This window comes from Peromyscus californicus, unplaced genomic scaffold, assembly GCF_007827085.1.
Source record: "Peromyscus californicus insignis strain IS unplaced genomic scaffold, ASM782708v3 Scaffold_9__1_contigs__length_137607984, whole genome shotgun sequence".
NCBI classification, from domain to species: domain Eukaryota; kingdom Metazoa; phylum Chordata; class Mammalia; order Rodentia; family Cricetidae; genus Peromyscus; species Peromyscus californicus.
Window position 1 is genome coordinate 77,077,275 of NW_026294617.1, and position 144,179 is coordinate 77,221,453.

At 42.1% G+C, this 144,179-nt stretch overlaps 1 protein-coding gene, 2 long non-coding RNA genes and 1 pseudogene across 4 annotated transcripts; 1 reads left to right on the forward strand and 3 right to left on the reverse strand.

The window, feature by feature from the left end:
- Window positions 1-2,759: 2,759 nt before the first annotated feature.
- On the reverse strand, window positions 2,760-9,555 carry LOC128105582 (uncharacterized). Its single transcript, XR_008216373.1, has 3 exons — window positions 3,923-9,555; window positions 3,304-3,429; window positions 2,760-3,181 (listed from the first exon to the last, which is right to left on the reverse strand). It is a non-coding gene; the product is annotated as an uncharacterized LOC128105582 (long non-coding RNA).
- Window positions 9,556-10,957: 1,402 nt separating this feature from the next.
- LOC128105581 (uncharacterized) lies at window positions 10,958-32,799 on the reverse strand. Its single transcript, XR_008216372.1, has 2 exons — window positions 32,494-32,799; window positions 10,958-12,552 (listed from the first exon to the last, which is right to left on the reverse strand). It is a non-coding gene; the product is annotated as an uncharacterized LOC128105581 (long non-coding RNA).
- Wars2 (tryptophanyl tRNA synthetase 2, mitochondrial) lies at window positions 32,497-120,386 on the forward strand. Of its 2 annotated transcripts, XM_052730825.1 has the most exons (6): window positions 32,497-32,637; window positions 85,142-85,399; window positions 100,091-100,171; window positions 102,731-102,816; window positions 112,065-112,183; window positions 113,732-120,386. In XM_052730825.1, exons 1-6 carry the CDS (start codon window positions 32,548-32,550, stop codon window positions 114,178-114,180), a joined length of 1,083 nt encoding a protein of 360 aa, XP_052586785.1. In that variant the 5' UTR covers window positions 32,497-32,547; the 3' UTR covers window positions 114,181-120,386. The 2 variants fall into 2 exon arrangements, with proteins under 2 accessions (XP_052586785.1, XP_052586786.1); XM_052730826.1 differs by lacking the exon at window positions 102,731-102,816 and having other exon boundaries at window positions 113,732-113,872.
- On the reverse strand, window positions 74,449-75,003 carry LOC128105843 (S-adenosylmethionine decarboxylase proenzyme-like; annotated as a pseudogene).
- Window positions 120,387-144,179: the final 23,793 nt, after the last annotated feature.

A 144,179-nucleotide genomic window follows, 5' to 3' on the forward strand; every position in this document is an offset into this window, starting at 1 on the left:
CACACATATATTCATACATACATTCCATAAGTAAAAATATGTGTGTACATAAATACATATGTATGTATGTTTTATATGGAATATTTATTCCATCCTAAAACAGGATGGAATCCTGTCATTTTGGTAACAGATGGAACTGGAAGACATTAAGTAAAATAAGGCAAACATAGAATTTAAGATTTTACGTATTCTCTCACATATGAAAACTAAAATGTGAATCAGAAAACAGAGTGATGATTACTATAGGGTAGGAAGCAGGGAAGGCAGGAATGTGGTGGTTGGGGGTCGGGGTCAGGTAACAGGAACCATAATACAGCAGCATACAATTGATCTTTATTTGATAAAAACTATAAATGAAGAATTTGAATGTCCTCAACGAAAAGAAACCATAAGTGTTTAAGGAAATGGAAGTGTTGGTTGACTTGACTTGATCATTATGCATGTGTATGCATTGAATTATCACACAAGAAGTACATAAATAAAGCATTTAAATATGTACAGTTATTAACATGTGCCAGTTAAAGAATACAATCAACAAAACACATAGTGCTGTGACTGGCAATGCCAGAGCATAGGCTTGTTTCAGGCTGGCTTCAGGCTTTGTTTGTCATAATGAAGGTAACACTGTAACAGACAGTATTTTTGCTGCATTATGCTGAGACAAGGGAATACTCCCCTTATACCATACATTTCGTTAGGCATTGTAGTTATAAACTTACAACTTGATACTTAAACTTCTCTATTGCTGAAATTTTGGAAAGAAAACTCCTAGAATATGGTGATATTTTATTTGTGCTGAAATGTGATTTTATTTGTATGTTAATAAATAAAAGTGCCTGAGGGTCAGAGCTAATAGCAAGCCATTTAGCAGAAGTCTGGCAGTGGTAGCACACACCTTTAATCCCAATCACATGACAGGCAGATCTCTGTGTGTTCAAGGATACCGCCAGCATGGAGACACATGCCTTTAATCTCAATACCAACCATAGAGACCTGGAGGTCTGTATAGACAGGTAGTGATGAGGAGGTCATGTGGTTGGGTTTACAACCAATGAGAAGGCAGAACAGAAAGACAATAAAAAGACAGACACACAGGAAGTAGGTCTCTTTCTCAGGGGAAGGACGGCAGCGGCATCGGGTGGTAAGAAGGCGGTCTTGGTCTCAGCTCTTAGCTACTGCTCTCTGACCTCTGGGGCTTTTAACTCTGCATTTGGCTCTGTGTTTCTTATTTAATAAAACCGTTCAGAATTACATCTACACTAGAATCTTATTCTCTTGTGGAAAAATGAGATTTGGGGGTTAGCAGACAAGGCCTTAAGAAGATAATTGCTAAAGCTGCTGAAAGAGGGAATCAATTTTCTTCAGGGACAAGCACCCTGGTAGGTTATTCAATCCTAAATGGTCATCTCTAAACACATACATAGGAACAACACTAAATGGACTCATCAGGGTGTGTGTGTGTGTGTGTGTGTGTGTGTGTGTGTGTGTGTGTGTAAACCAACAGTAATTAAAGAAGAGTTCAAGAATTTTGAGGAACAGGAGAGAGGAAGATACAGGAGGAGTTGCAGGGATAAATAAAATTTTAAAACGAATGAGCACACATTGGGTAGTACGGAATAAAGCGGGTGGATCTGGAGGAAAGGGATGAATATGATCAAAATACAATGTATGAAATTCTCAAGAATTAATAAATATGTTTTTAAATGAAAAAAAGGAGATAATTCCTGCTAGGCATTTGCTCTATTGGAAGCCTTGGCTTTGATCAGCAGTGAAGGTGACCAGCAACAGAAGTGATTCCTCTCCAGGAAGTGGCAGGATGTGGTTGTATATGTGGCCCCTTCATAGAAAAGGAAATTTCCAAAATGAAAAGCTGTGGGTGACCTTCCAAGGTCATAGTTCACTACATTCAGAAGGACAGGAGCACTTAGAGACCGTGGAAATTCTGATAGAGGCAGCCTGTTTTAAACACCCTGAGAAAGCACATACATTCCAAAGCCATCAGCTCACTCCAGCCAAGAACCTTCCTGCCAAGAGCTTCTTCGTAGGTTGAACATGATCCCTCAAGGTATAATTCTTGCTTTTATTTTTTTTTTATTTTCTTCTCCTGAGAGACAAACAAGTTGGTCATGAAGACTAATGAGCGAGCCCAAGGAATGCGGCTTGCCCCGAGTTGGTGAATTCACTAGAAAACTTACTGTGCTATCCATTTTCCCCCAGGTCTGAAGAACAGCAATTAAATGCCTTTCCTGGCAGGCAGAGGGCACTGAAAGGAGGCAGCTGGTTTACCTGAGTGCGAATAACTAAAATTCTTTTAATCTCAAGGTGCAGTTTGTCAGGGCATACTTGCTAGTGCCAACAGAAACACACACCCTCAAAGTAGCAATAGAAAGAGGGAGAGCAGGAATTTCAGTCTATAAAAATGCCAAGCTGCATGGAGCTGAGCTGGCCCTCGAGAAGGGCAAGGAGGAGGTCTCTCTCACCCAGGTAATGACTGTATGGGTCCCATAAGGAGATAGTTAAGTCAAACTGAGATGACTGCGCTTAGGAGGGAAAAATATGTCAATCACACTTTGCCTTTGACACAAGGAAATTCCTTGAAACTGAGAATGGAGAGTGGAAGGGAGGGAGAATGTCTCCTCATGTGGGTGGCCAGGAAACCAGGGGCCAGAAAAGCATGAGAGGAGAGAAGGAGAAAGAGTCGGGGGGGGGGGGGGGGGACAGAAGATTGAATTCTAATCAAAATGCTATGAGGCGTTCACACCAGGCCTTGAGAGAATATTAACAAGGTTACGGGTGTGTGGTGGGGGGGGGGACTTTAGCCCCAGGAATTATTAGTGAATATGGAATTATATTTGCACAAACACTACCAGATGCAAGGAGCTAAATGTCCTGCAGATGTGGAAGGGGCCAGCGTGTGCTCCAAATAGGCAGCAGCTTTATTTGTTTTACTGGTCTTCCAGAGCCAGGGCAGCACATTTCTGTGGGGTTACATTTCTGGAATGACCAGCGCACCATGAACCCCATTTTCCCAAATTCTGCCTTCATCAGCCTCCATGGTGCCTCAGCCCAGAAGCATGTGGAGTAGCCCTGAGGCAGGTTTGACTTGCTCACCAACTTAGTCTTCTGTCTCCTTTGTAGAGGAGGAGGGGAAGGACAGTCTGACATTCCCAGAAGGGATTTCCTGAAAGATGAAAGAGATCAGAGCTAGGTCTATCTCAACCACTTCAGAGAGGAGCTGGGAATACAGATATAACCCGTGAACAAAGGAGGCAAGGCATTTCCTTGTCCTATGAAGCATCCTACCTTCTCGTCAGTTTAATTTAGATCCATCACTGCTGGAGAGGATGTACTTCATCTCTGACTTCGGACAAATCACTGGTTTCAGAGAGTCTTCTGAACACAAGCCCCCAAATGCCTCCAATAGTCAGTCTGAGCAACAGTTGGGAGGATATTAGATTACTGTGAGGTGAGATGGCTCAGGGGATAGAATGCTTCCCCGTCAGTTGGAGATCCCATGGCCACAACCAGCCATAGCCCTTGGAAACGTACTGATGATTACCCTTTCTAACTAAATATTTATTCAACTCCCTCATACTAATGTCAGAATTGTTCCTTGTTTTTCTAAAGACTCCCAGAGTTGAATGAGCCTCAGACCCATATCCTCTGGATTTGGCCCTGGTGCCATGTGTCCTGTGTCCCCTTCCCAGACTCACTTATTTCCATCATTAGTATCTGAAGCAGGCTCTGTTCATGCCATCTGACCTGAGACTTTCAGCCACAAAGTTCTACATGGGTTTTAACAGAGGTCTGCCTTATGCCGCAGGAAGACAGTTATCCTAACCCTCATTCATTCCCTGTGCTTTCTCTAAGATTCAAATGACTTCCATTGACACCACCCCCACTGCATCCATGTGCCCCTTACCTGCTTCACAGTTGATAGATGTTTCTTTGTTTGTTGGTTGGTTGGTTGATTGGTTGGTTTGAGACAGTGTGTCTCTTTGTAACAACCCTGGCTGTTCTGGAACTCCCTTTGTAGATCAGGCAGGCCTCAAACTCACAGAGATCCTCCTGCCTCTGCCTGCTGAGTGCTGGGGTTAAAAGCACGTGCTACCAAACCCAGCCAGTTGATAGATCTTAAAGTTCTCACTGTCGGAGTTCTCTTCTTTCCTCTGATACATGTGCTTGCAAGTTTCTCTGGACATTCCCCCATCTTGTAATACTTTCAGGTGTTTATAGCCCGTAGACAGAAATAGGAAAGCTACTTCACAGGATCTGGCTTGAAGGATTTTTAAGCTACAGCGATTTAGGCATCTTTTAACTGAACTTCAAAACACACTTTCTCCAGGAAGCCACCAGATTAGTGGTGGGCCTCACAACTTCCCTGCAATTCTCTCATAGTCCTTTGTTTACTGTAGGCTCCCAACCCCCACACAGAATGTTTGCTCATGTTCTCATTCTTCTGAGAAGATGGGATCAGCAAGCAATGCCTTATAATCTTTGCTCCATAAATGCACATTTCGATTTCAAAACATTGTGAGGACCCAGCAGCAGAATTCCCAACCAGAAAATGTCTGAAATGAAGAAAGGTTTTTGTTTCTTTTTTACTTCGATACAACTCAGCATCTATCATGTTGCCTTAAAAAATGAAAAAGAAATCAGCTAATTTTGTATCAAAACAGTACACCTCACTTCAGTGTGGAACAGAAGTCCGCGGACCTCCTGGGCTGGCTCCCCAGATTCTTGGGTATGGATGGCTTCGGCTCCTTAGATCTAACAGCAGCGGATGGTGCTGCTTCCAAGTCTGTAGCTGTAAACTAGATGGTGTTATTTCTTTCCCATTGCAAAAGTCCCATGAGCCCCAAGAGTTAGATGATTAATGACCGAAAGCTCCTACACAAACATGAAAACTTAATAAAAATAATCCTTCTTTGCCCCAGTGATAGGCACCAATGACCTGATGCTAAGCCTTGGTCCAATCTTAAGGCAGCTGAGATGAACCCTTCCCCTGCTGGGGACAATCTGGGCAGTTTTTTGACTTCTTCCACTGACAAGTCCCCTGCTCCTGCCTGTAGGCTCAGACTTTACGCCCAGTAACGTGAAATTGGCTCTCTGTTTATGGAGGTCTCACACAAGGGATATCTCCAGTGTGGACCATTGTGGGCTCAGTATAACTTTATCATCTCTTTTTCAAGGAATGTGCCTGCTTGACCTATACCACAAAATTATTAGGAAGATTGTTTGAGATCAAAACTTTTCATCAAATTTTCATTCAGTTTAGACCTTCTCTAGGAGAAGCCATGCACAGCTGTGGAGAGCCTCCAAGGGAAGCATGTTTCCCTCCTGACTGCTGGAACTGGAGTGTGCTTTGGACAGAAAGTCATAAGGAAATAGGTTCAGGCAAATTTTGAGTTTACTGTAGTTTACTGACTAAAACCCATTCTTCTCTTCAGGCGGAATACAGCCATGTGGAATGTCTGAGCTCAAATCTGATCCCTGAGCAAATTAAAAACACCCCAGGTGGGTTATCAACCAACTCTGACATACATTCAACAGTCTTGTCCTAAACGACTTTTGTTTTCTTCTCGTTGAGCAGATGAACAGCTAAGGGAGTCCCTGCAGGAGAAAAGCATCACAAAGCTTCCTGTGTCCCATACAATAATTGTGTGACTAGCTGGCCAGGTTTCACAACCCAGAGGAAAGCTAGATGAGGCACATGAGACTCTTCCCCAAGCAGATCTGGATCTGAAATCCCGACTGAACCAGACAGCAGCTCTGGCATCTTAAGCATCTTGTTTAGTTTCCCTCCATTTCTTCCCTTATATGCAAAGAGGGACAAAGTCTCACAGAAAAACAGTGCAGAAGTAATGCTGTTAGCAGCCACTGCACATTTAGAGGGCTGAATTCAGACTTTAGGATCTAGGTGGGCAGGACCAAGAGTTTGATGAGTTTTGTTCCATTCCAGAAGCAAAAATGAAGAATTACTGACATAGAACAAAAGCTTTCCTCAAAGGATCCAATGTCAGTAAATATCTGTCCTTATACATTCTCTGATTTTCTCCAAGTGTATTATCAATAATATATAGAAATTGTACATGTTCTTAAATCTGGGAGTACAGCTCAGCAGTATGGCATAAACTTGGCATGAGTTAGGTTCTGTTTTCAAGCTCTCAAACTATAATTTATAAAATAAAAATCGTTGGTCAAGTTCTTCAATTATACAAGCTGACTGTATCACAATTATGGAATATACTACTAAAAAACATTATGTATTATAAAATCACAAGTTAGAACAAAAAATGGAGGTGAGGCATATTCAGTTTTGTAACTAGAGCAGTGAACATCACCATTAATTATTATCTGGGAAGTAATTTGAACAGCCTAGCAAAGAGCATCTCCTGGGCCTTGCCTTGGACACTATATTCAAATGGTTAAAAACCATCTGATGAGACTTCTACTCCTTGTGCTCATGGAATAAGGGGACTAGGTTTATCTTCCTATGTAAAACTCTGGATAAATACATGTAATACTAGCTTTTGTGACAGTGGCAATAATTGGCAGAGGACAGTGTTCTCTATAGGATCAGCTAGGTGACCCCCACGGTTGCCCCCAGCTGCACACTGAGGAAGGCAGGGTAGGGTACTGGTGGCTTTTCCAGGAGGAGGCACGGGAGTCCAGGGAAGCCAATGTAATCAAAGTTTTCAGAATAGAGAGCCAAAGGAGAAAGAGAGATGGCCAGTGAGAGCGTCTGGGATTTGTAGTCTTCAGCAAGGTTTCAGCTAAGAAGTGCCCAAACATATAGTTAACTACCTTAACTGTCCCAGTATGCACAGAGAGCCAGGACAGTGACTGTTCCCATCATCCTGAATGGAAAACCTCATAACTCTTGGGGGTGAGGCTAGTAATGAAAACATTCTAGTCTCAGTTGTGGGGAGAAATGAAAATTGAGCTAAACACTGTCCTGATCCTGCTGAACAAAGACTAAATCAGGATCTGAAGCATCAGTTTGCTTCTTAATACTTGGTCCTACTCCAGAACAATGTCTATGTACCACCTTTTAAGATAAAACAACTGCCAGGCAGTGGTGGTGCACACCTTTAAACCCAGCACTTGGGAGGCAAAGGCAGGCGGATCTCTGAGTTTGAGGCCAGCCTGATCTACAGAGTGAGTTTCAGGACAGGCTCCAAAGCTACATTGAGAAACCCTGTCTCAAAGAGAGAAAAGAGAGAGAGAGAGAGAGAGAGAGAGAGAGAGAGAGAGAGAGAATGACTGGTGTGCATCTAGTAGAAAATGACCAGGAACATGAAGAATCAATTTTTTTAAAAAAGTGAGCAGGGAAATAAATTCTGTTCAAAATTACTTAAAAATGATCTAAATTATAACTTTAATAAGGAAGGTTAATAGAATAGGTGTGGTGACTGTGTTCCAAATATTCAGAATGTGAGAAAGGGGCTGAGAATACAGCTCAGCAGTAGAGCATCTGCCAGCATACACTACACTCTGTACTTCAGAAAGAAGGGTGAAGGTCCCACAAGCTTTCTCCTTCCGTGACAGCATGTCCATTGGTGTCTCTGTAGTGAAGGGCTTGTTTTGGCAATCATGTTGATGAGATTTCACGGGAGTAGCTTCTGACATTTCTAGGAGACACAGTCTCACAGCAAACTTCCTATTCCTCTGGCTCTCTAAATCTTTCACCCCTATCATTAATTTTACGAAATTAATACTATTAATATTACAAATAATAGTTTACAAAATTAACGTTTAAATGATTATTTAGACAAAGGAAACATACACTAGAGATACATTCAATATATTAGGCAAAGATAATGAAGATGCTTCTACAAAATGCATTTCTAGCTAGACACCTTTGGGCCACACCTACAATTCCAATACTCAGGAAGCTGAAAGAAGGAGCCTGAGATAAGGTAAAACCCTATTTCAAGTCCACACCTGAAATATCTTCTAAATATGGAAGAAGTAAAAAGCATCAAAGATGTAAAATGCACTGGACAAGATTCACACTAGCTTAGACATTAAAGGCCAATTGGTATTTGAAGATGCAGAAATAGAAGCCATTCACCATGAAGCACAGAAGAACTAAAGGCTTCAAGAGAAAAGGGAGTGCATCACTGGTCCACAGGACAACCTCAGACAGACCAGTAAGTGTGTGAATAAAGGAGGTAGGTCAAGGGAAGACACAAAATATTGATGAAAGTATAACTAAAATATTTCTAAATTTAAGAAGTATCCAATATGCTTCAACTACAAGAAACATGAGAAAATATGACAGCGTCAAGACAGATCATGATCAAATTGCATGAATAAGTATATGCATGTACAGAAATTCTGTGAGATTTTATGATTAATATTGCTATTCGTATGTTGATAAATTTAAAGTTAAATTTAAAGTTTCAACTATAACCTTGGAAGTCAAGTACACAAAAGAAATCTCTATTGTCATCTATGAACCAAAGGAAATAAAGTAAGCTAAACAAACAAACAAAAATTAATTAAAATAAAAATCTACCCAAATCTCCCATTAACCATATTTGGATATTGGGAAAATATAATGAGATACGAACTCTCACTAATTAAAAGGGTTATTATAAAAAAGATGAAAGAAAAGTGTTGACCCGGAAAACATAAATGTGGGGAAGAGAACGCTTGTATACTGTTGGTAGGAAAGTAAGTTAGTTCAACTATTATGGAAAACTATAGGTATTCATCAAAAAACAAAGAACAAAATTATCATATAATCCAGCAATCCTATTTCTGTACATTTACCAAAAAGGGTTCAGACCATACATGTATGCATGTTGGTTGCAGTTATATTTATTTGCGAGAACCAAGTTCTAGAATCAATTTAAGTGTCTATCAGTAGATGAATGGATAAAGAAAGTGTGGTGTGTCTGTGTACAATGCAGCTTTAAAAAAAAAGATCTGTCATTTGTGATATGAGCAAGCCTGGAAGATGGCACAGTAAATAAAACAAGCCACGCTAGACAAATACTCATGGTCTCATCCATATGAGGGACATTCAAACTCACTGAAGAAGAGGGTAACAGTGGTTACAACAGGCTTGGGTGGAGGGAAACTGTGGTGACATTGGTCAAGGACACAACAATTTAGCGAGGTATGAGGAACAAGTTCAAGATATGAGCGAACATCACAGAGACTACAGTTATGAACAGTGTATTACAAATGACGTCCCTAAGAGAAGGCTCAGTGATTACTCTGCATATATGAAAACAAGAGTGCGTGAGGCAGGCACATAATGGCTTGAGATAGCCATTCCACAGTGTTCACATAACAAGACATCATGCATACCATAAACATATGCAATTTTTACTTGCCAATTAAAATATTAAAGGGTAAAACTGTCACACTAGAATTTCAAGTATCTTTTAAAATGAAAGCAAAACTCTTTTTCACACACATACAAAAAGACAGAAGCTGATGATAAAAACTATAGATTGAGAAAAATGTAACAAAATTCAATAACCATCCTCGGTTCTTCTTTTCTCTTTCTTCCTTCCTTTCTTCTTTCCTTCCTTCCTTCCTTCCTTCCTTTTTCTTTTCTTTTCGTTTTTTTTTTTTTTTTTTTTTTTACAAAATCAATTGAGAACACAGCTCATGCTTGACTAGCATGTGCAAGGCTCTGGGGCTTGAGCCCTAGCATAACACTACAAAACAGAATCAAAGCCACAAATCTCACCAAACTATGACTAGAACAAATGCCCTTGAGTAGATAAATAACACATACAGAAACCCTACATCCAATATCACACTTAATGGTAAAAGACTATGCTTTTCCTCTGAAATCAGCATGAAGTAGCTGATCACCAGCATCATGATGCCTGCTCCATACATATATTCCAAATTATACTGGTGGTAACAGCATAATAAGGGAAGGAAAAGAAACCAACGGTATCCGTATTGAGAAGAAAGAAGTAAAATGTCTTCATTCACAAATGACAAGATTGTATACACGGGAAATCCCAAGGAAGTTACAGAGAAACCGTTAGAACTAATTGATGGGTTTAGTATTGCTACAGAATACAAAATCAATACACAAAAATTAATTGCGTTTTTTGTACACTAGCAACAATTAGAAACTGAAATGTAAAGTGCCATTTACAGTAGCATCACAGAAAACATGGGTTAACCTGCCAATGAAGGGTTGATATTTGCATACTACAAACTACAAAATATTAAGAATTGAATTTGGTTCAAGGGTTGAAAGATTAAATAATTCATATGTCAGTCCTTCCAAAGCTAAACTGTGATTCAATGGCATCTCCAGCCCAAATCCTATGGGCTTTTTTGGGGAAATCAATGAACTAGTCATAAACTGTATAGGAAAAGGAAAAAGCCTTAGAATACTCCCCAGCACTTTGGAAAAACAAAATAAAATTGAAGCACTCACACCGCTTGACTTCAAGACAAAAAGCAAAGAGGCTGTGGTACTGATGTTGGGAAAGACAGAGATTCACAGGACAGAAGACAGCCCTGAAAGAAACCTGCACATGTGGTGAACTGATTTGGACAAGGAGGCAAAGACAATTAAGGAGAGAAAGAACAGTCTCTCCATCAATGATATGTTAACAATTCCCATTCATTTAAAAGATGTACCTCAATCCATAATGCAGCATGTGCTAAAAATTACCTCAAAATGGAGTATACATCTAAACGTAAAACCTAAAATTATAAACCTTGAAGATGTTGTTTGCTGGATCACTGGACCTGAGCTACAGGCATCATGACATTGCAACCCTAAGTACTTCTGAAAGTGCCTGAAAAATGAAATGCTCACTGTTCGTTACTGATCTCACACCTATATTGTGGAGACCTGATAGGACAACATCACATAACACATAATCTCAACTCAGTTTTTTAAACTGACCCACTAATATCATCTTCTTCCTATTTATTTCAATACAGAAGCGAGTCCAGGGATGTGCACTGTATTCCATATCTTTATTTCCTGTCATCTAGAACAGTGCCCCCCTCCCCACCCAAAATTTTCACTTTGTGGCCTTAATATTTTTCAAAAGCCCAAGCTAGTTGTATTGAAGGACAACTAACAATATGTATCTAATTGATTTCTCATCTTCGGAGGCAGGTTAAATATTTTGTGTACGCTGCTTAAGTGATAGCGTCCATCCGCCACTGTGTCACAGCAGGTATTCCCGGCGTCAGCCCCACTGGCAATGCTGCTGAGACATTTAGTGGTGGGGCATCGTCTGTCTCCGTTGGGAAGGAGCCTCTTTCCCTCTTTGATAGCCCGTCTCAGTCTGCGAGTTCTGTCATTCCCAGGCAGTTTACCAGGGATGTGCTTTATTGGAACCGGTGACTTCACTGGTGTTGAAAAATGGTAAATTTGTGATTTTAATATTCACTTTACATATAACAGTTGGCATTCTCCTGTAAAGGAGAGCTTGCCTTTCTCCTGTTTTCTTTTCTGGTATCAGTATGAGTGCACAGATCTTAAAAACAAGTGTTTGATCTTAATGAATTACTACCCGTAGCATAGTTACATGTCATTTGTGTGTTCCATGCTAGTCTTTGGGATTCTCAGCCTGCCCCAAATGTGACCCTGGAAGGCCTGCCTGCACACACAGTCCAGACACAGCAGGGCTGATGCACATATGAGCTCACAGAGCCGATGACAGCATGCGCAAGAGCTGCACAAAGTCAAGCCAGAAAATCCCAGCACAGAGAAGAGGAAGTGGGCACGAAGTCCCACCCCTAACCAAGAAGCTATTTGCAATTGATACCTACTGGGCAGGGGAGAATTAGTTTTCTCCAGTGGAGTGACACTGGGTATATCAACCACACTCCAGGGCAGGCCTCAGGCTCAGGAATAGTTGGTCAACATGAAAGGGACTCCGTGTTTCTTTATGTGCTTTTTTTTATTTGTTTGTTTGGGTTTGGAATGTTTTTGTCTTTTGAGGTTTTGCTGTTTTTTTGAGAGGGGGCAGGAAGAAAGAACATGAAGTTGGGTGAGTAGGGAGGTGGGAGGATCTAGGAAAACCTGGGGAAGGGAAAAGAATACGATCAAAATACACCGTGTGAAATTTTACAAATAATTAAAAAACGTGACAACAGTATTTTTAAAGGCGCTTGCGGGCCTGCGTCTAGCCCACTGCCAACCTGTCTTAACAGGCTGGGAGCACCTTCGTGATGTCTGCAGGAGCCTTGTTCCTCTGCTACTTCAAAGTTACAACTAGATGTTTGCACCTGAAGCTTTCTTGTCTGAGTGAGGGACAACATTAAACCAATGACCAGTCTAGCCTAAAACCCATGCTAGGAGAGCAAGCCCACCCCTGACCCTGCCTGGAGCACCAGGATTCACAGGCTGGATGACTGAGAGACCAAGGATAGAACCAAACATGACTGGAGGAGGAAAATGTCAATGTCATGATGCCTAACGATATTCTGCTATACACATAGATTGGTGCCTAGTCCAGTAGTCATCAGAGAGGCTTCATCCAGCAACTGATGAAAGCAGATGCAGAGACCCACAAGTCAATATTAGGCAGAGCTCAGGGAATCCTGCAAAAGAGGAGGAGAAAGGGTTGTAGGAGACAGAGGGGTCAAGGACACCACAAGAAAACTCACATAATCAACTAACCGGGGCTCATATGGACTCACAGAGACTGAACAGCCAACCAGGAAGCCAGCATGGGACTGACCTAGGCCCTCCGCACATGTTACACTTGTGTATCTTGGTCCTCTTGTGGGACTCCTACCAGAGGGAGCAGGTGCTGTCTACAACTCTTTTACTGGCTTTTGGGACCCTACTCTTCATACTGGGTAGCCTTGCCCAACCTTAATAAATGGGGAGGTGCTTAGTCTTACTAAAACTTGATATGCCCTGTTTTGTTGATACTCATGGGAGACCTGCCCTTTCCTAAAAAGAAATGGAGGACTGTATTGGGGAATGGGAACAGAAGGGGGTGGGGGAAGGGACTGGGAGGAGAGGAGGGAGTGGGAACTGCGGCTGGGATGCAAAATAAACAAATAAATAAATTTATTTTAAAAAAGGAAAAAGAAAGCCAGCTTCCAGGCGCCCCTAGGTCTCGTTGGAGGGCATGCACTCTCCTCTCACCATTTCAGGGCTTTCTCACCATTTCCCACTCCACAGTTATGTTTCTCTTTTTAAGTAGGAGTGTCCAACTACAAAACGCATTTTTAAATTGTACTTTATCTTGAAGACAAATAGAACTCCAGGACTCTGGTGCCTGTTCTAGCAGCACTCCTACTAAGTCCTAGATTGGATGACAGACCATTTAGTTCTTAGACTCAACATCACTTGGATTCTGCTTGAGTTGATTTGATCCTTCTCATCTACATGGTTATGTTATCAATGTGTTATGTGTGAGTTTTCTCATTTGTGGTTACCGTCAATGTTTGCTTCCTTTGCATCTTGAGTTTAGTTCATTTTTTTAATTTATTTACATTTATTTATTTATTCTGTGTGTACCATGGTGCACTCAACCGTGTGGATGCCAGGGATTGAACTCAGATCACCAGATTTGGCAACAAGTGCTTTAAAGAAGTGAACCATCTGACTGGCCCTTTGTCCAGTTTTGAATCTTAAAGTGCTTAGGATTCAAAAGCTCAACCAGTATCAGAAGATACGTGGAAATATATGTACATGGTTTTACTCCTCTCTTCCACCACAAGGGAAACGTTATCTATGCTCTGTGTCATCTTGATTTTTGTTTTTAATCACAAGCATCTTTTGGAAGTCATTTTCTGACAGGTCATGATAGCCTTTATACTGGTTTCCTGGCTGTGGGACACTCTGCTGTTGGGGCAATGCACCCTAATTTTCCAGGCTCCTGAGAAGACATCAAGTTGTTTCCACTTCTTTTCCTTTTTTTAAAATTAAGGATTGTCCTATCACAGTGAATGGATTTCATTGTAAAGTGTTTCCTTTTTTGGGGAAGTGTACCTTATTGTTTTGTATCCCTGACTGTATTCATTTGCTTTGGCTGCATAACAAAAATACCCCAGACTACATGTCTTCAGTAACAGAAATATATTTTCCCAGAGTTTTGGAGAAGAGCCAAGGGCCAAGAGCGAGTTGCCATCAAGGCTAATCTGTCTTCTTGGCTTTCAGATGGCGATCTCTCCCTGTGTCTTCACCTGGCCTTTGTAAAGTATTTGTTTCTTAACCTCCTCTTAAAAGGGAATCAGTCATTGGATGAGAGCCAACACAGATAACATTTTTTTACCTTAAGTAACTCTCTAAAAGTTCTGTGTCCAAACAATTGTTTCATTTTGCTGAGAATAGGGCTTTGACGTAAGAAATTGGCAATTCCGTCTACAACAATGTATAAGATCTTGGTATTATCCAATTCCACTTCATTAAGTTTTTGTGTGATTTTGCACTGGCACCAGTAATCACACACTTATTTTTCATCTTCTTAAAATAAAGTTCTTTCAGAAGTATTGCTTATCATCAGCCTCACTGAGTTTTTCCTCTCACGCTGAAGGGTATGGTTCTATTTTTATTCCAGGACTCCTTGATGAGAAACTCATGCTCCATTTCCACAGATCCCATTTACACTGGCATGTTTTTCCTTTCCACCAACTGCTTATACAAAACCTAACAGAAACAGTTCTGAAGCCAGCCAGAACACACACCATTGAGACTCAAATGTTTTCCCCTCCATCTAGATGTTGATGTACAGATTCCTTGCCCTGTGCATCTCCTCTGTTAAAGATTTGATTGTGGAGGGTGGTGTGGGTGAGTTTTCCGAACTAAGGAAAATGTGTAAATGTGATGGGTCCCAAGAGAGCCAGGTCTCCAAGGCTATGATGAGATGAGAGAAGGATTGAACACGCTTCTTTCTAGACCTTGAAATGAGAGGCATGGGTGTTTAGGGCACAGGAAATAAGAACTAAGTATGTTTCTTCCTGACCGATGTCCATTACAGTACACTCTCATTCTAGGGATTGCATGACTAGGGAGGCAGCAACACTAGCTGTTGCTACAGGTACTTCTGGCCCACTGGATTTGGATAACACACAGTGTGATCTGTAGTTCTCATGGGCGAGCACCCTCCCAGCCCCATCAGCTTTGTGTATTGCCAGCATTAGCTCTAGTGACTCCCTCCCATGGTCTCTTTGTGATAAATGGTCTGATATTCTGGGTTTTTATTTTGCAAGTGAAAATGTATTCTAGGGGGCTGGAGAGATGGCTCAGCAGTTAAGAGCACTGACTGTTCTTCCAGAGGTCCTGAGTTCAATTCCCAGCAACCACATGGTGGCTCACAACCACCTGTAATGAGATCTGGTGTCCTCTTCTGGCCTGCAGGCAGAACACTGTATACGTAATAAATACTTTTTAAAAATGTATTCTAAAAACTATAAATGTTCTGAATCTCCTATTTTTAATTACAAAAAACCCACTTCTTCCTGTATTCTTTCTGTATCAAGTTTACATGGCATAACTGCTGATATAATTTGAATCTTAACTGTTCACCCTGGACTCATATGTTGAAAGCCAGGTCCCCAACATGTAAGCTTACACTATTGACAGCTGTGGAACCTTCAGGAGCTGTTATCTAGCAGAAGGAAGTTAGGACATCAGAGGCATGGCCTTACAAAGAATACTGGGATCCTAGACTCATCTCTAGTTCTTTCTACATTCCAGCTGCCAACTTTTCCTCCCTTTGCTGGGGATGTCTTTCTATATGCTGTGAATGTATTGTTCTGATTGATTGATAAATAAAATGCTGATTGGCCAGTAGCCAGGCAGGAAGTATAGTATAGGTGGGATGAGCAGAGAAGAGAATTCTGGGAGTGGAAGGTTGAGTCAGGGGATGCTGCCAGCCACCACCACCATGAGAAGTAAGATGTAAAGTACTGGTAAGCCACAAGCCATGTGGCAACTTATAGATTAATAGAAATGGGTTAATTTAAGGTATAAGAACTAGATAGCAAAAAGCCTGCCACGGCCATACAGTTTATAAGTAATATAAGTCTCTGTGTGTTTACTTAGGTTTGAGCAGCTGTGGGCCCAAGCAGGACTGGAGAAAACTCCAGCTACACCCCTTCCCCATCCTTTCACATTTTTTTTTATAAAATAGAGTCTTTTAACATAGATTCAAGATTCCACTGCCTGCATTTCCATCCTGAGTGAATGAGATTTCAGGTGTGTGCCACCATACCCAGATTTTCTCCCTTTTAAATGGATTCTCTTAGGTAAATTGTCACAGAAACAGAGAGCTGACTAACACAGAAGTCCATGAAAATAAAACACAAAGGTTCTTTCCTGAATGGAGAGGCATGATGCTGTATACATGTTCTTATTAAAAATCAATCCAACAAATTCTCAACCATGGGAGAAATTGAAAATGTGTCCTCATGCATTATTAACATTTTTGGAGATAAATTAAGGAGTCTTTATTAAGATATGAAGGCATATAATCTCACAGCCATTTCATTTTTAGACATTTACTCTGAAATGCAGACAAATTTTATTACATTTACAGTATTTACAAACCTTCATTGAAGCATATAGCCATCTAAAGATAATCAGAATGGGGCATGTGTCTCAGTGGTTCTAGCTCCTGCATGGCACACACAAAGCCAGGATTTGGTCCCAAGAAGAGAGAAAACAAATAAGAACAACAACAGATCCAAATGCTACTGGAAGATGACAGTGTGAACAGTGATGTCAGCACTCAGCAGAATACCTCTGCCACTTATCCCTTTAAAGCCTGAGTCGTACGCAGATGAAGATCCACCAGACTAGAGGGTGCTCAAGCTGTAAAACGCTAGAGGGAAGAAAACACTAGCACAGTGAGTCTCCATCTTCCCAATGCTGTGACCCTTTAATACAGTTCCTCATGTTGTGGTGACCTCCCCTACCATAAAATTATTTTTGCTGCTACTTCATAACTGTAATTTTGCTACTGTTAAAATCATACTGTAGATTTCTGTGCTTTCCAGTGGTCTTAGGCAACCCCTGTGAAAAGATCTTTGGACCACAAAGGGGTCACAACCCATCGGCTGAGAACCACTGCACTAGAGTATGCCATTCTCTCTAGAATCTACATAGGATACTTCTGTAAAATGCACCACCAGAGACTAGCAGTGTGTCTCATGGCAATGGGATTCAGGTTAAGGGAAAGATATTGGAGAAGAGAATCCTGAGGTCTTGTTTTGTCCTTTCTTTTGCAAGTTGATTTTATTTATTTATCTTGTGTGGGTATGAAGAGGTGTGGTGTGTGTGCTGGGGTGTGCACATGCCATGGTGCACATGTGGCCATCAGAGGACAACTTACAGGAGTTATTTGTTTCCACAATGTAGGTACTGAGGATTGAACTCAGGTTGTCAGGCTTGGAGGAAAGTGCCTTCACCTACTGAACAGTCACGCTAGCCCTACTATTTAAATTTTCCTGTAAATGTAGTCCTCTTAATATTAAGAACATTTTCAATAAGCAATTTTCTGTTTATCCTTCTTCCCTTCTTTTCTATGCCCCTCCATTCCTTCCTCCCGTTCTTCTCTTCCTACATTTCTTCCTTCTCTCCTTTTCTCTCTCACTTCCTGTTGCTGGATATTTGACCATACTGTGTGAAGATGTCTCTGTTTTACTTCACCTGCCTAAGGCACCTTCTGATTGGCTTAATAAAGAGCTGAATGGCCTACAGCCAGGCAGGAGAGGCTAGGCAGGACTTCTGGTTAGAGAGAGGAACTCAGGGAAGAATCTAAGAGGCAGGAAATTTGCCAATGAGAAGCAGAGGAAGTCAGACTTAGAGTACTGAGGAGAGGAAATGAGCCATGTGGCGGAATGTAGATTAATATAAACAAGTTAATTAAGTTATAAGAGCTAGTTGGGAACAACCCTAAGTGAAGGCCAAGCTTTCATAATTAATAAGAAGTCTCCTTGTCACTATTTGGGAGTTGACAATCCAAAGAAAGACCTGCTATACCTTTCTTCCTTCTTCTTTTCCCTTCTTCCTTCCTTTCTTCTTCCCCCACATCCCTCCTTCCTTGTTTCCCTCATTCCTTCTTTCTTTTCTCTCTCCCTCCATTAGTTTCTCTCTCTTCTGTCATTTCCTCCTTCCCTTCCTTTTCTCCTGTGCCTCTCTTCATGCCTTCCTTCCTTCTTTCCTTCCTCCTGATCTTCCCTTCCCTCCTGAGATGCTTGGTGTGCAGAACTATTCTCAGAAAACAATTACTTCCCATATCATTACTTTTCAATAGCTGTCCTCAAAACAGAGAAAAATCAGCATGCCTTGCTTAGGATATAGCAGTTCTGAAGTAGGTTTTTGTTTCCTACAATTCTCTTCTGCTCAACTTGAAGGACCCACATAAGCTCCCAGGCAACCTACTAAGAAATCTGAAAGTTACAGAAAGCTTAGAACAGAGGTGCACAGAACATCTGACTGCCTCCATACACATTTAACATTATCAATGATTTACTTTCTAGATATTGGGGATTGTAAAATAGTTTTCCATCAAAATCATATTGGTGTTGAAAAACATGGCCACATAATTGCTTCATTATCAGGGAAGATTTGCTCAATTTATTTGAGGACCAGGAATTTTTAGAACTTAGCAGACTGTCTTGAACCCCCAAATTATACAGCCACACAGTGATAGGCCAGACTAACCTGCACAGGCAGGCCAGGGTGAAACTACACAAAGCCATCAGCATTCTGAGAAGCTGCAGCACTGGCATCTTCTTAAACTATCAGGTGGCCCATGTAATTTTTAAAAACTCAATGTACAATTTGGAATATTGCTGTGGGATGATGTCTTTTCTGTAAGCTGTGAATATGTGTTGCTCCTATTAGTTAATAATTAAAGCTGCTTTGACCTATGGCAAGGCAGGATAGAGGCAGGTGGGAAATCCAAGCAGAAATACAGGAGAAGAAGGGTGGAGTCTGGTGGCTGCCAGTCAGCCACCAGAGGAGCAAGATGTATTAGAACAAAGGCAAAGCCACAAGACACATGGCAATACACAGATTAATAGAAATGGGTTAATTTAAGATGTAAGAGCTACCTAGTAATAAGTGTGTGCCATTGGCCAAACATTTATAAGTAATATTAAGCCTCTGAGTCAATTATTTGGGAATCGGCTGCCAGGTATTTGGGAGTTGCTGGAGGGACATAAACTTCCCCTACAGAATATTTATTAGTATGTCACTGTCCCCAGAGGATAGGAGGCTCCTTGTTTGTTATAAAATAAAGATCAGTTGTTGCTTCCAGAGAAGTCAGCCCTCACCTGCTGGGTGTGGTACAAAATACCAACCCACTGCACGGTGACTGACTTGAGTTTTTTAAAAGGAGCTGTCTCTCAAAGTGTGCTGCTGTTGCAGAGTTCTTAGCATCCTCTGACCCTGATCAAGTGAAAATAAAGCTCAAGAACTTCTGACACCACCCTGGCTACTCCCACTGTGGGAACATCTCCCCACCCTGCCTGAGAACACCTGTCATTCCATGCAGCAGCTGACAGCCCGCCTAGGCCTCCTCTGTCCCACCTGAACATGGATGTCTGCCTTAGTCTCCAGCTGACCAAAAGCATGACCAGTGTCTGTGTCGGGTATGTGAAAACAAACTGGCTTCTGTCTCCCACCTTAGACCCTGCAAAACGTGTTTTTCTCTTACATGTTCTGTGTCCCTTCTTCATACACAAACATGAGCTAATGGGTGATTGACACAGTGTTTTTATGGTACACTTTGCCTGCATGCCTCTTCAGCAAACCAGACTGAAAGTGTCATTGACGAATACTTATTTGAGAATGGTGTGAATATTGTTATGTTTTCTAGATATACTCAGTTTAATGGAGAATGATTTTCTAGTTTTTCCAAATGACAGTTGGGAAGAAAAAGTTTGTCCGAACCACCACCAATATATTTTTATCTCATTCAACTCACTTTAACAGTTATTTACTGTATGTCTGCTGTGCACAGTGTTGTTTAAGTGTTTTTTATGCTTTATGACAATGAGCAAAGCTGGGCACTTCTCCAGAAGATATTAAGGCTCCATGGAGAATACAGACATGGTATGAGAGGGTATGAGAAAGCCTGTAAAATGTGGAGAACACGGCACTAAGGGGACATCAGGAGGGGTACTATCTACATCTTGGGAGAAGAATGTATGGCTTGTGTGGCTTTACATCTTCAGTCTGTTGAAGAAGAACATGCTGTTTGGATCCTGTTTAAGAGAGCAAATGAAAACACCCAGATTTCCCCCTTGGCTTTGTCCAGGGAGCTCAATGTTTTCTTCCAAATTCCTCCAAATCTCATCATGGTTTTGTGAGTCCTCATGAGCTGCACAGGATACTGGCTCTAAATAGATTCCTGGGAAGAACACTGCAATGGCCTGTGACATACTAGGGCGTGGGAGGCAAGGGGTAATGGAGCCAAGCAGGGACACCAGGTCCCAGGAAAAGGAACCCACAGCTGGCATTGGTTAACAAAAAGTTGAGAACATGGGTAGGCAAGGCAGATGAGGTGTCCCCATTCTACAACAACCAGACTACTCTATGGAATCTGGATAGTACGTCTACGAGAGTGTACTGCAAGGCCTCTGTCTTATGTGCAAGTCAACCACAAAGCTTGCTGCAAAGTAACTCAAAAATGTTTCTCCAGTTTAAAGACTTTAAAAAGTGTGTGTGTGTGTGTGTGTGTGTGTGTGTGTGTGTGTGTGTATTCATATATCACCTCTGTGTAGATGCCCAAGGAAGCCAGGAGAGGGCATCAGATCCTCTGGAACTGGAGTTGTCAGTGATTGTGAGCTGCCCAATGTGGGTACTGGGAACTAAACTCAGATCCTCTGGAAGAGCAGCAAGTGCTCTTAACCACTAAATCATCTCTCCAGTTCCATTTCTCTGTTTAAAAACAATATTAACACACACACACACACACACACATACACACACACACACACACACACACACACACTTGAAATCACTAAATTGAAAAACAATATACACATTTAAATCTCAGTGTTTGGGGGGAAGAAACATTACATACAGTAAAACAAAATTGTTCTTCATGTTCTCTCTGATGTTTTTTGTTGTTGTTGTTTTTGTTTGTTTGTTTGTTTCCCACTACAACAGGTGTCCATGAACTCTGTGAGAGCTGGTTGAGTTGATCAATATGTGTGAACAAATGAGTCTAATAGAGTTGTTAAAAGCCTAGGAAAAGATTATCCAGAGTCAGGCCAGCCATCATGTGTGTACCATGCCCTAATTCCAGCCACAGGAAGGCTGAGGTAGGAGGAGGGCCACAAATGTGAGACAAGCCTGGATTACAGAGCAAGACCCTATCTCAAGAAAATGAATAAATAAGAAAACAAACCAACAATTACAAAAAGGAAGTCAAGTCAACCTCCAGGAGGCACCTAAAGGATCCGGGAGGAATGGCTAACACTGGAGGGTTAGCACAAGCCACAGCCTCAGCTGAGCTGACTTTTAAAATCCCTTACGTGGTTGAGAAGCATTCTCAGTGAGCCTTGCTTGGAAGCTTTCCTCCTCCCACCCCCGCCTCAGTATGTGGCTGCTTGGGTGGCAGATGCAGGGACAGGAAACACCCCCAAGGAGGATGCTCCACAGCTCTGCCCAGGAACATAAGCATCAGGTTCGAGTCAGGCAGAAATCCCACCCCCTTGAATTCAGGATTTGGCATTCACCAGGGTTACCTCTGCTAGTTTGCAAGCTCTTTGAGGGCAAAAACTGGGTTCTTTATCTCATCTGAGCAAATACAGTATCTGGATCAGGGAGAAAGGGTACTCAGTTGTTTGTTATGGGATAATGAATTAGCAAACTGGCCCTGCCTTGCTCCCTAGCTATTCTGTTAAGGTGCAACAAATACAGTATATAGGAGCTTAAAACAACACAGTCCAGGGGTTAGAAAGAGATGGCTCAGTAGTTAAGATCACTGGTTGCCTGGGTGTGATGGCCCATGCCTTTAATCACAGCACTCAGGAGGCAGAGGCAGGCAGATCTCTTGAGTTCAAGGCCAGCCTGGTCTTCAGAGCAAGTTCCAGGAAAAACAAACTAACGAAAAACCAAAACCAAGACAACCAAAGCCAAACAAAAAAACACTGTTGGCTCTTCCAGGTTTATGGTTTGATTCCTAGCATCCACATGATGTCTCACAACCATCTGCACTTCTAGTTCCAAGGTATCTAACACCCTCTTCTGGCCCCTGTGGTCACCAAACAGGCACATGGTACACAGACATACATGCAGGCAAAACACCCATACACAAAACATAAAAATAATTTTTGAGGTACAGTGTATTAACTTATAGTTTTTGCAGTAAGCAATCTTGAAGTCAAGGTGTTAGCAGGATTGTGTTCTTTCTGAGAATTCAAGAGGCAACCCTGTCTTTTCCTTTCTACCTGCATTCCTTGCCTCAAGATGCTTTCTTATCTTCCAATCTGAGTGTCATTACTACAATAATATGCCACAGGTAGATATATATAAAAAGATAATGTGGTGATATTTTGTTTGTGCTCTCACAAATAAAGCTTGCCTGGAGATCAGAGTGCGGAGCTAGCCATAGAGGCCAGGCAGTGATGCCACACACCTTTAATCCTAGCACTTGGGAGAAGGAAACAGGAAGTGATATGGCTGGGTGGAGAGAGGAAATGATAAAGCCGGGTGGAGACAGGAGCTCGGCCTTTTCAGTCTAAGGATTCCTAGAGGTAAGCAGTCTTTCTAGTGGCTGGCTGCTCTGCTTCTCTGATCTTTCAGCTTTCACACTGATGTCTGACTCCAGGTTTTTATTATTAAGACCAATTAGAATTCATGCTACAAGAATCCTCTATATTTAGAAAGAAAACCTCTTTATAAAGAAAAGAGGTTATTAACGTACAGTTCTGAAAATTCATGGGTAGGAATCTGGCATAGGCTCAGCTCTGGTGAGCATCTTCTGCCTGGTGGCAGGGGCACCTATAGGAGACAGAGATCACACGGCTAAACAGGAAGCTAGAGAGGCAGAAGTGGTTACCATAATTCCTTTTGGGTCTAATGGCCCCAGTGTCCTACCTGAAGAACTCCCCCACTAGGCTTTACCTCTTAATGATTCTGTCACCTTTCAACAAATGGACCTTGGGGGACAAACCATACCCAAACCACAGCAGACAGCTAGGGGTGCATCTTTATCACACCAGGAAACCTTTAGGCTCATAGAGTTTCTGCCTTGAAGTTATTTTTGATAACTGAGTGGGAGACTTGGATTACCATGTCTGAGCTCTAGAACGCCTTTGTCTTGTTATATTTTCGTAAGTTTACAAGAACTCTCCCTTGTTGTTTTTTGTTTTTGTTTTTCAAGACAGGGTTTCTCTGTGTATCTCCAACTGCCTTGGAACTCAGTCTGTAGACCAGGTTTGTAGCTGGAGAACTTTTCTCCAGCTCCCACCGCCAAGTCCCGCCAGTTCCGGAGCCCACTTATAAAATAAACAAACAGACTCTTACATTATTTAAACTGCTTGGCCATTAGCTCAGGCCTATCATTGTCTAGCTCTTACTCTTATATTCAGCCCATTTCTATTAATCTTTACCTAGCCACATGGCTCGTGGCTTACCGGTACTTTACATCTTCCTTGTCCTGGCGGCGGCTCCAGCCGGTCTCCCTTTCCTTCCTCCTTCCTCAATTCTCCTCTCTCCTTGTCCCGCCTATACTTCCTGCCTGGTCACTGGCCAATCAGTGCTTTATTTTTATAGAGCCGATATCCACAGCACAGGTTAGCTTCCAACTCACAGAGATCCGCCTGCCTCTGCCTCCTAAGTGCTGGGATTAAAGGTGTGCGCCGCCACTACTGACTAGCAAACCTTGTGATACTTGATGTGGGGGTATTGTTTATTGGTGTTCCATGGAACATCAATGCCTTAGACAGAAGAATGCTAATAACACGTGGCTGATAACTTTGGGAAGAATTGGCTGTGAGGGAGGAAGAACGGAGGAAAAGCGCAAAATAGGCAATGAGGGCCAAGGCAAGATGGTGACGCATGCGATAGCGTGTTAAAGACCTTGTGGCTATGACAGGACACCTGCCCTGTTGTCTGGAAAAATACTGTTTCCACAGAGTCATCCACCACCTCTAGATCTTGCAATTGTCCCGCTCTTTCTTCCACATAGATCCCAAAGCCTTGTGTGAGGGGAAATAGATTCCTGCTAACTCTAATAATTATAATTCAATAGTAAAAGAATTACTCATGTTGCAGTGGAAATAACTATCAAAATTGGAGGCAGGTTTTGACTAGACATCCCTGGGTGTTACTTCCAAAGCACAGGGATCACTGGGTTACAGATGCAATGCCTACATGAACGTAAGCTGACACAGCTACAGTCTGAAAGGAAGTGTAATAGCCATTTGGTTCATTCACTTCAGTTATCCAATTAGCAATCAGGCTTAGAAGAAAAGGCCTTTTCTGGTGATGGCACAGCCCTGTGGAAATTAAGTCCACTACTTATTTATTTATTTATTTATTTATTTATTTATTTATTTATTTATTTATTTAAGTGCATTCACTCTCTCCAGGAACATTATTTCTGGATTCCCATTGCCTTAGCTCTCCCAAGGGACATTTACCCGCTGTGTATGTACAACTGCTGTGTGTTTAAAATGAAATGCTGGCCAACAGGACTTCTCAGTAAGCAGGGAGATGATGCAAGCTGAAGGACCGGGTCCAGAAATACATCACATCTTCATGGAGTATTTACTTAAACTGGATTTTGAATAATTTCCACAGAAATTATTTTACCCACAGGAATGCTATTTCTTCCCGCAGGGATTTGACCAAACAAAAAAGAGGAACAAAATGGAGGAAGAACCGTGATTTAGATTTATATAGAAAACATTAGCTGGAACCTAAGTGATATCCCTCAAGTAATCAGAATATTTCATATACACTGATTTAGCCAAAAGAGCAAACCACAAGAAAGTAAGCATATATCATAGAATTTTAAAGTGCTTCCAGGGTTTAGCTTACACACACACACACACTTACAATCCTTTCTGCTTTAACTCCCTAAACTGTTTATCTTTAAAATATCCCAGCACAGAGCTGCCTCCCACCCCCTCACATGTGCACATTTGTGCGTTTAATCAACCTGACCGTATTTACTGATCCTCTCTTGGATGTACCAAACACTGCCAAATAAGTCTGATACAGTAAAAGTCTTATTTCCAGAAGTTTTGATGTCACAATAAAAGTTAACCTAAGATTTAGGGTTCCCCCCAGTTTTGTAATTCTGTCAATGGACAGAAGGTCTGTACTGAGGCTTTCCATTAGCCCCTCCGGATCCACCATCCACCACCGCCATCCTGGTCTCTATCTCTGGGCTTGGCAGGGGGACTTTTGTAGCCTAGCTAAATCTTTTTTATTGTTATTCTGTGAGGTTAAGCAAATTGAAGAAACAAAACATCAGAAGGTGAGTGGGGCCAGTGAGAGGAGACAGAAGCAGCGTCAGAACAGGCATGCACTCACATACACCAAACTGATGCTGGATTGTGACTCCAGTTCCCTCCTAGATGCCTTCCCCAAGAACTTTCTCTCTCTCTCTCTCTCTCTCTCTCTCTCTCTCTCTCTCTCTCTCTCTGGCTAGCAGTTGTCATATAAGACCTTGTGATGGCCAATAAGAAGATCTTAATTACATTTCAAACAGAAAGAAAAACAACAAAACAGCTGAAAGCTAAGGGAACGTCTTCCTAGAGTAGCTAGAGTGGAAAGTTAAGCCAGGATATTCTATCAGCCCTTTAAGGCTTGTGAAAACACCACTCCATGTTCATGTTGGCTGAGAAGTTTATTTTTTCCTATCTGTGAACCTGCCATGCTAGGATGGCAGGTAGGGCACTTTTATTGAGTTGGGCCTACCTGTCTGAATCAGACTCGAAAAGTCCTTCTCAATTGTCTGTCTCCTAGTATTGCCCATAAGCATAGAGTCAACAGATAAGGGCTCATGTAAACCCTGAATCCTTTCTAAATAACTCCATTTTAGGACATCAGAAACCAATTGTCTAGACAGACATGTTATGATGTGTGTCTTCTAACAATCCATTTTTCTCTACCTAGTCTACATTTAAGAAAAAAGGCATGTAGGTTTAAATAATTCATGGATGAAACTCTCTTGATTTTAACTTCAGGAAGATGAAGATATAAACATTTTGTCTGAGTTTTCGTAGTCACAGTGAAGACTCTAAATCAGTGGTTCTCAACCTGTGGCATGAGACCCCTTTTAAGTGGAATGACTCTTTCACAGTGGTCGCCTAAGACCATCAGAAAACACAGATATTTGAATTATGATTCATAACAGTAGTAAAGTTAGAGTTATGAAGTAGCAGCAAAAGTAATGTTATGATTGGGGTCACCACAACATGGGGAACTGTGTTAAAGGGTCGCAGCACTAGGAAGGTTCAGAACCACTGTTGTAGAAAGAGAGGAGAGGAGCAAGATATAGTTTGATTAAACAAAACAGAAAAGATCCCATCTAAAACCATTCAAGAAGATGGCTGTAGGGTTTTTTTGCTTTTTGTTTTTTTCTTATGACATGATCTCACCATAGGACAGGCTGGCCTCAAATTCACAGTCATCTTCATGACTTAGCCTTCTATGCTTGGCTTCCAGGAAACATGCTGTGGGATATCGTTCTGTATGCTGTGAATATGTGTTGCTCTGATTGGTTGATAAATAAAAAGCTGATTTGGCCAGTAGCCAGGCAGGAAGTATAGGTGGAGTAAGCAGATGAGGAGAATTCTGGGTGGAGGAAGGCCTGAGTAAGGAGTCACCAGCCAAACACAGAGGAGCCAAGATGACAAGGCAGATCTGAGAAAAGGTACCAAGCCACGTGGCTAAACATAAATAAGAATTATGTGTTAAATTAAGTATAAGAGCTAGTCAGCAATAAGCCTGAGCTAATGGCCAAGCAATTATAATTAATATAAGCCTCTGTGTGTTTACTTGGGGGATGCAAGTGGAAGAGATTTGTCCCGACCACCGACCAGCCAGGACACAGGAAAACTTCCAGCTACAGAAACATTTTTGGGGGAGCCTTGCTGAAGTTTACTGTGTGGAAGCTCAATTTGGAAGTAGGAAACCTGTCCACCCCAGTTATGAAGTAAGTGAGAGCCAAAGAGGGTTTAAAAATACAACATGTTACAGAGAGCATATAGATCTTATCTTCAGGACCATGCCATCTGGAAAAAAAATATGCCATTCAAAGACAGTTAACAAAGTAAAATACTTTTTCAAAAGTTTAATTTTACTAATTTTAAAGTTCCACGTCCTTCATGGAAGATGAATGGTGCGGGTTGGGAAACACTGAAACAGCCTCTTTGGATTCTCTCTAATATCCACATTTAAGGATCTACATTCTCTACCTTCTTTCCAGCCATTCTCTTGGGCTAAAACTACAGCTTCAGAAAGGGTATGGAGAGACTATTTGCTGTGGGATAATGCTTTTTGTACACTGGTTTAATAAAACACTGATTGGCCAGTAGCCAGGCAGGAAGTATAGGCGGGACAAGCAGAGAAGGAGAGCTGTGGGAAGGCTGGAAGGTTGGTACCAGCTCTTGCTGCAGCTTCCACTAGACCCTTTTCATCTGGTGAAGATGCAACTATTAAGAACTAACAGCCACCCTTTGGCCTGCATCACTCTCCATGCAATTAGTTCTCCTGCTGCTACACACTGAAGACCACAGGAGTCTGTATTCTGAAAATTGCTGCATCCAAATTGCCTACTGGGCATGCGCCATCTCTTTCCAGCCTCCCCCCCCCCATTCTATTAGCCACATTGAAAACACTGTGGAGTAGGACTCAAGAACCCTTGAGATTCTTGCTATTCACATCCCTTGCTTTCTCACTTGATCTTATTAGATTGCACAGTCTAAAAGAGACAGTGATGTCTACCTTAAAACTGCTAAGGGGCCTTTCAAAGTACACAATGAGTCTTCTGATGATTTTCACAATGAGATAATTTTCACACACACACACACACACACACACACACACAGGAAAAAAAACTAGAGAAAAGATATCTTCTAATATGGAGCTGAAGAGAACAGCATCACCTTTCTAAAAACCAGATACTCGCTGTTCTTAGCAAGGCACTAATATGGAAATGGAATTGAAGTGTGTGTGTGTGTGTGTGTGTGTGTGTGTGTGTGTGTGTGTGTGTGTGTGTTCTTTCTCCTATTTGTGGGATGGTTTGTGATAAGTACTATCTATGGACCAGTTTCAGCCAAAGCTGAAAAAGAACAGTCACCAAGTCGTTATTTCAGCTTCACACAGGCTTTGATGTACATGACAGTTATCTCACGGAAGGGTAGGAGTCCACAAATCACTTTTATTTCTGTTTGTATAATGGGTCCAGGCTAAGATAGCATGGTCAGAGAACTGTTGCTGTGCTCCCATAATTATCAATTTTCCTTCTGTTATGGAATCTCCTCCTCCACATTAAAAAAAAAGCATACTCAATATGAAGGGTCAGGTGAATGGGTTATGCTTAAAGTAAGTTTTGAATACAATTGCCATCTAATTTTTGCAGTCTGCAAAATTCTCCTTTAAGTGAATAAATGTGTAGGGCAACTCTCCATTACCTTGATCAGCACCTAATACCAACGTGGCACTTAGAATTAAATTAAAGAAACAAAACTGGATACTTTGAGACTTGGGGGTTGATTATACCACCGGCGCTAAGAGTGGGTTTAAACTCTTCCCTTATCCCATTTAAATCTAACTAGGTATAAACTCTCCATTACTGAGGAGTGGAGGTGTGTCTGCCGAGGTGGAGGTTCCCTTGATGTTCTCGGACAAGGAAACCCAATCCTCCTTTCTGACACACATGGTTGCAATAGACACAGCTCCTCAACTGCCAGTCTGGTTTTAATCTGTTGTTTCTAGCAAGGGAGGATTTTCAGAGAATGTTAAGAAGAGAGCAAAATTACCAGAACTTACTATAAAATAAAAGTGTTGATGAGAAATCAAATTTTAAACAAGTGCTCAAACTCCTAAACATGAACACATGTAGACACACATGGTGCATGCTACAAGTTTAAGAATACAAAAGTTTAATATTTTAAGAGTGTTTGAAGACTGCTCTAGTAACTAATTTATATCTCATTTTAAGAAAATACTTCATCTTACTCAAATGATCCCAGAAGTAAAATGCTGTCATTAAACACGGTGTGTCATTTAAACAATACTCTCGGATAAATTTCTGTATGAACAAGTTTAGCATTGTAACCTATTTAAAGCATTAATCATTTTGTATGGAAACACTTTTAAAGGATTTTTAAAGATTCACAGTTACTATTATTAAAGATATTTGTTAAATTAAGCAACACCTGTATACTGTTCCTTTGGAAGATTGTTTAGAAGGCGGCAGCTCTTTGCTCATTCTTTCAATACTAAATACTAAAACACTATTGTAAAATACTAAATACTATTGTAAATACTAAACACTTTGTAAAAAGTACAAAACTAAATAGAACTAGCTGTAATGGGTATTGTGTCCTTTTATGTCAGTTGTTGATTAAAAGTTGTTAAAAGTATCCCAATTTTTTTAAAAACCATGTCATATAACTTGATAAAATAAAATTTAGATTTAAAACATATGACTGCTCCGTGTAAGGCACTTACCTAAGTGATTGGAGAAATGTTAATATTTATGAAGTTTTTATAGTATAATAGATATTATATAGTCCTTGTCCAGGCAACAACTAGCTATTAAATCTCTAATGACATCTTACAGTTTACAAATAATTACCTCAAAGTGCTGAAAATGCATTGATGATCCATTAACATAAATAATCTTTTCCCAAAAGCAAGCCCAGATCTCCCCGTGTGTCCTCCATTGCTTCATGTTTGCAATCTGTCTTCTGTGAGTCTCAATCGGTGCTGCCTGAATGACGTCATGTAAATCTGTCCTCGTGTCTGTGTGTCCCTAGCAACGGGCTTTTATTCCGCATTTATTGAACAGCAAAGAAAGCATGATGTGGGCGATGGGATGAATACTTTACAGATATCTTTAACAGAATTTTACAAAGGATGAAACTTTACTGACTTGAACTGACCCTGGTAATAAACCAAAGCTATCAAGCAATATCTAACTGCTACTTCCAGCATTTGTGGTGGATTTGTTTGTAGGGTTGTGTTCAACCTATTTGTAGCTTTCAACAAATGACTACCATATAACACAAAAATAACTACGTGCGCTGCTCTCTGGGTCAGAGGCATGGAAGGGTATTTATCTTAACATTACAGCTATGCATTAGCTTAGGTTACTGCATGGAAAATCCAAGGCAAGCAAGGTTAATTATTACGTTGTTCCCTCTCTTTTTTATTTTTTGAAATTATATCATTTCCTCCTCCCGTGGTTGTCTTGGATTTGTTTGTTTGTTGTGTGTTTGTTTTGGCTCCTAATACCATGTTTTGTAGCTCAAGTCTCTCCTAAGGTCCACACTCAGGTACGCAGTTCAAGTGCCTTGCACTTGGCAGTACATGCAGCTTGAATTTAATTGACAAAACCAAAATCATGTTGATATGTTCTGTTAAAAAACAAACTATGACCTCATACCTGTAATTCCTTCCCTGCTCACTTCCAATTATAATGATTGTACTTGAACTTCAGGGTCAATTGCACACTTCGGAGATTTTATTATATGATTTGAGTTCATCTTATCCTTAGATTTGAACTTCTTAGGAGTACAGGCACCTCATATACAACTTAACTTCCCATGATCCCTTGGTAATTTCCAGTATATGTTTCATAGACTAATATAAGAAATACAATAGGATTGTGCCAAATCTGCTTCAGTTATATTTTTACTGATTTTTAATCTGAGTTTTCAGGACACTGATAGAAGTCAACTATCTTAATACAAAACCCTTTCTTCCACCGAGCATCATTGGATTACTAAGCTGTTACTAAATCACCAGGTAGCACTGCAGCCCTAAGCATCATCTACTCTGAACGTGGTACTTGCTTCTACACCACCTCCTCAGTGTGCCCCAAGTATTTATCTGCTATCCAATAGACTCCACACTTCCTAAAGGCAAGATACACACATACCCTTGTATCATCAGAGTATTTCACTCAGGGAACTAGAGTAAAGTTGGGGCCCCTATGACCACGACATAGGTCTCAAAAAGCCACTTATGGTCCTCTAGGAGAAGCAGGCTTTGTTCTTAAGAGACACGAATAGAAAGCTACGTCTGGTAGCTAGGTCTGAAAAACAACCTACTTGACTTTTTTTTTTTTCCTGTAAAAACTAAGTCAGTGGAGGGAAAATGAAATAGATTTAGTTTGACCTCAAAACCGTGAGAGCAACCTCCACAATAGACTACTGGCAATGGTCGAGAGAAAGCCCGAACTGACCTACTCTGGTGATAGGATGGCCCAACACCCTAACTGTCATGCTAGAAATCTCATCCAATGACTGAGGGAACCGGATGCAGAGATCTACGACCAGGCCCCAGGTGGAGCTCCGGGAGTCCAATTGGCAAGAAAGAGGAGGGATTGTATGAGTGAGAATTGTTGAGACCAAGATTGGAAAAAGCACAGGGACAAACAGCCAAATTAATGGAAACACATGAACTATGAACCAATAGCTGAGGAGCCCCCAACTGGATCAGGCCCTCTGGATAAGTGAGACAGTTGATTAGCTTGAACTGTTTGAGAGGCACCCAGGCAGTGGGACCGAGACCTGTCCTTAGTGCATGTGCTGGCTTGTTTGGAACCTGGGGTCTATGCAGGGACACTTCGCTCAGCCTGGGAGGAGGGGACTGGACCTGCCTGAACTGAATCTACCAGGTTGAACTAAATCCCCAGGGGAGTCTTTGCCCTGGAGGAGATGGGAATGGGGGGTGGGCTGGGGGGTCGGAGGGGGGAGGACAGGGGAATCTGTGGCTGATATGTAAAATTAAATTATAAAATAAAAAAATTTAAAAAAAAGAAATTAGTGTAAGCAACTAATAGAATCTCATCAAATGGAAAAAAACAAAAACAAAAACAAACAAACAAAAAACCGTGAGAGCAGATTTTTTTTTGGTCTTGGAGGGTAGTGCCCTTCGGTTCAGTATCCATGAGTACCAAAGAGCAAGCCATGTAGGGTCTGACAAATTTTTGTAGTAGAAAGCGATGGGGCGGGGGGCAAAGCTTCGCTAGAGTCAGTGACTTATTTTCAAAACTGCAGGGTGGGAGATTGCCTATTACTCTTGCCACCTTTGGTGTCCATGGTAATCCATGGGCCGCAGGTTCCCAGGAGCCTTGGGTCTGTTTTATGGCCCTGGTTTAGGGTGGGTGATCTCTTTTACTTCCATGTTTAAAGCACAACTTATTCCCGAGGGGAGAGAGGCTCCCTCAGGGAAGCCGGCACAAAGAGGAAGGCTGTAGGGAAAACGCTAAAGCCTAGTCCCAGCTCATTCCCCGGCCGCACCTGCTCTGAAAACCCAGGAAACACTCCTAGCTCGACCAACAGCCACCTAGAGGACCCGCGCATGCGCAGTAAGCACACCTCTGGCTTGCCCGCAAACGTCACTCCGGGCCAGGCGGCTCCGCCCTTCTCAAGATGGCGCTGTGCTCCGTGCGGAAGGCGCGTGAGTGCTGGAGCTTCATCCGGGCACTTCACAAGGGACCCGCAGCTACTCCTGCACCCCAGGTAACCCGAGCCGGCCTTCTGCAGTGGGCTTCCGGTCCTGCGAGCGCCTTGCCGCTCCCCTTCCCTCCCGGCACTGATTTCTCCCTCCTTGCTTCCTGTAAAGAGTCCCCTGCACTTTCTCTCCGAGGTCCTACTAGCCTGTGAGTGTCCCCGACTCGGAGCGCGGCGACGTCGCAAACACACGTGACAGAATAAGGCAATGCGGCTGGAAGGCTCGCGCCGCCCGGCCACGTGGCCACCGTTGCCAGGCAACGCAGGAAGCCATCTCTTGAAAGAGCGCGATGTTGTTAGAGACCTAGTTGCTCTGAGGTCGCTCTATGCGCTCACTGTTCTGTCATGTTTTTTTTTGTTTTTTTGTTTTTTTTTAATCCCCCTTTCCGTAACAGCTACCCCGGGTGCAGCGGAAAAAGCGGAAAAGGTGCCTTAGAATTGGTCTTTAGGTTGGTGCTGCAGCTAGCAGCGTGGAATGTCTTGAAACTTAGGCCTGTATGCACCAGGCCCTGTAACCCACAATAACCCAGAGGTGCTTTTCTGTTGCTTGCCTGACAGCACTTGCCTGACCACGACTGCTGCTGAGCTTGATACTTTGGGTTGAGACCCGCCATATTTGCATTTTACCCTCAAAACCAAGCAGTGCCTGGTGGTATGCTTCCACTCCTTCAGACAAGCACCATACATCCCAGAATATGGCTTTTTGACTTAGATTATCAAGGAAGGACGGACATTTGAGCTTCTGTGATGAAACTCCTTCATCACCATTAATGCACAGATGTGACATGAGGATGTCTTATCATAACTGTTGTACTGAAAAGCAAGCCAGCCTGGAAGTTGGGAAAACATCCCAAACGTTCCTGGCTTTTTCTGACATTTGCTAACTGTGTTATAGACCGAGTCTCAATCCTCTGGGCTTATTTTCTTTAGCAGATGGGATAGAGGAAGAGTTGAACTGATTGGCATGTTAATGTTTCCAAGCCTGGAAATCCTGTGGGTTCATGACTATAAAGATAAAGTATAGCCAGTAGTGAGTGTAGATGAAAACCAACATGTAAGATTATGTTTCTAATCATCCCATAAGTTACTTGTTCTCTGAACTTCTCTTTTCTTCATTAATATAAACCTCACAAGATTTTGTAAGAATAAAAGACATAATATACTGGAGACTCGGCAAACAGCTCTTCAAATGTTACTTTAAGTTTTAAGAAACAGTGTTAGGTAAGAATTGATTCCAGCTTTAACCATCAAATGCTGTTTTCCTTGAGGTTTGGGAAGTTGATTCTTTAGAATAGAAATTTGATAGGCATATTAATGTGTATGCAACCAAGAATTTCTAGGACAGATTGCTATTTTAAAACCCTTAATTTAGCTTTAAATAAAAAGAATTAAATGTTAAAGTACTGTTTCTGCAGTGTCATAATGCATATCACTTAAAAATGATGGCATGAAAGACGAGGGCAAGCCCTGCCTGATGGCAGAGGCCTGTAATCCCCACTATTCTGGGGGATGAAGTGGAGGTAAGAGGATCACAAGTTCAAGACCAGACTGGGCTACAAAGTAAGTTCAAAGTCAGTCTGGTAATTAAGTGAGATTTTTTTTTTATCTCAAAATAAAAAGTAAGATGATGGCTGGGGATACAGCTAAGTGGCAGTGCACATGATGACTGAGGTGTAAAAACACTAATGAAGTCCTCCTGAAAGACTGATGGAAGGGATTAAACATTGTACTTTTTGTACATAAGTGTTTGCACTTAGGAAAAAAGACTGGAAGGAAACAACCTTCTTTAACATTTTTGTTGTGTTTTGTTCATCCTAAATAGTGGATTAAAAGTAATTTAAGTATGCTTTAAGCATTTGTCTCATGTGTTTCAAATTGCAAATATATCACTTTTATAACCAGAAAAATTTGAAGGCATAAATCTCCATACAAAACTGTAGTCACTGGTGCTGTTTTGGCATTTTAGGTTTCTGAAAGAGATAGCTGTCCTATATTGCCATTATTAAAGTGGCCTTGGAAAACGACTCCTAAAAATTTATGGCCACTTTTCCTGTGTGTGTCTTCTTTTTCTATTGAAAAGCTTCCTTTGAAGTCCAAGGGATTTTGTGAACAGATGCAGAAATATGTGAAGGAAGAATTGGATTCTCAAACCAGATGCACTGGACATTTTTATGACATCTCATAACCTTTGTAGAAAACAAAAAAATATTTTTGTAAGAGCATATTATAATAGAAGGAATTGCATATTTATCACATAGGTGGTTTTTTTTGTTGTTGTTGTTTTTATCAAACCAAGGAATGGTTAAGTTACTTGGTTGTTGGTTTAGGCTGTGAACTTGCCCCCTGAGGTGGGAGCCGACATAGATGAGCCATAGTGTGCTTTGTTAGAAACTGTGCTGAATGTACTGTGAATCCTAAGTTCTTTTAATGTTTTGGGATTTTTTTTAAGCAATATCTTGGATAAGAAATGTGGTATTTGTGAGAAGTGTGACATATTTACTCCTCAAAGTGACATGTACACTCAAACATAAAGTAGCAAGAAAGGGGTTAGAGGTGTGGCTAGTGCTTGCCTAGTATGGGAGAGGTTCTGGGTTTAGTGTCTCGGTATTTTCAAGAAGGAAGCAGGGGAAGAAAATCTGAATAAGAGCACATCATACCATATTCATTGTGGATGTCTACAATTTATGTGAAAATGGTTTATTTTGTCAGGTGTTGCTTGACAGGAAACTGTTGAAATCTGACGAGATGAGAGTAATCACAAAGTCAGAGAAATGAAAATCTGACGTGATGTTTAAAGGCTGATGGTATTAGGTACATTTAAGCCTGTCATCATTGACCAAACAGTAAATCTGCCCTTCTTTAAGCACCCATTCATGATTGTGTTTTGGAAACAATGAAATAGTCTTGGTTAGAAGATTTTTGTAAGACTATTTGTAATCATTCACTTCACATATAAAAAGTCCTCATTTTTTTTTTTTTTTAAACCCCTTCTCATCCTAGGTTTGGCCAACACTGCCCTATTCTTTTTCCTGCTGATGGTCAAAATGTAACCATTAGATGAAGGAAACATGTTTCAAAAAAAAAAAAAAAAAAGAGCCACTGCCTTAAATTTCTGCATGATAAAACTTGAAAAAAAAATTAAGATTTCCAAAGTTGCAGAGTTAGTTGCTGTCTAGCCTGTGATACAGTTTGTGCCACACACTCATAATTATCAAAACTGAAACTTAACATCTGTGCAGTGCTGTCAGTTTGGGTATAACCTGTATAATTCTATATAAACCAAATTCTAATTTTGCCAGTTTTACCCGCACTCCTGTTGCTTCATCCGAATGGAATGCAGGACCCCAGGTTTCATTGCTGTGTGCTCCCCATCAGGGATTACTCTCTGGTCTTCACTATTGAAAGTAATACCTTCGCCACTATCCAAGAGTACGAGTTGTAGGGTGGCTCAATGTGAGTTCTGCTAGGGATTTCTCATGGTTAGACCAGAGTTGCGGGTTTTGGCAAGAGCACACACAAGAGATGTTTCTGACTTGGTAGTGAGGCAGGTGTCAGCACTTTAAGAACTAGAAAATACGATTTGTTTAAATCCTTTCCCAGTTAATTAGTGGTGGAACTGGGACCGTAAAGTTTACTGTGGGCGTTTCTGCTCCACAGTTTATGATTATTGTTGGTTAGGTTTCTTTGATCATAATGCCATTTGGGGTGTTCCTGGTAATGATTTACTCAGTTTGTTTCCAGTTCTGTCTGTGCAGTATGCTCCATCTGCTCCACCTGCATGGGAAGCTTTAGGAGCTGCCACAGTCAGCTCAGAGTCTTGTTAGCTGAGGAGTGTGCCAGTTTGATCGGACTGTTTGATCAGTTCTGCTTTCTTAAGCAGTGCAAGAGGGCGCTCTGTGGATCCACCCTACAGCTTCTTTTCATCTCAGAAGTAAATACATTGGTTGAAAATGCCCTTTAGGTTAGTGATCTATGTGGACTGAGTTGGTATAAATATCTCAGGTCTTTGAAAAATAACTCTGGACAGCCAATAAAAACCACTGAAGGTTTCTGCTGGAAACACAGAGGAAGAACCATAGATAATCCTTAGGGCTGCCACAAGCAGGGAGTGCTGAAGAGAGAATACTGCTGCCCTGCAGATTCCTTCTGAGTTTATTATTTTCAAACTGCATGTGCAGAACTATCTACACAAAGGAGCTGGTATGTGTGTGAGTGTTTGTGTTTGTGTAGATAGATAGATACATAGATATATAGATACATACATAGATATATTTGTATAGATATGTACATATGTGTATATAAATATTTATTAATGTATATATGCCTGCACATCCATATATTTACATCTTTTAGAAAAGGAAATGATATTTGGTCAGCACATGCTGTGTGCTAAAGCATCATGATCTATGCCATGCAAACCTTGACTTACTCTTTCCAGTACTTTTTGTAACTCTTGTTTTATGCATTTTATGAAAGAAGACACTAAACTCAGGGAGAATAGTTGACTTTCCTAAGACACAGAACTAGTAAAGAACAGTGCTGGCATGCAAACCCTGAGTTGCCTCTGGTTTTTCACTTGATCAGGAATTACCTCTTATCAGTGAAATAGTTTAGGGAGTAGAGGGATACCCATATCCCTTCTTGTCTGAGTCCTCCTCCCCAATCCCTAGCCACACACACACAACCCAGGGCCCCTGAGATACAATATTGAATTTCTTTCTTTTTTTTCATTTTTATTAATAATTAATTCATTAATTTTTCTCCAGCCCCAACCGTTTCCCCTCCCTCCCTCCCCTTCTCCCACTCCCTCCCCCAACCTCTCCTCATTCACTCCTCCTTTCTCTTCAGAAAAAAAGTTCAGGTCTCCTATATATGTTAGTCAGTCATGGTGTATCAATTTGCAGTAAGAGTGGGTACTTCCTCTCCTCTTTAGGCTAGATAAGGTAACCCAGTAGGAGGAAAAGGTCCCAAAAGAAGGTAACAGGGTTAGGGACAGCCCCTACTCCCTGGCTGTTAGGAGTCCCACAAGAAGACCAAGCTACACAACTGTAACATACGTGCAGAGGGCCTAGGTCAGTCCCATGCAAGTTCTCTGTCTGTAAGCCCCCGTGAGCCCAAGTTAGTTGATTCTGTAGGTTTTCTTGTGTTGTCCTTGGCCCTGCTGGCTCCCATAATCCTTCCTCCCCCTCTTCCACAGGATTCCCTGAGCTCGGCCTAATGTTTGGCTGTGGGTTTCTGCATCTGTTTCCATCAATTACTGGGTGAACCCTCTCTGATGACAGTTGGGCTAGGCACCAATCTATGAATAGAGCAGAATATCATGAGGAATCATTTCACTGACTTTTTTTTTTCTTTTTTGCCAGTCCTGTTTGGTTCAATCCTAGGTCTCTGGTCATTCAGCCTCTGGGTCTTGGACCTCTAGGCAGTGTCAGGTATGAGCTCCCTCTCATAGTATGAGTCTCAAGCTGGACCAGTCATTGGTTGGCCACTCCCATAATTTCTGCACCCCCTTTGTCCCAGTGTATCTTGTAGGCAGGGCAAATTGTAGGTCAGAGGGTTTGAGTCTGGGTTAGGGTCCCAATCCCTCTCTTGGAAGTCTTGCCAGGTTACAGAAGATGACCAGTTCAGGCTGAAGCTTCCTTTAATATAAAAAAAGAGTTTGTTGATCAGGGCCATATTTGATGGATAGATTATTATTTAGGAAGCTGACCTGAAATCGAACATTAGTACTTTATAAGGAGAATATAGTATTTGTTCTGTTTACCTAAGCTCCATGAGTATAGGGTAGTCATCAAGTACTGTTTTCCTTCCCTGGGTCTTTCCATCTTTTCGTTCTTTCTTACCTATCTTGCTTTCTCAGGGCTTACTCTTCATAAAATGCTGGTCCTTAGGCAAAAGGCAATGCCACAGCTTCATCTTGGGTCTCTGCCTGGCGTGACCCTCAGCCTTCTCACAAAGAATACTTTTCCTGGTTGTGTTCTTGACGTTAGTGCACCCTAGTGTTGGGGAGCTTTTTCTTCTGAACACTGTAGTCCAAGCCCAAGTCTTCCTTCTAGATTTTTCTCAGGAAAGATTTACTCTTTGGGGATTGAAGCTATGCCCTGGTATAACATGGTAGGTACAGAGATGATTTATAGACAGAGATGACACACTGACTCCTGGCCTGGGCATTTGCAGATTTCTCTCTATATCATTTCTTACTAAGACCTGATTTTATCACCATTAGGAGTTGACTGAGCAGAGCAAAATCATATCTAGGTCATTGTACTGCCCCCTCACTTGAGTTTTCTTGGTCCTCTAATCATTTACTGAAATTCATCTATAGCTCTCTTTTCTCTTGACACAGCCATTTTTGTTTGTTTCTTTTTCTCTTGAACTCTGCCCCTCCATTACCAGTTAAGTAATTAATTGGCTAACGAACTGTCTTTTGACTGCTTCTTTGCCTCTGGAGTTGAAGAGTCAAGTCAATGTGATGTCTAACCATGAGAGCTCTTGATAGTTCCACTTCCATCCCTATGCCAGGCCAGCAACCAGCATTCAGGATGTCCACTCTTTCTCCCCTGTCTCCTGTTCAAGTTGTCTCATTAGTGAGACAGCTTCAGTGGGAGTGCAGCCCTGTGTGGTCAAATACAACCTTCCCTGATCTCAGTTCTTGGGATGTTAATTGTATATTTTTTAACAACTCTTACCTTCTATACATTTTCAAATAGAATCTATTCTCTTTAATAATAATATCTTATTCTAATATAACACTCTGTATTGTTCAAAATATTATACATATTCTCATCTAATCTTGAATACAAAATATAGAATTTCATTATCTAGCTGTCCAAAATTTTAACTCCCTGATAATATTTCCATTATGCCTTCTCCTCCTCTTTTTTTATTTATTTATTTTTTTTTATTTTATTTATTTTTTTTTTTTCGAGACAGGGTTTCTCTGTGTAGCTTTGCGCCTTTCCTGGAACTCACTTGGTAGCCCAGGCTGGCCTCGAACTCACAGAGATCCGCCGGCCTCTGCCTCCTGAGTGCTGGGATTAAAGGCGTGCGCCACCACCGCCCGGCAACTCCTCCTCTTTTTTTAAAGAACCAATTCAATGATAATAGCAATCTAAGAAAATATCAGTGTTCTTTCAAGTTTTAATTTACTGAGTATTTTCCTATTTCTATTAAATCAGTTTAATACTTAATTCATTTGGGGACCCTGTTCTGATAGGGCTTATGATTTCACTTATTGCTAAGGGTAATGATACTGGGGAGAATGTAGTGCTAGCAAACATTCATTGAATGCCTGCCTTGTTCCCAGGATAGTTTTTAAAGATATCAAATACATACTAGCTCATCAATCCTCCCAACTCAGCTGGTTCACAGATAAGAATTCTGGGAGAGTTTAATAAGTCACTTGAGGTCATTTAATGTGCAAGTGTAAGAGCCAACATGTGAGCCTAGTTATCCTAATTCTAGACCCTATACATGAACTCTGAGATGACAGGAATATCTAAAAGAAATCATGAATGTTAATTTGCTGATAACCTCTTTGAAAACTTGTAAGTATTCCATGGAAACTACTTTTCTTGTCATGTTGACATACTAGGTAGACATTCTGAATCAACCTTTGTTATTGCTGTTCTTGTGGTCTTGTTTGGCTGCATGAATTACGTCAACAGAGCAAAGCTGTCTTGTAGATTTATCTTTGTTTCCATTGGCCACTGCCACTAAGATTACCTTAGATAAAACAAAGCTTTTAAAACATGAGTCCCAAAGTGCATGTAGGAAGTTATATTTATGTATTGCTTGTAGCTGAAAGATCACCCTGGACAGAGCCCTGCAAGCAGAATGGAGGTGGAGAGGGCTAAATCGGAGGATTGGGGATCTCAGTCTGGCTTGTAGTTGTGATTTATGGCTAGATTACTTTCTTCAAGGAGTAGAAGCACATGGTGGCAAGGCATGAGAGGTGGAAGTAGTTAGTGCTGTTGGTCCTCTCTGCAGAGGATAAGGAATTCCTTTCTAAAGGATTCTAACTTGTTAATGGGACTCTTAAAGAGGTCTACAATTCACTAATTACATAGTATGGATTTGAATGATTACCAGCTGGTACACTCGTCAGGATGAGATGAGGCTTTAAAATTAGCACTGTTGAACAGCATTGACTATACCCTAAGCAAAGACCTCCTTGTTAACTTTTCCTTATTTTCTCCACCAGTGGAGACTGTGGACATTCTATTCATATTCATTCTTCCTCACTCAGGAGTCCTTTTGGGATACATGAAATACAGTGGTGAAGGAAGTGGATATGTTTGCGTAAATCCTTGATTTGGTTTTAACAGGTAGTTAAAAAAAATACTTACAAGATAAAAAGATCCCTTGGGTTAGGGACAGATATACAGTAAAGAGGTAGAGTTTCAAGGAAATAGTAAGGACTAGACTATTGTGCAGCTGCACTCTGCCACATAACTAATTTTTTATTGAAAAGAAAAAAACCTACGCAGACAACTTTGACTTCCAATGTCTAGCAATCCTCTAGCCATCACATGCCACTAATTGGAGCATGCAAGGTTAGTAACTCTGTGAAGAAAGTTTGTAAAAGTTAAACATTCACATGAATGTTACTCTTGACATCGGAAAGAACACTTGGTCCCTTGTGTTCTGTTGGGCTGTTCTTTACAAGGAAGTGTGATATCACAGCATCCATGTGACTGTTTGATCCCACAGGCGTGTCTGTGTGATGTCGTGTAACTTACCTGAACTCATCAAACTTGCTTTTCTCATTTGCAAAAGTGTTACTAATACTCACATTGTAGGAATTTTATGTGGATTTGAGAATCTACCACATATATAAAGTCCCTTGGCTAATGTTTAGTACTCAGTAGATCTTCCCCTTTTGATAAGAACTGTTCCCACTCTTTTCAACCTTAATAGTATTTTCCCCATTGCCACACAGTCCTTCCTTCCTGACACCCAACCAGATTAATTTCCCAAAAGCAGAAGCAGATTTGTAACTTTTCATAAAGTCTGTACTCTTCATGACATTTAAAATCTTATGTAGGCCATTGCTGTTAAGATGGATCCTTGACCCACAGTTGCATAAAATTCCCCTTTGCTTAAAGCCACCTCTTTTACTTAATAATATATCTTTTTTAAAAGGCCTTTCTTCCCATCTGTATCTTTCTGTATTCTCCCATTCTTTTTCATTTCATTTCACTTGATTTATGGCAGGGTCTTACTTTGTGGCTGTTGCTAGGCTCAAACTTCCAATCTTCTGCCTCTGTTTCCCAAGTGCTGGGATTATAGGCATGCATCATGCAGCCTAGCTATTTCGCCAGTTGCAAAAACTATGTCCAGCTTTTGTACATCAGTCATAGAGTGGCTTAAAACAAATGGCAGCCAAAAAAAAAAAAAAAGGCTACTAAAACAATCTAGAAAATTTTGTTCTGAAGCTGGAGGTAATCACTTCCACTTTGAAATTATATCTCCCATTTTGAAACTGTATGAGACTTCATCCCTGTCTATAGAAATGTGCACACACCTCTTTATAATCGGCCTATGTCTAAAAACATTTGCTTGAGATAGATGGAAGTACATGCCTTTGTTCTGTAGACTATTTTGGGGCACTCCAGCTAGAAGCAGTTCCATATACATTGTCTCACAAGTGACCTATAGGCTTCACTTACCATATAGAGCTCCCAAGGCATTATCTTCTTGGAGGCCCTTACATGTCCTGAAAAATGAGGATGGGCCATTCCTGTTGAATTGTAGCTATGATACGTGTATGTGTGATAAATGAGGTACTACTTAAATCCTTGGTATTATGATTCCTACCATAGAAGCCCCCAGTAATTATTTATTATGAAGTCAGTGAAAAACAAATCAGTACAGTGATACATAAGAGAATCTATAGCATTGATATCAAACATGTTGTTGAATAGAAACCATGCATTTTAATATATTTTGTGTTTAGTTGATTACATCTGATGTTAAGTGTTTATCGCAGGTAGTGAGTGTTGTTATTTCCCGGTGTATATAAGCATTTCTATTACTGGAAGGTGATGGCAATTTTATGTCAGTGCTTTTCCAAGTAGGCTGTCAGTTTCTAACCTCTTGCTGTTGTTGAATTTTGCTTTGCCAGCTGTAGTCTTAGTTTTCATGGTGCTGCTAATTACAGTGGATTTTTGTTATACTTAAGTTTGCTATCTCTATATACAGGGAAGTGTGAACCTATTCACAATTAAGATGAAAAGCTTTTATTCTGAAAACAGTTCTGCTTCCAGGGGTTATCTAATTCAATAAATATGCTGTGATGCCTATACAATAATTACTATTATATTTTTGCTATTATAATTAAGGGTTTGTTTTTTGCCTTTCATGAAAGAGATGAGAACTCATTTATTAATTGTGGGTTTTTTTTTCTCATTCAGTCATACATTTGAAGTCTCGTTAAGGCAGCTTGTTGAACCATACCTATCACTTTCTGCTCTATTGATGTTGGTGTATTCTACATAGTAAGCAGCCCTGCCTCTCACTGCACTCATGTGATAGACATGGTAAGGCCAGGCTTAAACATCTAATGTAATGTGCCTTGCTTTTTTTAGTTGCACCATGTAAGAGTGGACTAGCGTAATGCAAGATTTTATGTGACCAAGTATTGGAAATAATGCATGTGTTCTTTCAAAGTGGCTAATGGCACTTTGACATCTGGTCAGAGAAACTTTATTGCTATACTTGCTTAATTTGTCATGTGCATGTTTAAACTTAAATCAACACAGTGTAATCATGGAATAGTTATGGAATATCATGTTGCCTGGAGAATAGGATTGCTGTAGCAGTTCCTGTGCTTTAGTCTGTTTAGGCTGCTACAGTAGTACCATAGATTGGGTAGCTTAAACAACAGCCATACATTTCTCATACTTTGGAGGCTGAGAAATCCAGTATCTAAGTGCTGGTGAGTTCCATTTCTGGTGAGGGCCTCCTTTCTAGTTCACAGGGAGCTGGCATCTCACTGGTGAGAGGGGCAAGAGGCCTCTCTAGGATTTCTCATAAGGACAGTAATCTGTGAAAATTATCCTTCATGACCTAATCACCGCCCTGCTTCATTTTCCAATACCTTCACATTGGTAACTAAGTTTTGGGGTTCACAGACATTGTCTATTTTAGTATGTGATTTCAATGGCCAAACATCTTGTAAAATCAGGACTAGTTCTCAAAACTCTTTAAAATGTGTTAGACGTTCCAGTGTTTCAGCATTGACATAACATCTAGCAGCTGTTTTTCACATTCTAAAATGGAGCAGAAATTCTGTAACTGACCATGTGTCCTTAATTTTGATTGGGAATATATTAGCATATTTATGACTTAAATAGAGACATAGCTTGTCCTCTGGTTTTATTTTTTTTTTCTAACTAGTGAGCCTTTTGATCAGGTTTCAGTTATTTTTCATTTTGGAAGTTACATGTTCACTTTAGATCATGTGGATGTGGGATACGGGGTCAGCCATTTCCATTGGCTCACATGCTAGATAGAATGGGGAGAGAAGGAAGTGGCTGGTTCTTCAAAGCGTGTGTTAAAAGCCGTGGTCACTAACGAAGTTACTATCATTTGAATAGCACTTAAATTTCGGTTTTCTACAGCAAGAAAGTCATATGGGGATGGAGAGATGGCTCAGTCAATAATGTGTAAGCAGTAGAAGCTAAGACAGATTCCCAGCACCCATGTAAAAAGGTGACATGGCTGTGTGCCTGTAATTCCAGTTCTGGGAGGCAGAGACGGGAAGATCCTGGGGGCTTGCTGGACAGCCAGCCTAGCCAATCAGTGAGAGACCCTTTCTCAGAAATAAGACACAGAGTGATGGAGAAAGACGCTTCCGACCTCCACGGACAGGTACAGGTGTTCATGCTTACATACACTGCACATGTGTACACCACACACAGGGAAGGAAAAAAGGAAAGAAGGAACGAAGGGAGGGGGTGAGCATATAAAGTGGAAAAAATTTTAAAAACCCGGAGTTAGAGGTGAAAGTTGAAGGATGTAAAAGGAAAATAGGTAGAGAAATCATTCAAGGGTCAATCTAGGAGCTCCAAGGGGACTTCAAAGGTCTGCTGAAGGGTAAGATTATTGATATAGTACATAAAGACTGGAGGTTATCAAATAGCATTTACAATTGATTTATACCCAGGGATGGTAGCATCACTAATTGTAGAATGGCTATTGAGGCTGAAAATTAATCAGAGACAAGAAATGAGAATTCAAGGATTGCTCTTTTAAATAGCCTGCTTGAGCACGAACTGTCTTGGAGGGTAAAGGGAGCTGTAAACATGGCATTCTAAGCCAACTTTTGGGGTAGTCTTTAAGATCGAGGAAACTTGAGCATGATTAGAAAATCAAGTATAAAGATGGAGAGGCTGGAGATAAAGGGAAGAAGGAATAAATGCCGTCCAGAGTAACTGTGAACAGCAGGAGAAAAAGTTGTCTCTGGGAGAAGGTGGAGATGGGTGTAGGTCTAGATGAGTTTTCTGGAAGGGAACGATCAATGGAGGGACTTCAAATGTATTGGGCATTAGCTCTTCTCTGGGGTGAGATTTGAGGAGACAGTGTAGACTAATGGGTTAATGTGTGGGCTCTGAAGTCAGACACTGGTCTGGTCCAAGTTCTTCCGTTGGATAATTAGATAATGGAAGCTGGGGTTCTGGGGCAGCAAGCACTAGAATCTAGAGCTCACTGTTATCTTCATCTGTAAGATGAGCAGGATCAGAGTTAACAGCATGACCTCTACAGCCAGGTTGCCAGTGTTTGGGTCTCGTGTGCTCCATGGCTGTCTTCTTTTGTAATCTGTAAAATGAAGATAATAATATCTAACTGTGGTGGTTGCTGTGAGGACCACATGAGTTAGTGTTTATAGAGATCTAGGGCAGCACCAGGTACATTGTACAGACTTAAACTTTTTAAAATGTTAGTGTTGAGACCATAGCTGAAATTAAAACTAGAAATTGGTTTTATACATAGAGTCCACAGAGTTTTGACGTTTTCACTGTTGCCAAAATTATTTAGCATTTAAGTATCTAAAGAACTTACTAGCCTTAATCCATGATGGAGTCTCGCCTGACTGTTGAGACATAATGGCAAGGGGAGCTGAGATTGCTCATGGATGTACAGTTCAAGTGAAGAATATTGACATTTATGATGTTAAATGGCAGAATGATATTAAGACCTCAGGTACAGTATGGACTAGACAGAGTTGAAATCAAACAAATGTATCAAAAACTAGTGTGCCCAATAGCTCAAATGTCTGATAATTGAACTCTCTTGGATAGTAGAGCTTGACAAGAACCAGATTCCCAAATCTGCAGTAAATTTAAGAGTGTACCTCAATGCCACTCATCTCCCCATCCCTTCTTATCCACCCTCTGCCCTTGCAATCTCCTTTCCCAAAATAAAATAAAATAAAATAAAAAGACAAAAACAAAAAAGAAAAAAAATCTCATCATGGAAGTTGTAGTGTGTCATAGTGAGTCAAAAAGTATATATACTCTTTAGTCCATAAATCTTTACTTGCAAATGTTCATTGCAATGAGTCATTGGTCTGACTCGAGGCCTCTGGCTTCTGCTACACTATCAATACTGGATCCTCACTGGGACTCCTCTTGGATAGATATCCTGTTGTTGTTCTGTGTTGTGAAGATTCTGCAGCTTTGGATTTGCAGGATTGGCCCCTTCACATGCTCTAGCAGATCATAGATGGGATGGATGTTGGGATGGGCCAACTCATAACCCTGGATCTGGACATGGGTGGTAGCTGAGTTGGTCAGCCTGCCAGCTCTCCTGAATCTTCACCACCAGGGTTAGCTCTACTGCACTGTCCCTGACTAGCTCACCCAATGCTACAGGCAGAAAAGGGCAGGGCCATTTCTCTGCTCTCACACCTCTGGGAGTCTTTATGTGCCCTTGGATGGCTTTGGATTGTGATGCCTTGTTTCAGTAGCAGGGCATGAAGTCAAAGGACTTAAAAAGGGTAGCCTTGTGGTTGGAGAGGTGGTTCTGGGGCCAAGAGCACTTGCTGTATTGGTGAAATTATTAAGGCCACTCCACGTGGAATGGCTACCCACTACATTGCTGTTCTTAGGGAAGATCAAGGTTCAGTTCTAAGCACCTACATGGTATCTCCTAACTATCTGTAACTCCAATTCCAAGGCAACTAATACCCTCTTCTGAGCTCCACAGTCACCATGCATGTACCATACATGCAGACAAAACACCCATACACATAAAATAAAAATAAATGAGTCTTTAAAAAATAAAAGACTTGCCAGGAATGTTGGCACACACCTTTAATCCCAGCACTCGGGAGGCAGAGACAGGCAGATCTCTGTAAGTTTGAGGCCAGCCTGGGCTACAGAGTGAGTTCCAGGACAGCCAGGGCTGTTACAGAGGCCTTTACCAAGATCGAGTTGGGAAGTCATTAGAAGGCTTTAGCCTGGTAACAGCTGACATCAGTACTACAGCCTCACTGGGTGCTTTGATAAAGAGTTTAATGTAGAAAAGGAAAAATACAAGCAAGGAGACCAGTTATGAGGCAACTGTGAGATTCAAGTAAACAATAACAGTGCCTTGAGTTGAGCAGGGTGGTAGAGATGGAATGATAAGATTTTGGATATGTTAAATGGAAGTAGAATTAACAAGACTTCCGGACTAATTGGGAATAGAATGAAATAATCAGCTGTGGGTCTAAGGACTCTAGCCACAACAACTAAGTGAACAGAAGGAATTTACACTTCCTGAGATGGTAACACTGTGTGCGACGGAAGCACGATGTAGGGAGAAGATCTGGATTTCACTTAGGTATGCTGACTGGAAATGCCTGTTGAGTGCTTCCATGGAACTGTCAGGCAGGCAACCAAATACCTCAGACCAAAGCTCAGGAGAGAGGCATAAGTGGAGATAGACATTTAGGAGTTCTTAGTAGATTATGCATAAAGTTACCATGAGGTTGAGTGTGCAATCACAGTATGTTTAGGAAGGATATGGGAAGAGAGAGAGGGGAGCCAGAGGGGATAAAGCAGAGAGGAAAAAAGCAAGCCAGATACTCGATCTGTGAACTCAACCAAGCCTGAAGACCTGAGTGTGACTGGGTGCACATGGTGGAAGGAGAGAAGCAACTCCTCAAAGTTTCTCTGACTTTTCCACATGGTAGTGGGTGTACACACACACACACACACACACACACAGAGAGAGAGAGAGAGAGAGAGAGAGAGAGAGAGGTAATTTTTTTAAAAAATAAAAGATATTGGGATGATGAGAAAAACCAGGCAAGATAGTAGTAGCCAGATAGGTAAAAGATAAAGTAGAAGATGCCAGACAGACATGGTGCTACAGAGATGCAATCCCAGCATTTGGGAGGCTGCGGCAGGAAAACCTTCATTTGAGGCCACTGTCAGATGCATAGAGTTCCAGTCCAGACAGAACTATGTAGTGAGACCTTATTACAAAACAACGAATAAACAGAAACAAAACAAAAAAGCAGAAAGAGATATCCTGGAAGCCAAAATAGGAAAATGTTTTATAAATTAATATGTTCATGTGCTTGCCCATAACCACACATGCACACACTCATCACTCACACAATATACTTATATACTTTCACACTCATTCACTTGCACATACGCATGCATGCACAGTCACACACACAATGACACACTCACACATGTGTGCACATGTACATTTACACACTCACACTCATATAGTCACACAGACACTCTCATAACACACACACGCGCACACACACACACACACACACACACACACACCTTCAATCCTCAGCATCATACACACACATACACCTTCATGTTGACATTTTCCTCTCTCGTGGAATAACACACAAAAGGTGAACAGCCCCTTTTCAAGGACTGGACCCTCTTCCTCACTGTTGCTTTCTTTAATTTTCCTCACTGCTTACCAAGAAGCTAGTCTTATGAACCACGCCATGAGGACTTTATGTAAATGATGAGGTGTTTGATACTTCAGTAAGTAAATCCTCTGGGCTCGGGAGCAAGACCTTTATGCCTTCTACACATGACTTTCAGTAGAATCTGCTTATATGGTAGCACAGATGTCTAAGGTTGCTAGCTGATTCAGAAATTCAGCCTTTAGTAAGCGAACCTATAATATAAGATGATGCTGCCTAAACATTTAGGAACCTATGTGTGTGCGCACACACACACACACACACACACACACACACACACACACACACACATTTGGTTACAGTTTGTGTGGCAATAAGAGTGAAAATATTTCCCTGACAGGAGTGAAAAAGCGTTACAGAATATTAACAGTAACATCCATCTGAGCTTCGCAGAAACTATCATGAGAATGTGTGATTAGAAAGGATCTGATATTTGGCTGTCTTTTTCAACCAGAAGATGGATTTGAACCAGATTACCACTTCTATGATTTAGTTTTGAAGAAAGAGGGGTGGGGTGGGGGAGGCAATTATTTGTCTCTTTGTTCAAAGGCCTTTTTGTATCGTCGATCCCTGGAAAGCTAGTGGAGGAGCCAGCCTTTCACATCCATTAAGGTCAACCCTGAAACTGTTGAATTTGATCTCTTCCATTTACCATCTGGATACAGTAGAGAAAAAGCTATTCTGCATTGGGTTGCTGGACACCATCCAGAAAATAATATGTCAGGGCATCAAAGGCTTGGGGTTCTTGGTCCATTCTGCCTAATGATCACAGGCAGGGTCTGCGCTCCAGTTTTGTAGTATGTTTCATTTTTGCAGTGACAATTTATATCCCAGTAAAATAGATCACAAGGATTACTGCCAGCTTGTCAAAGCTAAGATTCCTCTATCACAGACGTCCTCCCACAAAGGACTGTGTTTTAATTGGGCAAAGCTTGATTTCCAAAGCCCCTTTCCCTCCATTCCAATCTGCCTCCTTTCTCATGGACAGCTGTTCCTTACTGTGGGAAGGATTCTAATGCATAGACTGTTTGATTCCATACCCAAGCCCCCAATTTAAAATCTGCTTAAAATTGACCTCATTTAAATTGGTCTTCATCATCATCTTTATGAGGGAGTCTAGTATCTGGCCAGCTAATGACACTGCTGGCAGTTATCCAGGAATCTGACAACCACATCTCATTATTCACACCAACTGGAGCCAATTATGGCTGGATTGTTTATTATATTATTATTATTATTATTATTATTATTATTATTATTATTATTATCATCATCATCATTAAATGTGGATAGGAAGCAATGACAGCAGCATGTCCTGTGTCTTCCCTGAGATAGAGGAGACTATGATGTCAGAGAGCATATGGCTGCATTTTAAGGTAGCTGGAGGCCATCTAATGCTAGGCTTTGATACAGCAGCTTTGCTTTGGATCTTTGCAGGATGTGCCCACCCATAAATTTATAGCTGGAGTAGAAAAAACTGAAACAAACAAACAAAAAAACCCAAAAAGCTATAGGGAGTTGTCATTTTGTCCTTTACAGTGAGAAGAGATTGCAGAAAGAATTCAAAACCCTAACAATAAAAATTACTTTCCTGTGTCAAGGATGAGCCTCAGCCTGCATCTCAAACAAAATGGCAGGTCCTGGATTCCTGGTCTGACCCAAGAAGCTGGGCTGTCTCTGAATTCTAGCTGTCATCTGAAGACACGTGTGGTGCTGCTAGGTTTTGCACCCTGCTAGTGTTCCCCAGGAGGTGCACCGCCTCCATCTACTCATCATGGACGAGTTTCCTCTCAGAATCCTCTGTGCTTCTCTTTCTTTTGAATTCTCTATGCTGGTGTTGTAGTTGGGGTTCTATTGCTGTGACTAGATGCTATGACCACAGTATATCTTATAAAGGAAAACATTTAATTGGAGCTGGGTTACAGGTTTAGAGGTTTAATTCATTATTGACATGGCAGGAAGCATGGTGGTTTGAAAGAAAATGGCCCCCCAAGGGAGCAGCACTACTGGGAGGTGTGGCCTTGTGGAGTAGGTGTGGTCCTGTTGGAGGAAGTGTGTCACTGTGGAGGTGGGCTTTGAGGTCTCATTTATGTTCAAGCCACGTCCAGTGAGACAGTTCATTTCCTATTACCTGCAAGATGTAGAACTCTCAGCTACCTCTCTAGCACCATGTCGGCCTGCACACCACTGTGTCCCACCATGATGATAATGGACTGATCCTCTGAACTGTAAGTGAACTACCACAATTAAATGTTTTCCTTTCTAAGTGTTGCCGTGGTCATGGTGTCTCTTCACAGCAATAGAAACCCTCACTAAGACAGTAGCATTGTTCTGTTGTGTGTGTGTGTGTGTGTGTGTGTGTGTGTGTGTGTGTGTGTGTGTGTGTGCAGGACTGACCAGGACTTTGGTTGTCCTCCTCTGTTGTTCTTCACCTTATTTTTATTTTTTGAATAACTTCTTAGGTTTTGAAATTAAAATTACATCATTTCCCCTTTCCCTTTTTTTCCCTCCAACCCTTCCCTACATCTTTTACAAATATTTTCTCCAGATCTGTAGCTTGTCTTCTTATTATCATGATGTTCATTTTTGTAGTAGAACTGGAGTTTATAATTTTAATTGTATCCAGTTTATCAATTATTTCCTTGATGGATTATGCCTTTGGTGCCAAAAAGTCATCACCGTGTCCACTGTCTTAGTAAGGTTTTCCTGCCCTTTAGGAGTCTCATGGTTTTGTATTTTATATTTAGATGTAGGATTCATTTTGAGTTAATTCTTGTCAAAAGCTTAATATCTGTGTCTGTTTTGCGCATGAGGCCTAGTTGTTGAAAAGACTCTTTCCTTTGCTGATTGTCTCTTTCTACATGAGATCAGTTGACACTATGCACTCTCTTCTGCTCCATGAATCTGTTTATCTGCTCTTCTACCAACGCACACTGTCTTGATGACTGTAACATTATACAGTGTTGAACACAGGTAGTGTTAGCCCTCCCAACTCTGTCCTTTAACCAGTCTGTGCTGTCGGGATTAGTATAGGGTACCTTAAACATGGGAGTGCCAGTCCTCTGATCTTGGGGCTTTTTCTTTGTTTGTTTTGTTTTTACAATCCAGTGTCTTGTTTGCTGTAGCAATTTAATGTCAAACTTGGGCAGTGTTAGCACTTCAACTCTTTTTTTTTTTCAACTGAGTGGGCTCTCCTGTTTCTCCATGTAAACTTTAGAGTCCATTTGTAGAAATAGACAAGATAATTTGCTGGAATTTGAACTAGAGTTGAGTGAACTCTTTAATACTTATCCATGAACATGGACCATCTCTTCATCTTTTTAGTTCTTTGATATCCTTTATAGGAGGTTTGTTATTTTCCTCTTATAGATCATGTATCTATCTTCTTAAAATTATGTAGAGGCATTTTTGGAAGGTGCTCATATAAGCAGTAATGTATATTTTTATTTTAAAATATGATGAGGGGGTGGGAGAAAGAGCATGCACATATATGTGTATGGAGGGGTCAAAGGATAACTTTTGGGAGTCAGCTTTTACTTTCAGCCTTGTTGAGGCAGGTCTCTCTTGTTTCTGCTGCATTGCATACTCCAGGCTGGCTGGCCTGAGAGCTTCTGGGTGAGTCTCCTGTTTCTGCCCCTGTCTCATGGTTGAAGTGCTGGATACAGATTGTGTGCCACAGTATCTGGCTTTTTCCCTGGAATCAGACTCAGGTTGTCAGGCAGTCACAGTAAGTGCGCCTGCCGGGCTGTCTTGCCAGGCTCATGCTGTATTTTAATCTCAGCTTTTACTTGCTCTTGCTGCCTATAGTGATGCCATTGTCCTTTGCAAGTTAAACTTGTGTCCTGCCACCTATCTGTAATCACTTACTCTAGGAGACAGTGTTTATTATTATTAGTTCTTTCGGATGTTCTGTGTAGACAGTCTTGTTATTTGTGAACAGAGGCAAGTTTTTTTCAAATTAGAATATTTTCTTGACCTAATTATCTAGGATTTGCAGTATTATTGAAAATGGGTGATGAGAGTTGGCGTTTTTCTTTTGTTCCTGATTTTAGTGGGGATTTTCTTCCAACAAATAGGTATATGATAAATTCTTTTTCCTTGTGTGTGAAACTTTTTATGCAATGTTGGGTTCAACTTGCTGATGTTTTTATTGAGGACTCTTGCATCCATGCTCATAAGGTATATTTATCTCTAGTTTTCTTGTTTAGAGTAATGCTAGACTTACAGAATGAGTCAAAGATTATTTCCTCAGCTTCTGTAGAAGAATTCTGTAGAAAATTGATATAGTCCTTAGATGCTTATTAGGTCATTAATTGTTGTGGTCCAATTCAAATTGTTAATTTCATATTGTATAAATTTTGACAAATTGTGCATTTCAAGGAATTGGTCCATTTAATCTATGTTATTAAATTTGTGGACGTAGAACTCTGTGTTCACAAGATTCCTTTTTTAGCCTTTTAGTGTCCATTGTTGTGATATTCCTTTTATTTTTAATATTACTGATTAGTATCTTTTTCTTTATGACATTTCTATACATCTCTGCCCATGCATATATTGCACTTTGCTGATATTCACTTCTCTCTTACTTATTCTTTCCCATTTCTGCCCCCACCACCTTCCCCTTGCCTTTCCACATCTGTAGGAATCCTCCATTTACCTTCATGTTCTTTTTCTCACCCCTCAGCTGCACACATGGGAGAGAACTTGTGATCCTTGTCTTTGAGGGACTTGTTTATTTCCTTTAGTATGATGATCTTCAGTTCCATCCATCTCCCTGAAAGTGAGGTGATTATATTCTTTGTAAAACTCCTGTGTGTGTGTGTGTGTGTGTGTGTGTGTGTGTGTAGGGGCTCTTTCCCCCTGTACCCTCACCAGCTTTTATTGTATATTTTCTTAATAATGGCCATTCTGACTGAGGCAAAGATGGAATTTCAGTGGAGTGTTGATTAGCAGTTCCCTGATGCCTAAGGATGCTGAACTCACTTTTTCACTTTTTTGTGTATTTATTGGTCATCTCTACTTATTCCTTTGAAAAAAATGTCTGTTCAATTCCATTGTCCATTTACTGATAGGATTATTTGTTCTTTTGTTACTTAAAGCTTTGAGTTCTTTATGTTCGGAGTAATAATCTCCTGTCAGGTGACTGCCTAGAACAAGCATTCTTCCTGTTCTGGACACTGTCTCTTCACTCCGTGTTTCTTTTTCTGTTGGTGTACAAAAGTTTTTTTAGTATACTTAAATTAATACATAATATTTATACGTATTTAGACGGAGCTATATGGTGATGTCCACAAGGACACAAAGCTGAGTTGATGATCAAGGGTGATGATTGACTCCTTGTACCCATTCCTGCCCTCAATCTCCTGATATAAGAAACTATTGATAGATGGGTGTACAACCTAAAGATCTAAAGTACAGCTGTCTTTTATGTACAAAAGTTTAGGTTTGGGACTCCTTGTAGGACTGACTTTTAAGATAGACAGTAGAATGATTCTTTCACTGTACCTGCAGTATGCAGGCTGCCAGCAAGGTAGTTAGCTGTGAAAAATGCCTTCTGTCCGCTCATGTTCTGCTAATCTGCAATAAGTTACTTAGACGTAAATGTGTATGGGCTATTGGGATGACCTTGTTTTTAATCATGAAGGAAAATGAAAGACATGTTATCTGAACTCCATAGGAATTTAGCAAAATCACTGTATGAGATAGCGATTAGAATGAACATATGTTTTTTTAGAAGTACCTTGACCTTAAAGATTCCTTGTGGAAAATAATGATTGTTTTGCTGAAGGGGCTTTGCAGCCATCCCATGACTTTGGTCACAAGACACCTCAGGCATACCTGGGGCTCTTGTATTATTGTGCATTGCACACAATTAATAATGAAGGACTAGAGTCATGGAGGCATATGATGCTCCCCTTCAGTAAGACATGTAAATTAAGATTAGGGACCTTGGTATGACGATACACTTTATGTGGCAATCTGTAAATACGTTCTTGCATGGCTGTTTGCCCCCGAAGTGTGCCAAACCCGAGCCAGCAGAATCCAGCCCAGTCAGTCCATCAGAAGAGGCTGATGAATAAGGAAGGAAATGATCAAGAGAATGTGTGAGTGTCTTTTTCCAAACCTCCTCAGATAAAAATGTCATAGTTCATGCCAACACTGTGGATTTCTTTCAAACCCTGTGCTTGCTTGGAAGCTGGTCCCCTGAGGCAGCCTTACTGGAGCTCACTGCACATAGTGAGTTTTCCAGTGGCACATAGTGAGACCAGAGAAAGAAAAGCTGGCAGAGATCCAGATATCGTATGATTGACATCCTTAGAGGACCAGAAACCTAACCTTTTCATTATTTTCATTACCCTCCCCCACTTCTTTGCGTGTTTGATTTTTTTTATAGAGACTTTTACAATAAAACTGACCTCTTTTTTTTTCTTAGTTGATCTTAATAAGGGTGATCCTTTTTAAGGATCATTTCAAAATATCATCTTCTGATTTTGTTAAGTTTTGTCTACTCACTAATTTCTAATTTCAATTTCGTTGGCTTTTTTCCTTTTTGTAGTGCTGTGAATTGAAGGAGACAGGTTCTTGGGGATACTAAGCAAGTTCTCTACCACTGAGAGTTCTGCTCATAGCCTAATAACATGGATATTTTATCTAATTTGCATTATTTATTCTCTAAGAGTTCATCACTTTGTCCGTTTCATACATTTACGCATTGTGATTTGTATGATTGTGATACACTGTGACAATGCACTGTGATAATAATCATCTCCATTACCCCCCTTTCATTTCTCTCCCAATTCTATTGACCCCCTCCTTCCTCCCAAGCGATCCCCCTCCTCCTTTCAGGTTTTTATTTCAGCAGGCCTTATGCAGGTCGCTGCTGCTACTGTGTGTTCATGATTGCTACATCCAGAAAACAGCATTCCACAGGACTCCTCCCCAACTGCCAACTCTTACAGTCTTTCCGCCTCCTCTTCCTCCATCTTCCCGCGTCTCTGGAAGGGGTCTTATAAACGTCCTGTTTAGGCCTAAAGACTCATCAGTCACTGTCCTGAGTCCTCTGGACCAGTTGTGAGGCTGTGCATTAGCTGTCGCCCTGTGTAGTCAGAAGCTTCTCTGATCAAAGCTGAGAGCATCGTTAGTCTGTCCAAACAGGCAAAAGTATTTAGAAGGCACTTGACTGTATGTCTGTTTTCTGCTTACTTTATTTGATTTTTTTTTTCTGGTTTCCTAAGGTTGAATCTTAGATTATTGACTTAATTTTTTTTCTTTTCTAACATGTGCGTACACTACTTTAATCCCTGCTTTTCTTGCCTACTGCAAGCTTTGATAAACTACATTTTTAATTTTCCCTAACTCAGTGTTCTTTTGTTATTTTGAGAGAGAATCTCACTAGGAAGCCCAAGCTGGTCTAGAACTTGATGTGTTGCCCAAGATGGCCTTGAACTTGTAATCTTCTTGTCTCTACCTCCTGAGTACCAGGACTACAGGTGGTACCACCATGCCCAGCCGATTCAAAATACTTTAAAATCTCTCTGGAGTGCTTTTCCCCTGACCACTGTGTTAGTTAGAAGAGTTTTTTACTCTCCATGTACCTGGGAGTTTTTTCAAATCTTTCTATTACTGATTTCTAACTTGATTCCATTGTGTTGTAAGGTCAGGTGTTGTATGATTCCAATCTTTAAACTTGTGAAGGTGTTTCATGGCTCAGAATGTTGTCTATCTTGGTGGATTTTCCATATGAATTTGAGAAGAGAATATAATCTACTGTTGTTGGATAAAGTGGAGACACTTTGAAAGTTAGCTTCTGACAAGACTTAGCATATTCTTACCATACATCCAGCACTTGTATCCATTTCGTTGCTATGGACCTAAGTGAGATGAAAGCATGTCCACACAGAAACCTATTGAAGGTCTCCTCTGATACCCCCTGAGTTATCAACCACATTGCTTCCCTAAGTGATCATATCTGCTTTCGTTGCCTTAAATTCCAGAGTCTGGGGCTGGAGAGAGAGCTCAGTGGTTAAGAGCACTTGCTGCTCTTCGGAGGTTCAGCACCCACAGGGTAGCTCACAACTGCCTGTGACTCCAAATCCAGGGCTTCTGATGCCCTCTCTATTACCACAGATATATGACATACACTAGCACACACATGTAATTTAAAATCCACAGCCAAGCACTGGGCTGAGCTCCGGGAGTCCAACTGAAGAGAGGGAGGAGGGATTATATAAGCAAGGGGGGTTCAAGATCCTGATGAGGAAACCCACAGAAACAGCTGACCAGAGCTCTTGGGAGCTCACAGACTCTAGACTCTAGACCAACAGCTAAGCTAGGGAGCCTGCATGGGACTGACCTAGGCCCTCTGCATGTAGGTGACAGTTTGGTCTGTTTGTGGAGCCCTTAGCAGTGGGACCAGGATCTATACCTGGCACATGAGCTAGCATTTTGGAACCTATTCCATATGGTGGAATGTCTCGCTCAGCCTGGATGCACGTGGGGTGGAGCTTAGTCCTTCTTCGACTTGAGATGCCATGCTTTGTTGACTCCCATGGGAGGACTTACCCTTTCTGAGGAGTGGATGGGGAGGTGGGTTGGAAAAAGGAGGTGGGGGAAGGGAGTGGGAGGAGAGGAGGGAAGGGAAACTGGATGGAATGTAAAATAAATTTAAAATTTTAGTAATAAAAACAAACAAACAAATAAATACAGTGCTGGGTGCAGTGGCACATGCCTTTAGTCCCAGCACTCGGGAGGCAGAAGAGGACAGATCTCTGAGTTTGAGGTCAGGCTGGCCTGGTCTACTGAGTGAGTTCTAGGAGAGCCAGGGCTATACAGAGAAACCCTGTCTCAAAAAACAAAACAATAAATAAATAAATGGATAAATAAATAAAAAAATCTTAATGCCAATGCATGCTGATGCAGTCCAGATAACTCCAGCTCTCCCTTGTGTACCACATTTGTCTCCATCAGCCCAGTAAACATCCCCATGTAGAAGACTAGAGAACACCTGAGACTTTCATTCTCTGAAATAGAACTTTTAAAAGTGATTTTAGTGTTTTACTTTCACAAACAGCTGTTTATAAAACGGGCTTTTTCCAGCTAAAATTGATTCAGGAGTTTGAGCCGGGTCCTCTGAGAAGCAAAGCGGGGAAGGGGAAAGAACGGATAGAAATAAAATACAGAAAGTATGAAAAAGAACTTTGGATGATTTTTCCTGTGTGGATTTTTTTTTTTTCTGTCTCATTATAGAAAACACCTCCAGGTGCTAGTTTTGCCAGGCAGGGTTTAGGATCCCTCCTTGGTGCCATCATTTCCTCAGTCTCCGTTACCCTCTTTCATCTCTTGCTCATTCCATCAGCAAACAGTATTAGTTCCCTTCCAAACATGGGTCCGGTCTGCCCATACCTTCTATTTTCCTGAAAGTTCCCTAATCAGAGCCACAGTCGCTGCTTGCCTCTGCTCCTCCACTGGCCTCTTTGCTTCCTTGTTGATGGCCTTCCATTTTTTTTTCTCTTGATCTAAAGACCAGAGGAATCCTTAAAAGATGCAAATTTGATCAGACCCCTCCTTACTTAAGATCCTTGAATCGGTTCCCAATCTGGCTCCTTGCCATAACCTGCAAGACCTTCAGTCACTGCTGCTCCCTGCTCTTCAGCCTCCCTTCCCGGTATCACCTCCCCGTGATCACTGCACTCCAGAGACGCTGCTCTCCGTCTTGTTCTTGCTGGCTTTATTTGTGCCTTTCACTTCTTAAAATATCTTCTCCCTTGTTTGTTTGTTTGTTTGTTTTTTAATTTTAAAAGTTTTAAGGTGAGAACTCATCCTTCTGCCTCTGCATTCTGAGTTCTAGAATGACAGGCATGTACCACCCTGCCTGGCTTCTCTCCTCTTCTTTAGGCAGAAGTTCAGGATTGTGTACTCCAGGATTCTTCTCCCATGCTCTGTCTGAAGGAGTTGCTCCATCACTGTGCTGCCATCTCTCTCTCTCTTTTTCCTTCCTACTCCTAATCACATTCTTCATTTCTTTTTTTTTTTTCTCTAGGTTTTTTCCTGGGATTTAAGTTCCATAATATGAGGGCCTGATACTCGAGAAGGCTGTAGTAATCAGAGCTTTGTTGCTATTTGAGTTTACAGCTTTAAATAATTCTGTGCCATCTGATTCTCAGAAGGAAGAGAATGGAAGCAAGATTAGCAGAAAGACTTTTCGACCGGAGAGGGAAAGGGTGGGTCCTAGTAGTGTGGACATGAGGTGACTGAAAGACTTGCTACATGTCCACGTACTGATCCGGAAGGAGGTCTCTGGCATGTTGTCAGCACAAGTAGAAAGAAGCCCATGCTTGAGTGCAGTTTTGCTGGTGTACCTTGGTTACATACGTTTTGGTAAAGATGTGGATGACCATTACTTCTGGGTCTTAATGTTGATGGCTTTAGCCAGGTCTAATATAAAGAAGAAAAAAAGGCATTTTTAAGCCCTTTTATGTGGTTCTGTATTTAGCTTGTTACTAGAAGCAAGTAGTATAGCTCTATTTTAATTTAATGATGCAAAGAGGAGGAAAAAAATGCAGACAGTCTGACTGAAGCTCTGGGGATGTTCCTTAACTACCGGTTTGCTTCCCCAGAAAGTCCCAATGGAGATGCATGCACAGCAACAGTAGCATGTGGAAATCCAAATACTACCCCGTCACCCATCAGGCCTGGGTCTGACATCACACTGTGTGGCTGTGATGAACTTGATTTGCCCAAGCCTCTCCACCCAAAACTTAAACCAAATTCTGGAGTGTGAATTACCGGCTACCTTAGATAGAGGGTGCAAGAGACCAGGCTGAGTTCCTGGTTGAGGGGAGAGACAGAGAGCTGGCCAAGCTGAGCTGACTTCTAGGCTAAGCTCCCCTGCTAAGCATGTGGCCCAGCCACGGGTCTGGAAGTGGATCAGTTCTGCACAGCATGCTTTCATCCAAGCCCAGAACAAGAGCAGATAAAGAGAGAAGGTTCTCCTTCCGTGAACATCAGCTGCCAGAACAGGAGGAAGTTGGGGACCGATACCAGGGAGCTCCCCACTAGACTACTGAGAATAAACCAACCAGGACCCAATAGCAGAGACAAACTTGGAGAAATGAAGGATCCCAAAATATAAACCCTACAGTGGAGCTTCGTGGAAATGAAAACATTGTTTTTATGATTTGTTTCAATTCTTTTTATTCATATTGTTTGTTAGTTATATAAAATAGTGGATTTTATCGTGGCATTTCCGTAGAGTTTCGAAAGGATGACAACTCTGTCAGTGGAGAGATTCCAAGAGATCTGTGAAGAAAGCAGCAGCAGGATGAGGAGGGCTTGGACCAGGGTGAGGAGTCCTGTGTGGGTCCAGAAACGCCGTCGGAAGAGCTGAATGTGGTGGCACACCTGTAACTAACCCAGCACTCAGGAGACTGAGGCAGGGGGATTGAGGGTTTGAGGACAACCTGGGTTATGTAGTCAGGTCCTGCCTCAAAATTAATTATTTAATTAAGAGTTTAGTAATTCTGTGGGTGAGAAACCAAATTGTAGGCAAAGTTAAGGGGGACGGCCGATATGGGGCTCTCCTAGGAGTGTTTAAATAGTGTGAGAGGGAGAAGTAACCCAAGGTCAGGGCATGCCTCCTTATGCTTCCACATAGTAAGAAACCCTCAAAGTACCTGGGAAACAGGTGGGGGAAAGAAGCCAGATATGGTGACATGAGCCTCTAATCCCACCACTCGGGTCAGAGGCAAGAGAATTGTCATAAGTTTAAGGCCAGGCTGGGCTATAAGGTCAGCTTGAGCTACAGTATAAGACTTTGTCTCAAAAATGAATTGGTTAATTAAAATTAAAAAGGTGAGGAAAAAAAAACTCATTTGACCAGTCCTAAATAAAAAGCTAGGGCAGTTAGATCTAGCATTCATCCTTCTTGTTGCTCCGAACTGCCCTGGTTGGAATGTCAGATACAGGTCAGTATTGGGAGTTTCTATGACTCCCGGGGAACCTGCACCTTCTGGCCCTTGCCTCCTCATCAGAATGTCCTAGAGTTCTTGAGATAACTCACATCTCCCTGTTTAAAGCTGAACCAAGCTCTCGCCCGTGTGTTAGGAGGTCTACTTTCTGCAGTTTTGGATTAGACAAGTGGACATCAGGGTTCCTGATGTAATGGCATGTGCCTTTTCATAGGAAAGACTTTGACAAGAAAGGACAGAGATGGGTAATGAGGTCTTTACTGACATATTTATTTTATGTGTCTGAGTATTTTGCCTACATGTATGTACCATGTACATTCCTGGTGCCCATGGAGGCCAGAAGAGGGCATTGGATCCTGTGGACCTGGACTTAGAGAGGGTTGTAAGCCACGGTGTAAGTGCTGGGAACCAAGCCTGGGTCTTCCAGAAGAGCAGCAAGTGCTTTTAACTTCTAAGCCATCTCTCCAACCCAGAGACAGTGTTTGCAAAAAGAAAATAAAGATGTTTCTGGCCTCTAATTTCTCTATCATAATAAAAGGGAAAGTGATTATCATTTATTTACTCATTTATCCAGTGATTCTACAGTGAGGGCTTCAGGGTGTGCTAAGTGTGCGCAAGGTTCTGGATTCAGTCACCAGCTATAGAGACAGTAATGATAAAACTCAACTGAAAATAATAAACACAGAGATACAAAAATGTTAATTTAAAAAAATAGTAATTATATATTGAACAACTATAGTATGCAAAGGACATTTTTATAAGGTAAGGCTATTAAACTATGGCTTGTTTGCATTTTTAATATTCTTCATAAAAAAATGGTATGTGTCTTGTTTTGATTTGATTTAACATACATACTCCAAATTGGTTCCTTCCAAAACAGAAAGTTGAAATGATTACAAAGCTTCAACAAGCTTCTCTATAGCAGCCAGCAGTAGATATTTGCTGTTTGAGGATGCTGAAAGGACTTCACCTTTTCTCCCTGTCCCTAGGTTGTTAGGAGCCATCACAGCAGAAGCCCTGACCCCTTGAACCACTGCAGCAGCAGATGAACAAAGAACCAACTAGATTCCAAAATGTTTTGTTTTCAGATGTTACTTGTGTTGAAGTCATCATCCAACATCTGATTCTGATTTTGAGATTCTTAATTTGTTCTTTTTAAAGATTCAGATTTTAAAAACATAAACACAGTTCCACTCAGTTTTCCCATGAACCCCATCCCATAACTCAACGGAAAACATCCTGCTCCTACGGCACCCTGCTGTGTCCCCCCCATTGGTGGGTTAGGACTGCCCCTGGGTGCCTGCTGCACACACACAGTGCTTGTCTCCAGAACAGCAGAAGTGTCCTGTGTTGTAAACTAGATACATACTCAATCTAAATGCAGAACTCATCAAATCAGGCTGAATTCACACCAGAGCACCCTGTATCCCTTTGAATACTTGTTTAACAGCACATTGATAAGATAAATATGGAAGTATCACATGAAATCCATTCTGAACCATCCTTGCCCTGAAAGGCAAGGCTTGTGAGAGTAGTTATTAAGTGCATATTATTCTAAGAGTATTTTACTATAAATTCAATTAAAATTGTATTGCATTAAGACTATAGGAAGATGATGTTCTAGTAGTTGTCGATATTGTTGCTTTTGTAAGCAGCCTGAAAGCAATTCTTTGAAAATCTCCTATGCTGATCTCAGGGTATGTCTTCTGTTCATCTTCCTCTACACTAGGACCCCTGAGTGCCTCAGAGCCCAGGACCAGATTTCTAACTGCTACATCCTGTAAGCCTCATGGAGTCTTAGTTTCTGCTCCATTTACTTTATTCATTTGCATATGTTGAACTCACCCATTCTGATGGTGTTAGGGACCAGAGTTTCACTGCTTGGTGAGACATGGAGGTTACAGTGTATTACTTATGGGACAGAGTAAGAGCTCCATGGGTAAGTTACAGTGTGGTTACATATGAAACAGAGGGGAGAGAGAGAGAGAGAGAGACAGAGACAGAGACAGAGACAGAGACAGAGAGAGAGATTATGGAAGTGAGATTATTTGCCCTGTCTGGAACATTTATAGAGGATGCCAGGATAGGGGAATACCTTAAGGAGTAACTTGAAATTCATTAGATGGGGGAGGGGAGGCCAGGCAGAAGGCACTATGTGTGTAAAAGCCTAGTGTTTGGAAAGAAAGAGTGTGGCTTTCCCAAGGAAGTAAGCAGACAACTGGCAGGGTTAGGAGGAAATGGCTAAGGAAGCAGCCAGTCTTATTAACATGGCAGTGCCCATGGGTGGAACATCAGCGAGGAAGCTGAAACTGTTAGAAACACAGGGATGTGACAAATCATCTGGCAGGTCACTGGGCTGTGTGTGTGTGTGTGTGTGTGTGTGTGTGTGTGTGTGTGTGTGTGATAATTATGGTTTTCTCAGGATAGAAAAATAGAGAAAATCACTTCTTTACAATGCAGATCATGATGTTGTAGGTCTTTACCCAGCCGTCTCTGGGCCTGTACACATAAAACAGGTCTGTTCCACTCGGTGTTCACATGTCTCACTCTCCCTCCCTGCTAACTGCTCCATGTAAGGGAATTTACAGTTCCCTTTGTGGAATTGTGATTTTGAAACAGTCGTATCAAAACAAGAATCTGGTGGTTTTTACAAACCTTGCCTGTGTTTTGGAGACTGGGGCAAGCAGTGCCATCACTTGTGACACCAGGTATTTTACCCTGAGTGACTGCCTGGCACATAGTTTTGACTCAAAGCATATTTTCAAAAATAGAACGTGACTACATACAAAAGCAACATAAAATAGATAGGTAAAAAATGAAATCTGTGTAGAAGGTATACTGGAATAAAAGCATATCCCACAAAGGTAAATGTGATAAATACCCCATTGGTGAATAGAGTCAGCCTTCTGGAGTTAGAAAAGCAAGATAAAACAGGAGAGAGGCGAGCCGTCTTGGCTTATATACTCACGCCTTGATGACTATGAGAATGCACAGTTCTAAATGAATTGTCAGAATGAGAGCAGCGAGACCATGGTGCTGTCCTTTTACAAGTGAGGGTTTGGCTTGCTTCAGTTTTATTCACTAATATGTGATGGTCCAACTTAACAGAATGAAAAAGGTATAAACCATCAAGAAAGGAGAGGCTTTCTTAATTAGGGGATGTCAAATTTGGTCAGGCTTAAAGACAGCTAGGGCTATCAAGTTATTTTATATCCATACAAACACACAGAGTGAGCACAAGTCATGATCAGGATGTTCCCACTGGACATGAGTAGGAAACTGACCTTGATGGCAGAGTTTCAGGGGAAGAGTAAGTACTCACACATGCAAAACTAACGTTGATTAGTAAATTTGAGAAACTGAAAACTCTGAAATGCTTTCGATGCCAGGAACTCTTTGATAACATCCTTTCTGTGTCTGGATGCATGTTACCAGCTTTATTCCGAGCTTTTATAAGAGACCCAAAGATAGGACCTGCCGGAAGCAATGTGGCATGTCAAAAATATATTGGGCTATTTGTTCTCTAACGTTATGGGCTGTCACTGAGAGATTCCAGAGATTATTGACATGCGCTTTTGAACATAAAGAGGGATGGAGGATTAATGATCAGCTGACACTGGTTTGCAAATTTGAATTCCCTTCCCCCAAAGTTTATTAATTATATACACAGAGTTTTATGAACTCTTTATAAAGAGCTTCAAAGAAAAATCAGACATGTGTACTTGGTTTTTCAAAAGTTAAAGAAACAGTTCACTGTTTGTTTTCTTTAAAAGAAGCCCATATCTCAAAACCATTTGTGCTATAGTGGTTATGAAAAAAATTCAAAGGAAACAAAAGTTATTTCAAAGAACAGAAGTAGATTGTGGCTATTCAAGTGGTGTGTGTCCCGATACTCCATTGGAAAGATGGTAGGTATACAATGAGTACTTTTCACCAGAAAAAAAATATATATGTCTTTTGCTAAATTCACATTTACATTTTTCCGAGTGATTACCCATAATGAAAATTCCAGGGGTGCTGTTTAAAATGGAAGCAGTAAGTGGAGTTAAAGCCAAAACCATGTGCAATAATTTTAAGGAATCAATGCAAATATGACCCTAGAACTTTGAACTGATCCCAGAACAAAATAACAGCAACTTCATCTGTGATTACACCCTCTTAGTTGATCTGTGCTGTTTATTTGATGTGGTCTGTCCAATAATGCTGCTTGCAACACAGCACCACTACCTATATACAGTTGTGGTTTGGCCAATCACCATAGGCAGTGCAGTGTTTTTATCCTGCTCTGCCTTGCCCACAGCACTGGCCCTTGCAGCTCTGGAAAGAAGGGCCAGTGGCCAGGCTCACTCTGGAAGGAATGGCAGCCAGATTATAGATCTCAGAAGACTCTGCATCTGTTTGCTGCACTAGCTGAGCTTGCTTGTTTCCTAAGACTGCTGTAAAAAAAAAAAAAAAAAAAAAAAAAAGTGCCTCAGCCCTCAGTGCAACAGCAGCGTCTCTCACAGCTCTGGCGTCTGGCGTCAAAGGCAGATAGAAGCAGCATCTTCAGGGTGCTTTCCTTACTGTGAGGCTGTATCACTCCAACCTCCCCATCAAACATGGCTGCCTTTCCTTTTTGTCACTGCATCCTCTCCTATAAGGGAACTGATTAGGGCTCACTCCAATCAAGTCTGGCCTCATTCTATTTATACCTGCAAAGACTCATCTTCCAAATAAGGTCATATTATGGAGATCCACATAGACATGAATTGGCAGGGGAACATATTTAAGCAATAGCAATACTGTAAATTCAATTTTACCCAGAAACCATGTCAGTTGTTATATAAACATTTCTTCCATTATGGACGTTAGACTACAGACCCTGAAGAACACTGACTATTCTTACCATGTTAGTTGAACGTAACATTGACTCTAGTGCAAGGATGCTTAATTTAAAAATGAAGTGTTAAAGGCAAATCACCAACTCAGAATTTCTCATGAGCTATTTCATTTGCTTAATTAAGATCAGTTCACGGAGACACTTGCCTCTGCTGTGCTTTGGTGGCGTGTAAAGTCATACTCTGAAGGATCCCTACACTAAAGCAAAGGGTTTGGGCATAATCTGGGAAAAGAACAATGGAGAGTCACTATTTTGAAAAGACAGTTCAGCTGATGGTATGGGTCCTACAAAGTCCAAAGCAATGCAGGCATTGGAGGAGAGATGGGGAAATGCCCGTGATCCCTGTTGCTTTTGCAGTTGATTAGCTGATAATGGTGCTAGCTAGTATTACTGAGTGCTCCCTAAGCCCTTTTAATATACTCCTCTGTTTAATTCATGTAATAATCACGTGAAGTAGAAGAAAATGATTCACAAATACTAAAGATCACACAGGTAGTGATGAGAGGAGCCGGGATTGAATCCATAGGACTTAGTGAGGAAGTAGACGGGATTTGGAGTGATTTTATGTCATTCCTAGACTGAGCAGGTTTGGAAGGAGGTGGCCAGGTCATGGGTTTGGGAAACAGTGTCATGCTTGATGGGCATCTGGTTGAAAATGCAAATGAATATGCCACGTTGGTGGCTGTAAAAGGTTGGCAATAGTATTTACTGTTAACATTCATCTGCTCTGAATAGTATAATCGTGTTTGATTGTCTATCTTACGTAGCTGCAGTGAAACATGAAAAATAATACTGCATTCTAAAAAGCATAGTAATTTAAACAGGGTGAATTGTTTGCAATTGTATATCCTAGGGTCCTTTTTAAGTTAGGTGAGTAGACACCATATTTAGAACTTTGTGGAATTGTTCAGCCAAATAGATAGAGAAGAGGGATCTGTGGCACACTTGGGCCCAGCTGGCTAACAAGTGAATGTACTTCGGCACAGACCCCCTGCTCTCACCCTGTGCTCCCCACTTTCCTATAGACATCCCCCTGCATCCCTCTCACCACAGGTTACTCCACTCCGAACCTGATGGCTTGTGGGAACATGCTTTGTCAAAATCATTAAAGAAAGAAATGCCTGTGAATTCTCCTCACGAAGCGCTGCCTGTTTTCGGTGTCATTTTGGTCTCATTAATCAGCAGTGCAGCAAGGCAGACACTGTGCTGTGTATTTTACTGTCCCCAGCACAGCGGCTCCTCCATCTCTGCCCCCAGGCTGACGCACTGGGGAAAAGGAGAGAGGGAAGCCATCCATCTTCCCAGTTGCTCGTGTCAGCGGCGAGTCCTTCCCCCTTCCTGTTGGCTGTCTCTCTCACCACCTGTGTTTAGAATTAGCCTCGAAGCTGCTGCCCACATGAATAAGATCCACTGTCCTTGTCACCTGCCCTGGTACGGGCCACCACTCCTCAATGAAAACAAGTACATCCAGCAGTTATCTCTAGTGGGAACAGGGGAGGAGAGAGAATCGCACGTCCCCTTTGACGATTTTCATGACATAAAATTCAAGCAGGATTTAGGTCATGTATTTTAGAAGGTAGAAATAATATTAGTGGCTCGAAGAGGTAAAAGCAAATAATTTTGTGGAACACCATCTTTGCAGAGCTGTTTGCAGCCAGAGTTGATAGCTGATTCACAGCCTGTCTATTAATTGACTGGTACATTCACTACTCATCCAGTCCTCCTGAGGCTCAGTTTTGTTCTGTAAAACAACTATGGAGGAGCTTTTGCAAGGATTGAGACAACATTCATAGTTCTTGTTATGCTACCCACTGAAGCTAGTTAGCTAGTGTTGGGCCTCCTTGCTCAAATAAAAAAGTAGCCTCAGACACATTAAGTGATACAAGTATAATATTAGTGGGCATAGAAGGAATTTGACCCAAGCACTCGCTGATCCCCAAAACTCATGGTTTTTAGATTATGCTACATTGTTTCCGGTCTAGTTCCAGTTTGCAGATATTAATAACTTAAATATGCAAGCTTCATAAATTATTAGATATTATAACTTTATTTCCCATGACATAAAATGAACATGGTTATTGCTGATATTCATGTTGTTATGATACTCTTACAGTTGCAAACCAATCACTCAAGCTATATGAAGAAAAAATGAATTTTTTTAATTTGATGACAGAAAATGATTTTTCCCTTAGAAAACTAATATAAAATATCAGAAAATAAGTTGTAAGTTACCACCTTCCCCTCCTAGCCACTAATAAGCTATATGTGATTCTAGCTTCCTTATCAGCATTCATCTATTTAACCCATGTGTGTACAGAATGACTGTACAGTGTCGTTGGCCCCTTAGACATGAAGAGATGCAGTGATTCTCACAAGGAAGTACAGCAAGTGCCCAGCAGAGCTGGTATTGTACTCCTATCTTCCGGTTGCAGAATTGGGCTTCTCCCCGTGACCAAAACATATATTATCTATATTCTTATCTGTTCTGTTATATAATCTCTTTGTATTACACAAAATGAAAACTATAATTTCTTTAAAGCTTTCCCTGCTGGTAGATAGTAGTTGCTTGGAGTTCTTTTATAATTAAGTGATGACATACACTAGATATCCTGTATTCAATGGATGAATACTTCTGTAGGACAGATATCCTTATGTTAAGTGAGCAATTGAATGAAAATAAACACTTATATTTCTGGTCCCCATAGGTGGTTAGGTAACTTATGAAGAGAGCTTACTATTGCAAACCTAGTACCACAGGTTTCCATAGCAACAAACCCTCAAAAGCCTCCCAGCCCTGTGAAGTAGGTTCTGTTTCTTCATTTGTGGATTTCATGACTATTCAAGCAGTTGAGCAGGGATTTGAATCCAGGCAGTCTGGCACTATTTCTCACTTTTTAATCGTGAGACCTGTTTTTTCTGTACTCTTTGTTTCCATGTATGAAATTCACCTTATGTCTCTTCTAAAGGTTCAGAACCCTTGAAATAGTTGTGAATCACTTCGTTGTTTTTTTTTTGGGGGGGGGTTGTTTGTTTGTTTGAGACAGGGTTTCTCTGGGGTAGCCCTGGCTGTCCTGAAATTAACTATGTAGACCAATTGTCCTCCAAGGGAGGATCTGCCTGCCTCTGCCTCCCTCCTGCTAGGATTCATACATTTTGTGTAAGAAGTTTTGGCCTCTCAGCTTCACTTGATTAAAGCCACCTGTTACTAGTTCCGGCTTGGGTCACCCAACTGAACTGCTGCTCATAAGACCCAACTCCATACCCTACAGAATTTACATAACCATCTATGGGGATCAGAAATACAAGTGTTTTATTTTTATAATACTTCTAAAGAACACAGGATATCTAGTGCTACATCATCACTTAATTATGAAAGAGCCTGAGTGTTGAATCTAGACTCTGGTGAGAGATTAGGAGCCAAGGAGGATTGCCAGGCAGAGACATGGATAGAACAGAGCGTGCTAGCCATAGAGAATCTTGGTCTTCTGCTTATACTTGGCACGTTTTAAAGATCTCTTTGTGAAGTCCAGGCTGTTCATGCTTTCTGAATCCCCAAGCCATGTAAGATTTATAGAACTGGACGTTGCCAAGTAAGACTTGCCAGCTACTGAAGATGGTGCACTTGCTTGTCAGGGCATCTTTTCCCTCCGTTCTAAGACCAGAAACAGCACCGTCCTGCTCTGCTAACCTTTGTGGCTGCCACACGGCTGCTTAGAGAAGAATTGTTTCAGAAGTTTTACTGTATTGTGATGTAAATTGTAAACAAATCAATGTACTCTTCACACTTCAGCCGTGTGTGTGTGTGTGTGTGTGTGTGTGTGTGTGTGTGTGTGTGTGTGTGTATTTCTGATCAGGTTGGCAGCTTTGAAGAATAATTACTGTATTGTGATGTAAATTGTAAACAAATGAATTTACTCTTCATAATTTAACCTTGTGTGTGTGTGTGTCTATTTCTGATCAAGTTGGCAGCTTTGAAGAATAATTATGTACTAGTTGTCAAAGTATTGTTTGTTCCATATTGATCTCACATTAGAATCACCTGGAGAGCTCTTAAAACTTAAGATGCTAATGCCAAATCTCAAACTGATTAAATCGGAACCTCTGTGGAACCCAGGCATTTGTGTCTTTTAAAGTTCCCAGGTAAGACTGAGAATGGGAGGCTTAGAAGGAATCGTCTCCTTTTCATTCATATTTATTTAGTGTTTCCTTCTATACTTTGGTAAAGTTGAAATGAAGATAAAGAGTAAACCATTGATGTATGTCTTAGTTTTCATGCTGCTCTGATAAATACTCTGACAGAAGCTACTTAAGAGAGAAAGGGTTTATTTTAACTCACAGTTTCAGGTTACAGCCCATAATGGTGGGGGGGTCACAGTGGGGGGAACTAGAAGTTATGGTCCTATGGCATCCATAACCTGAAACAGAGAGCAATGAATATGTGTGTGCTGTACTCAGCTTTAGAGGGTGCATGATTCCCTGCCTAGGAAATGGATCTTCGCACAATTGAGACGAGTCTTCCCATGTCAAGTTAGGTAATCAGGGCAACCACTCAAAGGCATTCTCCAGGATCTAGATAATCCCTCACAAGTATGCCCAGAGGCTTGCTTCTTAGGTGTTCAGTTGAACACTAGACATCACAGTGCTCAAAAGCTCCTTTCAAACTTTAGCATGCATTGCAATTGACTTAGAGACAAATTAAAGCCCAGACCTTGCAACTTTCTCCATTTTCTCTTCAGTGGTAAGCTGTTAGAATTCTTCATGAGTAGATCTAGGAGATTCTAATATGTGCTCAAATGACATTCTGGTACTGGGAATACACTTTACTTTGAGAGCCTCTGATCTGACCTCTTCCTCCCACCTTTCTTTTTTCCTACCAGAGATGCTCAGGGCAACTGCCTTAAGTAGTCCATATTTAAGTTATCAGTGTTATAAAAGTCCTGGATTCTAGAGGAGGCACAATCTGTCACTCCAGTAATCAACCATCTAATTAGAAACAATTGACTATGCAAAAGCAAATTCTGCTTTATACAACATTGTTCCCCTAAGTCCCTTTTAATACACACTTGGAGACAACATACCAGATAGGTTTTGATGTCCCAATGTAGGACTTGGATTTCATTTTCCCACAAAAATAATTTTGTGAATGTTTGAGTATAGCCAAGATTATGCTGTTAAAACCATCCTTCAGGAGTACTGGGGCTCAAGGGCCTTTGGTAAGTTGCCTCCCAGGAACTTTACCACCAGTTAGAGAATTAAGTTTCAGAGTTTCAGAAAAGCAACTTTTACACCAACTCTTACAACTAAACTTCTGTAGACTTGCAATGGAATCATTTGGTTCTTTTTTGTTGTTGTTGTTGTTATCTTGCCCTTTTTATTTTAAGCCAGAGAGGTAGAGAAACCATTTGTCTTGCATTTGCATTTAACTAACATTTATTAGGTGCCCATAATGCTCCTGGCACTGTGCTATTTACTAGGAATTTAAAGATGAAAAAGACAGCCCCTGCCCTAGAGGAACTTGTAACCTAGGTGAGAAAATATTTACTAAGCAAATAAGAAAATATTTACCAAGTTTCTGTTGTGATATGTGCAATAATGAAAACTGATGAAGGAGAGATCTGTTCTGCTTGTGGTAGGGATACTGTGGCTGATAAAGGGGTGTGTGTGTGTGGTGTGTGAATATGCGTGTACCTGAATCTTGGTGTGAGTGTATTTAGTGGGTATAGAATTGGGGAGAGTTTATTATTGGTTGGTGTTCAGGGAGTGTTTTCCTAGCAGAAAAGGAAGAAGGCATTCTACAGTGGGGAACAGAGTGTGCATTGAGGAGCTTGTGCAGGGTCCTCCCTGCATGGTGATCAGATTGTATGAACGGCCCTTTGTGTTGGAACCTCATTCTAGAGAAGAAGTGAAAACTTTTGCTAACTCAGTGTGTAATATTTCAATTTTTATCCCAGCCTTTCTTTTTGAAGAGCTTTGTGCTACTGTCTATTTGTCAACAGCATAAAAAATATAAATGAATGCTTAGGAAATGCCTTGAGTCAGTAGATTCAGGTTACTTTATGAGTGATCTCCGATGTTGACTGGGACAAGCACAGTGAACAGGCTCCTCGACTCTCTCCCATTATCCAGCCACATACCACGCTCTTCCTTGTACTCTTCTATGTATTGGGCACATTAAAAAATGATATATAACAACAACTTTTTTGAGAACATCTGTAAAACCATTGCAATCTAGGGCTGATGATCTGGCTCAGTGGTAGAGTACTTGCTTGCCTGCCTAGCATAAGCACCATTTTGGGTTTGATCCCCAGTACCATAAAAAGGTAGAAAGAAAAAGGAAAAAACTTAAACAAATCAATGTAATCTAATCTTCACATATTAAGTCTAAGGGCTTTTATATTAGTTAGTGGTTCTCAACTTTCCTAATGCTGTGACCCTTTAATACAGTTCCACATGTTGTAATGATCCCAACCATAAAATTATTTTTGTTGTAATTTTGCTGCTGTTATGAATAGTAATGTAAATATCTGTGTTTTCCAGTGTTCTTAGGTGACCCCTGTGAAAGGGTCATTCCACCCCCCAAAAGGATTATAAGTAGACAACTCTCGATACTGGCAAAAGAGTAAATGTTCTCAGACAAGTAGTTGAAGAAGGGATTCAGGCAGACATTGATGGGGATGTCTGAAAAATGGTTTTAATTTATGGGCTAAGCCTTTCCTTGGCCACCAGAGGTAACAATAAAATTGTATCTTCCTAGGGTGAATACATAAGGCCACTTGAGAACTTTCTTATGAGGAAAAATTAACTTTAAGCATTTGAATTATTCTTTATACTTTAAAACTTTTTATTATTTGTCTGTTGCCTGTCTTTACTATTCCTTTTTGGTGTTGTTTTTAAAAGCTTGATTGATTGATTGATTGATTTTATGTGTATATGTGTTTGTTTGTGTGAGTTTATATGCCCCAGGGCATTCAGGAGCCTGCAGAATCCAGAAGAGTGCATCAGATCCCATGGAACTGGATTTGTAGTCAAATGTGAGCAGCTGTGTGGATGCTGGGAATTGAACCCATATCCTTTGCAAGAGCAGGAAACCCCTTAACCTGCTGGAGGATGTCTTTCTGTATGCTGTGAATATATGTTGTTCCCATTGGTTAATAAATAGGCTGCTTTGGCCTATGGCAAGGCAGCTTAGAGGCAAGCAGGAAATCCAAGGGAGAGACAAGAAAGAGAAAGATGGAATAGGAGAGACAGCAGACTGCCATCCTAGGAGCATCATGTAATGGGATGCAGGTAAAGCCACAAAACACGAGGTGATATATAGATTAATAGTTATGGGTTGAGTTAAACTATAAGAGCTAGCTAGCAAGAGGCCTGCCATAGGCCATACAGTTAATAATTAATATTATGCCTCTGAATGATTGTTTTATAAGTGACTGAGAGACCGGGGGCCAGGTGGTACTAGAGGAACACAGGACCACTGGGCCAGGCAGGACCTGAGAACCTTCTGGCTACATTAACCACTGGGCCATCACTGCACCACTTTGGATATACTAATAAATCATGTAGTAGTGATTAGGATGTGCATGGCATGATTGATTTAGCAAGCAGTGATTTTAGATATTAAAAATCTTTATGTATATCATGTTTAGATAATATATTAATTTAGCTTTATAACCACCTTTCTAATAAAAGCCAAAAGGACTTCCTTTTTTTTAGCCAAAAGGACGTCCTTTTTTTTTCTTTCTGTACTTCATATAGTCTTTGCATTTAATGTAGTTTAGCCCCCACAGTAATCTTTCCTGGAAGCTAAACTCCCATAACTTTATTTTATTCTTTATGTTATTTATGTGTGTGGACATATGCATGCCACCTCATGTGGGTGGAGGCCAGAGGACAACTTAATGAGTCTATTTTCTCCCTCCATTAGTCGATTTCTAGGAATTGAATTCAGGTCATGCATCTTGATAGTAAGTGCCTTTATCTGCTGGATCATCTTGCTGGCCCTCCCATTTCATTATTTTTGTCTGATGGGAAGGAGATCTTACTGAGGTGCCGCATGACGGGAAGAGAAAAAGACCTGAAGAAAATAGCCCAAAGAGATGTTTAAATTCTCAAAGAAATAGCTACAGGATAACATTTTATAAATGTGTAAACCTGCTTTTTAAACTGTGTCTTTAACAAAATACTCTAGACTCATTTATAAAGAACAAACGTTTTCTCCATTCTAGAGATTGGTAGTCCAAGATCCTCTCTGGTAGCTAGAGAGGGCTGCTCTCTGCTTCCAAATAACACTCTGTTGTCCCCGCTCCAGAGGGGGTGAGCACATCATCCTCACATGACAGAGGGATGGAAGGACAAACGAGACTGAGCTTCCTCTGAAGTCTCTTTTACAGGGACATTAATGCTACTCACATTACCAAAGACCCTCTTCTTGTATGTGTGTGGAAGAAACAAATTTAATTGCTATTAAGGGTAGGGGGAAACAAAACAAAACAAAAACCTCTGTACAAACTTGAATTAGTTTCCAGTCATCTTAGTAGTAGAGGATGTGTTCTACAAAGTAGAGATGTAGAATTCCGGAAGCAGTTTCATAGAACAGTCCTCGATAGATAGCAAAGGCCAACACCTAGTAAGGTCCAAAGCCTTGTCTGTGGGGAGTTTGGCAAGAGGCTTACAGAAGTGCTATAGTATGCATAAACGAACTCAACAGTCTTCATCATACAGTAAAAGACTCTCCCCGTGAGTACTTCTGCTCTCCAGCAAGAGGGGCATGAAGTGCATAAACACACAGAGCGTTCTTGCCAGATATCTGACCCCTTGAGGTAATAATTCATGCACTTCTAAATGACTATGCTTCGTTGGACCTAGCACTTTTGGCAGCTATGAGGAGGTGGACGTGGAAAGCACCACATTCAGTACCAATAGCTAGAGAGTGGCCGCCCCTGTGTGTCTCTTCTTTCATTTTTCATTATTCTGCTGTTAAAAAAAAATGATTTTAGAAAATTGTCCTCAATGCACTCTGGCTCTCAGGATTTAAAACTTAAATCTTCTGGGGTAGAGACTGCACTGTAACATTTCGAACCCTGATAACAAACAAGGTGGTCACAGGTTACTGGCTTGAGGACTTCCCAGCTTTCCTGATCAGGTTATCGTAGGTATTCTTACTTGAGTTTGTTTCAAAGCTAAAATCATAAATTCTGGTTCTAGAATGGTGTGAACAGTCCAGTGAGTGCCATATGATTTTTTTTCCCCATCAGTGGAATATCCACAAGGACATAACAGTATAGCATCAATAATGGAACCTGGCTTCTGATCATGAATTCCACTCTCACAAGTGGCATCCTTTGCCATAACATCATCTTTCATGTAGATCTGGTCCATAACTGCTAGGTCAGGCTCACTCATTGGAATTTCCAGGGCTGACTGATTATCCACCTCTGAGAAATCCCAAGTATACAAGTACTCACAGTCAAAATTCTTATGTCCATATCATATGCTGTTTCATTTGGGGAAGCTACATTAAGTAGCTCTGCTTCTTCCTGGGAATTCCCATGTGGGTACCATTGGTGAGAAAGCGTCATGAAATACTTAAAAGAATTTGCAGGAAAAAGGATGGAGATGGAAAATACTAGATTAAGCAAGGTAGCCCAGACTCAGACAGAAATTACATACTCTCTTTCATATGTGGATCCTGCTATGGAGGGGTGTGTGTGTGTGTGTGTGTGTGTGTGTGTGTGTGTGTGTGTGTGTGAGGATAGGTATAGGTGATGAGATGAGAAAGGAAACTACAAGAGAAGAAAGCGTTGAGGAAGGATGTGGGAAGGGCCAGAGGACACGTGACGTGAAAAGGGAAGGAGGCTGGTGGCAGGGTGGAAGGGCACAAGGGGAATTGGCGACTTGGGGAATGAAGGAGAGAGCAGAACTAATGAAAACAAGTTTTGTTTGGCCATGCAGTAATGAAGCCCAGTCCTGTATGTGTTGTTTAAGAATAAAAAAAAGCAGCAGCTTTGCCTTGAGTTAAACCCACTGTAATCTCTAGAGGGCTCCAACAGGGTGACCAGTGCTTATTCAGCAAGAGGGAGACACCAAGTGTCTTCAGAATGAGCCATCGCTTGGCCATGGGTAGAGTGCTAGAGTTCTGGTCCCTGCTGAGATGTGCCCTTGACTTTGTTTTGAACATTACTGAAGGATGCTTTCCTCCTCTGAGAAGCAGAATGGGCCAGAAGGTGGTGAGAGTGGAGGTATTCAAAGGCCGGCCAATCTTGAGCCAGGAAAGCCCAAGTTGAATGCAGTGCACTTTGAGAAGGAGCACAGAACCGGAGCCCAGGGGTGAGAGCGGACTACCCTCTCACTTGGCTCTCTGCAGGTTCTTTAGCCCTTCTCTGGGAAGTGATTCTGTCCCAAGATGACAGTGACACAGTGCACACTGAGAAAAAAAAGAGAGAGAGAGAGAAATCAGGTTTAAATAAGCCTGTAGAAAACTACTTGATGATCTAAATTTATCCCTTTCCCATATTAGTCATGTATGTAAGCGCTTACCATAGATGTTTGTAATGAACTTGCTGGCTAATGGGTTAGTCACTCCTTTTTCTTTCTTGTTTTCCTTAAGTGTTAGTTGTTGCCTGTGTATTGTTTCTTGAGGAGGGGGGTGGCAGGGGGCAGAAGACCTGCTCTGTTTTGTGCTAATTGGGCATTTACTATGTCGATTCCCAGCTCTGTGCATCTGGCTCTGTTTCTAGGAAGAAGTGAACCCACTTTCCTTGGTGCTGAGTGAGCATTCTTCAACAGACCAAGGTTCTAATACTTTGTAGAAATTGAAGTTGACTATAGCCAAACAGTCCTGGGCCATGGTCAAAGCTTTCCAGGAAGCAACTGTCTATTCCAGAGAGTCACCTGATATTTTCCTATGCAGGGTCTCCTCTGTTTCAACGCTGAAGTCTTTAACTGGCAGTAGAGAGATGTTCAGGAAGGGCTGAATATATATTTCAAGAGTCTAGAGCTACAATAGCAGCACATTACAAATTGCAAAATAAGAAACTAGCAGAGTGCTAAGGGGGAGGGCTTTAAACAGATTTTTTAACTTGTATACAGTCAGAAGAGTAAAAAGACTTATAGAAAAATATTTCCATCCACATTAGCTGCTAATGTTAATAATTACTTTATTGCAGTCTGTGAAAAATGTCACTCTTGGACCAGCAAAATGGCTTCATGGGTAAAAGCACATGTTACTATAGCTGGAAGTTTTCCTGAGTCCCACAGCCACTCAGTCCCAAGTAAACACACAGAGGCTTATATCAATTACAAATTGTTTGGTCTATGGCTGAAGCTTATTGCTAGCTAGCTGTTACATCATAAATTAACCCATTTCTATTAATCTATGTATTGCCACGTGTCTTATGTGTATTTACCTATATTCTATTATATCTTGCTCTTCCAGGCTTCTCCTGACTCTGCTTTCCTTCTCCTTTTCTCTCTGCTTCAATTCCCTGCCTGGTTCTTATCCTGCCTTACCATAGGCCAAAACAGCTTCTTTATTAACCAATGGTAGCAACGCATATTCACAGCGTACAGAAAGACCATCACACAGCATGCCATGAAACCTAAAGACCTGAATTCATTTCCCAAAATCCATATGGTAGAAGAGAACCAACTCTTGCAAGTGTCCTCTGATGTACTACCATGAAACTGTACACTGTGATACAAGTGTGCCCCCACATATGCACACTCATGAGTGCATGCACACACACACACACACACACACACACACACACGTATTATGAGAAATTCACATGAGTCTGTTTAAGGGGGTAACAAGGATTTATTAAAGTAGTAAAGGGGAAGATACACTCATGAATACAGAACCAAGTGAACAGCTGCCATCAACTCTGCCCCTCAGAGAATGGATCCAGCCATCTGAATCTACCCCAAGAAGAAGGGGCGCAACCCCCCCTCCTTTTAAATGATCACATACATAGATCAGAAGCCATGCCCTAAAGGCTTATACCTCAAAGATAATTGGTGGAACAAATTCCCACTACATTTCCCCTTTTTGTCTAAATAAGAAGGTTCTGAACCTAATACAAAATTATGTATACAATAAGAACAATTATCAAGTAATGTCCAAGAGAAAGAAAGGTTAATAACATAAACAAAAATGGAACTACAACCAACAAGAACAACATCAAGCAAGAAACACATACTAGATGTCCAGAATATAGGTAAATGGCAAAGTGCAGAGATTACTCCAATAGCTGTCCCATCCTGAGGAATCTAAATCTAGTACCTGAAATGTTCTTAGCTAAGATATGAGAGGATTGTAACTGTAACCATCTAGTCTTCAACCCCATCAAAGACCTGAGAAGGGAAATAGTATTACCAGGGTAAGCAGGAAGTGTAAGCAAGTGACTTCCAAAAAAATACAAGAAATGACAAAAACAGCTGGCTGCCTGGACAGTCACCCAAGGTTTCTCTGCAACGTTGGAGCATCCACTTTTGGCTATAGGCCTAGAATATCTGATAGACCATTTTCAGAAGCAGGAAAGTTTTTGAAAGACTGTCTTACCCTGTCTTGGCAAAGTTCAGCAGTCATTTTTCCTTGTGTCCTGCTCATCCAGATTGGACAGTGTGCTTACTGTTAACAGCCAAGGCAAAGGCAGTTCTATGCCCAACAGGCCATATTGCCAAGAAGAAGACAAATTCCATATGGAGTGTCTTGGATGCCCAACATCTTCTCGGGAGTACATTGGTGCTATCAGGAGCAGTAGTGTCTAAGTTGTTAAAATATTTAAATGCCATATTTTCCAGGTCTACAAAGTGTTTGAAGATTGCCTATCCATCTAACGTATATTTCTGTATATCTAAGAAACGTAACATAACTATGACAAGCATGGGTGACTATTAACCTATAATTATTGTCAACCTAAATAGCCTAAAGACTAAAGCTTCACATTATAAAAATAAACAGTCCATAAACAGATGCACAGTATAAAGACAATATACAAATTTGTGACAATATACAAAACATCTCAGAGGTAGAAATGTATAGTGCAATATGATAACAATATCCTTAATATGTATCAGTATACAAAATATCCTAAACAGAGGTAGAACAGACATACAGCATGACAAATACAATTTTACATTTTTATCAGTATACAAAAATATTTTAAACAGGAGTAGGAACATATATACAATATGACAAATATACTTTTGAATTTGTATCAATATACAAATTTAAACAGGAATAGAAATATAATTTTACATTTGTATCAATATACAAGAATCCATACCAATGCAAATTATCTAAAGCTGATAGTTTGCTAAATTAGTTTACAAGTACATACAATAATCTACATTACCCTATCCTATCTATTCTTCTTTTTTCTTTTCCAAAGAGATTCCTGAGTCTAAACCTTATTGATCCATCCCTAAACCTATACACTTACAACCAACCCCTAACAGATGACAATTATCTATAACCCTGAGCAAACAAAACCTGTTGGGAGAGGAGGCCTCGTTTTCTTAGATTGCTTCCTGCTGTCTAGGGGGCAATGGTATCTCTGTGGGATCCTGTAAGAAAACTAAAACAATGGTTAAATCTCATTAAGACTAGCTGTAACATTTGTAGCCAGTTTTAGAGTAATGGACAAGGCTTATCTGAAGTTGTGGCTAGAGATATAAGATGATAGACCATCTCAGCCAGCCACCTTGTAATTGTCTTGAGCAGTTTTTAGTCCAAAGCTGATCTTTGAGTGGTATTATCATCTCAATGGCATCATTATGAACCAGGTAGAATTGTTGTTGTGGGGCTCCATCTTCCTTCTGGAGACTTCAGAAATAGCTGTTAGGAAATTTATTGTTCACTGTGGAAAACTTAAACATTATTAATATCAAAATGGAAAGTTTAAATTTTAGGATAGCAATGTATCTAAAGAAAGGTTCCAAAGAGTCAAGAATAAATATGGGGAGAAATAGAATTTTGACAACAATAGACTCTAGATTTTTGGTTACCTTCTGTCCCACACCAGGTGGCCCTTCTGATATGAGACAGAAACTCTTAATATTTTCTTTTAACAATATGCTTGGATTTCAAGAAGGGGAGAGTCACACACCAACTCCAAAGCCAGCTTTGATTTACAACTGAATCGGGACTACAACTTTTCTGAAAAGTAAAGAGATATAGATGTTTAGGTAGTAAGATTTTATCTTGTAGAGAATATTGGTACCATTAGTTCTGGTTTTTCTTTGCTTGTAAATTTTTTTCTGGATAGCCTTCCCTTCTACTTTACACATCCAAATGTCCAAAGTCTTGACTTTCTGAAGATGGGTATTTCTATTTTCCTGTAAAGACAAAAACAAAACCCTGTTCCAACCCTTGTTTGGTGAGTTTTCCTTACAAGTTGTAGAATTGTCACATCAGTACACAGGCTGATTTAACTCAGTATTTTTTTTCTATTGTCCAGTGTCTCTCTGAACCTGTTGTTCCTTTCTAATTAGCATTAAGAAAATTCAAGGTTAATAAGACTTTATAAAATCTATCTTTGGGGGTTTTAGTTCCCCCTTTCTGTTTATTAAGCATTTCTTTTAAGGTGTGATTAGATCTTTCAATAACCACCTGTCTTGTAGGATTGTGTGGTATACCTGTAATATGCTTTATATTATAATATAATATATTATATGTAATAATGCAAAAAACTGTTTCATTTTAGTGGAGACATATGCTGGAGTATATGCTGGAATAGGCAGGCCAGAGAGAAACTTCTGCCTACACACATGCACACACATACACACACACATACATGCACGTGTGCTCACACACACACACACACACACCCTAAAAGAATAAATAATATTTTTAATGCCATTCTTTTTTAAATGTTTTTTAGAATCATGGTCTTACTATGTAGCCCTGGCTGGCCTGGAGTGTGCTACCATACTGACCTTTCACTGCTGTTCTGATAACCAGTTAGACATGGAGTTGTTCAGTGAGTTTCTGTGTTTGCCTCTTTTGACCATAGTTAAAAGAAGTCTGATGATTGAGTATTTGATGCTCTAGATAGACATGGCAGGATTTTGTAGGGACTGCTGAGTCTTTATTTCCCACCACTATTTTCAAGTTAATGTGTTTCACAGTGCTGGTGCCGTGACTCATCAGGCGAAGGTGCTAGCTGCCAAACCTGATGACTTGAATTTGATCCCCAGGACCCAAAGGGACATGTTGGAAGGAGAGAACTGACTCCAAAAAGGTGTCCTCTGACTTCCACATGCACATGTCCCCCAATAAATAAATAAAGATAAAAACAAAAAAACAGAAGAAGAAACCATTTCATGGCTAGTAGGTAGCCTGAACCCTTTTTGATGTAACTTGCTCACTTGGGGTTCACAGCAGAACTTCTCTTGAGTGGTCTCCAGAATTGTCTTTTGCAATAATTAACAGTTCGGGATTTGTCAGTTGCTTCTGAGTGCAGTCATTCACATTAATAAAATGGTAGGTTTGGAGTATGCTCAGGACCTTATACAAGAAGAGTTTCAGCTCTGAAATTGGTGAACCTGTACCGCCTTTGGTTGGATTCCCCCACCCTCTTATCTGGACTACATCATTGTCCATTGCTGGTGTTGGTTCTAAAGTGAGCCAGTTAATTGCTTGGAGGTGGCTTCTGTTAAGGAAATATGCCTGAAATAAAAATGAGGAGGTATCATAGAACAGTCCCTTTACTCTGTCCACCGCAGTGGAATCCACCCCTCGAGTGAGTGCATGCCTGTGGGCTAGTCCTGACGCTGTTTCCTTTGTGGCTTGCCTGCTGTCCACTGGGGAGCCCATGCTCCTTTCATTTTCATTCTTCTCTGACTGCAGTGCTTTTGAACACAGAGCCCCCCATCCTCCCACCACCCAAACTCTGCATTCCAGCTCCGTGATCTCATGGTACCAGGCATATCTCCCCTGCCATGCCGTCAGACCGCCTGCTGGCTCTTGCTGAGGAACAGACTGCAACATAAACTCAGCGCTAAAGAGCAGGACGCTCTCTGTATATTTTTAAGACCAGGGATCCAGATCCATTTAGAAGCTGTATTTGTTTAATAGCTCCTTGAAAACTGAACAAAACATTTCTTGTTGCTCTTACTTTTTGGTAACATCATTCCCTCAGCACTGATGTACAGAATCTTAGAAACCAGAGAATGGAAAAGATGCATTAGCTCATGGCTAATCCGTTCCCACTGCTCATGATGCCGTTTTCCCACAGTCGATCCTCTTGTGCTTTTCTCCTCTAGTCTTCTCAAGAATTTATTTTCTCCAGTTCTCCTGGGGCACAGTTTCTGAGTTTGACCATAAAGGAATTTATATGGAATTATTCATATTCTTTTTTTTTTTTTTTTTAGCTTAATACTGCTGGTCTCCATAAACTTTTCTGTTACCATAAACAGCCGCTCTTCTTCCTGGTCAAGTATTTCTGGATGGTATTTTCACTTCCATTTACTAAGTTCAGAGTTTGTTTTTCTGCTTTACTTTCCCTCTTCATCAATCAGCCCTGATGCCCATTAATCATTTCTCAGTGCACTGAAAACCCTTTGCTCATTCCCATATCGGAGCTACTTACGGTCCCTGGATGCTGGAGGAAGCCTCTCTGATATGTGTTCATTTTCTCTCCCTCCCTCCCTCCCTATTTTCATTCTTCCCTTCTTTCCTTTCTCTCCCCTCTCTGTCTCTCTGACCTCATTCTTCCCTTCTTCCCTCTCTTCTTTTTAAAACCCTCTTCACTTCCCTCAATTCTCAACTGGAAAATATTTTTAAAGTACTGTTTATTAATTATGATTTGAAGATTTCATTGAAGGGGTAAATGTGTGGGAAGGGGGGGATGAGATTTTGAGTGGTTTGATTATATTTGTTCATAGTTCCTTGAATGGCATTTTTTATATCCTCAGAGCTACGAATCTTTTGGATCCCCTCCTGACTGCTTGGATCAGATTCAATGCTGGACCATAGAGATATGATGTAACATTCTATTTTGGCACTGTCATATTATTAGCTGAAAAAAAGACACAAATTATATTTGTAAAATTTGGAGTTCTTAGAGAAAGAGAAAAGAAAAACTTAAGTAGCCTTGACACTTATTTAAAGTGGATTAGCTCTCAGGAGCTATTGTTAGGTGAAAAAATCCAGCTATAGTATGCTGTATGGTTTCCCATTTTGGAGAGTGTAGTGTCATAAACATGTCCAATCTGTCTCAAATTGTCTCATTTCAGGTTCTAACCAGATTCTTCACACTCTTGTGTAACAGAAATGATATTCCAGAGCCAGGACAAGAAACAGCCTTTTTCCACACATAGTGCTGGAATAATTAGCTATTCATAAAAAGAAAATTGAATGCCTACTTCACACTTTATGCAAAACAAACAAACAAAAACACTCCAAATGGATGCAGACCTAAATGTGAAAGATAAATAAAGTATTAAAGTGCACACATGCTATTGATATGAATATGCATGTATATGTGTATGTGCATATGTCTTCAGGACCTTATAGTATTAAAAGGTTCCTTCTATGACACAAAAGTCTGTAGTCAAGTGCATTATATTTATTGAACTTGTAAAGAACTTCCCTTCATCAAAAGATAATGGGAAGAAGTAAGCACAGTCTTAGAATATATTTCCTCAACCTGTAATTAACTACAGTAACAACATATATAAATTCTTAAATAATGAAAGACAACTTACCTAAATAAAGCACAGAATAACTTGAACAGGGTATTCACAATAGAAATAAAACTAGACAATAATCATAACAGACTTTCAACTTTTTTAATAAACAAGGAGATGAAGTTAAACTGTTGTGAGATTCTACCTGGTCTGTTCTATTAGCTAAGAAGACTAGGACAGGCAGGACTAAGTGCTGATGGGAATCTGGAGCCACAGGAACTGGTGGGAGAGAGTGCAATTTGTTACATACTTGGGAAGAGTTCACCAGGTTGTAGTGTGGTTGAAGATGCATGTATGTACCTTATGATTTTACAATCTCCCCCTACATATAGAGAAACTTGGCAAGTGGCACACATAGATATATGCATCACAGTGGTCTTTATTCCTCTGTAACCATCTTGCAGATTTTTAGACCTACAGAAAAATGACCAAGTTATTTTACCAAAAGCAATACATTCTTAATCAACGATGCTGAGCAGAACATTGGTAGCTAGTTGTATTGGTTACTTTTCTGTTGCTATGATAAAGCAGCATGATCAAGGCAACTTAAAGAAGAGAGAGTCTTTTTATGGTTTACTGTTTCAGAGGGTTAAGAGTCCATCATGGCAGGAGGGCATAGCAGCAAGCAGCAGCAGCAGGAGCAGGAAGCTGAGAGATCGCATCTCCACCACATGCACAAAGCAGAGAGAACAAACTATAAGTGGAAGGAGGCTATGTGATCTCAAAGCCCACCCCCAGTGACATACTTCCTCCAGCATGGCTGCACCTCAGATGCCTCCCCCAAACAGTGCCTCCAACTGGGTACCCAGTGTTCAAATACTATACCATCATATGTGGGTTTTTTTTTCACTCAACCACCACAAGAGTAGAGCAACCACATGTTGGCTTTGAAGTCCCACACCTGCCATTTCCTTGCTGTGTGGGCATAGGCAATCTATTGATATCTGTGAGCTTTTGTTTCTCATCTGCAAATTGGGAAGAGAAAGAACCCTACTATGTTAGGTACTCAATTAAACGTGTTCCTGTATGTAAAGAACTGAGCATAAATGTTAGCAGCATAACTGTTCAGTAAGTTATGGGGACTGTTAAGATTTTACGATGCTGACTAAAACAACAACAACAAGTTTGATCTTTAGAACCTTTAGTCAGTACATTTACTGATACATACTCAAAACTGTTACGTCATCACTATATAATACTAAGTCAATCAGGAAAAATCGTTTTACTCTAATTTATTTTCCTTCTCATTTTTTTATAACAATACTAGAAAATGTAACTCAAAGGGAAGGCATGACTAAGACAAAAAATATTTGTATAATTTATAAAATTATGAAGAATTTTAAAATACTCTTAATAAATTAAAACCTAAATATGATTATCAGTAATAATAAATAAACATGAAATAGCTTTATCTTTAAAAATATTGCAATGAAGTACATATTCTCTAGTTCTAGCCCAGGATCTTACCCATTAAATTATAATATCAACAATAAGAAATGACTAACAGTGAATTTTTGCCTAATGTTGTTGCCTTTTTTTTTTTAACTACAAAAAAACAAAATCACATGCAAAATCCTAAGGCTCCTTTAATCTCTAATGAGATGACATCTACATGCACAAGCATTCATGGTGCCCACTGGGACCAAAGCCAAGTTTTTCCTCTTGGGAACACTGTCCATTTACCCTGTTTCTGGTTCATTCTGTTCATGATTATATTGCCGACTTGTACCTCATCTTTGCATAAATACAGCCTCTATCATCAACTAGGCTTGCTGTCTTTTGGCCAAGGAGACTTCTTCCTAAGCATCTTTGTGCGATTTAGGAGTAAGAAAAAGCATTTTTAACATCCGTTTGTCTCTAATAGCAACCACCATAGTGAGTTACATAGAGTGCACGCAAAACAATACATGGCAATGGCCATCAGGCTACGGCTCATAGGAATAGGACTGTGTGGTAATAGGTGCATGGAATTAATGGATGCTGCCTCCAAAGCAACTATATTTTTTTATCTTTTTCTTGCTACAGAAGGACAGTGTGGAGCGAGTGTTTTCTGGCATCCAGCCTACAGGAATCCCCCACCTTGGAAATTACCTTGGAGCCATTGAGAGCTGGGTGAAGTTACAGGAGGAATATGACACAGTGTTATACAGCATCGTTGACCTCCACTCCATCACCGTCCCACAAGACCCCATCATCCTCCAGCAGAGCATCCTGGACATGACTGCTGTTCTTCTTGCCTGCGGCATAAACCCAGAGAAGAGTATCCTTTTCCAGCAGTCTCAGGTCAGCTTCTCAGACCAGAACTCAGAAGACTTGGGTTTTTACATCGTTTGGAACTCCTGTTCACAATCTTGTTTTAATTATTCAAGGATGACATCATCTAATGTGATGTTTCCAGTTTAATATTTACATTCACTCATATCATTAAGTATCCTATCTTTGAATTTTCTCCTACTTTATTTTATAGTCTTTCATCTACCCCAAAGTTATGTCCCATTAGTTCTTTGGACCCTGGGATTGTTTTTCTGTGCTGGATTCATTCAGTCCAATGACCTCCCACTGTTGACTAATCTCCCTGTGATCAGGATTGAATTTTGTGACCAATGATTTTTTGTAATTCCAATGGTGGTTTATGGGATATTGAATTTGGAAGGCCTATTGGATAATTTTCATTGTTCATTCTTTGTATAATATCTTTTGAAAGGATTTGATGGAACAAGCCAGGAAATTTGAAGACAAAGTCCCAATGTCTTGTGTGTAAGCCAAGAAAGTCTTCAGAAAGCCAAAATAAATAAAGCCAAAATATTTGACTCATACCTTTACTATGGATGAGTCAGTTTATCTTTAGACAGGAAGAGATTCTGCCCAGAGACAGCAATTTAGACACATGCTAGCAAAGAAGAAAAGAACTCCTTCTGGGTCACACCTTTACTACATATCTGCTTTAACCTGCAACATAGCCTCAGTCAAGGGGTCCCCTTTCTTGATCATGCACTTCTACTGAGTATAAGTTTTAATTAACCCAGAATTTACTGCAGTGAATCATACAGAGTAACCAGCTGAAAACATACAATAAGGGCCTAGGGGCTTATCACTCGATGGTAGGATGTTTGTGTAGTATGCTCAAAGTCCTGAGTTGTATCCCCAGTATGGCAAAACACACAAGTACACACAGACATACATGAACACACACGCGCGAGTGCACACGTACACACACACACACACACACACACACACACACACACACACACACACATTAAATGAAGAATATCTTTAAAAAATAAAGTCAACCAAAAAAAAAAAAAGCCGGGCGGTGGTGGCGCACGCCTTTAATCCCAGCACTCGGGAGGCAGAGCCAGGCGGATCTCTGTGAGTTCGAGGCCAGCCTGGGCTACCAAGTGAGTCCTAGGAAAGGCGCAAAGCTACACAGAGAAACCCTGTCTCGAAAAACCAAAAAAAAAAAAATAAAGTCATCAATGTTAGCTTGCCACTCATATGCATATGTAAAATGATGTCATCTTTAAATGGATCATACAAACAACTTACCTAGATTTACAGTTGATCAGGAAACTTTTTCTTGTGACTTTTCAAGTTTAATGTTGGACAAATCTGAAGTATTTATCTATATTGGGCAAATATGGACTTCTTGATAATTTCCATGCATCCATTAACTTCTGCTTTTTCAAAACCAGCAATAAATCAGCTGTATCTCCCACATACCTGCTTATCAAATACTTACACATATTTATTATGCCATCTTTATCCTATAGTTTTACTTTTTAAAAAGATTTATTTATTTTTATTTTCTGTATATGGGGGTTTTGTCTGCACGTATATGTGTACCATGTGCATGCAGTGGCCATGGAGGCTAGAAGAGGGGACTAGATCCCCTAGAACTGGAGTTACAGATGTTGTGAGCTGCTGTGTGGTTGCTGGAAAACTGAAGCTTTGTCCTCTGTAAGAGCAGACAGTGCTCTTAGCCACTGAGTCAGCTCTCCTGCCCTGGTCTTAGTTTCTTGAGGCTGCTGGTCCCTAGTCCCTCGCCTTGTCAGCCATCCTACCTTGGAAGCACTTCACCTCCTTTCTGAAGGACTGTGATGCATGTAGTTCAAGATTCCCGCTTATTCCAGCCCTTCCACCTGTCTCTGACACTGCAGAGCTGCTCATCCTCAAACCACCTTTTGAGTCACCTAATGCAAAGCACGTCAGCTTCACTCCCTCTAAACTGGTTTTGATACAGCTCTCCTTCGATCCTTATTTGATGTTATTTCTAAAAATTGCATTCTCAGACATGAGTTCTTATTTCCATATTTCTTAGAGGTGAATATCTCTAATCTCCCCAAAATAACCTCTTGCCAAGATTTGAAGTAATCTTTAAATTAAATTAAAATATCACATTAGCATGTTATAAATATTTCTTTCTTTGTAACAGACTTTTGGCAGTGACCTCTATAGGCATATAAAATGTGCAAACGTCAAGATATTTTCTTTAGCCTATAACACTTAAGAAAGAGTAACTCATAGTGTAAGAGACTTTGTGTAACTGTCTCATAGATGAGGGATAAGAACATCCACCTTCTCTTGGATGGTGCCCCCGGAACTCATTGGTCCCCAGGTGTCTGGTATTCTAGGTCAGGGAGAGGTGAGTGATGCAGAGTGGGGTCTGCCTGCCCCGCAACTTCCATCCTCTAATGCTGTCATGTTTCTCTGCTGCCATCCTTGACTTCAGCTCTGTTTTGATAGTTTGACTGTCAACTTTGAGGAACACACTCATCTTCTCTACATTCCACAGTTCTTCCCTCAAAACCAATGGGAAAGTCTTCTCAGGTGTCTCTGGAGCCACAGACATACCTGGTCTTGGCCATTCCCTTCTGTTTTAACTTAGACAATCAGATTGTTCCAACTCTGCAGGTGGACTAGATAGCCCAGGCTCCTTCTCCTTTTTTAATATTCACAAAGAAAACATTGAGACGTTTGTAAGAACAGGGCAATGCGCTGTACTCTCACACTGTTAACAGTTTTTCATTTGCTTCACCAGCACTGTTTTTAGTGAAATAATGTAGATCTATGTACAATAGCATTTCTGTCCTTAAATATTTCAGTGTGCCTTTTTATAAATTAAGAAAATATTGTATATAAATATCATGTTATCATTATACCTAAAGAAGTTGATGATAAATATACATTGCCATCTAGTCTCAAAATTATTTTTGAGTGATCTACCCAGGTCCACACATTGGGTGTTTTCTTAGTTTGGGTTTGTTTTAGAGTGTGCAAAGTCAAATCTCTCCTTCCATTGTGGGTTCTGGGGATGGAACTCAGGCTATAAGGCTTGTGTGCTGAATGCCTTTACTGAGCCATCTCATCCACCCTACAGTAGGTCTCCTGAAGTTGTTCTTTATGTCTAACTATGATTTTGCAGCCTGTACTCTTCGACTGACATCTCCCCATTTCTCCCTCCACCGTCCTCTGATAACTACCATTTTACCTCCTTCTTCTGAGTTCAATGTCTTTCCATTCTATATTTGATCCACAGGCATTTATCTTTCTATACCTGGATTATTCTGCTTAGCATATACCCTCCCACTTTATCCATATTGTTGCAAATGACAGGATTCCTTATTTTTAAAGACAGAATAGTATTCAATAGTAGCTGTTTATTAGTCTGTTGATGGACATCTAAACAGGTTTGTTCCAGATCTTGACTTGTGGGACTGCAGCTTGTGAAAGATGCTGTAATAAGCATAGGAGGGCAGATACCTCTGACATACTGATTTCGCAGTCTTGGGGTATGGACCTGGTGTAGGATCATGTGGGTGTTTTATTTGATCTCCTTTAGGTACCCCCACACCCTTTTCCAAGATGCCTGTGCTTTCCATGCCCACCAACCCTTGGCAGGAGGTTCCTTTTCTCACATTTTACCAACATGTGTAATCTTTTGACTTTTTAAAAGTAGCAGCTAAAGAGATATGAGGCAATGAGCCTGTGAAGTAAGTGAGGACAGAAAAGAGTCACCTTGTTAGATCTGCGAGAAGAGTATGTGGTCATGTTTATAAAGCGATGGGGCAGGACCCTCCCCTGTCCGTGCCTGCTGACCCTCCCTGTGCTATTTCCCCAGAAGCTTCAGGCCGAGAGCCAGTGGGAGATTCACCTCACAGAGTGTCAGTCCACCCCCTTTGTGGTAGCTGCAGGCATCTTTCTACTAGATGTGAATGGAGCCTTTTGCCTGCCCTGAAGAGGCCCCAGAGGACAGCAAGCTAGCCTTGCTGCCTCACTACCAGGGTGACGTAAACTTAGCACCAGTTTATTTTGTGTTCATGATCTGCTTAACTTTCATCAATGACTTTCAGAAGCACATATTGAAAAAAATTTTTTTTTCATTTTTAATTTTGATAAATCAGGTCCTAATATAGGAGACAGGTAATGTACAGATCATTTATCTACATTATTGAATGTTTTTTTTCCTCTGCTATTGATTCCTTTATTTTGGCAGTTTTGTAGCATGTGAGCATTTGGTTGATAAATATATAACAGAGATGACATAAATTTATTAAATAATTATCAAGATTTGGGAACTGAGGCCAATTAAGATCATGTATACCTGATAACTCCATACAATTATTCACAAATAGAATTAATAGTTTCTGAAATTGTGAGTTATATAAGAATATTTTTTCCTACCATATAAGGTATTCTTGGGTATAGCCATTGGGTTAAACGATGATTTTCCCATGTACCCTGATTGTACATTAGAAAAAACCCTAGTAATCATTTAAAATGGCAAAAGAATTTGGCTGTGTTATAATGCTGATTTTAACAATAATTTTCATCTGCAATCCTTTGCATTCTTTCTCAGCAGCCTGACTGGAACAGTTTAGGCATATTGAAGATTTTCCCCATTATTTTCTTTTTCTTCCTCTCCCACTGGCCTATAGTCATAGTGCTTCTCCTAAATATGTTTGCCATATGTGGGGAGTTTTCAGACCTCCTCATCTGAAAGTGTGTACATGAGTGTGTGTGTGCACATTAATATGCTCACAAGTGCATTTTGTTTGAGAGAGGGGTGGGGTGAGGGAGAACACCTATGTGTGTATTTGGCAGAGGTCTCCCTCTCGAAGCCAAAGCCACTGTCCTTGGTTTTTGTCAGAGCTGAGCAAAGATCCAGTCTGAGTCGTGCAGATGTCTGTGAGGTACAGGTCTCCACATCTCTCCCTGACACTTCCCCTGCATTATAATCACCCTGCAGATGGAAGATAAAAACCAAAAGACTCAGCCTTCGGCACTGACTCCCAGCAGAGGTCAGGACAAAAGGAGGGCTTGAGGTATCAGATATCAACTTACTAAAGGTCCGGAACAGTCCAGGAAAAGTCAGGGGAGCAAGATGGAATCTGAAGCTTTGGAATGTAGCCTCTTTCTCCAATTAGAGTTCTATTTTGTTTCCCAGGAAACGAAAATCAATAATAATAATAAATTAAAAGGTACTATGGGGGAATCAGTTTCTGAACCAAGGCCAAAGGAACTGGCTAGATGGATCTTGGCCCAGACTGTGCACACAAAGTTATACCTGACTCCATCTCTCTGTCCTGAGAAGTAGAAAGCCAGATCCTGAAATGAGGCAGAGTCCCCACGGGCTCTATGTACCCTGGTCTTTTGCAAGCACATTTGAACATGTATTCATGATTGTGGAACTCTCCAGGTTGTTAGCTACCAACAAGGAGTGCGTAATAGAAAAGGAACAAACATCTGTGTAGACTAACAGGCTTTTGTAACTATTTGTAAAATTGGCAATACCTCTAGAGTTCCTGGGGGAGATGAGACTCTGAATGGCCTATGGAATAAACGGTAAGTTGAAGAAATGATTATACATCCAGACTCTGCATGTGTTTTCTTCTCTACAAAGTTCTCACCTGAACCACAAGTGCCCCTTCCTGGCCTACATCTGGCTCTGTCTGACTTGATGAGAAGGAACAGGACAGCTTCAGAACAGGCCATAGCTTGACTGGTCACCAGAACGGGCCACATAGCTTGACTGGTCACTAGAACAGGCCATAGTTTGACTGTGCCTTCAGGAAGAGGTATTCTGTCACACTCAGGGCAAGAGTAGAAAAGTAGATGCTCTTTCATTGGCCTGAATGTCACTGTCACTTCTTCTTATTTGTGGCATAATTAATCGATACATAACTATTATTTTCTGAAACCTTTTTAATGTCCATGATAGGGTTTAAAGAAAACGATGTGTCACATTTGGCAAAAGCTAACTTTCTGTCACCAGCCATTGTGTACCTGTTGTTGCCTCCAGGCTCCTTGATGTCGCAAAGGTTTTATATAAAGTGGATTAACAGATAGCCGTCCAGCTAATCTTTTTTATCTTCTTTAATAAAATATGTTCAGAAACTTTTTGCTTACTTTTTTCTTTGCAAGGAATATTTTGGATATTCAAGACTATTAGATATTAAGGAAAGTATGAAGATGAATGGCTATCTTTTGAAATATTAATTTCTTTCATATAGGTTTTGATTTTCAAAATAAAACATTGCAAATATATAAGAAACTTTTTATCTCACTCAAATTCCATTCCATGCTCTGACTCCCTAGAGGCAGCCCCCATATCTATTTGATATTTATCATTCCCACATATGTGTTTATATTTTTATTGCCTGTGATAGGGCCATAAATAATCTGTATTATTTCTTTGCACATTTTCAAACTATGTGAATGGTATCCTGCTGCATATCTTTCTGCATCTATTATTCTGGCCCTTGTTTCATTTCTGAGATTTGTTCAATTTTTGTATTGTTGTATAGTCTCCTAGCTCTGCTACAATTTATTTACCCATTTCTCTTGGCAAGAATATTTAGAATTTTTTTGCAAATTTTTTTTGAACTACAAACAACAGTGGTGTGGTCCTACTTGAAAGTGTTCTTTGTGTACTTGAGGAAGGTTTTTTTTTTAATATTTATTTATTTGTGTGGGAGGGGGACCATGCACACACCGTGACCTGCATGTAGAGGTCAGAGGATGACTGGCAGGAGTTGGCTCTTTCCTTCCACCATGTGGGTCCTAGGAATCGAACTCAACAGTCAAGTTTGGTGGCAAGCGCCCTTCTTGGCACTGGGAGATTCTAAGTGCGTGTACCAAGAGTGGCATCATGAGGATGCATGCTCTGTGAGCCTTACTCATTCGGCCAGATCGCTCACCACACTGATTCTAATTTACATTCCCACCCTGGATACTCTTTATGTTGTTCTACGTCCTCAGCAATATTAGTGTTGTAAGATGTTTTTCTTTTTCCATTATAAACTGTGCTGTCTTGCTGTAATTTACATTTCTGATTGAAGTTAATTTTTTTTCCTCTTAACCCTTGTGTTTTCATCTGTGATTTGTATTTCTTTTTCGGCACATTTTTTAAATTGTATTTTCTTATTGATTTGAAGAAGTCTTTTACATCTTCTGAATACTAACCCTTTGTTATATGCTGTCTTTTCTCAGTGTGTGTGGTTTGTCTTTTTAATTGGGCTAATTGAAGTGGGAAGACCCATTCTGAATGTGAGTAGTACCATTCCGTGTGCTGTGGTCCTGAACCTAAGAAAAGGAGGAACGCAGCTGAACACAGGTGTTCATTGTGTTCAGCATCCCGACTGGATTCAGTGTGACCCACTTCCTTTTGCCACACTTTCCCTGCTGTGATACCCTAGAACCTAGAGCCAAAATAAGCCTTTCCTTAAATTGCTCTTCCTGGGTGTTTTGTCACAGGAACAAGATGAGTAGCTAATACAGCTATAGAAAAAAAGCCCTTGTTTTCCTATGGTTGAATTCTCACGTGTGTTTTCAGTAATTCCTGTCTGGCTTAACATTGGAGAACTATTCTTTATTATCTCCAAAGTGCTTTTTAAGTTTTTATTTTTCAAACTTAAGACTGAGTTATACAAAACTTAGAAATTCCTGCGCATTTTATTTACAGTATTAAAGAGCCATGTTGTTAATTTCATCACAGATCTCTTCGGGGGAGCTCTAAGTATTGGGGACTGAAAGGTACATGTTTCCTAAAATTGAGATTTTCACTCGAAAGCAGAAATGCTGTCACAAGCCCCGTCCTCTGTTTTTCCTTGAAGTGGGACGATCATCTCATTTGCAGTAGCCACTGGCGAGTGGGGAGCAGGGTGCACACCTTGTCCAAGCTAGAGTGGTGCTTGAAGGCTATTTTGTCAGACACAAGCAAAGCCACCTTAGGCTGTTGTCTGTATGGAAAATCTCCCACTGTTAGCGTATGTGTTTCCTCAGGTTCCCGCTGACAGCATATAGCTGGATCTTGTTTTTCACCTGTTCATCCATGTGTCCTTTGTTTGGTGACTTTACTCCATTTATTCAGGTTCTTTCAGATAGGGAAGAACTTTGTGTCGTTTCATTATTTGCTCTGGTTGTTTTGCAGCCACTTAAGCCTTGCTTCCTCTCTTGACCACGTGTGTGTGGTGTCAAGCTTTGATCCCCTTCTCTTTATCCCAAGAATCTTGCAGCATCCCACCCTTGCCCTGGCTCTCTTGTTTTTTTTTTCCTCTGACATGAGAATGGGGAGTTCCAGAGAGGACTACTCCTTCAGGTTAGACTCTGCAATGAAAAGATACAGAGTTAAGGATAATCTATAGGCATCAGCATGTAAATAAGAAAGAGATAATGTCTGTGATGCTCTTAAATTCAAGAGCAATTTGTTACCCAGTTTGTCCTTAAAAAGCTGATAAACAAAATGCTTCAGATTAAGAAAAAGTATGCACAGAGGAACCTATGTACACAGTAAGCCACAGGACTAAGATGGAAGTGACTTTTGAGTTAGAAGCAGGCAGATAGAATCAGCATGTTTAGCTTGGGAAATATTGGACAAGGAAAAAGTGAGTGAACTCATGATACGTACAGACCAATAGTCACTGGCAGACTGACAGGAGGCAATCCAATTGAGGAGAGTCAGAGTGTATCACTGATACAGCGTTCTTTTAATTAAAATCAGATCCCCAAACAAGGTTCTTGTTAAAGGGATTTGTCATGGGGATGATAAGAGTCTAATAAAAATAACTCAGCATGAAATTGCACATTTCCGAAAGGAAGCAATAAATGGGAATTTGTGAGTCAGAATAGTCTTCCAAGTGTCCTAACTGAAATGTCCAGGACCTGATTCATGGGAAGGTAACTTTTGCGTGGGAAATATGGAATCCTGAGGGACCCTGAGGGTGTGTTGGAGATCTGACCCAGGAATCACTGAACTGGGTGATTGACTAGGTATGATTGATATCTAGCAAGTACATATTTTGGAATCAGCTTCCCTGTGCTTTTTTTTTATTTTAAAAATACAGCAAAATACAGATAATGACATAAGGAACATTCACATTCTCAGCACAATGATGAATGTTGTTAATATCTTCTCATACTTCCTTTCAGCTCCTTTTAGTTTGTAAATTATAGATTATGAGGCTGGCGAGATGATTTGGTAAGGTGCCTACCCTATAAGCTTGAGGACCCAGATTCAGGTCCTTGTCACCCACAGATGGACCCATACAAGGGCTCTCTGACCAGTCAGGCTAGCCAAACCAGTGAGTTCCAGATTCAGTGAGAGACCCTGTCTCAAAAAAGAAACAATAGAAGAAAGATACCCAGTGTCAGCCTCTCTGGTTTCCACAGTCTCTCTCTCTCTCTCTCTCTCTCTCTCTCTCTCTCTCTCTCTCTCTCTCTCTCTCTCTCACACACACACACACACACACACACACACACACACACACACACACACACACCATAAACTATTTTATGTGTATGTGTGCTTAACCTGCATGTGTCTGGGTACCACTTGTGTGTCTGGTGCCAGAAGAAGATGTAGAATTTCCTGGAACTAGAGTTACAGATGGATATTAGTCACCATGTGGGTCCTGGGAATTGAACCCAGGTCCCCTGGAAGAGCAAGCAGCCAGTGCTTCATCTTTCCAGCCCCATAAACTTTTACAATTGTAGATAAAGTTGAACTTTTTTTTAAGTCCTTCCCTTGTACAGCCCTTTCATCTCTCGCCCTCACATCCTTTTCCTTTCACCATAGACAACCACAGTCTTGAACTTCATGTGATCAGTGTAGCTCATAATTGATACTTAATTTTACCACAAACTCATATTTTTGTACTTATAATTTCATTGGGAATATATAATGCTTTTTGGTTTTGTGGCTTAAAGACATTTATAAAAGTAATATATTGTAGTACCTTTCACAGTTTTCTTTTTTTCACAGAGTCGTATGTGTGTTTTTGGCCTGGAGTGATTTGGATTTGGAAAAGTTGTTTGTTTGTGACTGGGTCTCACTCTGTAGCATTGTCTGGCCTGGAACTCCCAGAGATCCTGCTGCCTCTGCCTCCCAAGAGCTGGAATTAAAGGCGTGCGCCACCATACCTGACAGAACAGTGTATTTCTATGGTCTGTGTGGATAGTCAAATCTAGCTGGTCTCTTTTATTGTGCAGAATGTCATTGCACCACAGCATTCAGTCCATTCCTTGTTGCTGTGACCAAGTGCTTGGAAAGAAGCACCTTAAGAAAGGAAGGGGTTAGTATGGCTCACAGTTTGAGGGTACAGTGCATCGTGGTTGGAAAAGCATGGCGGCAGGATGGTTTACAGCTGGGACAGCTGGGACATGAGGCTTCTTGCTCACATGTTGGTGGGTCCGGAAGCATAGAGGAGAATGTCAGTACTCCACTTGTTCCATTTTTATCATGGAGATAATGCTGCCCACATCATTCACAGTGAGTCTCCCCTCCTCAGTCATCATTGGAAAACTGCTCATAAACATACCTGTTACTCTACCTCATTGATGCCTTAGTGAACTGTAACAGCCATATGTGTCATTGCATTATCATGCTTATTTTGTCATTTCTCTATTAATTAACCTTTAATCTTATTCATAAATTTTGCAAATATTTGATGAATATGCATGTATCCTAAGTGCTGTGCTAAGTACTCATGCTGTGCCAGTGAATAATTCAAATAAAAATCTTTAATTTCTGTTGAATTATCAAAATAAATAATAACAATAGTACATAAGCCAGCAGTAAATTATATTAGAAGGTGTCAGTTACTTTCCTGTTGCTGTGACAAAGCACCATGACCAAGGCAACTTATAAAAGAAGGTGTTTAATTGGGTTTACGTTTTCAGAGGGGTAGAGTCCATGATGGTAGAGCAAAGGCATGGTGGCAGGAACAGTTGAGAGCTCACATCTTGATCCACAAGCACACTGGGAATTGGAAGAGTCTTTTGAAGCTTCCAAGTGCGCCCCCCCCCCACTGACACACTTTCTCCAACAAGGCCACGTGTCCTAATCCATATGAGCCTATGGAGGCCATTTTCATTCAAACCATCATATTAGGTGTTCAATGATGTGAAAAAAGAATCAACTACAATCTGCAATGTGATTCAGGGTAACAGGTTGCTATTTCTGATGATGGGATCTAGTAATGGTTGAGCAGAAAGAAGTTAAGGTGAAGGAGTTAGAGAATTCCTTCAGAGAAAAGAGCCAATGTAAAGTCACTGAGGTGGGAGTGTGTCTGTGATTTGAGGGAACATGGCAAGGGCAGCTTCCTAGAGAACAAGAGCAAAGAGGGAGGGGAAGAGGAATGGCCTCCTTCTGAGGTGACCATGTGGAATGGGGAGACAGTATTTTTTTAATATCTATAGTAATAGTAACTGACTTTGTGCCAGGTATTGTTCTAAGCACTCTTAGGTGGATACTGCTATAGCTGGAGTTTTCCTGCCTGGCCTATGGTCAGGACAAATCTCTCTCACCCGCCAGTCCCACAGCTGCTCAGACCCAACCAAGTAAACACAGAGACTTATATTGGTTACAAACTGTATGGCCATGGCAGGCTTCTTGCTATCTAGTTCTTCTATCTTACATTAACCCATTTCTATTAATCTATAAGTTGCCACATGGCTCGTAGCCTTCCGGTACCTTACATCTTGCTTGTCATGGCTGCGGCTGGCAGTGTCTCTCCGCCTCAGCCTTCCACTTCCCAGAATTCTCTTCTCTGCTTGTCCCGCCTATCCTTCCTGCCTGGCTACTGGCCAATCAGTGTTTTATTTATAACCAATCAAAGCAACACATTTGACATACAGAACATCCCACAGCATACTGCTGTTAACCTTATTTTATAGGTAGTGAAACTGAAGTACAAAGAGCTTACTTAAATACTAGAGTATCTGGTTACCCAGAGTAATCTAACTAAGTAACGGAAGTAGGATTCAGACCCATGTCAACTCATTCAAAAGACAAAGCTTTTGGGTCTGAGATGATCTGGCTGGCTAGGCAAGGGTCCCGTTCCTACCCCCTGCAAGTTCCTCCTGAAACTACACAGTCCAAGGAGACAGCCTTCCCCGCTAGAAGAGGACCATGCTTCTGTCAAGGGTATAAAAGTACCTGTGCTCCCCAGCAGGACCTTCACGCTAGCCCTCAAGACAAAGCTTTAAGCCACACTGCCATCCTTGGGTGTCCGTCTTCACATCTTGCCTTCACCTACTGTAATTCACCTACTCACTGGCAATTGCATCAACAAGTTGGTTTGCAGCTCTCTTCTTTCTGCAGCTTCTGCTGAAGTTCATACTTGTGTCCAGTACCCAGTACATACAGTGCACCAGGCTGTGTTTCACAGGGATGAACAAGGCAGGCAAACTGCAGTGGCTGAAGAAGGCTTGTGTCTTGTTCTGTTGATGTCTGCAGCTTTGTTTGTGGATGGTTAATAGGCCAGTTCGCTGTCCTATTGTTTGTTTGTCCATACCTTTGTTTGTCTGTGGCTAAAACAGATCATACAGTTGTTTTGTTTGTGGCTTCACAACATAGGAAAATAATATATTTAAGTATTTACCACTTTTGATTTTTTTTTCCAAATAGAAATCTGTATCTCTCCATGTGATTGTCTTGACTGTGACAATTATTTCTCATATTATTTCTCATATAATCATTGAAGATGAATGGCAAAAAGTTAATTGGCTTTGACCTTTTACCTGTTTTCTCTTGGAGTTAATTTAATGCTAATTTGGAAACATCAAAATCTCTGCAGAATATTAAACAATTTTCATTCCATATGGCCAAACAAAAAGCTACTCCAAGCAAAATGCTTTCATTCATGGAGACACAGTTGTAGGCTTTTTATCATGTTGCCAAGGCTAAGCATTGGAACCAGTGTTGAGGGGAAAGCATTCCTTGCCTCTTTCCACATGTCGCCCGCAGTCACTTGCTGTGTTTTCATTCCTTTCCTCCATTCAATAAAGAGGAAAAAGGATTCTCTCACTCTTCTTCATGCCTGAAACTAGAGCATGTTAGCCGTGCTCAAATGGGAATGTGTTTCCTCTGGTGACTGGCAGCAACTCTAATCCTATTGGCTACATCCGAGGTTACTGTTTGTGTCCCATCGCTGTTTGTTTACAGCAGCCGTTAGCGATTTTCTTGAGCAGGGCTGTCATGGCCATTGCCTGCACTGAAACCCAAATGCCTCTTAGAAGAAAGATGACAGATTCCACCCAGCCACTTGCAAAACTTGAAAAGCAGTTCCTTGTCAAACACGTGAAAAACAACTCTTCCTTCTAACTTGAAGGGAAAAAGAGAGAAACTGTCTTACTCCAGATGTTGGTTCCTTGCTAGTGAAACAGGCCTGAGCTGGTTCATCCCCATTCCTTTGTCTTCCCTTTGCAAAACCCACAGAGAACACATTTGGGGCCACTTTGCAGAGTTGGCAAGAGTCTCTGCATTTTAAGGGAATCATATGGACACAGAATGCCACAATCAATAGACTCGGAATCCCCAGGGCCCAGAAATGGGATGCTTAGGACTCACATTCTAGGTCATCAGTTAGAATGTGGCCTGGACCCAAGAATCATCCCAATTGTTGCCAGGTTTTGCTTACTTGATTAAACTTGATTCAAACTAGGTTGACGAGAGTTTTTATTTTCTTGTTGATTAGTGGTGGGGGCCAGGAAAACAAAAGAAAGAAATGAAGATGGAGACGAAGTCAGAATGGGAGGAACTAGGATCTCTAAGACTCCCCTTTGAAAGACAGGTGATGCAGCCAAACCACTTTCTCATCGCTGCCGATCTGAACAGGCCAAGCTTTTCGTTGGAGTTAGGCGCCTTTACTTACCATCTATGTGATAAGTAGTGTAGCTGTCTTCATGGATTTAAAGAGGGTCAGAGAGGCCTTCGAATGGGGAGGAGAAAGAAGGGGAGGACAGGAGAGGAGAGGAGAGGAGAGGAGAGGAGAGGAGAGGAGAATTTATTGACAAGCCTGGCATTTCACGGGGATAGACACCATAAGATGTAGTGGAATCCACATTGAAGATACTGTAACATCCATGGTTACCTCCTTGCTAAGTATGTTAAGGACTTAAACAATAGACTGGTATTTGTATTAGTTGGTTTGGGTTTTTTGTTTTGTGGGGAGATGCCCCCACTTTTTCTCCCAGGGTGCTTTTGAGAAGGGAGAAATGAGGAATATGTAGATAGAAATATAGAGGAGAGAGACAGTTAGAAATACAGGATAGCCTTGGGAGGGCCTGGGTCAAAACCCGCCACCCCTTCTGTCTCTGCTAAAGGGCTTTTAAAGGAATGCTAGGGGTGGAGCAAAAGACCTCCCCCCAGCACAGCCAAGTGCAGGCCATCTCAAACACCTGGTGACCATGCACGTGGTCAAGCCATCCCCTATGCAGCCCTACTGTGTAAAGCAAGCTTAGATCTCACTAGGAAAACTTTGTGGGCTCCCACAATTTTGTTTTGTTTTTTTATAACTTCTTCTCCTTGACCTAAGGGTCTATGTGTCAGAAATCACAGCCCGGCCCTTTACCTGTTTCCTTTTAATAATGTTGACTTGGGTCATTCTCAACTATTTCAGCCAATGTGTCTTGTCTGATTAGTTCTGCTTCTGTGCAAGAAGACATTGACCTCCTTCATTATTTTTCCCCCCTTAGGTATCTGAACACACTCAATTAAATTGGATCCTCACCTGTATGGTCAGACTGCCTCGATTGCAGCATTTACACCAGTGGAAGGTAAATGCCAGGGCATGGTTATTAATGGAAAGGAAGGCTTCTGTGTGTTGCTGTGCCAGGACCTAGGAGTCCTGAGTTCACTTGCCACCCTGGTCTGCCACTCACTATTGGCTGGACCAGCATTGTTCATCATCACAGTGTTAAGCAAAATATAAAAGGGTTCACCAAGACTCCTTCTGCCTCCAAAACTCTATTTGTTGCTTGTTTTATCTGTATTTGGATAGACTTGGTGATGATTGTGACCTGCTGCATTATAATTAATGAACAATCAGAATCTCTGGAACACTGTTCCCTGATGTTGCCTCCCATCTCCACTGGAACTAACAAGCATCCGGGAAAGAATGTTTTCACTGTGGGGAGGAGAGATAACATTTTTAACATTTAAACAAGTTGAGCCTAGTTCAAATCCACAGAAGAAAATTAAGACTGTTGTTGTAAGAAGTGCCACTAAGAAAGATAAGTTAGATAATTCATAGTGCTTTACTGCCACTTACCTTTGCAACTGGATAACTCAAAGTAGATAGCTCCAACTATGTCAACACTAATTTTAGTTTCGGCTACTTTTGAGCCTATCTTCTGGGCCGTTGGTTTCCTCAGAAGTTGTTCTTCAGAAGCCATTCCCTAAACTACAGAGAGAGGCCCTCCTGCAGTGCCAGTGCCTGGATCTCGTGGTATGGGTGCATGGGTGCCTCTCTCCCAGAGCCTCACCTTGAAGCCCAACCCCCAGCAGCTGGGGCTTTGGGAGGTGGTCAGATGGGAAGGGTGGGTCCCTCATGAGTGGGATTGTTGTTTTAAAGCAAGCCCCTTCACCTCTCTCCCAAAGCAAGGAAATAAGGACACAAAAGAAGGCACAACTGATCAGTCTTGGAGGTGGTTGTAGGAAGGGGGTCTCATTTCTAGCTCTAGTCTTAGTTTTAATCCTGTACTTCTTGGCATCCAGAACTAGAAAAAATGAACTTCTGTCCTGTTGTTTACAACAGAAACTGATGTCTTGTGGGTGTCCAAAGAACAGGTATTAAATAAGACACTAATGGTGATGCTGCAGATTGACCACCTGCCGGGAATTGGAAACAAAGGTTTCATAAGGTTCTCTAACGTATTTTAATTTTAGGCAAGGCTTTGCTGTTTTAGTATAACACTATACCACTAATTTCTGATTGAACCTAGTAATTAAGGGTAAAAAGTTCTCTGAGACAGAATTTCAGTATCCTGGGAAGATATGCTACGGGCAGTTCTGATCAGGTCAGTGAGCACAGGAGGAGTAGTGTGAAGGTCAGGGTTGCTGAGGTCAGGGTTACCTGGAGGGTTGATAAGTAAAGCATCTATAGCACATTAACAACACTCAGTAAATACTAGTGTTCTCTACATCACCTCACTTCCTTTGTAATTACAAGGACCAATAGGCTAATACAAAAACTGCAGGGCTGGAGAAATGGCTCAGGAGTCTTGAGTCTTCCAGCACCCACATTAGGTGGCTCACAGCAGCCTGTAACTCCAAATTTAGGAGATCCTACACCCTCTTTCTGGCCTTTGTGGGCACCTACACACATGTGGCATGTACATACACAGACACACACATACACATAAATAAAGATAATAGTGATAATATATCCACAAATTGGGAAGCAAGATAACTCAGCGCTAGCCTGGTTCAATTCCTAAAACCCACAGTGGAAGGAGAGAACTGACTCTTCAAAAGTTGTCCTCTCACCTCTACATGCAAGCTTTGGCATGTGCCTTCAGTCATACCAACATGCACAGGTCCAAGAGCACACACACTAAATAAGTAAGTAAATAAATAAATAGGTAGAAATTTATCTGTAAATTTAATGCAACACGGCTTTCATTTTTTAACCTTTTTTTTTTTTTTAACATTTGTATTTATCCTGTATGGGAGCAGGGTGAGCAGTGGCATGTGGAGGCCAGAGGACAACTTTCTGGAAACTTCTCTGTTTCCAGAACATGGTCCTGGGGCTAGAACTTGGATCGTCAGACTTTGTGGCAAGCACCCTTAACCATTAAGCTGTTTTGCCTGCCCTGGTAGCAGCTTTTCAAAAATTGGGTTATTTTGTTTCTTTTTGCAAATTACTCTTCTCTAAATTAATCTTCTATGAACTTCACCCAGTAACATTTGTGATAAGGGGCAGAGTTGACTCCTGTTAACTTTGAGAAATTTAATTTTGTAATGATTTCTGAACGTAGCTGACTTAGAATCTAGGAAATCCCTTTGTCCTCAGTGAAACAGAGGTGGTTGGTACAGGATCCCTCCTGGGGCAAGAGACCATGTGTGCAACTCAGTGGTAGAGCTTGGGTGGGCTTTGCCCCAGCTCCAAAAATAAAATAGCATACAAATGGTAAAAAGTCCCTCTTAGTTCTCCTGGAGCCTGGAGCATGAACATGATAAGCAGCCAGATGATGCTGGAGTTGCTAAAAGGGACTGAAATAGATGTTATTACAGGTGGCTCCAGATCACACTTTGCTTCCTTTAAAAGTTTCTTAATTGAGCAATATAATCAGGTTCAAGTCAGATTTCTTTCTCTTCTCTCCTTGTTTCTACAGGCTAAGGCTGCGAAGCAGAAGCATGATGGGACAGTAGGCCTACTCACATACCCAGTACTGCAGGCGGCAGACATTCTGTGCTACAAGTAAGGAGGGGGGCCAGCCTTGGTCTTGTGCTTATGTACTCTCACCCTGAGAAGAGAGGGGCTGTGTGTGTGAATGTCCTTTGCTTGTTCTTGGCAAGATCTCACTGTGTTGTAGCTGAATTTTTCTCTGGTCCTGCCCAGCCCCACAGACCCTGCAGCTGCTTATAAAATAATCATTCAGAAGCTTATATTAATTAAAACTGCTCAGCCATTTATTTACTCAGGCTTGTTATTGACTAGCTTTACACTTAAATTAACCCATAATTCTTATTTATGTTTAGCCATGTGGCTTGGTACCTTTTTTCAGTTTTGCCTTCACATCTTGCTTCCTCTGTGTCTGGCTGGCGCCTCCTGACTCAGCCTTCCTGTTCCCAGAATTCTCCTCTCTGCTTGTCCCTCCTGTACTATATTTTCGGCCTGGCTACTGGCCAGTCAGCATTTTATGTATCAACCAAATCAGAGCAGCACACATTCACAGCATACAGAGCGACATTCCCATCACTGTGTAGCCCAGGCTCCTTGTGAATGTGTGCAGGAATTGCAGGCGTGTACCACACAATAGTTTCTTTAACTCTTCAGGAAAAGGTGGACTTGAGGAGAAGGAGCTGTAAAAAGGATCAGATATACCAGTCAGCACTGCGTGCTAAATCTGCAGGCTAGTGCTATTTAGAGCTAGTGCAGAGTGCCTACTATGTGCTAGGGACCTTTCCAAGTCATCTCTGTGTGTGAACCCTAACAGCCTTGTAAAACTGATCATCGTTGCCCCTATTCCTCAGAAGAGGAAGCCGAGACACAGAGTGGTCAGCAGCAAATCCAGAGTCAGGATCCGAGTCCTGGGGGTGCTCCCAGTCTAAGATCAGGCAGGTTTGTCGCTTTGAGTCTCCGGTGGGGCGCTAGATGGCAGTGACCAGTGTGGCCAGGAAGCAAAAGAGGAGAGGAGAAGAGAAGGGGAGGGGAAGAGAGAGGAGGATGAGATAGAAGGAGGAAGGGAGGACGGTGGGCAAGAACAGGCAGAACACTAATCTCTAGTGGCTAATCTATAAAGGTGATACTAATACATAATAAGAATAATCTCTAATGGTGGAGTGTGGGTTCTCTGCCTATGTCTGTTTTGTTTTGTTTTCTCTAGTGGGAACTGAACTTAGGGCCTCATGCTTGCTAGACAGGCACCCTACCATGGCCATAGATTGACAGTCCCATTTTTGTGTTTGGCTTCTGATGCAGGGTCTATCCAAGTTGTTCAGACTGGCCTTGAGTTCACACAGGCTCCAAATATGTGTTCCTCTTGCCTCAGCCCCTGGGTAGCTAGAACTACAGCCTCTGTCCAGGTCCCGCTCTGAGTTTATTTCACTGTGCTGCTGTTTCCTGCCATGCTTCTCATGCTGTTTGATGATATCAGCGAGCTGAAGTGGGAGGTGGGGGGGGGGGGGGGGGGGGGTGTTAAAGTGGTTAGCATGCTTCTTAGTTTGGTAAAACTAACACAGACTTAATTTTTTTCCAACTCTGTGATTTCTCAGACAGATTAATCTCTATTATAGATTCAAGCAATCTTAATACATGATTGGTTTCTTTTCCTTAAGTTGAGAAAGTTCATCTTTTCACCACTTCCCTTCCATGTATCTGATTTGCCATCAACACTATCTGTGCACTCTGGGACCAGTACGATGTAACATAGTCATTGTGAGGCTGTGCCCATTGATGGGAGAGCTCATGTAGCTATCAAGGTGCATAGTCATCATGGAAGTGCTGACTGATGATTGAGGACAGGCAGGGGAAGGACAGTGTGTTGCTTACAGTGACATGCATATTAGAACTTATTGCTTATTTCTGGTATTTTTTCATGTATGTTTTTAGGCTTCAGTTGATTTTAGGTAACTGATGCTGCAAAAATTAAAACTGTTACTGGGTGGTGGTAGCACTCAGGAAGCAGAGGCAGGTGGATCTCTGTGAGTTCAAGGCCAGCCTAGTCTACAGAGTGAGTTCCAGGACAGCCAAGGCTACATAGAGAGACCCTTTCTTGGATAAAAAACAAAACAAAACAAAAACAAAAAAATTAAAAGTGTGGCAAGAGGCAACTGATATATACTCTTATCAATTGCCCAAAATCCATTGGCAAAATGATATTGTAGTCTTTTTATTTACAAATTAGATGAACAAGGACACCTTTGGGAGTTATTGAGCAAATTGTACAGGATTGATAGCACCTGATACAGACCGTATGGTTTGTAGATATAGAAGGGCACTGTTAGAAGGCTGGCGTAGTGAAGCAGCTTCCTAAGATCTGAAAGCATGTTTTGCATGCTGCCATTTTTAGAGTCAAGTCTGAGGAATGTCCTCATATCGTACACAAAACTGTAAGTGGTTCACATGTGGCAGGTAAACATAAAAGTTTTTACTGGCTTCCTCTCTGCCTCAGTCTACCTCCAACATCAGCAGGATTCGCTTATAAAAGTACTTAATATTTAGTCCAAGGTAGGCATTCCTGTCTTCAAGATGATGGTCTCCTTCCTTAGCCTGGAAATTACCTGCCAGATCTAATGCCAGGATTAGGTTACAGATGTGGACATCTGCATGCCCCTTTTCTAAGAGAAACAGCCCAGTGTTCTCTTCTGTCTAGTCTCAGGCTAGACCGCCTGAGTTGGGAGTATTTTCTGTTTGTTTTTGTTTTGTTTCACGTATTTCTGTATTTGGGAAAAGTCATGGCCAGAATGTCTAGGAAGACTTATATTATAAACATAGGTAGGTTGATAGATTGAAGGATGGGTAAAATATCTGTGGTTTCTATCCCCCAGAAAGTGTGGCCTCTGCATAAAAGATTGGTGCAAGTCAAATACAGGCTTTATATGTGTTTTTTTCAAAGTCAGCATTAGAATGAGTGGTATGGTGAGCCAGAGAACAAACACTAAGAAAGGAATGGAGAAGCAGCTTCAGATAGGCTTATAAAAGACATGTGTAATTGTTTCCATAGGAATTGTTTAAGGAACTCAGGAATGGAGAGCTGAGATTATCTTACTCAGAGAGCATGATAAATAACAGAAATTTAAGTCAAGCCTGGAGGTGCAGGTCTGTGATTCCAGCTGTTTATCAGTCTGGGCAGGAAGGTCACAAGTTCAAGGCTAGCCTGAGTGACTTAGTGAGACCCTGTCCCAAAATAAAAGTAAAAAGAGGGTAGGTGATGTAGCTCAGTAGTAGAGAGCTTGCCTAGTGTGTATGAAGCCCTAGGTTCAGTCTCTAGCACCATCAAAATAATAATGATAATAATAGAAGATACATAAAGACAGAACACTCAAAAATAGCGGAAGTTCTTAATTTTTATTTATACATTCCTTAATTATCTGAATAATTAAAATAAATTCAGCTAGCCATCAGAGGGCCAGAAGGCCTGCTGCTAGATCATGTCTTCTAGACATGACAGGGAAGTTGTACCCATGACATCTCAACAATATGGTCACCTAGACAGGACCTGCATAATGACAACACCAGATGACATACCAATGTGAATGGGAGAAATCTTAGATGGGTTCAACCACAGATGAAGAGCTCTAGCCAGTTAATGGCTTCTCAGGGAGGGAGAATCAGTCTTCTCCAGGACATGCCCCCTGATAGTTTCCAATCCCAGCTGGTCAGTCCTAAACACATATACATAGGAGCAACACTAAATGGAATCAGTTGGGATGGAGGGTGTCTGTCTGTCTGTCTGTGTCTCTGTGTGTAACAATAATTATAGAAGAAGAGGTCATGAGTTTAAGAGAGAGTTGAGGTGAACATGGGAAGAGTTGGGGGAGAAGGAAGAGTGGAAATGATGTAAACATAATACTCATGAAATTCTCAAAAGCAAATAGCTGGCCACATATTAAGTAAATATTTATTTTTCTTTATTTTTATTTCTCTTCCTATATACGTATACATAGAGAGAGATATACACACAGTGTATTTATTATATTCAGCAGGTGTATATGCAATACAACAATTCTAGGTGTGCCACTGTACATACCCTTGAAGGGAAGAGAAGGGAAGACTGACAAGGGTTGAGCAGTGTTTTCCAGAGCATCCTAATAGCTGATAGATACGTGGCATTCAAATTCTCATGGCGGCTCTCTAAGACAGGCGGGCGATATCCCCATATGTAAGACAGGTGGCTGATATCCCCACCTATAAGATGGATAGGTGATATCCCCATATGTAAGACAGGTGGCCGATATCCCCACCTATAAGATAGGTGGACAAGCCAGGCGGTGGTGGCGCACGCCTTTGATCCCAGCACTTGGGAGGCAGAGGCAGGCGGATCTTTGTGAGCCTGGTCTACAGAGTGAGTCTAGGACAGCCAGAGCTACACAGAGAAACCCTGTCTCAAAAAAACAAGAAAAAAAAAGATAGGTGGGTGATATCCCCATCTATAAGATAGGTGGGCGAGCCGGGCGGTGGTGGCGCACGCCTTTAATCCCAGCACTCGGGAGGCAGAGGCAGGCGGATCTTTGTGAGTTCGAGGCCAGCCTGGTCTACAGAGCGAGATCCAGGAAAGGCGCAAAGCTACACAGAGAGACCCTGTCTCGAAAAACCAAAAAAAAAAAAAAAAAAAAAGATAGGTGGGCGATATCCCTCCCCATTTTCCACATGAAGAAATTAGCTTTCAGGTCGAGGTAGTGTCGTGTCTGAGCACTTCCCTAGTGTGTGTGAGGCACCACCAAAACTGCTAATAAATAGTAACAATAAATAATTGTTAAATTTTAAAAAGAGAGAAATAACTCTCAGGGGAAATGTGATAATTTTGCATAGACAGAGTGATCACCTCACTAATCAGGTTATGTATGCTTCCCAAGAATTTGAGGTGAGAAACAGGAGAAAAGGCCAAGACTGTAAATCGAAAGATAAGATGGGCCTGGTGAGCATGCTCAGCAGGGCAGGGGACTCACCTCCAAGCCTGACAACCTAAGTACAAGCCTAAGAGCCCATGTGCAAGGAGAGCGTTGACTCCCACAGCTGTTTTCTCACCACAAGCATGCTGTGCACACACACACACACACACACACACACACACACACACACACACACACACTCACACACACCACAGAGTAAATAAATGTTAAAAAAAAGAGAGAGAGAGAGAAGTCTGTAATGACACAGAAGAATGAGAAGGTGGGCCTTTAAAAACTGTAAGTAGAAAACCAAACTGTCAGTCAGCTTTCTTTTGCGGTGACAAAATACCTGTGGTAAGTCAGCTCGAATCACTTTTGGCTCAGGTGTCAGGGATTTCAGCCCGTGATTGGTTGGCCTCGTTGCTTTGGGTCTAGAGTGAGGCAGGGTATCATAGTGGAAACATATGGTGGGACAAAGCTGCTTTATTTCATGGTGACCAAAAACAGGTATAGGGAGGCAGACCAGGGTCCCCAAGTCCCCTTCAAGGGCCACACCCCAGTGACCTGATTTCTTTCTAAGCAGGCCCAGCTCCTAAGTGGTTCCTCATCTCCCGGTAGCACCAAAGACTGGGACTAAGCCTTGAGCACTTGGTCTCTGGGGGACATTTAAAGTACAAAGGAAGCCAAGAAACAAACAAAAAAAAATGTAGACAGGAGAATAAGTGGCCTGGGATTTCAGTTCAGTGGTTTCAGCTTCCGGGAGAGTCGTCCTGTTGTCTAAGGGTGGAAGTGTCGCTCCTGGGAGTAGACTTTTCTAGAGCAGGTCTTAAAATCATAGGGTTCCTAAACTTCATCCAGTGAGCCCAGGCTGTCTGTCTGTCCTGGAGTCTTCCGAGGTCCTGAAAGCTGCTGCCCCGATGGCGTTCTACCCTACTGCCTGCGCAGTCAGTCCTCTGTCTTTCTGGAATAGCTAGAGGGCAGAGTGCTCTATCAAACCAAACTCCCTCGAGAGGCAGTCTGGGCATGGACTCTCCGGGCTTCTGGCCCCGGAAACTGGGAGCTGGCAGAGAGCGGAGTGAACCGTGGTTGACAACAAACAAGCCAATATGTGCTCCACCAAGAGTGGGAAGCTGTCTCTGTATTTTAAGGACCAGGTGAAGTGGGTGTCAGCGATGCTTCCTAAAGGATGGATTAAAGGAGAGCAGCAGCTGGGAAGTCTGTCCAGAGGCCATTTCACCAGCCGAGAGCTCGATAGTGATGGTAAAGAAAAAGACCTACGACTTCACAGTAGATCAAATATGAACGAGTGACGTGTCGGGGGTAACCACACATTTACTGTGGTGTTGCCCTGCCTAAGGTGGGCAATGCTGGGAGAGGACTAGTGAGAAGTTACAGTTCCACTCGGTTTCTGACGAGTATCAGTGTCTAAAAGTAATTGCTGTAATGGAGAGTCACTGCAGTGTGTCCAGCAAGCAGTCAGTGAGGGGGAGCCAATCCTTCGTGACAGTACAGACAACTCCAAGCCCCTTCCCCAGCCCGCCGAGTAAAGGCAGCAGTTCTGCAACCTCACAGGCACAGCCAAGCAAGGAGGGAAAAGCAAGTTCTACATAGGCAACGATCATTCATCTGGACACTAATGCTGCCAAAGGGGCGGGACGGAGCCCCAGAAAACTTCGAGGCAATAAGGATCGAAGCAAAAGAAAAACGGTTCAGTCACCAAAGAAGAAGATCAGAGGCATTATTATGTGACAGAAGTTATAACAATCAAAATTATGAAAGACTTTTGTTTTATGTTGTGTCTGAGAAAGCACAGCCAGGGTGAGAGGGAATAAAAAGGAAGGAGAGAAAGAGTGGACGTATTAATATGGATATCATTACGTCGGATATAAATTTTAAAAGAACAGCCCTAAATTATTTGAAGTGAAAGGCAGACTGTGAGGAGAGAGGTTGAAAACGTGAAGAGAATAAGCCCCATAAGTGAGTGGAATCAAAGACAGGCTGAATAATGTAAAGTGTGAACTCAAGGGATGAGAAGCAAAGGCCAAGATAAATTACAGGAGGTGAAAGCGGCAGCGGCCGCAGAGGGAAGAGGGACCAGAAACAAACAAACCAGAGTCAGATGCAAACGCCACGTGGAGCAACAGGACCAGGTGAAAAACATTAAAATGTTTTTAATCCTCTTATAAAAAAAAATCAAAACCCCACAGAACTGTAAGAAAAGAGTCAGGGATCCGACATGAGGCAAGACGCACACAGCGTCATTATGGAAACTAAATGTGTTTTCTGTTTAGTGGGGTGGCTTTGTGAGTCTGGAACCATTTTGACATGTGGAAATATTCATTTTGATGTGCTTAAAGTGTATTGATTATGGTAATTGTTTTTTCTGTGTTAGTTGCAGTCCATTGTGATTTCCTATGGGCTACTGTAATTGCTTTTTAACCTGCTCTCTTGGCTAATTTGGGCTGGGGGAGCCAAGGTGACCTCTGCATATGGGCCTCACTATAATTACTCGGTAAGAGTAGCGAAGACCAGCCGAAGAGAAATTGACAAAAGCAGGCCATGTGCTTGTGTACCCCAAAGAGGAGCCCGTGCTGAACAGAGAGGGTCCAGAGTAGCCATGCCACTTTTACCACTCACTCAGCCACTGGCCTTCTGCTCCGGTGCCTTTAGCTCTCCCAGGCCCTCTGCAGCTTCCCCGATCTACTTTTGCTGACCTCAGAAAAGGAGGAAGCACTTCCTAGTTCACAGCCTCGGCCATGCCTTCACCTTGTCACTCACTTTCTGTTTTTCTTATGGCAGAGTTCTCAGAAGTCCTATAAAATAGTTTATATTTGGGAGTCACCTGTCGGTCTCACGTATACTTTGTACCCAAGTCTGAATTGTCACCCGGTCTATGGCCATCCCTGGGGTTGAGCATTGGTATTTCTGTTTTCTCAATGGGTGAGTTGGCCATTAAAAGAAAGATGATCTTATTTGAGAAGTCAGTATGACTCCCATAAGGCCATATATGTCTCTTGCCATTCTGTCCTTCATCGTATCAAACATTAGCGGGTAGTTGTCATATCAATTGCTTCCATGTATTGAGGCTTTACTATCAGGAGCGCCCCTTGGTAACCGTAGAAACAGCCGGAAGAGGATGGTGCCATCATTACCTCAGTTTGCAGAGAGATTGAAGGCTTGGGAAGAGGGAGAAACTCGAGATGGTAACTCACTGCTTCTTCCAAATTAAAATTCCTTGATCAGAAGCTGCAGTTGTGCTATCAAACCTAACCCCACAGCCAAGCATTTAACATTGAAATCACCTGTCTCCACCCATGGGCATGCTTCCCGGATTCCATGCTTTGAAGTGCACATGCAGGAATGAGAGCATCATAAATAGATTCTCTGCGTTCTGGGTGGGTTTGTTTTTTTTTTTCCACATCCTCATTTCTTAATGAATACACATTTTTAGTTAAAAGTCAAGTGTCCTTAGTTCTTTTTCTCAAATCATTTTCTTCCCTCTCTAAAAGCAGCTACAGCATAAAGGGGGTTTGGGAATGTCTTGTTTTTCCTCTTCTTTCTTATCATCATGATCATCATTGCTATCTGTCTTTCAGTCCTGGAGATTCAACCCTGTGCCTTAAACGTATGAGGCAAGTGCTGAATCACTGAACCACAGCTTCAGCCTTTACCAGGTTGCTCTAATCATTGCAGACCTGTGCATCTATAAAAATATGTTGCATTTGAACGTATACTTTCATAATTTACATAAATGTCAGTGTACTCCTCACATGCTCTGCAATTTGCTTTCTTTAAGACCCATCTATGTTGTACTTTGAGATTTTCATTTAAGTTCCCAGGGCATATTAACTGTCCTCCGGTTACAATGACTTGAAAATGAAGGAGCATATTGCAGAAAGATCTCAAATCATTTCTTGTTTGATGAGGAGGGAAACCTCTGGCCGGAAGAGCTGTCTGCCATCTCTAATTTGAAGACTGGGTGGGGGTATCTTTCAAGTGTGAGCCGCAGCTCTGAGGTAAAAGCATCTGGTCTAGGCTGGAGTAATCTGTGCTGACTGGGTGAGGGATGAGGAGTGGTTTTTAAACACAATTATGCGCAGCGCATGTGTGCTATTGAAGATGCCATGGCTCCCTCCTGGCAAGATCCCGTCATGCTGGTGTTGATGGCTGCACTCCTTTGCGATGGGTGAAACAGAACCAGAGTAGACAAACATCTCTTCAGCATTTGTCTGACACACAGATAAAGACTCGGGTCTCGGTGTTCCCTCTGTAGTTGGTGAACATTTGTTGAACACCAATAGTGAAGTAGACCCAGGACATGCAGCTGCTTGCAATACCATTTCCGGCTAAGAAGGAGCCTTGCTGAGTTTTTCTGTCTGTGTTTTATTAAAGGTCCACACACGTTCCTGTCGGGGAGGATCAAGTCCAGCACATGGAACTTGTTCAGGATCTAGCTCGAAGTTTCAACCAGAAGTATGGGGAGTTGTTTCCATTGCCCAAGTCCATTCTCAGTAAGTGACAAGAGGGTGGTTATGAAATCTGGGCACACACTGAAGAATAAGTGGACTGGAGGCCTGGAACTTCGCTGGGACTAAATTTGGGATTCTTAACTGGAATCCTTATTGTTTGGGGTTATGTGGGACTAGGAGATGATATTGGAGTCTAGAAAACATAAAAAAAAAAATTATGAGCTGGGCTGTGTCAGTGCACACCTTTAATTCCAGCACTAAGGAGGCAGAGGCAGGCGGATCTCTGTGAGTTCCAGGCCAGCCTGGTCTACAGAGTGAGTTTCAGGACAGGCTTCAAAGCTACACAGAGAAATCCTGTCTCAAAAAGGAAAAACAAAGTTGTAAAATATGGGAGAAACTTTTAAAAAATCATAATTTTAGTTTCTAAAATATGTCAATAGATTATATAAAATAAGATTTTATTTGATAGAGCAAATTACATGCCCTATTTTACACATAAGCCAACTAAGGCTCAGCAAAGTTCACTCTGTGTTCAAGTCACATGTCCAGTTGATCACAGAGCTGAGCCCCGTCAGCTCTTCTGATCCCAAAGCCTCACCCTTCTTAACATTCACAGTAAGACAAATGCCAGGAGAATGAGAAGTGCTCAGTCATAGTCCAGACAAAATGAGGAAGAATGGATGATCCCCAAAGGTGGTTTTCTGAGATGAACAGGAGAGATGGGGCAGTGCATCTGAAATGCCAGCCTTGGCTCTGCTAGGCTATCTCATGGGTTGAAGTCAACCTCCTTTTTAGCAAACAGGATTTCTATTGCTGTTTTACCCACTTTAGTTTCATCTTTAATAGTTTCATTATAAACAAAGCAGGTATCAATAACACTGGTGTATGAAACATAGCCTAACACCCCCCTCTGTGTGTGTGTGTGTGTGTGTGTGTGTGTGTGTGTGTGTGTGTGTGTGTGTGTTTCTATGACTGTGTGTATGTGTGTGCGCATGTGCCTGTAAATATATAATTCTGTGTAGAGATGTGGAAGGATTGCCACAGATGGTTAAATGCAGCATTCCTACAGCAAGGTGGGAAGTGGAGGCAGGAGAATGGCCAGCAAGCCTAGGGAATGCTGCATAGTGGCGGAAAAAAGAGATAACCTGCCTCAGAACAAAGGGATGACAAAAACAGATTCCCAGAAGTTGCCCCTGGCCTCAAATTCTCCATGGCACGTATGTATCTGTACGCACATCCACACACACAAGTTTTTAAAAATATAGATTGTATTCACAGAGCCATCTTGGCACTCACCATGCAAGTCTAGTGACCTGGGTTCCATCCCTGGAGCCTACAAGTGTGCACAGCATAGGCAGCATAATTCCGTTTGTGCCAGTTACACACTGGATGAATCACTACCCATACATGATGTGGATATTACATTATCAAGACCTGTTTCTGATGTCTTTACTTCCACATTTGACAAACTGCTCAAATTCTTCAAGATGAAGGTGTGCTCTCTGTGCAGTCAGATAATATCTCTGGTATTTTTGGTGTCTTCGAGATCTAGACTGTAACAGTCTTGATGACTTGTCTTCTTTTCACTAGCATCCATGAAGAAAGTGAAATCCCTCCGTGATCCCTCTGCTAAAATGTCAAAATCGGACCCCGACAAACTGGCAACTGTTGGAATAACAGACAGCCCAGAGGAGATCGTGCAGAAATTCCGCAAGGCTGTGACGGACTTCACATCGGAGGTCACCTACGAGCCGGACAGCAGAGCTGGCGTCTCCAACATGGTGGCGATCCATGCGGCGGTATCAGGCCTCTCTGTGGAGGAGGTGGTGCGCAGGAGCGCCGGCCTGGACACTGCGCGCTACAAGCTGCTGGTGGCGGATGCTGTGATCGAGAAGTTTGCTCCAATCAGGAGAGAAATTGAGAGACTGAAAATGGATAAGGACCATTTAAAGAAGGTTCTACTTGTTGGATCTGCAAAAGCCAAAGAATTAGCCTATCCTGTGTTCGAGGAGGTGAAGAAATTGGTGGGGATTCTGTAGGAAAGTCAGCCAGTCACCTGCACTCCAGTCAAGACAACTTTCCTCTGGCAGATTTTAGTCTGTACATATTTGGTTTGATGAGTGCTTCCTTCCAATCGATGTTCCAATTCCATCAGCAAATGCTATTATCAGGAGAGCTGAAGCAGGCTCAGCTCTCTGCACCCGAGTTAACTGAGGTGCTATATTTTGGGTCTTAAGTATTCCCACATACTTGACAGCTAAACAATAACTGAGCTATGATGTGTCGCTGAAGTTTTTTCCGGTCTTGCCCAGCCCCACAGACCCCCTACAAGCCACTTATAAAATAATCATTCAGAAGCTTATATTAATTAAAACTGCTTGGCCATTAGCTCAGGCCTACCATTGACTAGCTCTTACATTTAAACTAACCCATTTCTGTTCATCTACATGTTGCCACGTTTTTTTGTGGCTTTACCTGTGTGCCATTACATGCTGCTCCCTGGATGGCAAGCTGGCGTCCTGACTCAGCCTTCCAGCCTTCCCACAATTCTCCTTGTCTGCTTATCCCGCCTATACTTTCTGCCTGGCTACTGGCCAATCAGCATTTTATTTATCAACCAATCAGAGCAACACATTCACAGCATACAGAGCGGTATCCACAGCAGTGATGTGTGCTTATTTGTGCCATCTTTACTGTGACAGGTGCACTTTGTCTATCTCTAAACCCTTTGTAAAGCTGTACATAGAGGTCCTATGCTGTAATCCTGAATCTAGTAGTTTTTGGAGTTCTTCAAAACAGGTTTGCTGTGGATATCACTCTATATAAATAAAGCACTGATTGGCCAGTGACCAGGCAGGAAGTATAGGCGGGACAAGGAGAGAGGAGAATTGAGGAACGAGGAAGGAAAGGGAGACCAGCTGGAGCCACCGCCAAGACAAGGAAGATGTAAAGTACCGGTAAGCCATGAGCCACGTGGCAAAGTAAAGATTAATAGAAATGGACTGAATATAAGAGTGAGAGCTAGACAATGATAGGCCTGAGCTAATGGCCAAACAGTTTAAATAATGTAAGAGTCTGTGTGTTTATTTTATAAGTGGGCTCCGGGACTGGCGGGACTTGGCGGTGGGAGCTGGAGAAAAATTCTCCAGCTACACAGGTTGATTCTTACAGCTCATGTGTCACTGAGATGATGTTTATCCTCAAGTATTTGAGTGACTTAACGTGGGCCAGCAAGGTGGCTCAGGCTCAAGTCTGACAGTCCGAGTCCATCCTCAAGACCAGCATGGTGGAAAGAGAAAATTGACTGGCAAGTTGTCCTCTGACCTCCATTTGTGCACCTTGGTATAAATACACACACACACACACACACACACACAACAACAACAACAACAACAACAACAAATAAATAAAAATATAATAATCTAATACAATAATCTACCTAACTTCTGCTTGTTTTCCAAGAAGCCATGCAGGCATATTCCAGCAAATGTCGGTTCTTAAATTCAGAGATTCAGGAGGTCAGCATCTGAGAGCTGTTGTATTGCCTCAGTTTCATTTACTTATTATTCAGGGCCAAGTTGTCATCCTGTGTCCCGTCCTCCCCCCCACCCCCGCTTTTTTTTGTTTTTTGAGACAGGGTTTCTTTGTGTAGCCTTGGCTGTCCTGGATCTTGTTCTGTAGACCAGGCTGGCCTGGAACTCATAGAGATCCTCCTGCCTCTGCCTCCAGAGTGCTGGGATTAAAGGCATGTGCCACCACTGCCTGGCTGGATCGTGTTCTTAATAAGCACTTTTATTTTTATACTCATTTCAGTTTAGTCTCACCAACCCCTCCCTCTGGCACACATTGGAGAGGAGTTACATTTTACACATAGTGGAACCAGGGGGCAGAAGGTAGAATTAGCTCGCACAGCGTCACTAAGTAAGAAGCAGACCCAAGAGTGAAGCCCTTTCTCCCTACTCCCACAACAAGTGCTTTTTAACAATTCGCCCCAAAGCCCTGAGAGCCAAAGTTTTGAACCTCTAAACATTCCAGTTTTGAAGATGGGTACTAGAAAGACAAAGCCTGAAATAGTGATTTTGTTTGTATCAACTCAGCTAGTTGATACAAACAGAACCTCAGATGTGGGTCCCAAGACCTCGCTTCTAGATGGCAGAGACGCCTCTTGTCTCTGCCGGACTCCAGTGGGAGCGAGGACTGAAGCCTCCAATATTACCAGTGAAGGGAAGCTTCTCATCTTATGTCTGCCCCAGTCTCTAGGCAATAACAAACCACCCAGACATAGAGCTGCACTTCCATGTTCACACCTGAAGACAGAAATGGCAGTCCTGGCTTGCACACTAAGGCCTCATATCAAGACTGATTTTGCAAGGACCAGCAAGGTGGCTCAGCCGAAAAGGGTGTTTGATGCCAACCAAGCCTGACTACCTGAGTTCAGTCCCTGAGATTCACATAGTAAATGGAGAGACCTGGCTCCCCAAAGCATTCTTTGACTTACACACACACACACACACACACACACACACACACACACACAAAGAGAGACAGAGACAGAGAGACCACAGTGGCATACACAAGCCTGTCCACATACAAATAAATGTTTATTTTTTAATTTTAAGATTGATTTCACAACGCACACCATTGTCACCTAGACAACTGGGACTAGGAGACATGGCATCCCAGAGTCAAGATTAAAACACAAACTTGACTCAGGGAAAAGATACATTTTACCTTTTTTGTTGTCGTTGTTGGGGTGGCATGTTGTTTTCTTAATTCATTTATTTATTAGTGTGTGTATTTGTGTGGGCAGGCTCATGCCAAGGCATGCTACACCTGGCCCGTTATGTGCCACGAGGAAGGAGAGAGACAAACATGGGTATCAAAGATTTTATTAAATCACCACGTAAGTGGATCACTAATCAATCAGGGCTGCAGGACAGGGACTCAGAGCCTTGTTTCTCCTGACAGACCAAGGAGGGGCAGAAACAGGTTTATAAGCATGAAAATCACAAATATTTGTTGCCAAGTTACGATTATAATTTTCACCAATCAGGATTTAGAGATTAGGGGCTTCCTTGAATGTTCCATCATTGTCAACCTTTATACAATGCAAGCCTTTCAGTCCAGCCAATCAGATTTATTTGTTCTTTTGGTGGTTAAGAACAGCCATAAGGTTTCTAGAGAAATAAAGATGCTTAACAACTATTTGTACGGTTTAGGGAGGAGGTTGATCAGCCATTGGAAAGTTCTCGGTTTGCCTAGGAACCTGAACTTTATTTCACCCTACAGGGTAAAGTCTGAAGTCTAAAGTCAAAATGGCAGTGCTTAAGCCAAGGTGCTTTTGCCTGCTCCCTTTGATATCTGTCAGGGTTGGAGGACCAGTTCTCTCCTTCCCCCATGGGAGTTCCAGAGATCAAAGTCAGGTCATAAGGCTTAGCATCAGGTACGTTTCCCTGTTGAGCCATTTTACTGGCCCCTACATTTTATCTTTTAGATCTTTGTCAGAGATGTCTGTAATCTGAGGGCATCACTGGATATGTTTCTTCCAAGGATCTTTTTACTTTCATTTTATTTTAATTTTGTTTAATGTGTGTGTGTGTGTGTGTGTGTGTGTGTGTGTGTGTGTGTGTGTGCGTGTGCGCGCGCACATGGGTGCATGAGCACATGCTCATGTGCGTATACATGCCACAGTATATGTGTGATGTCAGAAGCCAATGTGCGTGAGCTGGTTTTATTCCACTGTGTGGGTCCCAGGGGTCAAACTGGACTGGCAGCAGGCACCTCTACCTGCTGAAGCGTCTCACCAGCACCTTTCACTTGCCCTGTTAAGGAAGCCTGTTAGGAAAACTGGAAATTATATCTATCAAACCAGTTGCCTGTTTATCTGTGTGGTTTTTACCCCCTGGCAACACTTCTGTCTACCAAGAATTAAAGACAACATGGAAAAGATCTCCAAAAGTGGAGGTGGGAGGAAGCATTAGAACAGGATAACCTCTGAGGAGCAAAGTCAGTGCACTGGTAGACTACAGTTGACTGCATCCTGTTATTTAAGACTCCTACTGCATAAAATGTAAATTTGCCATAATCATTAAGATTCTTGCTCAATGCATTAGAGTTCTCCAAGGGAAAAATCAAATAGGACACATAGAAACAGGGAAAAAAAAGAGTTTATTGGGGGCTGGAGAATGGCTCAGTGGTTAATGGCATATACTTTTCTTGCCAAGGACATGCAGTTTGTTTCCCAGTACCCATGCTGGGCAGCTCACAACTGCCTGTAACTCCAGCTCTAAGGGGATCTGATATCTCTGGACTTAGCGTGCACCTATACTCATATGCACATAGCATACATTTTCCTGAAAAAAAATAATTTGTTGTATAGATTGGTACAAAAACTGGAGAAAAAAGTCAAAATCATAATATGTTTATTGTCTTCAATCGAGGGAGTCGGGACAGTAGTGTGATCCAGTCCAGATTTAAAGGCTAAATAATCAGTGGTACACTCAGTCCAAGGCTTTCAGAACCTAGAGACTGGGATGGGAGCTCCTGTGTAAGTCCCAGAGTCTGAAGGCCTGGGAACAAACTTTGGCATTTCAGAATGGACCAGCTCAAGAACAAGTTGGCCTTTCCCAAGTTTTTGAAGTTGATTGGCTTCAATGGATTGGCTGGGGCCTGGCCACATTGGCAATGATAAGTCTTTGTTTACTGACTCTGCTTCCAGTTTTTTCTAGAAATAACCTTACAATACACCAAAAAGGAAAATAGGAAGTTTCACCAGCTATCTATGCAACACAAGCTGACACATAATGTCAACTGTTGCACCCAGTCATCTCAAAAAGTTGATAAAAGAACAAAGGCTACAACCTGGATATGTTTTTCACATCTCTTCCCATTTCATTCACAAGCCCAGAAAAAAAAATTTTTTTTTGAGACAGGGTCTCTACATAGCCTTGACTGCCCTGGTCCACTATGTAGACCAGGCTGGCCTTGAACTCACAGAAATCCACCTACCTCTGCTTCCTGAATGCTGGGATTAATGACTTGCACCACCATGCTAGTCCAGAGATCTTTTTTAATATAAATGAAGAATTGGAAATAAATACAACTATGGTTGACTTCCAAAGGTAATTTTGGTGGTTGTTTCCTATTTCTTTGTGGAGAATGTGAATGGTAAAATGTTTCAGATAGTAGTGGTCAGGCATCTTGGTGCTCTGTAATTCTGCCTACTGACAAACACAATGAGTAGGTTTATCTTCACAGGCACTTCATAAACAGTTATCAGAGTAATGTCAGCAAATGGGCTAGAGACTTCTAAAGAAGTGTGATTTCTGTCCTCCCCACCCCCCAATCCTTTTTGATGCTCACCATAAGCATGGTTATCACAACACAACTACCAGCACTGTTGGGTTCTCACTGTCTATTAGGCACCGTACTAAATGTCTTCTTAAGACAATAAGACATTCCATCACTGTAATTATATAAAGAAAACTTTACTTACTTACTTACTTACTTACTTACTTACTTACTTACTTACTTACTTACTTTACATCCTGACTGCAGCAGGCTCCCCTCTCTCCTTCCCTCCCCCTCTCTCCCCCTCTCTCCCCCTCTCTTTCTCTCCTTCTCCTCTCTCAATCCACCCCTCTTTCATATTCACTCAGAAAGGGGCGGGCTTTCTATGGGCATCTGCAAAGCATGGCATACCAAGCTGCTGTAAGACCAAGCACCTCCCCCTGTATTCAGGCTGGGCAAGGTAATCCAGCATGAGGAATAGGATCCCAGGGATAGCCCTGCTCCCATTGCCAGGAGTCCCACAAATAGACCACTCTACACAACTGTCACACATATGCAGAGGGCCTAAGTCAGTTCCATGCAGGCTCTCTGGTTGTTGAAAAACATTTACTTTTATTTTCTTTTAGTTTTGAGGTTTTAGTCCATGATTGGTTGGTCCATTTTCTTTTGTGTTTGCCTCAGGACAGTGCATCCAGACTACATATGACTAAGGCTGACAATAAGCTATCTGTCATGGTTGGGAAGTGCACCCAGCATTGTTCAGTTCCTGATAATGGTAGAGACAGGATTCCAACACAACTTCTAAGGGGTAGAATTAGGATCCAGAGTCTTGCAAAGCCACTAGGTCCCCTTGCACAACATGTTCTGGTACACATGACTACTGTGTGCCCTAAAGACAACACTGTTGGATATTTCCATGTAAATTTAAATTAATTAAAATTAAATTTAAAAATCGCTTCCTTGTCAGTGTTTTCAAATTCCATATGGCTAGTGGGTGCCAGACAGTGCAGACAGAGGACTTGCCCATCATGGACCTGTTTATTGGACAATGCTGCTGTGAGGCATGGAGTTTACCTGTGATTGAAATAGATCAAGAACATGGAATGGGACTCTTCCTGGAGGGGTCCTCCTGAGGACAGTACAGTTTCTCCATACAGTTTTAAAAGAAAAAAAAACATAATGCGCTATCAAGCATTATGTATTGCCATACACTGGGAATTAAGTATACTTCGATGCAATATCGCATTTATATCAACCCTAAAGATAGAAATTCTTAATTCCACTCTTTAAAGTGAGAAAGCCTACTCAGGAAATATGTCTAAAGCCACATGCTTATTATTAGCTTCAAGTTTCTTCTCATTGGGAATCTGAGGTATACCTTGACGAGCAAGCCCTAAGCAGTGGGCTGACCTTGCTAGTCCACAGTCTTCTCTTCTGTATTCCATTATATTCTCAGTCCTTATATTTTCCTGTTCTGCCCTCTCTGCTTCTCCTGTTCTTCCTGCTTGTTTCACTGTTCTTATAATTATTCCCAAAAACTTCATTCATGCACACAATACAGCCCTTAGCTTTTGTTCCCAGCCAAGTGGCCTGTATCTGTTCCGAGTTAAAAGGAATGACTGTGCCATGTGGCAGTTCTTGGTCTCCTTAACATGAGGATTCATCTGTGTCGTCATTAACTATGTGCTATCCCTGTGTGATCACTTTTTTTCATTCTGTCAACTTGGTGGCTCTTTTGAAATTTTTTGCACAGGAAGAGTCAGTTCCTGCCTGAAACTGATCTGAAAACAGATTGCCTATCATTAGCAATTAGGATTTTCCAGCACCCTGGGACACAACAGCCAGGAGGCTTTACTGCTTATCATTTTAAGCTCTCATATGTTAACTCTCAACAATCCTGCTTTGTTGATTACATAGGGATTGTTTCTTTGTCTAGGAAGGAGACTGGAGTCCAGTTCATTACAAATTTGTCCTCAGATATGCAGTCCAACACTGTGATCAAGTTTATGATGGCTCTACCTTGTGAGAGCAACGATGGAAATGCAATACACCTATTATTTAGCAGAAGACACACAGAGATGCAAGTTAGCAAATGCTAGATCAACTTGGGAGTGAGCAATTAACATGGATACTCAGGGGGAAAGATGCCACTTATCAGGGATAGGAGAAAGGATTTTCTTTTCTTTTTTTTGTTGTTTGTTTGTTATTATTTTATTTTCTGTGTGAGTGTTTTTCCTTCATGTCTATGTGTCCACTACTTACATGCTTGGTGACCACAGAGGTCAGAAGATGGTATCAGATCCCCTGGAACTGGAGTTATAGATGGTTGTGAACCACCATGTGGGTGCTAGGAATCCAACCCAGATCCTCTGCAAGCCATCTCTCCAGCCTGTGTTTCTACATTCTTGATACCTCGCAACTGGGATTACATTCCACCAGAAGCTTCAGAGCTAAACCACATTCAAACCATGCAAAATGTCACACTCAGTGGTCTTCACATAGATAAAATATTTCATATCTAATATAACTGTGTCTGTTCTGTAGAATACACTCTTCCCTATAAGCTCCCCACCCTAACCCACATATACATCAGGCCCTCAATTATTTTCAAAAGGTATTTCTAAAAAGCAGATGATGTGACTTACGATTCTATTTTGAACTCTGATTTAACAGATTTCACTTTTTTTTTAGTAATATTTAAAGATACAGGCTCTACCTTGGAAGAAAGCCATGTCCTGTTTTAGGTACATGGATGTTGTGAAGAATAAATGCTGTGTGCTGGCTCTTTCTACAGGGCCCTACCACATTAGCATGTCCCCCAGTAAAGCCCTGTGAGCATTGTCAATTCAAATAAATGGGCTATCCCGAGAGTGCCTTGAAATTTCAAAACCTGCTCCCAATAAGGGGGTTATGTGATGATTTTTTAAATTAAACTTCGTGAGTTATCAAGACATGGCAATGGGAGCTAGCCCTGGGGATAGAAGTGCTCTGGTCATGGACAGTCAGTGAGCAAGGAGTGTCCTGTTCCTAAGCACTATTCCAGAAGAAAATGTTTGTACTGGAAGAGGAGGTCTACTCATGCTTTAGGATGGTTTCTTCACTGGGTCTCTACAGAGAAAATGAATGAATAATGAGATTCTGAAAGTTGTTGACCTTTTGGCAGATTCTTCTTTAGCTCCGCCCTCTTTGCTTGCTGGTGTTCATTCAGCTTCAATCCTGCTCAGCTGCAAGCTCAGCTCAACAACAGTTCTCTGATAAGTGTGCAGCATGGTCATGAACATCTACCCCTGGAGTTTCTCACACTTGCTTCTCTTCCCTACATCTAAGATGATGCCAGACCAGGCTACCACCCCTGCTTCTCTTTAACAAGCAAACTAAACAAATACATCCCCAAGGCCAAGCAACCCTTCTAGTTGAGCACGTTATAACTTACACACTGCCACTTGTCACCAAAGGGAAGTTCTTTGGTGAAATTTTCGTAGATTGGGGCTGGAGAGATGGCTCAGAGGTTAAGAGCACCAACTGTTCTTCCAGAGGTCCTGAGTTCAATTCCCAGCACCCACATGGTGGCTCACTACCATCTGTAATGAGATCTGGCTCCCTCTTCTGGCCTGCAGGGATACATGAAAACAGAACATTGTATATATAATAAATAAATAAATCTTTAAAAAAAAATTTTGTAGATTATTACTGTCTTGATTATCACTCCCTTGATACTGGACGCTACTGAAATCAAACATGTGTGACCTCTGTGTAGTCATGGTATGTCTGAACTCCTGTGTCCTTCCCACCATTCTATAGCAACTATCCTCGTGTGCCTCACCAACTCTCAGCCCTATGGTCATTTCTGTGGCAGCCACTATCATGACTTCCATGCCATAGTCTACAACTAGATAACCATCAAACCATCTGTTGTCCCACATCCATCTATTAAGAAAAGAGTTCTCAGGTGCACTGTGATATGCTGGCCACATTGAAGTCAACAGAAAAGATTGTATTGTTTGATCTGTATCAACACCAAATTAACAACCTCAGTACTGATTAGTATTAAGCATAATTTTTTCCTTTTCTCCTTTTAGAAAGAATACATACATGTACACAAAAAGCCTTATTGTATTTACTGCTCAGGTTTTCGCTACTTCATTCAGAGGTTTATCATAGATTTTTAGTAACTGCTAACTCTCTTCGAGCATTCACCCTTCCCTTCTTTCTTGTTAGTAATAGGACCATCTCTCTGAATTTCAGCAGAGCTCTCAGCCCCAGGTAGGTCCTCCATTTCCCAACTTGCAGTGGGGTAAGTGTGATGGCTGTTCTTGGTTATCAATTTGATTGCATCTGAAATTAACTAAAACCCCAAAATAGAGGGACACACCTGTGAGGGATTTGTGCGTAATTTGAAGTGGGAAGGTCTATTTCTAACCCAGATCTTTGAGGTGGGAAGACAAGCCTTTAATCCAGAACTTTTGAGGTGGAAAGACCTATCTCTAATCTGGGCCACACCTTCTGCTGGAAACAGATGTAAGGACATGGAAGAAGGAAGGTTTTTGTTACTTACTGGCTTACTCCGCCTGCTTACAGAATTCAGGACCTCCAGCCCAGGAATGAAACCACCCACAGTGTGCTGGGGTCCTCCCCTCATCAGTCACTAATTAAGAAAATACCCTAAAGGCTTGCCTACAGCCCAATCTTATGGAGGCAATTTTTTTTAATTCTTCTCTCATACAATGCATACCAACTGCAGTTTCCCCTCCCTCCACTCCTCCCAACCTTGCCCCACCTTCTCTCCTCTCCTTCACATCCACTCTTCCTCTGTTTCCCCTCAGAAAAGAGCAGGCCTCCTAGGGATATCAACCCAACACAGAATAATCAGTTACAATAAGACTAGGCAAAAACCCTCATGTAAGGGCTGTGTGAAGCAACCCAGTAGGAGGAAAATGATCCCAAGATCATGCAAAAGAGTCAGAGACACCCCTTTCCACCCCACTGTTAGGAGTCTCACAAAAACACCAAGCTAAACAACCATAATATAGATAGATAGATAGATAGATAGATAGATAGATAGATAGATAGAGATAGACAGATAGATAGATAGATAGATAGATAGATAGATAGATAGATAGATAGATAGATAGATAGATATTATGCAGAGGACCAAGCACAGACCCATGCAGGCTCCATGATTACCACTCCAGTCTCTGTGAGCCCCCATGAGCCCTGCTTAGTTGATTCCGTGGGCCCTGTTTCCTGGCATCATCCATCTCTCTGGCTCTTACAATTCTTCTCCTGAACCCTCTTCTGTGGCATTCTCCAGTCTCCAAGGGGAGGAACCCAACGGTGATCTCTAATTTGGGCTCGCTCTCTCTCTCTCTCTCTCTGCCTAATGTTTGGCTGTGGGTCTCTGTTGTGGGATATTTATACACTGTGTGAAGATGTATTCGCTGTGATTGGTGTAATAAAGAGCTGAATGGCTAATTGCTAGACAGGAAGCAGTTAGGCAGGACTTCCAGTGACAGAGAGGACCCTAGGAAGAAGAAAGACAGAGATGCCAAGAGACACGGAAGAAGCAGGATGGGCGGTATGTGACAGAACATAGATTAATAGAAATGGGTTAATTTAAGTTATAAGAGCTGGTTAAAAATAAGCCTAAGCTCAGACCAAGCTTTTATAATTAATAGCGTCTGTATCATTATTTAGGAGCTGGCTGGTGGGACAGAAAAATACTCTTTATAGGTCTCTACATCTGCTTCAATCAGTTGATGGTGGGAACTTCTCTGATGATGATTGGGCTAGGCACCGACCTGTGACTATAGCAGAATAGCATTAGGAATAATATTTTATTGATTTTTTTTCTACCCTAGGTTGCTGGGCTATCCAGGTTCCAGTTCCTGGTCATCCAGGCAGTGAGTGTCAGGCGTGGGCTCCCTTTCGTGGCAGTAGGCCTCAAATTAGACCAGTCGTTGGTTGGCTACTCCCACAAGTTCTGTCAGAGGCATTTTCTTAATTGAGGTTCTCTCCTTTCAAATGACTTTTGCTCGTGTCGAGTTGACATAAAACTATCCAACACAATGAATTTGTTCTAGCCAATAGCCAAGAAAATTAAAGGTGACGAGCAACTTCCGGATCTAATCTTTTTCAAAGGAAACTGCTTTTCTTTCTAGAGCAGCACATTTGACTTACTGATAGAAAACAGAAAAGAAAGATGGAAGGAGTCAGCCCTGCAGCCTGGGTGCCTGGACTCAGTCAGCCCTGCTGCCTTCTATGCCTGTCTTACCCACCACACTGGCTCCGCTATATGATTAATAACCTTTGTCACCCTTAAGCAGCTTCCTCTTGGGCTCTCTGTGTTACAGTATGCTGGGCGCTAACCATGCCAGTTTCTTGCGTAATGGCCCCTCTACAGCTTGTTTTATTTAACCTTGTGCAGGTAACATTTCTTGTGCTAAGGCAGAGGTCCAGCAACTATGATCCCCAGACCAGATGTGCCAAGATCTCCTGGGCACATACTTGTTAACTATTCAAAACCTGTCTCCACCTAGAAGCTACCGAATGAGAAAGTGGCAATGAAGCTTAACTACGAGTTTTTAACTTGAGGTGAAATGGATATATAGACATTTAAGAATCACTCTAGTGAGGATGAAGCCCCCCCCAAAAAAAAATTAATAAAAACCAGTCTCTGTCTTCAACATGTTTCCATTGGTGAGAGTTAATCAGTCATAAAAACACTTGTTATCTTGACTCTCTGCTATTTCCTGTCTTTTCCTTTTAGAAAAATCAGATTCATTCAGAACAATTTATCTTAGATTGTTTTTGTTTATAAATGTGATTACAGACATTTTAAAACCTAGGGTCATTTGAGTGTATGCAAATCATAAAAGGGGAAATAATTGGTTACAGTTGTAGATAGAGTGAACAGACCCTCGATCCCCAATACTGGAATTAATGAAGAGTTCCTGAAGCCAAGAGAGACAAATAAGAAGAGGTAGTTATTTACACAGTGGGTAGTAAAATTACAGTACTTATTAGCCTGTAAAGAGTTATATGGTCTAGAAATAAAAACAGCTGAGCATGGATTAAATTTATGAGTGAGAAAGTCATAAAATTGTATTAAGCACAAGTTGGGAATGTTCACATTATTTCTAAAAGTGACTGACATGAACATCACAGAAGGAAACTTCTATACCATTCAGTGTTCAGAACTCTAGACCAGACTAGATTAATGTGCAGGTAATGATCTGGAAAGTAGACTGTGTAAGAGTAAAGACTCTTGTGCTTAGCATATTTCATGTAAAATCTCTTCACATTTTAGATTCAATGGATGATTTAATGGAAGGGATACAGTAAATGCAATTCATAAAAGAATGGTGTTTTGAGAATAAAGTTATTCTAATGTCATTATTCTCATTAGTAAAAAACAACTAGACAACTGGAATCATTAAGTAACTCTGCTTTGGTTTGGATAACTGTCCCCCCAAAACTTAGGTTGGTCCCAGCCCATGGTATTGTTGTGATATTTATGTAAGAAGTAGAGCTTGGGGGGGGGGGCAGTGGTCTTCTAGTCATTGGGAAAATGTTCTTGAATAGAATGACATGAGCCCAATCCCTTCCTCTTTCTCTGCTTTTGTGTCTCAGCCATGTGGTGAACAGCTTTTCTCCATATTTCTGCCATGATGAGTTGACTTGCTAATGCTGATGGGTCCAACTGACCATGGCTGAAATTTGCAAAGCTGAGATCCAAAATAAACCTTCCCTCCTTATTCATTGATTATGTCAGATGTTTTCTTACAGTAACAGAAAAGTAACAAACTCAAAACCTAATAAAATGCCGTTATTAGGAGTAGAGAGATGGCTCAGCAATTAAGACCACTGACTGCTCTTCCAGAGTTCCTGAGTTCAATTCCCAGCAACCACATGGTGGCTCACAACCATTTATAATAGGATCTTATGCCCTCTTCTGACATGCAGGTATACATGCAGAGCACTCATACATAAAACATAAATTAATTAATTAATCAATGAATGAATAAATAAATAAACAATTTTAAATGTTGTTATTAGCCAGGCAGCAGTGGTGGCTCATGCCTTTAATGCCAGCACTCAGGAGGCAGAGGCAGGAGGATCTCTTTGAGTTGGAGGCTAGTCTGGTCTACAAAGCAAGTTCCAGGACAGCCAGGACGGCTACACAAAGAAACCCTGTCTGGAAAAACAAAAACAAAACAAAAAGTGCTATTATTAGTATAGTACAAAGCAAAATCATTTTCTGTCTTTAGCACGAGAGCTTTACACTTTGGATAGAGTAACATATAGAAGTGTTCGGTGAAGAGGGGCTGGAGAGATGGCTCAGTGCATAAGAAGTGTTCTGTGCATCAAAAACTAGCCAAGCATGGGACAGTCCTTGAATCTAAGCTGTGATAATGACAAGGTGGCAGATAACATTGCCTGGCTTCCTTCTGAACTACACATATGTTAAATTCTCCCACCCACTATTAGGAACTCAAAACTTGCTGTGTGTGTCTGCCATTTGCTGCTACAAATCATTTTAGCCCTGACTTTATGTTTTTTTTTTTTTAAGTCTTGCAGTGTCATTAAACTACTATCCATTCTGGTAAAATCGTGGTGTTTTGTCTCCTTCCTCTACTTCTTTTTCTTTTCAAGAACTTCATCTAAGTTCTTTCCAAAAATATTGTTAATTACAATGTCTATTCCAAATAATTTGGAGTCAAAAGTATTCCACAGTCTGGAGGCAAGTGAGATTTTTTATTGCATTTTTATGGAGAGTGAGTTGAACTTAGTGGGCAGACGAGAGAGGAGCTCCTCTATAAGGCTCTGCCATGCCCCCCTGTTGCACCCCAACAAGCACTCATGTTACAAGAATTATATCTCTGGTCTGCTTCCACTTGCTGCCCAGGACCATCATGCCTTGGGCACTACCAGGAAATTAACTCCTTCCTGAGCCTCAAAATCATCCATTGAAGGTCTCATCGGGCTTCCAGAGATCTCTGTCTTTCTTCTCATAACTTTCAAATACAATCCTGATATTTGATTTTCTCTTTTGTTTGATACATCAGAATCATTATTCCCTCCTTATAGATAATCTTTCCCTGATTGCTGTGTTGCCAGCTACCCTGTTTATTGCAGTTTAAGTTTGCACTACATGTTACTATTCTTTTTGCCATTTTTGTATGTACTTACTTTAAGTACCTTTGGGCATAAATTGTTGCAAAAAAAAAGTTGGTTTCTTTTTATTTGTGTTTTTGTTTGTTAGATCATTCCCGTATGAAGCACACCACAGCACATTGGATCGATGCAAAAGTGAGGCTTATTGACTGAAAATAACCCTGACTGGAGAGAGGTTAGAAGTTGCCAAGTCAAATGGTTCCAGGGGGCAGAGAAGTGTGCAAATGTATTACATCATTTTACAAATGTTTGTTCAGTGCCTGCTATGTGTGCTGGCCACTATACTAGGCACTGGCTGTACGGCAATGAGAAAAAAAGAGACCAAAGTCTTACCCTTATACTGGGACTATTTGGGGGAGAGTGACCCTCTAAAGAGAAAATTACACTTAAAATGAGTTTGCTGAGTGAGTTGAGGTGGGGGGAGCTGGAGAGATGGGTCAGTGATTAAGAGCATTGGTTGCTCTGTTAGGAGACCTGGATTTGATTCCCAGAACCCACATGGCAGCTAATAACCCCATTTATAACTCTAGTTCCAGGGGACCCAACACCCTCTTCTGGCCTCCGAGGGCACCAGACACACACCTGGTGCACAGACATAAATGCAAGCAGAATACCCATGCACACAAAATTTGTGTGTGTGTGTGTGTGTGTGTGTGTGTGTGTGTGTGTGTGTGTGTGTGTGTGTGTATGAAGAAACTTATTAAGAAGAGTAAAGTAGAATGCTCAGAAAGTCACCAGGAGTGTGACATGGAAAAGGGGAACATGAGAACACAGGCAGAAGTCATCCTCAGAGAAAGTCAGACCTGCCTAGAAATTAATCTCAGACTTCTAGCCTCCACAACTGTGAAACAATGTCAGTCAAACCACCCAGCCTATAATATTTTGTTATGGCAGCCCTGGCAAACTAATACGGAGTGTGCTTTTTTAAAAAGGTAGAGTTGCCAATAAAGTGACTCCAGGCATGTTCTGCTATCCCCATAGATCAGTGTCTTGTTCAGCCATCGTCAGCTTCCTCCTGCAGTAGATGGAAACAAATACAGAGACCCATAACTGGGCAGTGTGCGAAGACTGAGAGACTTTGGAACACTCAGTCTTGAATGGATTGTCTCTATCAAATCCCTCCCTTCAGGGCTTAGGGAACTCTGCGGAAGAGGAGGGAGAGAGATTGTGAGAGCCAGAGGGGACGGAAGATAGCAAGGGAACAAGCCTCACAGGCACAACAGGACTAGCACACATAAACTCACAGAGACACTGGCAGCATGCACAGAGCCTGCATAGATCTGAGCAAGATGGGGTCCCAACACTAAGAGGGGAAATGGACACAAAGCCCCATCCCTACCTAGAAGCCATTTTCAACTGATAAGCACTCAAAAAGGAAAACTTAGGGCAGACAGGCTTTTTTTTGGGGGGGGGGGCAGTAGCTCACAAAAAAATGATATGGAGACTTATTATTAAATATGAAAGCTTGATCTGTAGCTTAGGCTTGTCCCACTAGCTCTTCTAACTTAAATTAACCCATTTATATTAATCTCTCTTCCATCTTTCACCTTCTGTTTCCTCTCTGTGTCCTCTGGCATCTCTCTCTCCTCAGTTCATCTCCTCCTCTTCTCTCTGCCTGGAAGTCCTGCCTAACTTCTTCCTGCCTAGCTATTGGTCATTCAGTTCTTTATTAAACCAATCAGAAGGCACCTTGGCAAAGACACATCTTCTCAGTGTATATAAAAATTAGTTTTCTCCTATGGAGTCTCACTAGATATACAAATCATGGCCAGGAGTAGATGGCCAACACAAAATGAACTCAACAGTGGCTTTAGAGGTTGTTTTGTTTTGTTATGTTTTTTACCGTACAGATCTTTTGCTCATATGTTATGCTTGGTGGTTTTGTATTTTTATGGGATTTCTGTGTCTGCAAATGTGTCTTTCTTGTGCTTTTTTTTTAACTCTTTTTTTTCTGTTTGTTCTTATTTTTAGATGCCTATTTGTTTTCTAATGGGAGAGAGAAAAAGAAAGGGTATGGATTTGGTAGGTGAGGATGTGGGAAGGATCTGGGAAGAGTTGGGAGAGGGAAAATCGTAATAAAATATATTGTATGGGAAAATCTATTTTGCTTCTTAAAAAGGAAATAACAGATAAAATAGATGTGCAAACATTGTTTTAAAGTGTATGCAGAAGGCTAAATGGGGTGAGGAAGACAGGAGTGTAATATCTGGGAGGAAACCCTGCAGCCAGCAGAATAGCGAACGCAAAGGCCTTGAAGCAGAAGCACTCTTGACTCGTCTACAGGGAGAGAAGGAAGCTGCTGTGGTAAGAAGAGGCCAAAGAGAAGGAGTGTGACGGGAGATGAGGTCAGAGGAGAAAAGCAGCGAGGCTAAGGCTGTATAGGCCAGTGGAAGGATGTCCAGCTTCGTTGTATAGTGTATGGAATTGAGAAATTGTGGGTGGCCAAAGTTATAAAAGGTTCATACTGGCCATTGTTGGGAAATAGACTGTAAAGGTCAAAGTTGGAAGCAGGGAGACCAGATATGCTACTTTAATTTTAGTCATCAGTGCAAGAATGAAGTGGTCAACAGATAAAGTCAGATTTACAAAATGCTTTTAACGTAGAACAGAAAAGATTTGCTGATAGGTTTGGTTGTGATGAGAGAGAGAGAGGGAGAGAGAGGGGGAGGGAGGGAGGGAGGGAGAGAGAGAGAGAGAGAGAGAGAGAGAGAGAGAGAGAGAGAGAGAGAGAGAGAGCGCTCGTGATAATTTAAAGGTTTTGGGCTTGAGAAGTTAGATGGAACTGCCAACTGTTGAAGTAGGAGGAGATTATAAGAGGAACATATCTACAAAGACTGAGACTTCAAGTTGAGCTATTTGGAGATGTTGAGTGGACAAGTGAGCATTTGAAGTCAGAAATCAGGAAGTGATCCAGGCCAGAGACAGTAATTTGTAAATCATTAATAGCATTTAAGCCTGGGGATGTTAATGAAATCTCTAAGTGGATGTGTGGACAGAGAAAAATGAAGCCAAAGGACTAAAAGTATATTTAGAAGTATAGGAAATTAGAAAGAACGCAGAAAATATACATGTAAAATAAAGCTACTGTGACCAAAGGAGAATAAGGGGAGACTGCCACCCCAAAAACCAAGTGGGAAATCTGTTTTCAGGCAGAAAACTAGTCTGTGTCCAATAAGTAGGAAAGATCAGTAGATTCAGTGATGTGGGAGTCACTGGAAAACATGATTAGAACAGTTTGGGCAAATGGTGAGACCAAATTTCTACCAACTGGGGGCCAATTATTCTAACATATGAGCCTATGGGGCCATTCTTTCAAACCACCACAATGAGTGATGTCAATCAGAGCTTGGAATCAAAATTGTAGGCAAACAACGATTGGTCATGACAAAGTTTGGTTGTGGCAAAAAGTAATCATTGATATAGTAAAGAAAACACTGTATGTCTAGAGAAAAGAGGGTCAAAGGCTAGGAGATCATTTGCTTCAATGTGAAGCCACAGAAAGTATGCCAGGAGACTCTTTGAAGGCCATCAGTGAGAGCCAGAAATAAGGTCTTCAGGAAGTGAGGGAAAGTGGTCTTGCTAGATCATAGGCTCATAGTGTGTGTCCCCAGTTCATGAGACTTTAGGGGAAAGGGGGGATAATGAAATGAAGACTCACTGATAATAAAGGAGACACCTCTATAAGCAACTACCAATGGCTGGGCTAGACTCCGGCAGATGATTGCCTCGCATCTGGCACCGCCTAGGTAATGGGCCTGGGCTGGCTCATGAGTATGGATAGAGTATTAACAGTGAATCTCTGATCTCTATATTACAATTTAATGGGGAAGACAAAGCTTGAACTCACTAAATGTAATCAGTCACTCACGGGGCTGGAGAGATGGCTCAGAGGTTAAGGGCACCGCTTGCCCTTCCAAAGGTCCTGAGTTCAATTCCCAGCAACCATATGGTGGCTCACAACCATCTGTAATGAGATCTGGTGTCCTCTTCTGGCCTGTAGGGATATGTGCACTGTATACATAACAAATAATGTTTTTTTAAAAAGGCAGTATTGATTAAAAAAAAAATCAGTCACTCACTATCCAGCATAAGTTAATCTTGCTTTGAAAAATGTATTAAGCCGGGCGGTGGCGCACGCCTTTAATCCCAACACTCGGGAGGCAGATAATCCCAGCACTCGGGAGGCAGAGCCAGGCGGATCTCTGTGAGTTCGAGGCCAGCCTGGGCTACCAAGTGAGTCCCAGGAAAGGCACAAAGCTACACAGAGAAACCCTGTCTCAAAAAAAACAAAAAAAGAAAAAAAAAGAAAAAAGAAAAATGTATTAGCTCAAGAAATGTATCATAGAAAGATTTTTTAAAACTGAATTGAATTGAATATCCAGTTCTTTGGGAGCTCCTTTGCTTTTGCTCTTCCCCCAAATTCCACAGGCAAATATTGACTGAGTGTCACCTGTGATGAGTAGGACACTGCATCTCTCTGTCGCAGGGAACCCACCCTACAGTAAACATGGTGAGCTACCCAGGATATGAAAACTGATCAGTACCTTCACACCCCACACTCTCCTGGGGGTCGACATCCCTCATATGTTTCTGTATGGAACATTCCAAACAAGAGAGTTTTTAAAATTATCTATCAACTTCCCTTTCCCCCTCCTGATGCGTCTTTTCAATCCTGCTATAAAGGTACCGAAAGTACCTGATGGGGTGAAATACAAAGGCCCTGGGAGCTCAAGCTCCCTTCCTGTGCCTCGGAAGCCCTCAGCTGGTCTTTAACAGCAATGATGACATAAAGGAAACATGAATTCAGTCCCTTCATCTTTCTCCTCTTTCTACGGCATGAAGCTAGGGGCCCATAGAGGATCTAATATCAAAAGGAAGAGGCCAATACCACTACATGGGGAGAAAAAAAAAATAATTACCAAATTTCCTGAATAGTAAACAGCTTTTTAAAAAAGCAGAAGAAAAAGCTCAGGCCTTTGATAACTTGGCCCCCGGTCTGCTTGTGAATGCCTTAAGGATTATATCATCAGACCGACTCCAGAAGCCCGTGCCGTGCTATTGTTTCAAAAAGGAGGAAACCAGGAAGAAGATGGGGGAGAAAGTGGATGGGGGGGGGGGGCATGCTGCCTCTTGGGGAGGAGTTTCATTTTGAAAGTGCCGTTAAAAAGGCTAACGGTGGGAAAGCTGAGAGACAAATTGAACGAATTATCCGAGTCTTCGGACAGCGGGTTTCTCCGCCGTTCCTACTTTCCTTATGGAATTAATGAAAGCAAGTGGATTCAATAATTGTCCTGCCACTGATAGCCTTAGCTCCAAAGATAAAGCAACCCGAAGTAGCCCGGGGATGTCATTCTGGAAACAATCACTTGGGGGCAGTCTTGTGACTGTTAAATTTCCTGTGTTACCACGGTAGATTTTACTACTCTTTCTCCTTGTAATCGGTTTCTTTATCTGAGGTTGACAGGTGTGTGTGTGTGGGGGGGGGGGGGGGCAAAGGGAAAGGCGGCTTGGGAAATAGGCTTTACACGCTACTACGTCAGCCAGGTGATGTCACTAGGCTGCTCAGACGGGTGAACAGTCACTACAGTTTTCCTTTGGGTCTTGGAAACGGAAATTTTCCAAAGCTGAGGAGGCCGGCAGAATGGGGACCACAGAGCAGGGACACCACAGTGGGTAAGGGGTCCGGGTTGGACCTGCATCACTGTGCACACACGTGCCAAGGGCTCCCAGCCCTGCGCGGCAGGGCCTAATCTGTGACTCTCGCAACCTAACAGAACCTGGTTGTGAAGAGACTAGCAGAGACAGTGTGGATCCTAGGACACGCTGCTCACTAACTCGCTGAAGTCTGGCAATGGTTTCCCAGCCTAAATCTGAGCATCCTGGCCTCCCGGACATTCCCGAAGCCTGGCTCATCTCCCTTGTTGCAGGACCAGGTGGCCAATGGCGGTGGTGTGTGGAGTGCTGTGGCGAAGCTGACTCCAGCTCTTAGACCACACACCTCAAAACAGTCCAAGACACTCCGGGTATCTGTACTTTTCTTTCTGGTTTTGTTTCACATTCAAAGGAGTTAATGTCTTAGATCTTTGTGTACCCGGAGATTAAAATCCATCGCAGAGAAGCAGCATGTGGCCTCTCCCTTACCCATGAGATGGGAGTGCTGGCCCAGAATCCTGAGACCGGAGAAAAGTTGCCTGTTTGTGTACTTGGCGTTGGGGCATTTCAGAATAGCTAAGAGCAAAGTAAAACTCAGAGAGCCGTAAGAGCAAGCAGCCAGACCCTCGCTTCCCAAAACCGTGATGGAGACTATCCCAGCGCTGATGTGTGAAGGAAAAAAACGGCCCTGTGTCTTCTCCCACAGACCTATCACGCAAGATAGGGTACACCCTCAATAGTCGGGAAGATGGGAAAGGTCAGGGTGAGAACTTAGCTCTGCGGTTGGTCTGGCCTCAGTCTTCAGCACACACTCGTCACCAAGGCCACCTCCAGTCCGCCGCCGCCCTTCGGGGTCCATTCAGGGACAACTGCATTAGAGCTCCGAGGTCCAAGGAAATCACATGAGCTCCCCTTCGGTCCAGCCCGGCCCTTGTGCTGTAGGCTTAGGCCCTTCTAGAAAGGAAAGGACAATTGTCTGGGGGAAATGTAATAAAAGAGAATAGTTAACGTTGAATGTGATACTTTCCTCCCTCCAGAAAACTGAGAAGAATGCAACACCAAGTAAGATAGAGGAGCCAAGAGACTCAGCCCTTCTTTGTAAACAAGATGATGTCTCCTCCCTTGGTGCTGGAGAGGCGAGCACATCCATACTGAAGAACCGGTTGCGGGCCTCGGCTTGAAGCCTCAGACTTGAAAGGAGCCTGGAAAACTCAGCCGCACGCTAAAGCTTGCTTCAGGCTTTAGCAGGGCCTGGCTAGAAACTCAGCCCCGCAACATTTTTTTTCCTTCCCCTCTCTCACACCCCCACCGGAGCTCCAAGCAGCTGCAGTCCGCCTGGAACAAAGGCAGTTCCCTTCTGTGGGCGTCTGAATCTCAAGGACTCTCAAGAGTTGCACGGCCTGCGCTTTCGGCTGCACTGGGTGCAAACGGAAGGCTAGGCTCTTCCTGGAAACCAGCAGTGAGAGCTGAGCTGCCCAAGGCATCTTTGATTCTGCTGTCACGGCATCAGGGCATTCCTGATTCCTACCATGGGAGTCTAGACTCCGCTCCCCACCTAGGTCCAACGCTCAAACAGCCCACTACCCCCACGACCGGCCTCCCTCGCCGGCCAGCATCTCTTGGTCCTGCTGATGAAGTGCGGCCAAGAGAGAAAGCTCACAGGTAGAGCTCTCCCTAAGTGGTAGATGCCCGGCTAAGTAACTTTAATGACCCGACACTGCAAAGGGTATGAGCTCGTCCCACCTCTGCGGGTGGAAACGATCCTAAACTAAGTGGTGCAAAGGTTCAGTAAAGGCAAACCTGCTTGGTCCACCAATAAGGTGAAAGAAATGGCTTTCAGCCTGGCTGCGCTGGATGGTTTTCTCCAGAACCTATTTCCCTAGACAAACCTTGGTTAAATGAACCATCAGGGGGTCGTGTATGCTTTAGAAGGTCCACTGAATCTGTGAAAGGAAAGTCTCCCGTTAGCATGGCCCGTGCTTCACTGCTTTCGCCTTAGGAGAACTTTATCAAGCAAGGTGCTGGCTCTTCTGGTTCTGTGCTTGAACCAAACCGGCATCTGAACGAGATCCAGAGGTATTCAACCTCCACCATCACCTTTGCCCGTGCAGGCCACTATCCACGTCCCACTCTTCCAGCGGCCATGTTTTCCACGGGTAGTTGTGGCTGGCTACCTCTTTGCTTGGCCGGGAGAGTAGTCAATGTTAGAGCCTTGGAATATGCTTACACAAAACCCTTTGAGGCTCATCCTCTAGCTCAGTTAGGCAGTCTAAACAAGGATTCCTCACTGGGGAGAATCAATTGGGGTTTTCCGTGGAGCCACAAGACAAATAGCTCATTTGCTTTTCCAGGCTGGTGTCTGCTGCTCTGATTATACAGTAATATATATAAATAAGGCATGTGAAAATTAGTTTTTGTTTGTTTTTTGTTTTGACCACAGACATGATATTCCAGCATTCTGGAGGTTGAGGCAGGAGCCTGAAGAGTTCAAGTCCAGCCTGAGCTATGTGGTAAGATCCTGACTCAAAAAATAAATAAAATAAAGGAAGGAAGGAAGACCTGCAAGAAGGGGAAATAAAATCGAGTGTTTGGTCAGGTGATACAAAACTTGAAGTTCGGGTAAGTTTAGGAGATCTATAATACAGTGTGGCAACTGTAGTTTTAGTCCTGAAAATTGTTAGGAAATTTTCACTACAAAAATAAGTATATAAGGCAAAGCCACATAAATCAAGCCATTTTATGACACATAAGTATTTCATAGTACGTACATAAAACCCAGAATTTTTTTCCAATAACTTTTTGAAACCTAAGTGACATTTTATGTGTATTTGTGGAGTTTCTGGATTTGGGGAACCCTTGTTCAATCCCTTTTCTGAGTTATGTGAGTAGATTTGCAGAGTTGCATGTACATTAGTTTGTCCACGTTTCTGTGTGCATGCATGCTGATGAAGTGTGTAATTGTGGAAATAGCCCTAAATCAATCTTTCCTTCTCTCTGCCATAAGATTTAAAAAAAAAATCACTGATTGCTAGGTTTATTATCCCCAAGCTCCTTAGCACACTCCTAGAAGATCAACCTTTGGGAAGGGAAAGCATTCATTTAAAGGGGTTTATTTAAATGGTTGCTCAGCATTACCCTCAAAGGTGGGACCTGAAGTTGGAGCCCAAGGCTGCTCCTTTTCTATTTCCACAATGCAGAATGAAAAGTGTGAACTCCCAGGGTGTGAACAGCCTTCTTACTGTGTTTCACAGTGACCCAAAGTGTGAATATCCCCACATCTGAGCCCTAGAGCTCTGATAGTTTAGATTCTTGCAAACCTGGAAGAGGCCAGCTTGCAAACTGCTCACTCAGTCTGCTCTACACACACAAATGTATAGGGGAGAGTGTAGTAAAGTGCCCTTCTAGTGGTGGGAATCCAATAACTACTGAACAGAGACGTTACATGCATATCTATTCTGACTAAAAACAAAACAAAGCAAAACAAAAACTTTTTTAAGACTAAACCTCTGTGTGTTGGGGGTGGGGAGGGGGGGTGATATGCACAGGACAGGGACGGTTTGTTGTTTTTTAAACTACTTTTCTCTTCACTTTTCTATGTCTCAGCAAGGAGCTTGGGTCTCTGCAACCAGTTAGGAGCCATTAGACACCCCCACCAAAACCTGTCAACCGGTCAGAAAAACTAAATGACTTACTTACAACCTATTCCCACGTCCCTTCCAGATCTCATGTTTCTCCAAAGGCTCCTGGGCTGATTTCATCCTGTGCACACCCACCCACTTTCTGGTACACACACACACACACACACACACACACACACACACACACACACACACACAGCCCTGTAGGAGGTACGCTGCGTGGACTTCACACAGCCTGCAGATGAGCAGGTTGGCTCCGTCTGGGGTCGAACTTCAGTCTCAGCCAGCGTTTATGCAGTGGTTTAAGTTCTCAGGAAAGTCCTCAGCCAGGCCTGCTGCCGCCTCCCTGGCATACAGATAACCTCTTCCCATCTCTCCAAGGCTTTTCTGGAAGGTGTAACCGGAAAGAGGAAGAAGCAAATGTCTGCTCCTGGGGGCAGAATCCATCTATGGAAGCCAGGAAACCCCAGAAAAAAAGCAGTGATACCCACCTTTCCTTTCTACTCCGTTCTCCTTTCCCCAATCTCGCACCCTCCTAGCATTTTTGGGAAATCCAAAGACTCGTTAAAGGACCCTTCTTTAAAAGGTTTGCCTCTAGATCATCTGCCTGCTTGATCAGCAGAGTGCTCGGGAACAGGAAAAAAAAAAAGTGTTCTTAAAACTCCACTTAGATCCGCAAGTGCCAAGGGAAATGTTGTAGCCAGTGATAGAATGCTTCAGACTCTGTGACCCCTGAGCTTAGGGGTCTTTCCCTTCATCAGATGAAATGGGGTGGTGGTCAGGACTCAGTTAGGCGGAGAGGAGGTAGAGGGTGAGGCCGCCTCACTTCCCAGCCCAAAGGCTTACCAGAATGCCAAGCTGCGGGAAGCACTGGCGAAGCCCTTAAGTGAGCATTTCACTTCCACTTTGTTTACCGGGTTAGCCCCCAAGACAATTTATCCCAGAATCTGCTCTGGAAAATGGGCTGGACGCAGAGAAGCTCTGCTAATGAGCCCAGAAGCAGGAAAGCTCCTCCGCTGGGCTTCCTCAAGCGCCTGCCCCACCCACATCGGAGGCTAAGACCGGACCCGGAGGAGCGGAGGAGCGTCAGGACTTGCCCCTGCTTTGCTATTTATAATGAAGCGGAGTGGTGACAACCCGAAAAGATCGAGCCCAGGAGCGGGAACCTCTACAGGCTGCAGCCCGCTGCCTTCTAGAAGTACTCCGGGGGCTACTTTTCAGAATACCCTCTTTAAAAAAATCGAGACCAAATCCCAACTCAACAGTGTTGAATCAGCTGCTCATTCTACCTAGCCCGGCCCGACGTGATCTACAGCCCCGATTGCTAACGGTTACCTGGGGACAAATTAAGAAACTGAAAATGCTGAGCTTGAGAAGTCGAATTCCTTACACTATCTGGGGTCGTTAATCACGGAGCAGAAACAGCAAGCAGGAAAGGAGTTGTGTAGGTCTGTGTCTTCAAGGTGTGCAGGTGGCAGGACTCAAAGGTAGAGAGACAGGCACACAGGTCCTGCAGGCTCAGAAGGACGCTCAGGCCTGCAGTTGACGGGTTCTAGGAACGAATGGGCTGTCCTGTCCCTCATAAATGAGGAATGTACTCTCAGTTATTAAGAGACCTGTGTAAAGTCAACTCCGACCCGGTGGCCACAGAGAATCCGGTCTGCACTCTCAGCGGAAGGTGGCCCGTTTCTCACCCGAGATGGTGATAAGAATAAAGTTTCGGATTCAGCGAGTCCTCTAGGTGTACCTCTAAGAGTTCCTCTAAGAGTGGATTGGGGCTAAGGGTGGTTGGTGCACATTGTGGGAAGTCCTGTCCTAGGAACAGTGAAATGTAAAAGATTTGCAGTTGGGGGGGGGGGCGTGTTGTGCAGACCAGGAAGTGGTCTAGGATGATGGTAGTGGGGTTGGGGGCTAGTATCGTGACCATTGCAACCTAGCGGAGGAAACCTGGTCCTTGGGATCAGTTGCCTAGCCAGGGTCTTCCCTGGCTGTCGGGTTAGACTCAGGGGCCAGCCGCAGACTATGACCTTTTGCCCTTTTTGATCCCAAGAGTCCAGACATCCACCTCCTTCCACCGGAGTTCTTGATGACATGAATGCAACTTCCTGACCTCGCGTCAGTAGGTAGTGAGACTGTGCTTCTGCCTCAATCTGTGTACGGGGACAGCAGAGGGCTTCCAGTCACGATCCTCAGAAGACGTGTATGGAGCAAAAAGGCTTGCCTTGGTCATCTCCTCTCAGCAGCCCTATAGCTGCGGGGACAATTTGTTTATAGTGACGCTCCAAAGACAATGGAAAGTTCCCGAGTTTTCCTGGACGTGGTGCTCAGGAGGCGGGGCTGGGACCCGCTGACGGCGGTTTCTCCGGCCCCGTCCCCCCCTCCCCTGCCCCTCAGCCACCGGGCAGCAGAAGGAGGCAGGCACCCAGCCTACTTCTGCCCCTCGGCCGGCCGGAGGACCTGTGGCTGCCTGGCCCACCACCCCTGCACCTGCCTGGCTGAGGTGAGATGCCCGGCATGGTGAGGGTGGTGCTCACCCGCCAGCGCCCAGCTGCTGGGCTGCCAGGGGTCGATGGCCTCCAGTGACGGGCGGGAGAAGGGACGGCAGCGGCGGGTGGATGCACCACTGGAGTGGGAAAGCAAGAAGGTTTAGGTGACCCCGATAAGCTCTGAAACTTAGGACTAGTCAACGAAGTTGTAGAGACTGTTTTCCTCACTGAGAAACGAGAGTAATAACATGTTACTGTCCCCTCCCTCCCAAAGGGACAAGTCTCTCTGGTCTGAGGAAAGATCTAGTGGGAGGTTGAGGAGTTATGAATTCCTGGACACGAACGATAGGGAGCACTTTCGGATGTCTTAATCTACCCTATTTTAGTGGGGCGGGGGGAGAACACCCAACTCTGAAATTTAAAACATCAGAAGCGGCCACCCAGGAGTCCCTTCAGATCAAGCGCACTGGGACCGAGATCGCTCCTCCGGTCTTTCTCGGGAAGGACACAGCGTGCGCTATCAGCGAAACAAGGTCTAGCCCCGTGGCTCTCTTGCGGGCGGGGCCCCAAGGTGGCTAGGAGCTTGGTGGGGATGTAGCGGTCCTAGCGCACGGGATTGCTCGGAGGCAGGTCTTGCTCGGAGCGTTGCCTGGAGGCAGGTCTGCCGGAAGCGCGCGCGGTAAAGAATCCTCTTCTGTGCCCTTAGTCCTCGGTCCCCAGATTAATTTCCCTAGCAAAATCGGGAGGTGACTAACTTCTCCCGGACCCTCCGTACGATTTGCGGCCAACTTACTCGGTCGCCCAAACTCCCTAATCCTGCGAAGTGCCTGAGCTCCCCGCGAGGCCTCCAGCTCTGGCGACCCGACTACCTGCCCTCCCTGCGTGTGGCTTTCGGGTTGAGAATGGAAGGTACTACCCGGGGGTCCCAGGGAAGTCGGTCCTCGCCCGCCCATCCGTACCGCGTGGTCAGTCGCCTAGAAGACTGGGTCACGTGGAAACAAAACACTACGGAGATTCCGGTAACCCTCAGGCCGGAACTGACCCGGGTGGTCCGAATAGCGTGAATCCTAACCTGGTTCTCCCTAGTCCCTCGGGCGGAGCATTTGGCCGAGCTTCGGGAAGCTGACTGGAACCCCTGACAGCTAGATCGGCCCCCGCTTGGCGACCCCCGGGTTTTCGACTATTTATTGGAGTATTTGGTTAACTCGACAGTCTCAGATCAGCCAGCCCTCTTCCTCTCCCTCACCACGCCCCCCTGCGCCCTCAGTGTTCCAGGGACCTGCAGGAGCCTCGGGGCTCTGAGCTTAGATGCAAAAGCGCCGGGAGTCCGGACGACTCTTAGAGTGCCCAGAACCAGAGCATAGAATGGCTTCTCTTTTGCGCAGCCCACGAAGTTAGAAGGGAAGAGAATTTAAATACTACGGCCCAAACTCGCTGAACGGAACACTTTGAAGTCGGGCAACCATGACCGCTTACCACTCCCCTACACACACACACACACACACACACACACACACACACACACACACTCCCAGATGCACCAGAAACAGACACTTTGATCCCTCAAAGCAGCAATTTATATTTCTTTAATTTTTTTTCTGTTAAAAAATGTTTGGACTGGGGGAAAATAATGTAATTCCGCGGGTGCAGATCCGAGAAGAGCTTCCAGGCCCAGGCCGTTTACTGAGGGTCCAGGGCACCGGGCACATCTGTTCACCCGGGTTTGCCTGCCGCGCATTCATCCTTGCGAGTGAATTTTGATTCTCCGCTCCAGGAGGACCGATGGAGTGATTCACCCTCAGGCAGGAAGCTAGGCTTTATTTGTCTTTGACCGTGACATTCGGGGAGAGAAGGTGTGGAGGGGTGGCATGAGGAACTTGAAGAAAGGCTAAAGCTGAATTGGAAGAGAGCTGAGGGACAGAGTTCAGAGCACTTCTCTCCTTGGAGGGGAGGGTTAGGGCACGGGTTACGGAGGTCCATCTCCAGCGAGCTCTCATCCAATTCCATTGCTGCCAAGAGCTTGCTGAGAATTAGACCAACGTGAAACCTTTTTCTACACTTTACTTAATAACCCTAAATTGGATTCAAGATTGGGAAGGAGGGGCAGACATGTAAAACAACAGACACTCACTACTGATTTCTCTCCAACACTTCTCACTACCCTCCACCCCCTTCAAGCGAAGCTCAGGGGCTCTCCATTTTCTGCTAGGCCAAACTGGCAAAACCTGGTTTCGTGGCGTCCATTTCCCAGAGACCCTCAATCCCTCAATCCCTCCGTCTTTCTCTTCTCGCCTCCCCACCGCAGCCGTCTCTTTCTTTCCAGAGATGCAGCATATCAGTGCTTGAAGGAGACCAAGAGGTCCGCCTTACCAGTCATTCAGTAGGCTCACAGTGCAGTCTAGTCTGCAAGGTCACAGCAGGAGTCTTACAGCGCTAATAACCCTAGGTGGAGCACTTTCGGCTGCCTTCGGGGCACCCCTGCTTTGCCATAGCTGACATTTTGACATTTGTTGCTTTCCACAAGCACTCTTGCAGGACTCCCAGTCCCTTGGGACAGATAGACTCACCCTAAATTTCTATTATGCCCAGCTTCTGGGGGGGGGATTGGGGGGGAAAGTAGGTGAAAGTTGAAAACATGTATTTTATGCTGGGCTGGGATCATACCCCCAAACTCATTTATCTTTCTTTCTTTTACTTTGTTAATTTTCCTTTTTCCTATTTCCTTTTTATTTTTCTCCATTAAGTTCTTCTGTCTCTTTAATGTTTCCCTAGCTTTTATTTTCTCAAGCCTTCCTTATTCCTAAAAGCCCACAGCTCACCTTCTTCAGGTTGCCTTTGAGGGAGCTACTAATGACCCTGCTTACTCACATGCTATGGTGTACTTGGACAGAATTCACAAGGGGCACCGGGGAAAGCCAGCAAAGCAAATTTGAGGGTTTTAATGTCCTCTGGAGTCCAGGAGAGGCTCTCCCAGGACACACTTTTTCTTGTCTCAGGAGATATGTGGGAGCTGGGCTTACCATGATACAGTGGCACATTGAAATGCAAGCAAATTTGATGAAGAGGCAAATAGAATTACCAGGCAGTAAGGGAGCAGGTGCAAAGGTAGGGTGGGTGAAATAACATCTGCTGAGGTGAGGAGATCTCCCTTCAGGAGCAAACCAGGATGCCACAGGGTCAAGGGTCAGCACCAAGCTCACCCCTGGGACAGCATTACTTTGCCTTGACAAGAGGTGATGTTTTAATCACTTGGAACAAAACTGGTCCTCCAGTGAAACAGGATTTTCAGTCAAGGGGATATATATATATATCCCAACAAGTGAGGCTGCCAACATTCTCCCAAGAAACACGAGGTGGGAGACGGGGAGAGGGGGTCTCTCTCTCTTCTTGCATTCTGCTCTCTTCTCTCTTCTCTGGACAGCACAGGCAAAAGCTGGTTGCCACTGAGTACAGGCTGTCCCTGAGACTGGCTTCATTTCACTCGAAGCTTCCCCCACCCTTGCTGGAAGGAGAACTAAGCTCTGAAAGGGATGGAGGCCAGCAGCACTGGGATGCTGCAGCGTGGCCAAATCATCAGCTAGGGAAGTATCACTATCCAGAGACCAGGAAGAGACTGCAGCATCCTTGAGGATGCTCCGGCCCAAATGGGTTACCCAGGTTGATCCTGCTTTACAAGAGTCCATTTGGCAATCAGACCATCAGACCTCTGCCTTTCTCCTGCTTCTCACTAAACCACCTCCCCTCCCTTCATCAAAGTTTTCTTTCTTTATTCTTGAAACCAACAACAGAGGGTTTTTC

Coding starts and splice junctions, on each gene's coding strand:
- Wars2 (XM_052730825.1), top strand. CDS start 32,548: ATGGCGCTGTGCTCCGTGCGGAAGGCGCGTGAGTGCTGGAGCTTCATC. Junction 100,172..102,730: donor AGCATTTACACCAGTGGAAG/GTAAATGCCAGG, acceptor TTGTTTCTACAG/GCTAAGGCTGCGAAGCAGAA. Junction 102,817..112,064: donor GCAGACATTCTGTGCTACAA/GTAAGGAGGGGG, acceptor GTTTTATTAAAG/GTCCACACACGTTCCTGTCG.